Source organism: Peromyscus eremicus, chromosome 6 (genome assembly GCF_949786415.1).
Source record: "Peromyscus eremicus chromosome 6, PerEre_H2_v1, whole genome shotgun sequence".
NCBI classification, from domain to species: Eukaryota; Metazoa; Chordata; class Mammalia; order Rodentia; family Cricetidae; genus Peromyscus; species Peromyscus eremicus.
Genome location: NC_081421.1, coordinates 28,526,670 through 28,670,848, shown reverse-complemented (window position 1 = coordinate 28,670,848; position 144,179 = coordinate 28,526,670). Strand labels below are relative to the sequence as shown.

General features: G+C 38.8%; 1 protein-coding gene across 3 annotated transcripts; it reads right to left on the bottom strand.

Moving 5' to 3' along the window:
- Positions 1-55,992: 55,992 nt before the first annotated feature.
- Mecom (MDS1 and EVI1 complex locus) lies at positions 55,993-115,519 on the bottom strand. Of its 3 annotated transcripts, none has more exons than XM_059265321.1 (15): positions 115,385-115,519; positions 103,237-103,339; positions 98,857-99,073; positions 93,215-93,362; positions 91,891-92,044; positions 85,552-86,908; positions 83,130-83,217; positions 78,234-78,260; positions 72,523-72,689; positions 71,556-71,633; positions 67,515-67,684; positions 65,495-65,639; positions 61,746-61,982; positions 60,761-60,944; positions 55,993-57,361 (listed from the first exon to the last, which is right to left on the bottom strand). In XM_059265321.1, the coding sequence occupies exons 2-15, from the start codon at positions 103,283-103,285 to the stop codon at positions 57,227-57,229; spliced, it is 3,156 nt and encodes a 1,051-aa protein (XP_059121304.1). In that variant the 5' UTR covers positions 103,286-103,339; positions 115,385-115,519; the 3' UTR covers positions 55,993-57,226. The 3 variants fall into 3 exon arrangements, with proteins under 3 accessions (XP_059121304.1, XP_059121305.1, XP_059121306.1); XM_059265322.1 differs by having other exon boundaries at positions 91,891-92,047; positions 115,385-115,515; XM_059265323.1 differs by lacking the exon at positions 78,234-78,260.
- Between the last annotated feature and the right edge of the window lie 28,660 nt (positions 115,520-144,179).

Below are 144,179 nucleotides of genomic sequence, written 5' to 3'. Positions count from 1 at the left end.
CATTTTGTTCTTCTTTACAGCCACATCGAATTCCATGGTGTGCACATATTGCGTTTTCTTTTTCCATTCCTCCATTGATGGACACCTAAGGTGATACTGTGAGTTAGTGATTATGAACAGTGCTATGTTAAGCATCGATGTGCAAGTATCCATGATGTGCACACCTGAGTCATATCATAGGTGTAGTTCTGTGAAGATCCTCCATACTGATTCCATAGTGTCTATGTTAACTTACAGTCCCACCAGCAGTATGCCCTTCTGTTTTCTCTGCACCCTCACTAACACTTGTTGTTACTTTATGTGATAGGATCCACATATACTAGTTCTCCCCAAACAGCTCTTATTATCTAGTTTCTTATCACAATACACAAGTCATGATATCCATCCTTGACCCCATACCTCCAACCCTCTTCATTCATGCATATAGGAGATGTTACAATGATTTCTCCCTGATGGCTTCTCTCAAATCCTTCTTCTCATCACTCTCAATCCTCATCACTCTCAAAAACTCTCAAAGCCTCTGACATTGGATGGCCTTCATTATGTCTTTGGACTATAATTATCCCAAGCAAACTTACAAACATTCCTTATTCTATGACTCTCACTTCTTAGTTTTGAAAAGAAGCACATAGATAGGACCAGACAGTTATCTAAATCTACCTGGTATCACAAGAGAGATTGCAGGGAGGGTATCTAAAAGTTTAATTGAGCCACTTCAATCTTGCTTGAAACTCAAAGAATTCTTCCTATTGGATACTGTTGTTGTATGACAAAACCTTTACTGGGGATATGCAACATGCATGTCTTCTCACCCTAGATAGGGAGCAAACAACAGTCCAAAGTCTGGATTCCATCAAAGTCCAACTCCATGGCTTGTATTGGGGTTACTTACAGGAATATGGGCAGAAGTTACTTCCACGAGTAGAAATACTCAGAGACAGCTGCCTCACCAAAGCCCAACCTAGCATGGGTGACAGCTCACCAAATCTGGGAACCTGGAGAACATGGCAAAGGCTGTGTCAACATGTTGTAGAGTGTCTCTTCCGAGTGACTCCATTGATCTAAACCTCTTCAGGCACTTCATTTGTTTTTTTCTCTTTCCAGGCAGGTGTCTGATCTCAAGAGTCTTCCTTGCAGCTAAGCTTTGTCTGAGAGGGACTCTCAGCTTTTATTGCTTACTCTGGCAGGGAGGAGCATAATGAATCTGGTCTCTTTCAGGGATTTCCTGAAGCCATTTTGAGTTGTTTACCTTCCTGCTTAAGGAGCTTCCCTGTAGGATGGACTGCTTCAATGTCAGAGGAATTTTACATAGTAAGTGTTTGTAGAGGGGGTTACCTGTACTCCCGTTGTGAAGTCAATAGATTTCTCCTCCGAAGCACAAATGTAGAGTCACCACACTACCTCGTGAACTACAGAGATCAGGAATGTCACATGTTATGGTTTTTCTTAATCTTGCCTCTCCTGCCTCAAGACTGCTGACCCCCAAATCACTTAACCCGACTTTCCTCATGTACTATGCTTCTCTGTGTAAAGTCCTGAACAGATTGCTTCTATTGACTGTAATCCTCTCCCTAAGCAGACATTTTATATAATCCCTAGCCAAGCCTCAGAGAGACTTCCTGTCCTACCCTCCAGGCAATCATAGGACCCACACTTATGTCTGGGATTAGATGCATTTTACAATTTTATAAGCCTTGTTAGCAACTTTTGCTTTCCCTCTAGACTTTTATTATAATTGAATTTATTATTTATTTCATCACAAAGAATGTACACCCTCAGAGAATAAAGACTATTTTGTTCCATGTTGTGTCTGAAAATGAGGATGGATTTTAGAATATAGTAGGTGCTCAACAAAGTTATCAAGATTTGGATGCCTGAATGATTAGGACTGAAATCAAAAGAACCACAAGTTACAATTGTAGAGTTCTTACACAGTTAAAATTAGGACAAACATATCAATTGCATTTACTAGAATAGTTTTTCATTTAGAAAAATAATCTAAGAGCAGATTCAGAGTAATGGGTTAAACATCATATGTCAAAATTGACAAGGATATGGAAACATCAGTGTTTGCTTGCCTTCTGAGCTCTCTCTGTTGCCACAGACCATTTGCACAATGTGCTCTGGCCTGAGTCCTGCAGTTTCCCTCATGGAGGCCTTTTTGGTAGGAGTTATAAGAAAATGGTGAGCACAAATACATTAATCTGCCAGCTGGTTTTATTCTTCATTTTATGTCAAACCTGTCTCAGGTCTTAGGAAGTAGTATTCCTATCACAGTGAGTCATTCTAACACTGTCACTTGTCACGACTGATTACCATTCCTTATTTCTACTCCAGTAGACCCAACACCTTCTATATAATAACACCATTCACACTGCTTTATTAGCATTTTCCACTATGATACATTTTTGTAAGAATGACATGATGAAGTTGTATATGAGGGTCCATACCTATAACAACAGCTATATTGAATGCTATAGAAGGAACGTCATTTAAGCTCATGTGTTCAAGACCAGTTTGAGCAACATAGCAAGATCCTGTATAAGCAATGTGCTCAAATGTTAAAAATGTTTTAAAATCAGAAATGATGTGATCTAACCTAGAGCCGACAATGACAACATATGGGCATACACAAAATAAAAAGAAAAAACACTCCTTTAGGATGTCTCATCAGCAACTGCACAGAAAACTTACATTTGACCTTGATTTCAGCAGGCATCCCTCTGGTATAGTGCTTGTAGACATCAGGAAGGAGCCTGGGGATGTCTGCTGTTGCTCACAGGTGTAGGAGTGTGTGAGTTGATGGCTGACTCTTCTAGGGATTGGGTGGAGGAACCTCTCAATGGTTTTTCTGATTTTACATGAACAGGGTCAGGGTGCAGACTTAAACAATTTTGTCCTTTTAGTTCACTTACTCCATTATTAGTCATGCTACTTTCATGAACTTTGTTTACAAAGTCAATTAATCTACAAGCTATCTTGCTAAGTTTTGTATACCCAAAGGAAAAGTTTGAAGAATATAATATAATGTCTGAAAGACCCACAAATCCCACTATTCATGGAAATTGGAACAGTTCTGTCTTGCTATGAAGGAATAATGTCTGGTCTACATCAACATCAAAGAGAAGCTCAGATCTGTCTCCAATTTTCCCTCAAAATATGTATGAAACAATGATATTGTAGATTAGTGACATCCCAGTGAATCCTAGGCTGTCCTGACAATCATGTTGTTTATTACCCTGAAGGTTTAACTACAAATACCTTTCATTGACGCTGTTGGGCAAATCACTGGGGGCACTGCAATATGGCTGCTCAGGAAATGTCTGGCTGCTGTAGTGCTTGCTGGTGGCTTTCTTCCTCTAAAGTCTCACAAGATTGCTTGTGGAAATGCTTTAGCTGCATGTTGATGGCATGTCAAGTTTAGTCAATCAATCAGCAAATGTTTATAGAAAGACTAGAATTATCAATACTGCTAGATTGACACACCCTTTTGCATTGACCAATGTGCTGTTCAGACAATGTCAGGAAGCTCCTTGGCTGACCACAGTGATTACATCCTACTGCTTCTGGCTCTTTCTAAATAGATACCAATTAATCCACCAATAAGCACTTATATTGTAGGTATGCATATGCATCTTTTGGTCTACTGAATCAATAAATCAGCTTTCATTATTCATCTTCTTCTTTTATTCCTCCTTTTGCTTTGGACTTTGAAAACATAGTCTTGCTTGCAACTCAGACCAGTCTCAAACCATTCATAACCAGCCTTTCTCTGACTGGTTACAGACAGGTGCGGCCATGCTCAGGCTCTCTTTCCATCTTGTACACACTTCTGCTCTTCCAATAACAGATTATATTAATACCTCACATTTGTATAAAACTGTGTGTCTAATAAAGTATTTTAATTTGTAATCTTACTAAAGACACTAATGGATTTCTCATTTTATAGGTGAAGGACCATACTTCTCTGTCCTACTATAAAGGGATCGAGAATGTTGTCATTGTGTACAGTGCATGGGTAGCATATACACAATGCCCTGGGTTTGATCTTAGCATTGCATAAAACTAGGCATGATGGTGTATGCCTGTAATTTCAATACTTGGGAAGTAGAAGTAGGAGGATTAGGAGTTCAAGATCATCCTCACCTACCTAACAAGTTCAAGGCCAATCTGAGGTACATGACACTCTGTCTCAAAGAACAAAAAGAAAGAAACAAGAAAAGAAAGAAAGGAAGGAAGGAAAAAAGGAAAGAAGGGAAGAAAGAAAGAAGAGCTGAGTGTGGTGGCACACGCCTTTAATTCCAACACTCAGAAGTCAGAGGCAGGTGGATCTCTGAGTTCAAAGGCAACCTGGTTTACAGAGAGAGTTCCAGGATAGCCAGGACTACACAGAGAAATCCTATCTTGAAAGATAAAACACAAAACAAAGGAAGGAAGGAAAAATGGCAGGCAGGAAGATTTTGTTTTAGAAATAAATTTTGTTTTGATAAGAAGTAAAATATTTTTTCCTTCAAATTTTCCTATTTTCTGCTTTCATCTCATTCTAAAGCTGAGTTTGGAGCCTGGTGCATTTCTGAGTCCTTTGTTCCTATTCCTGGAGTGGTCCCGCAAACTTTAGAGTTTTCTTCAGTTCTCCTTATCTCACAGGAATTGCCCTAGTACAAGTCTGTGCGGGCCTGATTAGATTCATGGCTTTCCGAGCATGTGTGCTTTGCTGTATTCTAAGACAATATCCACTGTTCGTCTCTTTGCCTCTTCTTTTACTGCAGCATGGCTGTGGCCCTGCCATTCCACCCAGTTCATGACTGACTTTCATGCCACTAAAATCAAAGATACGGTGCCCTCTACCTAAGGCTCAGGGCTCATTGGAGAAGAGGCAGTCGAAAGAGTGTGAAGGACCTGAGACTATAAGAAAACATTGTTTTTTGGACACAGCAGGGCAACTGCATGTATAAATTCACAGAGGTTGCTACAGCACGCACAAATCTGTACAAGTCCAATAGAGAACAAATCTCAGTGTGGAGGGGGAAGGTGAGCACAATCCCACCCTCAGCCGTGGAGCTATTGGCAATTGTTAGCTGCTAGCAGAGGGAGAGGGAGTTCTCTCAAAGACTGTAGGTTCTGGTATGTCAACCACACTCCAATGTTAGATCAGACCTTCAAGAACATTTAGGAAGCACAAATTAGTCTTGATGGAAAAAAAAGACACAAAGTTGGATGGGTAAGAAAGAGGGGTGGATCTGAGAAGAGGTAGGAGAGGGGGTGAATATGATCAAAGTACATTGTATGAAACTCTCAAAGAACTTAAAAAAATAAATAGTAAACCAAGTGTCTTAGGAAAGCACTCTGTGACTAAGCTGTACCCCACGCCTGCTGGAAGTTTCGAAAATACTATTTGAATGAATCTTTTTTAAAAAGACAAAAAACCAAAAAACTCCTCTTTGTCTTTGAATCCTCAGGAAATAGAACAATATAGTAATAAACAAAGCCTGGAAGTGAAGTCGGATTATGTGATGTTGTGGTTTGGAGCCTGGGTATCCTCTAAGACTCATGTATCAGAGCTGTGATTCCAGAGTGGCAGAGTTAGGAGCTGAGTCTAGTGGGTTGCTGTAAGTTATGGCCCATGACACATGACGCATGAAAAGGATTGTGTGATTCTGGTCTCTTCCTCTCTCCCTCACCTTTGGCATAGCAGCCATGAGGTAAGCAGCTTTGCTCCTGCCCAACTGGAGGCCCAAGGGCAACAGGACTCATTGATCATGGGCTTTCTACAGATGAGCCAAAACAAATAGCTTCCCTTGTTACATTCCTTATCTCAGGTATGTGTAACAGCAATGGAAAGCTCACACTCCTGATTCACTCCATGTGCACTCAGGCAAGGTGCAACACCTTGCTTCATCCACAAGATAAGGATCACACTAGTAGGGGACAAGAGCTGGCTCAGCAGTTAGAGCATTTGTCCTATTCGCAGCAGCCTAATGACCTGACTTCACATCCCCGTGGACCCACATCAGTGCCAGTGGTGGAACTAGCCTGTCTGTACTTCCAGCGCTCTGGAGACAGAGATGGCAAGTCCCTTAATGTTGTAGCTAGACTAGCTGCGCCAGCAGGCCCTGGGTTTAATTGAGGAACCCTGCCTAGATGCATAAGAGAAAGAATGATTGAAGAAGACTGCTGACATCAACCTGCAGCTTCCATTGCACACACGTGTGCCTGCACGTCCTTCCACAGCTGTCGATCTACACACATGCAGATATTCACAGGAAAAAAGAAAGAAGAGATAACAGTAGTATCTGCATCATAGAATATGTGGGAATATTTGATGACTTAATATAAGCAAAGACCTGAGGAAATAGCTAACATATTAGATTAGTTAGTATACTACTATTTTTTTTTCTTGTTTAATTACAATCCTTTCATTGATATCTCTGGTTCCTGCTGAACTTAAATGTCAACTCCATTCACACCTCTCCATCATAGGTCCTTTCTTTAAAATCTTGGTCATCATATACAACTTCCTTCTTTATGTGTCCACTTTGATGGCTCATATACCTCTTAAGCTCAACTTTACCCTCCCAACTGGTCACCTCTGCACTAGGAAGCACAAGTATCTCATGTGCTGCTTAAACTAGAATGCTGAGAATAACCTTCTGTGATGTTAGCACTGATACTGAGTCCTGAGAAGTCAACATCCCATCTCCCTTTATAGCTATATTTAGACCTTGTGAATGGCTGTCACCTGTCATGTGCACTATTGTAGTTTCAAAGGACTTGCTTCTCAGCACTCCAACCTCTTTAATTCCATTGTCTATGCATCTGGGAGAACACACTTTTCAAAGATGAGGAGGTCTTATGCTTAGAGAATTTTAATGTCTTCTTTACTCTCTCACAGTAAATATGGGCTAACACCTTGGCTGAAGTCTGAAGACATACAGGTCTCAGTTTTCAGTTACCTCGTGCTCTTTTGCTTGCATTGGCCATTGTTTTATAGTATGAAAATCATTCAGTCTTCTCAGTTCAGGGTCTGTGCACATGCCGCATCTGTGGCTTCTTGACTGTGGCATCACACAGGAAAGCGTCAACTGAACTTCATGAGCAGACATGTGTTATATCCCTCTTGTTTATGCTTAACATGGTTATGCTTTTATATTTCTTCATGGCATTCTTTGATTATGTCTGTCTCATAATAAACTACAAATTCAGCAAGACTGTACCTTCAGGAGACAATGCTGCAACCAGGATTTCACAAATAGATGTTTCTATTGCCACAGGATGAATGAACTTTACCCTTAAGTCCTCTGAGCCCAGCTCTGTGTCTATAGAATAATTCCTGGGACAGTATGGGCCTCATTTTGTAGAAGAGTTACCTGTGTGATATGTACAAGCTAGTTACAACAGAGTTGCTAATAACTCTGGTTAAACCCTGGTATGCTTGAGTAGGCATGGCCGCAGAATTTTAAGTCAAATGAATTAGAGATTTGTTAGGGAATTAATCACTTGACTGATACAACTGCAGGAAAAAAGCACTCCAGAACATTCTCTCCTCATAAGATTTCTCAGACTGCAGCGTCTTGGCTCTCTATACTCACACATCAACGTGGTAGGACACCAACATGACAGGGTGACTTTTATTAACTGTGCTGCATTTGGGCTGTAATATAGAGTATGTATTTGAATACTTTCTTCCCCAAAGAAGTGGCTGTTTCAAATTATGGTGACTAAATACAGACTACAGATACTCCCAAAACCACAGTAAGAGAACAAGCTGGGAACTGCATTATTTTATCTTCAGAATGGCCAGAAATGTTTCAATCTTTACTCTTTTGATGACTTCATGAAGAAATACAATGTGGTTGACTTTATAAAAGAGAAAGAGAAGAGAAATTAAAATATTAGAAAAAAGATGGGGGAGAAAGAGGAAGGGAGGAAGGGAGGGAGAGAAGGAGGGAGGGAGGGAGGGAGGGAGGCAGAAAGAAAGAAAGAGGAACCCCAAGCCTTCTTTTGAATTTTGCAACCCCATCACAATGCCTAAGAAGAAAGAAATTGTTTTGTGGCTTTGATGTGCAAATGTCAAGACAATAAATTTCTTCCATTACAAAATGATGACTGCCTGGAAAATAATTGTCCTATTAATATTATAGGATTTTTTAAACCTTTGGACAGTTCATTTAAATGGCCACAAGAGAGCAGTAAGAAATTAAAGCTCAGTCAGTGACTCATAGTCACATTGATGTGGACTTTTTGCTATTAGGAAACTTTGAAAGCCAGATTGACTGTTCTTGTTCATAGACTTAGAGAGACAGTCCAGGACTCCATTCTTTCACTTTAAAGCTATTTAGTCAAGAAGGCAATGTTGACACCATCAGTTAATTTCCAGGAAGGAACCTTGAATTAGAGCTCCCAAGAAACTCAAGTTCAGTGTGAAAATGGAAAAATAGTCTCACCTAGATCACAGGGACGTCTTGAGAAGTTACTGGCCTGCCCCTGTGGAACATGCAAGACAGAAAGGTATGTGGCAACTACACAGTCACATGGGAGATGTGGGCACCTTTTAGAGCATGGCCAGTATTTAAGAATGTCAGCAACCAGGAGCATTTTAAAGTTCTAATTCTACTCTTCCTTCTTGTAGTTTAACTATTGTATAAAGTGGTATATGAGGAGATTGTGTATATTTTTTAAACCCCTTTCCTAATTTCTATATACTCTGCCCTCTTTGCTCACACTAACTTTGCCATTTTTGACAAAGTATATTGGACATCATGAATTTTAAAAGTGAATTTAAAAAACACGAATTCAGAAATGACTAGCCACAGCATTAGTATTTGAGATGCTGCTATGAGTCAGTTCCAGAAAAGACTAACAACTGTCAAAAAAGAAAATGAAGTTATTCCGAGCTCACCTAAAGCAGAATCACAATCAATATGCATGTGAGAATTGGTCATGCTTAAACACTAAATGGCAAAAGGTAGGTTTAAATGGCAAATTTTGTGGGAGTAAATAAGCACAAACTGGAAACAACCACGATGCTCTGTGTTAACAGAAAGATGGCACACAACGCGCAGAGCAGATGTGCGAGCACTCATCCAAAGCACAGTTAGAAAAGGAACGTAGGACAACAAGCTTTACAATGTGAATTTCCTTTAACTTAGTCACTTTCTCCCTGGGAATTAATGCTATAGAAACAATCAGACAAACTAAATTTAGAGGATTCGATATAAGAGAGAATTAGAAAAGTAAAAACTATGTCTAAAAGAAAAAAGGCAGTAAAAATAAAGGGATGAATCTGGACTTTGATGAAAGACATTGAAAATATTATAAACATACATGTGCTGTCACTGAAAACGTGGGATGCATTTTAATTCATAGTAAGTTTGAAAACATCCTAAGTGATCCAACATAGAGGAAGAATCTGTGGTTGGTTGCATAGGAAAATATCTGTATATCATTTTCAAAGTAGCAATTACTCCTGAGTATGAACCTTAAAAATGATTTCTCTGTGTGTGTGTGTGTGTGTGTGTGTGTGTGTGTGTGTGTGTGTGTGTCTGTCTGTCTGTTTGTCTCTGTGTGTATGTGTGTGTGTGTGTGTGTGTGTGTGTTTGCTCTTTTCCACTTTTTCATAGAAGTTGAGATTTTTGTTTCCTTGCTTGCTTTGGTTTTAAAATAATATGTTACTTTCAATTTCAGTAAAAACATAAAAAATCTATTTCTATCCTCAGAGAATCTTAAAAGTTAGTTTGGCAAATTCAGGAAAAGGTTGAAATTTGATCTCCACATATCAAGTGACAGTAAAAACATATTAATAAAATACAGCACATGTAATTTACAGTTTCTTAACATTACAAAAGAAAAATGTGTATTGAGAATTTTCCAGAGTAGCTATGGATGATATCTACAGTCAATATACACATGTAGGCTATTTTTTAATCAGTTCAAACAGACTTTTATACTTTTAAATGTAAAAGCTTTTGTTTTTCAAAAGCAACAAGCTGTTCCTTACCATTATATTGATGAACAAGCCAGTAACCTAGCAGTTAACCCATTTCATTATTTTCTAGATGTTTTAACTGGCTATATACCCATGAATTTTCAGTTCTATATTTAATCTGTTATTAATATAATGAAACGCATTTCAAAAGAGACTTTACTTAATGTGGCCTTTGTCTGGATGAGCTTCCCTCATCATGAGTCAGAATTTAGAGAAGGACTAATCATTTCATATTTTGAAAAGGTATGCTTCTCAACATAACACATGAGCAATTATTATTTTTTACCAAGTTTGAATTACCTCTACAATTTTTTAAAATCATGAATTAAATCATAAATTATCACATATTTCCTATGAAACCACTAATATATTGTATTTAAACCAACACTGCAAGATACATATTATTACCTCCAATTTATAATATTAAGCTAATCATAGCAAGCACAAACCTTTGTCTATTATGACTTTAGTGAAGCTGGAAAGTATCCCATGAGTGAGCTCTATTGCTCTTATAGCAATTCATGTTTCCTTAGACGAGACACTTTCCTCCAATTAATAAAAAATTGGGCTGCATTTCCTTATATTGGGGAACCCTCCTAGACAGGAAAAAATATTATTTTCTTCCTGCTTAAAATTTTAGAGAATGACAATCAGACTGTGATGGTGGGCTCCAGGGTAGACCAGTAGGCCAGTTTGGAGCCTTCTCCTCTGCTTCCCCCAGATGAAGTGAACAAGCTGGGGTTCTGTCTCAGGAAAAAGCAATGGTGTCATGAAGACGTGAGACCAGGCAAGGAAATAAATGCCACTGTCTTATCCATCACAACTGAAAATGTAGTCTTAAGTTGCCAATTAAATGTTGTTTGGTAGCCATAGCCTTCAAGTATTCCCATTGTGGGCCTCTAGGCTGCCATGGAGACAGGAAAGAGGGCCAGCAGTGCTGTCACATCTGAGCAAATGCAGTCATCATCTTCAATCCTCCTTCCAGCTTATAAAAGAAATTATACTTCTTTTATTACTTCTCCCGACAACAGCCTTTGCTCTTCTTGATAAAAAGCTTTTCGGAACTTCTGAGGATCTCCTAGTTCTTAACACAATCTCTGCTCATCTGTCCTTTCTGTTTCCTGAATTTCACAGTTTTTGCTCTGCATACAGTTTTTTTGTACTTTTACACAATATGAGAAAAACTAGAATTAAATTTGAACTCCCAGAAACTCTGAAAGGAAGGACCAGAAAGGGCTCCATCAGTTAAGGTCTTAATTTGCGAGCCTGAGAACCCGAGTTTGATGTCCAGAATCCACCCCAGAAGAAAAGCCAGTAAACCCACTTATAGGAAAGCAGAGACAGGTGAATCCCTGGAATTTAATGGCCAATCAGTCCCACCTCCTTGTCAATCTCCAGGCAAGAGTTTGCCTTGCTTTCCTAAAAATGTGAGGAAAAATATCAGTTTGTCCTATTGCCCATACATGAACCTGCGTGTGCACGCACACACACATCTCCACACATACACACCCAGGGAAACCATTGGAAGTGGAGGGCTGCTGGGGCAGAGGAAGTCATTGTCTTCAGTGATGAACTGACTGATGAGTTACACATGTTCCTGTGGACAGCTCCACACCAACGCCCATACTGGCTGCTGTAGTTAATTCTACTACATCACAAAGGAAAAAAAAAGGCATGAAAATAAGATGGAGACTTAATGGGAAGAGAAGAGTGAGAGGAGAATGGGGGAGGGGAGTGTGGCCAGAATTATTACATACGTATATGACATTATTAACAAATAAATTAGTTAGAAGAAAGAAAGGAAGGAAGGGAAGACAGGGAGGGAGGGAGGGGAGGAGGAAGAGAGAAAGAGAGTGGGAGGGAGGGAGGGCAGGCTAAGAGAAACTAAAAGGAGCACATGCATGCAAACATCCAATAGGCAGGAAGGTAAAGGAGCAGAAGAGGAGGGGGAAGGTGTGGGTGGGATGAGAGCTGGAAATGTGACATCTTCCTTCCTTTGCACTGTCACCTAAAGTTAACTCTGCCTTGAAAAGGAAGTTTATGAACATGTCTTTAAATCTATTCTTTGGAAGAGGCTTCTGGAAAAACACCCAGGATTGTTTCAATCTCTTTGTTTGAACGCCCCTCATATTCAAACACAAAGCTAACATGCTTGCTACATTGAAATAAGAGTCTTTGCTAACTCTTCTCTTAATCCCTTTAGGAAACCTGTTTTTTTTTTTTTAGCAGAGTTACTAGTCATATAAGCATAAGACTTGCAATGTATTGAAAACAAAATATCAAACGACCATTATTTTTGTGGGAAAGACAGTTTAGGGATCAGAGTCAGCCCATGATATCAGGCAGGACGGAGACTGTGTTGTGTCGAGTTCTCTTCTGTAGTGTTCATTATATTGTCTTTCAAACTAAACTTGCTGGTGACAAATTCAAAGCCTGAAACAGAGGAGTCACAGACCTGCATTAGAAAAGCTCTTTCTTCATTTCTACACACCCTGATTTTTCCCAACTTCAGAACACTGTACTTGAAGGAATGATCTCTTTTCTTCACCAAAACTCACAGGACTGTCAATCTTCCCTGCCACTGCAGGTAAATGAGATGGGCAGGGGGTAACACTGCTGATTAAAAAGGGAAATGAGAAGTAGATGTACTTATAGAGCACAGGACTATGCCTAGACTTCAGCAATGTAATCAGAACCACATTGCTTTGTAACAGGGAATCTGGGATTCTAAGAACTGTGAGGTGTAGATATAGCAACTGACCTAATCATTCAAAGAAAATGTCAAACTTCAGCAACAGATATTTTTACTCTTCTGCCTGAAGAGTAGAAGTTGGGGTTCCTGCCCATCACAGATCACAAAGCACACAATTACCCTGGCTCCATGTTTTAACAAAGAGTTTTCTTTCTATGTGCCAGATATTGTTAAAAACACAAAGATCCCTGTTCATAAACATTAGGCTTTATACAGATCCAAAGGCACATGTTTATTTGTGTGGTCAATGGCCTGCATACTTTAAGAATCATGTAAATAATAAAGTTAAACTACTTTATTTGGTATGAGTGAAATTGATGGGCCAATAATCAGACACATTTGTGGGCCAATGCTTCTGAGCATGTGCTATTGATGAGAAACGGTGAACTATGTGCATATGAAAGGATTGTGAAGTCCACTGCCCATCTCCCCTTAGCTGTGTGGATATAATTAAATGACAGGCTCCTTTCCAAAGGCGATGTTCTCACCAGGGCTTCTCAGTGAAGACAAGGCAGCAGTTCCACTGTAGGTCTGACTGAGTTTAATTGCTGTCTTGTCTTCACTGAGAAGCACTAAGAAGTAGTTGTCACCTTTCCCTGGAGTGGAAAATATTCCTAACATTAAAGGTTATGGATCATTTGGATGATTCCTTAGGTCCTAGCATGGGTCAAAAGTCGTGGAAATGAAGAGGACAACATCTCCCCCGTGAGAATCTTACGAAAAAAGTGCCTAAGCTGAAGGATGCAAAGGGGCAAAACCAATAAACAACAGACAAAGTCTGCTTCACTGTCACTGAGTCCACTGTAAGCAGACACTGGAAAATGCACAGCCTCCATCAAAATGCTCCACAACCAACAGAGAACCGCTCGCTATTGAATGTAGTGACTTATTTCTAATTCAGTATGCCCTTGCTCTCTTGTCAATAGTAACTTAAAACCCAAAGTTAGAACACTGCTCATGGCAGAGAGCTGAGCTCAGGCTTAAGATGCTGCCAGTTATCAACCAGTGTTTCCAAGATGCAGAACAAAATCAACACTCTTCATGTTTTCTGTGCTTTTGGCAAAAGGAAGTTAATACTTGCCTGAGATAGGGTCTGTTCCTTTGCTGATCTCTGGCTTTTAAAACCCATTAAGATAAAATTTTATATGTTTATTTTTCTAGAGTTAAACCAAAGATAGTTAAAATTGGCATACAAAAAAACCCGAAACCATTTTCTGATTTTGGCAAATCATAGCAGGCCACTCATCGAATTTTGCATCTACCTGAGATGCCAAACTTTCTGTTTCTGTGCCCAATGATGGGCACCTCCAGCTGATCACAGCCCATCCTGTCTCAGAGCCTTGAATGAGGCCTCATGGGAGAAAACAGCATCATTGTTTCCAGGGGGTGACAGTAAGTTAAGAAGAAACTTGAAAGAACTTCTCTTTCATGTCACACTTTCTCAGTAACTGAAGACAGCTTCTAAGAATGTCATCGGAAGCCTATACTCAGTGGACAGGATGGAGAGTAAGGGACTCTCAAACGTAAATAAATTCATCTATGCAGAGTGAGTGGAGGCCACTGTCAGAATAAAAAGCTAACATGCTCAGGCAAGACAAGATCAGACCACATCCCTGCAGCTCACGTACACTCAGTCCAGTACATGGTGGCTTTTACCCAAGAACTGCAACTCATTGAAAGGCATGGTTTGGCATGGCTTAAAATGATAACTTTACGAAGACTTAATTTGAATCAACCACACAGAGGTTCTTTTAGAGTAGTGTAGTAATACCAAATTAAACAACATCAAAAACAGAAAACAATACCTTTGATAATTATAGGAAAAAAGGAAGAAGAAAAAAATCACAATTTTAAAAGGATGTTTTAAAAATTTTCACTTGACGCCTTTAATCCCAGCACTCGGGAGGCAGAGCCAGGCAGATCTCTGTGAATTTGAGGCCAGCCTGGCCTACCAAGTGAGTTCCAGGAAAAGGCGCAAAGCTACACAGAGAAACCATGTCTCGAAAAACCAAAAAAAAAAAAAAAAAAAAAAATCACTTGAATACTACTAATTTGCAATTTTTGTATGCACATAGATACATGTTAGAGGAAGGTGGTGTTGGGAATTAACTCTCAGTGTGAATTAAGAAGTCAAGTATTCATGTCAAGTATTCATGTAAGTCTGTCCTTAAAGAAAATAAAAATTTAAATTAAAAATGAGAAGGTCCCTGGGGCATGAGAGGCAGCTCTATGGGTCAGAACTCTGCTGCTCTTATAGAGAACCTGAGTTCAGTTTCCAGCATGCGCTCTAGGCAGGTCAGTCTGCAACTTCAACTTCAGGGAATTTGATGCCCCCTTCTGGCCTCTTACGCACCTGCACTCATAGGCACATACCCACACAGACATATACACACACACACATCTGTTTTGAAAAGCTTTTTGATGGACTGATCATGGCAAGCTTAAATCTTTTTGTTTGGGAGAGCATGGAAGAAAATTGATTTAATAAAATTCACTGGTAAAAACTGTTCTCTCTCCAACCCATATGCTGACAGAAAATCATTCAAACCATAAAAATCTTGACCTAAGAGAAAGATGATGCACTTAATGGGAAAGGAGACTTTTGTTTTATTGTGTTCATCCAGAGTATAGGGCAAAACATAATATCCACTAGACATACAAGTAAATGAATTTTTATTAATAAAATTCAGCTAGAAGTCACTGAAATGAAGAATTAAGGGATTGTTACAGAAAATGCCATTCTACAAAATTTCAAGGTCTATAGTTGATATTAATAAAAATATAGGTTAAGAGTTTTCATTTAAGGAACTTTGTTACTAAGATAATAATTATGATTCATTTGTGATTTACCTGTCCACACTGTATGTACATTTTAAAATGTACTGTTGATTAAATAAAAGAAGCTTGTCTTAACCCTGATTAGAAATACTTGCTACCTAGTTTGTATTATCATTCAATAATATAAAATATTTTAGGTTTTTCAACATCTAAAAATATCTTTAGCATGTACTTTTTCTAGCTTCATATTTGAATAGGAAGATTGATTTGCAAATTTGGAAATTTTCACAGAGCTTTGTGAAATAGGAAGCTAATTTTTCTTAATGTTTAAAAACAGTTATTTTTCTAACTTACTACAGAATTAATTCACTATGGATCAAAATAAGTTAATTTAAATAACCTTAAAAGTTTAGTGTAAAGGTACTTTTAAGAATATATTACTTAAACCTAGCCGTGGTGGCGCATGCCTTTAATCCCAGCACTCTAGGGTGGGGGTGGGGGGTTAGGGTGGATCTTAATTCAAGGCCAGTCTGATCTACAGAGGGAGTTCCAGGATCTTGCACAGAGAAAACCTGTCTCCCTGCACAAGGATAACATTCAAATTCATGAAGTGTTCCATGTTTTTACTTCTAAAAATAATAGAAAGAAAGTTAAAGAAACCCTGTCTCAAAAAAAAATTACTTAACCTAAGATATTATTAAATTATTTTAAAAACATTTAGTTTAGTGTTATTATTTTTTGTAAATAGAAAGGAAATTTAGTTTTGTTTTGTTGGGTGTTGTTGTTGTTTCATGCCTAAATCCAGTGTTAATGTAAATGTGAGCAGTGTCTTAATGTAATTTCACCATGGCCCAGGGAGTGAGTGGGCCATTCTTGCCATGACAAGGTGCCAGTGTGAAATCAAATGAATGTAATTACTTATTCAGTTATTGTTTTCCAAAGTGATTTGAGAACAACTTCTTTCATTTAAATGTTTTACTGGTAGGGCTTTTATGACTTTCATTTTCAATTTCACATTTCTAGCATAGACCTTTGAGCAACAAGTAACTCACTTCTACATTATGGTTCAAGGATGTCGAGCAACCTCCCTGGACTCTAATGAGGTTCATATTTATTCCCAAGAATCCTTAAGAACTATTTTCCTGATAATACATCTAGATAAATGCCTTTTGTGAAATTAAAATGGGGCGGAGGCGAGGCTATAATCTGTTTTTATGTCATCCTTCTTTGTGGATTAGGGAATCTCTGCCTAAGATTCTAGAAAGTGTCTCTATATTTGTAGTGGTATATGCATTAAGTCTTCCCAATTTTCCCTCCCAAACCAACATACATATACAAATGATGCATTGTCATTGTGCACAATGGTCAGAATGGACCTGTAAACAATAGGATTGTTGTTGCGTTGGCTTCATTTGAAAAGCCATTTTTCTCAGCAGCTGCTTCTGACTTCAGTGTGGAAATGCTATTTCCGAGCACATCCATGAATTATGTAGAACTCCCTAGTTGAGGACTCCTTTGCCCTTGCGGTTTGAAGCATTGATTTTAAACCATTGTCCTGGGGGGGAGCATATTATGCCCCACATAGCTGCATAAATAGATTTGTCCGCAAATGCCACAACTTTACAAAGTTGTTCATTAAGGATCCTATTGTTCAGTGAAGGTTCTTAGTTGATTGGGGTTTTGTTGTTGTTTTGGTGTGTCCCCCCTCCGTGTGTGTGTGTGTGTGTGTGTGTGTGTGTGTGTGTGTGTGTGTGTATTGGGAATTATGTTGAGAACCAGAACTTTACACAATCAAGGAAAACTTGATAGCACAGAGCAGCAGCGACATCCCCGGGTTCCATTAGGGGTTTATTAAAATAAACCACTGTAAAATGGAAACAGTAAAGAATAGTTTTTGTCTTGTAGGAATTATATATAGAATGCAAACAAAAGTCTTCAGATTGTTTCTAAGTAATAAGGTGAATCAGCTCTCCAAAATGTTTGTCAACTCTACGCTTCAAACAGATAAGTGTTATTACAGTATCACTTTCAAAACGGCTCATCATTTTATTTATGAAGATAATCTTTATTGAATTTATAGCAAGATATTCTTCATTTATTCAGCAGAGAAAAGGTGTGTTAAAAAGTCACTAACCAGCCAAGGCAAAATAAATAATTTAATCAACTATTGACTATTTCCATTAAGGTTTCTCCACAGAATCTCCTCTGCAGGTATGTTTTTTCAGGACTGGGAAGGAGGCACCACTCGGGTGGAATGGCACCCAGGAAGCATGACAGGCTTCAACTGGCTTCTTTCCTCTTCTATGCTTGCTTTTCCCGCCCTTTCTTGCTTTTGTTTCCCTTGATGTGCTCTATGTCCCCCTGAAATTTTGTCATTTGTACTGTTCCAACCAAATGAAGCCTCTAGGAATAGAGGTTTTTCTGTTGGACTTGAATTCACATACAGGTGGTTTGCACCCTATAGTCACAGACTGCTTTTCAAAACAAAATCCAGCCATGTTTAGCTGTGAGTTTCAACTGTGCGTTCCTAAACTGTAAGGTGTGTGATGGAATTGTACAGTGTCTAGTGGGAAAACTCGTAAGTTAAGTCCTTTCTCCATCAGCTTTCTTACATTAAAAAGGAGAGTTTTTAAAAGTAAACTAAGGTTTATAAAAGAGCCATCATCAAACATAAAGCCTTGGCTGTTGGGCGGAAACTGTCTCAATGAAGACACGTTTTATAATTTGTTTCTGTTCCAAGCATTTGACCATTTTACTATACTTGAAAAGTTAAATCTTTCTTTTCTAATTGTTCTTTCTTTCTCTGGTGAATATTGTTAATTGCGAGCAGATCTGAAAGAATGCAGCGTTATTGTCTAAGAGAGTCAATTCAATAATCATCTTGAAGAATTGAAAGAAAATGTAAGCTCATGTCTTTGCAGATTCTGTATAAAAACCCACTTTAAAAAAATCTATCCTTTATGGTTCAGCTATGATTGCCTCACTACAAATTAATAATACTGCACCAGTTTTCATAATAATGAAAATTAACAACATGTAATAAGATAAAACATTTTGTAGCCTTGTAAAAATAGAATATATAAATTATATTTTAACTTGCCACTATCAATATTTTAGTTTGAGTTTCAATTTTTTGTCTGTCTGTTGTTTGTTTCAGGTTTTCTAGACAAGGTTTCATTGTGTGGTCCTGGCTATCCTGGAACTCACTCTATAGATCAGGTTGCCCTTTAATTGAGTTTCAATTTTTATGTCTCAACAAGTTTTAAGGAATTCTGTGTAACATCTTGAAAACAAATTTTATCGAAGCATAATTTTTTAAAATAGTCAGACTTTTCACAAATGGTTTTAAAAATAACACTAACAATGTTCTTTTTAAATTTTTTATTTATGTGTACATGTGTCTGCCTGCGCATGTGTATGCAATGTATGTGTGGATGCTCAGGAAGCCTTGACGGGCAGAAGGTGCCCTGAGGCTGGATCTACAGGTAACTGTGAGCTGGGAACCGAACTCGGGTCCTCTGGAAGAGCAGCAAGCACTTTTACCTGCAAAGCCACCTCTGCAGCCCCGTAGCAACATCCTTTTTCCTCCAATTCCATCACTGACATTTGAATTATTTAAAATTCACACTGTTAAACTAAAGGGGTAATGATAAAGTATTTTAGCATCAAATCATTAAGCAAAAAAACTATTCATTTGTTATGTCTTTCTATAGCAGAATAATGATATAGTGTAATAGTCTTAGGGAAACAATGTAGAAAGTCTTTTTTTTAATATTATAGATTGTTTCTTGTTCCCATATAAGTGAAACAGAAAGGAAATATTTTTTCTAAACTAGTTTGAAATCTTTCTTCAAGGCCTGGCTGCCCATATTTTGTGTGTTTGAGTTTTATCTGTCTGTTCATTTGGCATGGTCGGCAGTGGGGAGAGGTTATGGTAGTGACTTCCTACCATTTAAAGTCATTTCTTAATGTACTTATGCCGAAATTGCCAGTGATAAGATAAAAAATAACAGGCAAATATATATCAGAAAATTTAGAACTTTATGTGATCTTTGGAAGAAAATAGTGTTTCCTCCAAAATGCTTTTACAAATAAGACAGAACACATGTTGAGCAAAACATAGCGGTCATAAAGATCGCATATCACACAGTGGTTATTCAATGAGTATTATTCACATCCTTTTCTCACTTAACTGCGAACATTTTCTAATGCCAAATAATACTTCATTTACTTAGGCTTAATCTTTTAAACATGAATACGTACATTTCAAAGAAATTGTTTAAGTGATATTATATGACTCATGACTAACACTGTATGCTTTTGTTTTTTAAAGGAGAAAAACAGTTGTGTGCACTGCTGGTCTGTATTTATAGAGCATTTTTATTGTGAAGTTTGCATTTAGAACTTCAGGAATGCCTGAGAACAATAATGAGCAGTGTGGAGTGGTATTGTTAGTAGAGTCTTTTCTATTGAATTTTTAAGATGCTGTAAAATGAGATATGTGAGCAGCACCTCTGGACACTTTTTCCCATCATTGTGTTAATATCAATCGCTCACTTCCACCATTTCTCTTCGTATTAAATAGAAACCCTGGTTCCCACTGCCTTGATTGGAGGGTTTATAATGCATAACAGTGTTGATAACCCTAATGAGATTAAGCATTGTGATTTTGTGAAAGTTAACCCAAACCTGCAGCCTTTGAGACTATCTCTAAGACAACCAGCAAAGGTACAAGGTGCCTTACATTCTTTTCTTTTTTTGGCTTAGAGCTTCTCTCCCTAGAGAGGGCTGCCCCAGAGACATGGTGAGAAAATGATGAATCCCTTCATGCTAGTACAGCTGGGCAGACTCTTGTCCTGGCAGAACTGACTTTTACCATCTGCCAAAGCTAATGCTTTTCTGTGCAAAGCATGGCTCACGATCACTTACCACATGCACTGATTGCCAGGCCAGGCCGGATATGCTGGGAACTGGCAGGGCTCAGCACGGCTAGAAATGGAGATCTGTAGAAAGTGGTGTGCATGTCAGGCTTTTCTGCTGGAGTCATCTAGAACTGTTTTAAAAAACTTCTCAGTTCTGCTTCTCCATTTCCCACACAAAGAAAGAAGAAAATGAAATGTCATAATAAATCATTAGTGCTCCTGTTTAAGAAGCATGGACATCAGGTACTAACCTCTCCCTTCATCGGATATATGAAGGTGCTAGGGCAGTTCTTGGCCAGAAGACTATGACTCATCACTGGGAGTTTTAATGTTTTTGTCACGTTCTTATCTTCACTGGTCATTGTAGTCCCCTATGACCAGATGAGCAGCAATGGCACGTTCTGTACTCTCCACACCCTGTAGTAATCCTAGACAGTGTCCGAGCATCCCTGGCAGATGTCCCCTCAGCACAGAGAGGCACCTACAAACTAATCATTTTCCAGAGCTGTTCATCTTGCATTTACTGTTCTTGCTGATACTAATCTCCTCACAACCTAGACAACCCACCCAGTCTTCTCATTGACTCAGAAACGCAGTCCTCACTCCTCCTCCAATACTGCTGCACTTTCCAGCTCTGCCATCCTACACTGCTCTCAAAATTCTAAGACTTAACACTTCAATATAGAACTAATATCTTCTAGCTAAGCTATTAGAAACACTTAAAAACTAAGGTACAAGTAGCTAGAGGTAATTTAGTATCATTGCTCATATTACTGTATGTTTTCATTTCACTGACTGATAATACTTTATTTCAAAGAAAAATGTTGTATGCTATATTTTTCAAGAAACTGTTTATTACAGAATATATAGAAACATAATTTCAAGAACTTTCTGGAAAGTGCTTTAGCTATAACAGAGTTGTAGCCTTATGGAGCTTTGAGTTTATCAAATCATATGTGAAGTGTGGCATTTAATTTACAGATATTTATTTTAGGAGAACAGTAAAATCTTAAATGACTCAGATGAGTGTGGCAGAGCTGATGAGTTATCTGAAAAAATGCTAGCAATATTTAATATAATATTGTGTGGATAAGACAAGACTATTTAATGGCTAGAGATACAGTAGATAGGATTATCCAGCATGGTTCTGAAGAACCAATGACACATAATTTCACAAAGTTCTGTTCAATGTATATCAGAAAACTGTATTCATCAGATCACTTAAATGAAAATTGTCTTTGTGCGAGTATCTGAGACAGACATTAAGTGGGTCCACTGAGCACAACCTCACTCAGAACTAATTTCGAAGAAAAAGAAACTGGGAGAAATGCTTTATTCTGTGATCAAAGAATGTAGTAGAGTGAGCATTGTTCATCAGCTTTTGTCCAGTGTAGAATCTAATATAGTCTGTATTTAAGAAAGACAAAAGAAATATGTGCGAACTCAACTGTACTTAGTGGACACAATGTAAAGCAAAGTACTGCCCTGTATCTACTCTCCCCCCCTTTCTTCCCAGGAAAGAGGGCCCTTTTCTCCCTCCTTATCATGACATCTGCTACCTGTGCATCTTTAAAGAAGGCATTACTCCTTAGAATTTCAGTTGTCTGGGCCCCCAATATTTTCACCTTGCATGCAGCTCTGCCCTGCATAGCAGCAGTCCTGTTGGTATCCAACTCTCTATTTCCTTAGCGTTCCAAGACCCAACAGCATTTCTTGGCTATTTCTCAATCATGTACTGCAGATTTTCCCAGAATTTCCTCCAATGATATGTTTGCTCTCATTTTCTGAGCTCAGTGTTAGTTCTAATAAATATCAATATTCTGAGAACTTTCAGCCAGTCATGGGTTAGGAAGCAGATTATGTTAGGAGAATAGGGAGATGTCCATAAGGAGCTCTACAGGGTAAGAGCTAGCAACTTCCTTCTAGAAACAGACGGGGACTGAATCACCATGCTTCTGCACTTTTTGTGAAGACATGGCCTGGGAAGACGATCTATAGTCTCCTTTAGATTCAAATCCTAAAGATTTCACTAAGCAGATGGGAATATTTATAGTTCTGTGATCGCACCAAGCAAGTGGCTGTCCCTGCCATATCCCGGCCAGCTGTGTGCTTTCTGCCTTGCTGTGTGTGTCCTCCATTGGTCCCGATTGCATTAACCCAAATGCAGAAGTGATTCCTGACTGCATTCTCCCCTTTATATTCCAAAGTCAACTCTTCAGCAAGTTCTGGAATTCTATCTCTTAGACCCCATGTTGCTCAGACTTCCTTCTCTCAACAGATACCACAGTAGCCCCAGTTCACCATGGCTGCTCACAAGAAAAATTTCAACAGGCTCCTAAACTATCCCTGGTCCTTCTCATTGAATCCAGCAAGCTTATGCAACTTTTCCAGTCAGTTCTGATCCTCTCTTCTCCTTTATTTAGGGGGTACTTAGTTATGTCCAAGTTTAAACTCAGATCCATGTAGCTTGGATCTTGCCAGTCTCTGGCTTTGAAATATCCTCTGTTGTTTGTTGTTATCAGAGTTGTTGCCTCACAGTTGACTTTCAAAACAAAACTATACCAAGTTTTTCATGTACTTGGAACCTTTGAACTTTACCAAGGACACTTTGCTCTGCTGGAGAAACCCAATTCATCCTTCAGTCTCCAGGGTCAGCTGGATTTCCTGCAGAGGTCACCACTGTTGACTGACTAATCCCAGAAACCCCTTCACTGCCTTGTTGTAACATTCAGTAGGTGAGTTTACCAGTCCAGTGTCAATCATTTCAATAGAATTGGGAGACCAATGGGAAAATTTTACTGCAAAGTTTAATTAAGTAAATTAATCCTGGATATAAAATATATCTCCACAAACATTTATAGAGAGAATGAATTAATGGTTAAAAAAAAAAGTCACATAACAGGCATACTGAAGACACGAAATCAGATTCCCTTAGAGCTTCAGAAATAATGAAAACCTCATGTTTCTTGAAATCTCAAATCATGGTTGAGGAAAGTAAGAGGTGTGTGTGTGTGTGTGTGTGTGTGTATGTGTGTGTGTGTGTGTGTGTATGTGTGGGTGTGGGTGTGTGTGTACATGGGTCGGGGAGGGCAGAGGACAACATCATGTGTTTTTCCTCAGGCACCAGGCACTATACACCACGTTTTTGAGAGGGAGAGTTTTTTACTGGCCTGAGGCTTATAAAGTAGGCTAAACTGGCTGCAGAAAGGCACACTGACCTGTCCATCTGCCTCCATTTTCACAGCAATGGGGTTATAAGCGGGCCACGGTGCCCAACACTTTCACATGGGTTCTGAGAATCAAACTGGGGTCCTCATGCTTGCCAGATGAGTGTTTTACTGACTGAGGTTTCTCCTCGGTTCAGTAAGATACCTTCTGAAAGCCTCTGAAATCAGGAATACATTTTTTTGTATTATTTCTCTGTAGAAAGGAAAACCAACAACATTCTAACTAGATAGTTGTGAGGGAAGCCAAGTCTGCATGAGCAGGAGACACAGACATCTTAATTCTTTTAAGAAACATGATGCTCACACTTGTGGTCCCAGCACTTAGAAAGCAGAAAAGATTCTGGCTCACATATAGAAAAAGGCATATATCAAGGGTTCAACACACCCAGAAAAGTTCTAGATCTTTCAGGAAAAAAAGTGAAAAAACAGAAGTGAATTCATCCCTCATGGAGATTACCATCTAGTAACACAGTTTAACTGGTCAAACACAGAAATATGGAAAAATTGAAAATAGCAAGTTCTGAGAACTCTTAACTCTTTCTGAACTTAACCTAGCAAATACTAGTATTTTCTTTGTTAATCGATTCGCTAGGGTATCCCTTAGATGTTGAAGAATGATGATAGCTTGTGACTTTGGATGGTAGTTGAGGCAGACACTGAGGTCACAACACTGAATTTGCCTCTACAGGAACAACGTAAAATTTCCGAACAGCGGGATTGACCATGTATCATACACCAAATGATCACAAAGATGATAGTGACAAAGAGTAAGTGATTTTTAGTAACTTTTCCTGTCTTCATTTCCTCTGGCATTCACTATTCAAAGTGAACAGCCGAGACAAGGCTGACTGTCAGAGTGGTCATGGAGAGAACAATCTGGGTCTGCGGGTAACAGCTTCATGGTACAGTGGTATGGTGTTTGCCAAGCAACATGTACAAGCCACTGGCTTCATTGGGTGGGGGGAGAACACATGTACTGAGAATCCTGAGGTCAGATAAGTCATGGGAATCTTGTTGCCAAGTGTTGAAAAGAAATGCAGTTATCCATATCCCTTTTAGTCCTTTTGTTTATCTGTAAGGGATTCTATGTTGATGTACTGCCAAAGAATAGCTTCCACAAGAGCAAAGTTCACAGCACAATAGGTATTCCAAAGTGGATGTCAATGCAGAAGGAAATAGGCCACTTAGGAAACAGAATGCTTGCCTTGTCTTAATACTAAAGCTAAATTTAACTCAGAGAAGATGTAAAGTGTTCCGTGGCTTCTTGCTTATTATTAAATCAGAACCCACAAACATCTCTAACAAAGACTATCAGTGCAATGTCTGTTAATACTATGAATCTATAGATAATAAATTTGCCAATTTATTTCACAAATACTTCCTGTGTCTATTCTGTATATCAGGCACAGTTCTAGGCACTGGGGATAAATTTTAGAATTAGAAAAAACTGACAGTACATAAAGTATAGTGCACTATAGAAGATAAAAATAGAGCAACTTAATATATGTCTATTGTGATATCCTGATAAGGAGAGTTAGGAATGATGATACAACAGTAACAGAAAATAAAAGGTCTGAAGATGGTGTGGGAAGATGTGGGTTATCTCCTTAGGTGACATATGTGTGTACAGAAAGGCATTTGGAGAGGTAGCTGCAGTTCTGATCACAAAGGTACTAGGACAAGGTTAAGTTACAGCTTTGGAAAGAATAAAAAGAGGTGCTAAAAGTTACAGAAATTCTGGAAATGGTTAGATGAATGGATTAATAAATCAATCAGTCCACCAATAAGAGCTAGTTAGATGATAGATATTTGGTAGAAAAGTAGATAGGAAGATGATAAACATATAGGTGATAGATGAAAGATAGATAGATAGATAGATAGATAGATAGATAGATAGATAGATGATAGATAAATAGGTAATAGATAGATAATAAATAGATCAATAGATGATAGATGAAAGAAAGAAAGATAGAGCATAGAGCGATCGATCAATTGATAGATAGATAGATAGATAGATAGATAGATAGATAGATAGATAGATAGAGATAGATAGATAGATAGATAGATAGATAGATAGATAGATGATAAATAGATTGATAGATAATAGATAGATGACAAATAGATAAGTGGTAAATAGATGATCGATATATGGAATTCCATGTATCTGTCTACTTAATTACTGCTCGATAGTGTACTACAAGTGTCCTGCTCCCTTGCCTTAATTTAGCACATCTTAAAAGATGCTTCCCCTTGAATCAGTCGATATTACTGATGAAATGACATAGAAGCTCAGTTGTCCTATTTGATTTTTCTTCCTGTGTCCCTAATCTACTTAGTGTCAATTTTGTGACTACCTCCCAGCACCAGGACTGGTCCAAGCATACAGACTCAAAATGTAATTTTCGAGCCAGATTGGTTTTTTTTTGTTTGTTTTTTTTTTCTTTTTTTTTTTTTTTTTTTTTTTTTTTGGTTTTTCGAGACAGGGTTTCTCTGTGTAGCTTTGCGCCTTTCCTGGAACTCACTTGGTAGCCCAGGCTGGCCTCGAACTCACAGAGATCCGCCTGGCTCTGCCTCCCGAGTGCTGGGATTAAAGGCGTGCGCCACCACCGCCCGGCTTCGAGCCAGATTGTTAACCATCAGTTGTTAATGAAGACCCCATTAAGGTTGCTTCAGAAGAATGTACAGTCATGACTTGCAGCAGTACTATAGCTGTGGACATTTTCATTGGTAGTAAAAACTCAAATGCTGTGCTGAAGCAGGTATCACTGAAACAGACAGTAAGCCTTCTTCCTGGCATACATGCCTTCCAGTAATTCCTTCCCAAGCTGAGTCAGTGTTCTAAATACTTAACAAAACACTGCCAAAGAACACCGAGTTACTTCTGAGGCTATATTATCGACACACTGAAATTCCCACCTTGGAATTTTTGGTTACTTTGTCTTCCAGAAGCCTTCTACCATATCAAGAGGGTGGTTAAGCAGATCTTAAAACAAGATTGTGTATTCTAACTCAACATACAGCAAACTTTTGAAATATTCCTTCATTGGTCAAACTTCCTAAGAGTGCAGTTCTGGAGGACACATGACCAGCCATTGACATGCTGAGGCAGAAACTCAGGAAGTTATGGGAGATAACAGATGTTTGTTAACATTTTTAAAGACATTAAAATTAGAAGGTGACTTGTTACAGAGTATGAGATTAACAATACAAGTATTGATGGAAAGCACTATTGTGTATACACCAAATACTGCAGAAAGACTATTAGGGCTACCATATTGATTTCTTGGTATAATATACACAACTACAACCTTAGCACTTAGGAGACTGAGACAAGAGGATCAAACTTTAAATATGGCCCTGGACTATATAATAAGTTAAAGAGCAGCTGGATTTATCTACTGAGACATTCTATAAAACAAACAAACACAAATATTATCAAATTTTATGGTCAAAGGTCAGACATTAGATTGTTTAAAAGGAAGAAAGAAAAGGCTTTTATAATTATTTACCATTTGAAGGGTAAGTGTAAAAAATAAGTTAGCCACTTTGACAACTATAAAAGACTCAGAGCTTCTATAGCCTGAGGGCAGAGGAAGCTATGGCCCAGTCCCTGAAGCTGACATGAGACTCAAACCTTTAAAAGCAAGTGTCACCATGGCAGCTGTACTACCCCAGGGCTTCTGCTTGGACTGAGAAGAGCAGATCTGATGCATCGAAACACCATGATATAGCTCTGGATCTTTACAGCTAACCTTTCCCCTGTTCAAAGTCAACATCACTCTTTGTCTGAATGTGATGTGGAAGTAAAGAAACATCCTTCTTCACTGTCTAAATAATATCTTCCAAGCCAGTAACTGAATTAAGTCTCCACACAACCCAGTCTGGGAAGGGCCAGAATCTGCTAAGGAAGAAAGTGGTCTACATTCCAAAGTAATGGTGGGGCCTCTAATTCTGAACCAATAGACACCAAAATCATGTACACAAGACTTGGATCCTGAGTTTGCTGAATCAGAGAGGCTGGACTACAAAGTTGAAAAGAAACAGTTAATAAAAGAGCAGCATTGCACAGGATTTAATTATCTATCCAACAAAGAACTTTAGAGGACAGAATTACCACATTTTAAGATAGCCTTTGGACATTTCCTAGAAGCATGGTCCATGAAAAACGAAGTAGATTCACCTGGATATTCTGAAAGGAGAGGAAAAATAATTTGTTTAAGGTCCTAAAAGAAAGGGGCACACTAACCATGCATACATTTTGGAAGACTGGAAGGTTCATAGGCACTTCTATAGGGAGTCCAAAAGACAGTTTCTCAAGATAATAATTATGCTTGTCAGAAGAGTCAGGATCACTGAGGAGCTCAGAGGTGTCTGTGCAGAGACAAGGTCGCATGATAGAGATGTTCTGCAGACTTCTAATTGACAATAGTGATTGGAGACAGAAAGTGAAATAACAGAATAAAGGTGGGAATAATTGTTGTAAAACACTGACTTGTCGGGTCACAGCTGAGGAGATTTTTAGTTATTTTGGTATGTTCCTTTTTTTAGCTTTTTCCAAGTGGATGCTCAAAGTCCTGGTTTGAAAATCAAGTAAGGAAAGGACTATACAGTATGACTGCATACTGTTATAAATGCAACCAGGAAGTCACCTCAAATGTAACAGTAAAACCAGTGATGGTGTTTTTGTTAGAGCTGATTAATAAAGGCTTATGTGTCATATGTATGGTCCTTGATCTGGTAATTGCATTCTTTTGTAATTTTACTAAAAATTAAGATCAGGCATAGTTCACATTCTTTTCAATTGGATAAGAATATGTGTGTATAATCTTGTCTTCATGTCTATGTTAACTTCCCTCTCCCCATCACATTGCAGTACAAAGGGTTTGAACTACATTGACAACCCTCACACTCTTCAGAAATTGTCTGGCCCCTATATTGATGAGAACATTGTAGTTAGACTGAGTGACTAAGAAGTGATAAGAGTGTTGGAAATTTTAGTAACACACACATACATATTCTTGAGGTTTGGAGACAGATCTAACAAAAGTCAAGAAACGTCCAGTACCATTCAAAATCCTTGGATGTAGTGTTCTGGCTGTGTGAAAATTTCCCATTCAACATGAAGTAAGAATCACTGCATTGCACACCTCCCATCACTGAGAAGGAATCAACAGGTTTCTAATAGGCTCTCTGGATTGTGAGGAGAGCATATTCTGTAAGTAGAAGTGAAGTTCTCTGCTTACTAGGCCACACAGAAGGAGATACCACTGTAACTGTGTGAGAATACCTGTGAAGCTCCACAACTACAGGGACCTATGGGAGGCAGTAATAGAAATATCAGAGAATGGGTCATTAGGGTTCTAAAGCAAAGTTGGATCATTTGAAAATGAGAATTACAGAACTCTTGGACACTAGCTTCTGGGTTGCCTAGTTGAGACTATGGTCAATATCAAGAACCTGATGCTATCAAGCATCTGTATAACCACAACTGCCTACTATGAACTACATCATTCTAGGCACAAGTCATACATCTGGATGAATCCCAGTAGTAATCCATCCTAAAATGTAAGAGTTACCTATAGAACTGTGATGAGCAGGTCCATATGGCACTAAATACTAATTGAGACACTGATTAGCTGCCCACACACTCCAATGCTATTGTACAAGCAGCTCTTTGTCAGGTCATAGTCATGATCAACTGTAAGAGTAAACAATTACACAGAAAATAGGAAGGTATTAGGCTGAATTCATACATAGGTTGGCCTGAGTTATAATGCCGATTGCATGACAGCATCACTCATGAGTAATTCTGAAAGATAGCAGTGTTTTGAAATGCTCCTAACTGGAAGAACTTTGGGCAGTGGTATAGTGTGACCCCAGAACGTTCCCACATCAGCTTTGTGTTTGAACATGAGACAGCTGGTTGACCTGTGTGGGGAGATTGCACAACCTCTGGGAACTGGGACCTGTATGGTAGAGCTTGGCACTAAGGTTGGACCTTTGAAGGTTAAAGTTCGACCCAGCTTCTGACCCTACCCTCTGCTTGCAGATCCAGCCAGTGTGTGAGGAATTCTGTTTAAATTTGTGTTACCAATGGGCAGCTTTGCCATGTCTGCTCTGAAGCTTCCCTGAAACTGTAAGAGAAAACAAATCCTTCCTTTTTAAGTTAGCCTGCTTGGCATTTGTCACAGCAACACAAAAAGTCATAAAACAGCAAACATAGACATACTTGTCTCCATGTGACTCTTCACTGTGGAAAAACAAGGACAACACATATCTCAAAGTTCTCTGATTGTTTGGAAACTCAAGAAGTATTTGAAAGTCAGCAACAAGGAAACAAGACGGTTAGGGAACAAGAATCTGTGGGTTCATTCAAGCCAGGCAGTGTAAATTTATATGTATTATGTCACTCCCAAGATATTATTTGTCATTGAAGACATTTTAAAGAAACAAAATCAAAAGACCCCCCCCCAAAAAAAAATCCCAGAAACTGAGTAGAATGGTATTTGCCCAGGACTGGGGTGGATAAGATAGAGGGATATTGATCAGAGAGTAGAAAGGCCCAGTTGTAAGATGGCTAAGTCCCAAAGTTCTGATACACATCACAATGAATATGGTTAATAATGGTACATGGTATATTTAAAGTTTTCTAAGAATGGACTAATTGTAAATGTTCTGAAGACCACACACGCCAAAGGCATGCTGTCCACTGAACATGTATCAGTAAGTCAGATTGTGATCAGTTTTCATATATACAATCATTACTCTGGATACCTTACATGTACATAATTTATTGTTGCTTATGTTTCCATTGAGCTTCAACAAAAAGAATGGAAGACTTGATTATTGACGTGGCAGACTCTGCTCATTGGTAGCTCTAGTTCTTACACAAAAGACTTAGGAATGGAGTCACCTGACAAGAGGAATAGTATATCTGCATGAGACAGAAACCTGAACTCTTCTCAACGAATGCCATCTACTTACTGCCACTGTCAGATGGTCAATATGCCAGCAGCAGAGATCAATACTGTGCCCTGTGTGTCACCAGGTACATACATTACCAAGGAGAGTAAGTTGACAATTGGCCCCTTCTACCTTTAAAGGGACAGCAATTCACCTTCAGTGCAATGAAAGTGAATTCTAAATATGGATGTGCTTTTCTCACCTACAGGTCCTCTACCAGTACCATTAGCCAAGGATGTACTGAGCTTGATCACCAACATGGATCCTCACATAGGACCAATGGACCCTGTCCAGTAAAAGAAATATGCTGTGAATATGCAGACTTGGGATCCACTGGTTATTATCACAGGCTGCCCTACTCAGCTGACCTAGGAAGATGATGGAAGAGTCCCATTAATAAGACATCTGGTAGATGAAGCACAAGGAAAATGGCTATGTTTCATAGCACATATGGATCCTATGTTAACCCTGGAGTATGGATGTCTGTCCTCAATACACGGAGTCCTCAAGTCCAATATGGAATGAGTGGAAATAAATGTGATCTTACCTCTCTCGCTTCCACTGACTTGGGACATTTGTGCTTCCCATACTTGCAGTTCTAGAGGCTTTGAGGCTAAGACTGGCATGCTTTCATCAATATTATAGTAAATATGAAAATGTAGTTACTGCATGATCACATTGGATTCTGCATAACAAACCAACTGCCTCAACCAAAATTATTAACCTTGATCCCAGAAGTCAGAAGACACATGAGGCAAGGCTTTTATTTCTTGAAATTCTCTTGCCAAATTTTATGATAGAGGAATTAAATGAACCAGAAAAATAAATGGAAAGGCATGGAGAGTCTGGGATCAGATGTCTTGGGGATAAGAATCTTGGCCATCATCACAAGATAAATCACCCATCCATCAAATAATCTAAACAAAAGTTTTAAGAATAGATGATACAGAGGTGGAATATGAAAGATTCCTGTTGTGGTCTAAGGAATAGCCACAATAGTAGTGGCTGAAGCTCATCCCACTAATGTTCTTTTAAGTCTCTCTAGCAAAATATGACCATCAGGCTCCTGAAGACACATGTTCTTAAAAGTGAAGCCAAACAATGCCAAGGAAAATCTGTACTGAATATTAAGTACCAAGTCCTTCAGTTGCTGGAAATTACTGTCAGAAGAAGATGGCCTCTGTACCCTAGAGAATTCCTCCAGCCCCAAACTAGCCTTCATACAATGATTAGAAGATGCTAGGGTGTAGATCTTCTCCCCTGATATTTTATGGAACCACTCTAAAGTTCTCACAGGATGTGTTGGGGTATTTGTTGTGATTGTATTATATTTCTTTCACCCTAAGGCATTGATTTCAAGGGTATTCCCCAATAAACTTTGTACACACAAGTCATCATTTCAAAATGCCCTTCTCTTAGATTCCAATCTACACCACAGTATTAAACATTATTATTAGGCATTTGGCATATGTTAATTCCACTCTACCAAACCCTTTCCAAGTAAATTCTGGCATTAATATTAAAATACCCTCAGTATATTCAGGGAAACTGAAGCTTAGAGAAACTTGATGCCTTATTGGTAGACTCTGGATGTGAGCTACTTTGTGATACATGAATGGCTAATTATTCTGTCAGGTGAAATCATACAAGCAGATATATAGGTGGGTCGGATGGTAGATAGATGATTGATAGAAAGTACATAGAAGATAGATAGATAGATAGATAGATAGATAGATAGATAGATAGATAGACAGATAGGTAGATAGATGATAGAATAAGAAAATGAGAGACAATAGATAGATAATAGATAAGTTACAGATAGAAAAAAGATAGATAAGAGATATACAATAGATAAGAGAAAGAAAGAGACAAAGATTATGGGTAGGGTTAGCACAGAATACTCCATGAAGAACTGTAGGTTGTAGATGTAACCGTCTTGTTAAATAAAAAACACAGAGCCAATGCAGAGATGAAAGCCCAAGAGGTCAGAGCAATAGCTAAGAGCTAAAAATCTTACTGCCACTGCTGTCCTCCTCAGCAAGAGACCCACATCCTTTGTGTTTGTCCTTTTTATTGACTTTCTGTTCTGCCTTCTCAGTGGTTGTAAACCCAACCACATGACCTCCTAGTCACTGCCCATCTATACAGACCTCCAGGTCTTCTATGGTTGGTATTGAGATTAAAGGTGTGTGTCTCTATGCTAGCTGTATCCTTGAACACACAGAGATCTGCCTAGCTCTGCCTCCCAAGTACTGGGATTAAAGGCGTGCACCACCACCGCCCAGCTTCTGCTATGGCTTGCTGTTAGCTCTGACCCCCAGGCAACTTTATTTATTAGCATACAAATAAAATCGCATTTCAGTACAAATAAAATATTACCATAGTAGGTGAATGAAAACTATGTGTTGAGGACATGAGAACAAGGCTGTGGGGGAAATGAAGAAGATGGCCAAATTCAGGTTAGGATTAGCTACAAGGGCCACAACACATGAATTTACATACTTACACACATATGTACCTGAACCACTGCCAGAAAGTTCTCCACTATTCCTTAAAACACACACACACACACACACACACACACACACACACACACACACACACACTGTTTCTTGGCAAGGCAAAAATGAATGGAAATCTATTACCCCTGAATTCTGTAATGTCTTCATCATACATGAGAAATGGCAAGGATGGAGCAAAGGGTGGGTGGCAATCACATAGAAAGCAACGCAAACCCCTCCCAGGGCTACTGGGGCGAAGGTGCTAGTACAGGAATGCTACCCTCCTGACCTCCCGTGTTTAGCCAGTCCTGGAGCTCAACCTTTAGAAGGGGGTTGCTTAATGACAGAAGTATTCAGCTGCTTACCTCGCCCCAGTTAGAGAAAGGCTGCTGGACTATAATTGGCCTTGACACAAGTCTGCTTAAAGAGATTCCCCAAGAATTATAGAACTACTTTCAGAGTTTGACTTGGCTGAGAATAGGAAATATAACACAGTTGGGTTTTTTTTTGCATTTTCTGTACCAAGCCACAGGTATCAAATACACTTTTTTTTGAGCTATAATCACATTACAAATTGAACATTTCCACATGTGCCATTTGGCAAATCCAAAATGAATGATTGTGAAGATTATAATTACATAGATCAGGTAAATTTGGAATTTGTACGTTTTAACTCACAAAGTGTATTTTTCTCAGGTCCCTCAACATCCATGTAAAGTGTTTTTATAGGATGTAAAACCATCATTCCACATATAAACCAAAAGTGTGTGCCTCCAAACACTTAATGCCAGGTCAGGTGATAAGTCAGCATAATATTTGGAAGGTATTAATCCCAGGAAGGGATAGATATTCCTAAGCTAACCCTGAGGAAATGACTAATAATAACAGGTTGAAATCAAGAAGAATATGATTTAGAATAAATATCAAGAGGAGAAAGAATAAACATCCCGGCTATGAAAACTGTTAGGCTCTGAGATAATCCCTCCAGGCAGCAGAGCCTCTTCTTACCCAGGACTCTGGAAGTGAGGTGTGATTGCTTGGAGACCCCCTTGTAAGGGGCAATTTTGCTTCAAGCATGGAAGGAGTTGTTTTTTTTTTATTTTGATTTCTATGACTTAATATTAAAGGCTCAAAAATAATCCTATAATTACCCACTAACTATTCCCCAAACTGCCTTTGAGTGTGTTCTTGACTTTACCTCATTATAGTGAGTATTATGTGCTGTGTTCCTTCACAGCCAAGACAAACTCCACAATGCCATAGACATCTCCCAACCAGGGATTATTTTTCACTCAAACTCAACATGATCCCTGGAGGTCACTTGGTCTCACTTGTCTCTGAGAATGTCTCCTTACCACTCAGAAGTTTCTGCTAAGCAACATAACTCATTACCCTACCACCAGCCTCATTCTGTCCTTCTCTCTCAACAGAGATGGTGTCTTAGTTTATAGATGAAGGAAAACCGCAAGGACCAATGGGTCAGACTCTCTCATATTCACAAACTGATCTGCGACTTCTCACCTTCTCTGCAGAAGTCAAAGTCCTCTCCTGCCCCTACTGTTTGGAAGAACTATCAAAAAGATGCTCAAGATCTTTGGGGGCAACTCCTAAGCAGTCATCTTTGTCAAGATGCAGCTGAGTATCTCCTTCTCCACTGTTAGAAAGCCATTAAAGTACAAGATGATTGCAAGTTCCATACTTTCTAGAGAAGCATGTGGCCACAGAAGCAGCTCCTGATGCTCTGGATGAAGACTAGAGGGCTTATATGGTTTAAATCAGTGGTGTGAATAACAAACTTTTCCCATGAAACAGAGTGTCTTGACTAATGACATAGTGCATCTGCTGTTGAGTAAGGGGCCTTGTTGTTACAGATAAAGGAGAACTGGAGAGAGGAAATGCAAGTCTGTTCTGGGTGCATTTGGATGTTAATCTAAATGTTCTCAAATTTGATATTGTGTTTTTAAAGGAGAGGATGTTCTGGACTGATACATAGTACTGTTCCTCAGTGGTTAGGGTCCAAAAGAGCTAGCAGAATCTTAACGCTTTCAGTCTCTAAAGTCTGATGAAGTGTTGTCAGGAAGCCCTTAAACAAAGGTAAGAAGTTCAGGACGAAAGCACTGACGTAACAAGGTTCAGCATCTTGTTACTCCACGTGTCCTGCAGCACAAATGCCATATTGTTCTGAAGAATCAATGCACTAAACAAAATGAGGAGAATATGGCTGAAGAATAAGGCTAAACTTTGACAAAGAGAGAAAGAAGCCAAAGAAAACTACCAGGAACAGATCACCAAGAGACAGGCTGTTCTCATTGAGAGCTTCTGCTTCTAAGTCAGACTAACGAAAACTAAGTTATTAGGAGTAACAAATAAATGACCAGACCTTGAATCTAGAAATAAAATAAAATCTTCCCTACCGCAAACATGCTTTTCTCACCTGTTTTAGAGAGCACTCCTCCAACCATCTCTAGCGAGAACAGAGCTCACTGCCAAAGAGCATGGCCCAGGGGCCTGGAAAACTACCTAAGACTTCTAGAGTAGATATTGGCAGAAAATCAAGTATGGATTATAGCCTGGGTACCACATGTATAGTACATGTGTGGAGCTCCGACAGCAAGAAGGTTGTGGAACTGGGAGGAATAAAGGAAGAGCTTGTGTTAGAATGTAGGGAACTAGAAACGTCCTTTCCAAGCTGTAATACACTGGAGCAGAACTTTGAGTGGCATGTGATTTTGATTCAAGCTTGGCCTTCTGGCTGTTTGTAATGGTGTTTTATACCTTTATGGGTGGTACTGTACTTTGAAAGTGCCCTACTCAACATTGTTGGAAGATGGGACAATCTGAGACATTACCCATGAAGCTTCTCCCACAATGAGTGGACCCCTGTCAGCTTCTCTGGACTTGGGCATTTTTTCCAGAGTGAGTTTTGTGTTGTCTCCTTTCCCTCTCTTTCCCTTCCTACACCCATGAGATGATGTACTAAGAAGGCTCACTAGATGCTCATTCCCTCTCTTAGATTTCTTCTACTCTACAATCATAAGGAACAAATATGGGTTCATTCTCGTTTATACAGTGAGGGTATTCTATTACAATAGCTCAGACTAAGACAGAAAACAAAAGGATCGACCTTGCTCTATACTCTTTTACAACTAGTTCTGAGTGTGTGGTAAGTGTTGTGGCCTGTGCAAGCACCTGTGTATGCTCTTGAGGAGTCCTCCTCCATTGCTCTCCATTTGCATAGTCAATTTTTAGGAAATGTTCTGTTTAAACTCACATTTATCAATTCTCTGATGGATTCTTGCAAATGTCTGTAACACTTTGGGGGTAGTTATAAAGTCACTATGGGAAGTCAGAGTAGGTACTCATTAAAAAGTGGAATGTGGATAGGAACAGAAGGCTTCAAAATGAGGGCACGTGTCCTAGAGAAATGCTATGCTTTTAGACTTTTGACCTGCTTATACTTACAAATGTGAGCAACTTCCTGTGTGCAGACATAGGTATACAGTGTACATTTTGGTGGCAACTGAAAAATTATTGCTACTTAGTACAAATGGGAGCTGCAACACTTGAGAAACACTGAGCTAATTACTCTGTTTCTATACTTCAAACCTTGGCTTTCTAGATTCTAAATCTGATGCTAACTATTCCTCCATTATATAGTATCTTTCTGTTGCTCCTACCTGCAGGATAAATTTGTGCTTTTTTTGTTCACAAATTGGGAATGTGTGGTCATCTGGCATCTTCAGCTTTCACCTGCTACTCCCTTTTCTAATGCCTCTAGTTTTCTCTCTGAACCACAGCTCCTACATCTAGAATGCCTTCTCATGTTCTGGGCTCTTCCCCCATCTATTTCTGTGGTCCAGAATGTGCCTTCTTCCATTGCCTCACTAGACCACAGCATCCTTTACTGTTCATCTTATTGATATCTGGTTAGCCTCTGAGACTAACTTACATATCATTTTGTGTTTCCACAATTTCATGATGGTCAATAAAAGCTTCACACTTTTCTCCTTTGTGGGAGAAAAACAAACCTCAAAGCCCTCCAGACTCTACATACAATGAATATTTTATGTATTTCTGTTCAATGTCTATGGTAACTTTTATAAAAACTTCAATGATGGTTTATAGGTGGTTCTGTTTTCAAGATTTTACTTTTACATAGTATCAAGAGAATTTTCATGTATTCCATTGTTTTTATAGTACAACATTACAAATGTCTTTAAAATATACTACTGGAAAATTTTTATTAGGAACAGGACATGATCAGGCTTGTGATTTGAAAATTAAATGCTAATGGTTTTAAGGGCTGATGGGAATGGAAATAGACTCAACCAGAGAAACTAGACAGAAATTTATTTGATGAGACAGGCAAGCAACTAATCCTAGAACCATGTATGGCACTAAGGAAAAGAAGGGAAAAAAGTCAAAGGAATAAACATAAGAGAATTTTGTGAGGGACCTGGCAGGTGTCCGTGAAAGATTCCGTGCTGCCTATGAGGGGGAGACGAAGGCAAGGTTTCCATTAATGGAACAGATGCAGAGATGTCACAAAGGGCAGTTTAACAGAAAACAGAGAATCCAGTGGTGCGCCAGTGCAACAATTGGGGGTTGGGTGTTGTTCAACATGCAAACAGTAGCCAGCTGACTCTGTTTCATGCCTACAGAGAGCAAGCCGAAGGAAATGTGCAAAATACACACACCAATATCAACAGCAACCAGCAAGGAAGATCATAAATTTAGGGCTGATTTAGCAGCCTTACCAGACAACAGTTGTTAATGCAAAGTAAAATATGGGCTGGCCAGATAGTTCAGCAGGTAAAAGACTCTGGGCACCAAGCTCCGTGACCTGAGCTTGATCTCCAGAGCCTACATGGTGACAGAAGATAACCAACTCACCAAGTTGTCTTCTGACCTCCATATGTACACCACCATGTACCTTGTCCTAGTTAGGGTTTCAACTGCTTTGATGAAACACCATGACCAAAACAACCTGGAGAGGAAAAGGTTTGTTCAGCTTTTGCTTCCATACCACTGTCCATCATCAAAGGAAATCAGGGCAGGCACGTGAAGGCAGGAGCTGATGCAGAGGCCACAGAGGAGCGCTGCTTACTGGCTTGCTGACCCTGCTTTCTTATAGAACCCAGGACCACCAGCTCAGGGATAGGACCACCCATGGTGGAATGTGCCCTCCTCCATCAATAACTAATTAAGAAAATACCCTACAAGGTTGCCTACAGCCCGATCTTATGGAGGCATTTTCTCAACTGAGTTTCTCTCCTCTCTGATGACTCCAGCTTGTGTCAAGTTGACATAAAACTAGCCAATACACACCAACATATAAATAAATAAATAAATAAATAAATAAATAAATAAATAAATATAAACAAATTATAAAACTATAATATAATGAGGCAATGAGCTGTGGATATTTATATAACCACATACAATATAATCATTACCAATATTTCTTATTTATCTAATTGTTTTGTAGCTTGCTTAGGATTTTAAAAAACTACGAAACACTGTTTTTTAATTGTGGGCAGGGCCATTCCCTGTGTAGGGTAACCTAACTGTATAAGCAGAGGGGAAATGAGCAGTAGCATCATCCATTGCTCTCTGCCTCTGGTCTAAGGATACAGTGTCTCTGGCTCCTGCCACTGTAACTCCCTGTCCATAGTTCCTGGAACTTGGAGCAAGAATAAACCCTTTTTTCCCCTAAGTGGCCTTTGTCATGGCACTTTATCTTCACTACAGAAAAAAAAACAAAAACAAAACAACAACAAAAAAAAAAAACCAAGAGGAGCAGAGGCAGGAGGATCCTGAGAACTCCCTGTTCAGTCAGCCTTGGCAGAAAGAGCAAGTTCTCAGTATCCAGTTCAGTCCAAGACCTGGTCTCAGGGAAACAGCATGCAGGAAGATGCCCTATGTGATGTTCTGGCTTTTGCATGAAACACATGTGTGCAAGCACCTACATACTTACATGCATGTACCACATAAACATATCACACACACCACCACCACCACCACCACCAATCACACCCATGAACAAGGAGGAGGAGGAAGGAAAAACTCTATTTCAACATCTGTTAATGTATTTAAAAGCACAGTAAGAAAGGGGCACATATCCTATGTGCCAGCTTGGAGGACCATTGTAAAAGGAGTGTGACCATCACACAGTAATAAATACAGTGAAATTCATGACCAAAAACTTATTCTATTTTTTGAATCATTGTTTCTTCTCCTTTATGCAAATAAACACGATCTTTGCCATTATTATACACTAAGCTTTACTGTTTCCTTTACATGAATAAATTTAATAACATGAAATATATCCTTTGCATCTAAGTTCTTGAACATAAACTATTATTGCACAACTTATTCTGTTGCATTTTGTTATAAATTTTCATGCTAAATATTATTTCCTACATACAAATAGCACATTCACTTTTACATTTATATGTTCTGTTGTACAGAAGACTTTAATTATATTCAGTTCAGAGATATTAGGAATAATACTGCTGTGAACATTTCTGCACATGAATTATAAGCTGTGTCTGCATGGGACCTCTGGATAACACATTACATTTTGGCAGATAAGGTTTAAAACACTTTCTAAAGTAGGCCCATGCATTCCTGCTCCCACTGTGTGAGAGTTGTCAATGCTTCACCCACATTTTGCTAACACTTAGTGTTGTCAATCTTTAGTCTTAGTACATGTAGAGTGTGTGAAAGTGTTATCTTACTGTGGCTTCACTCGGTACCCACTGATCATCGATGAAGCTGAATACACAGATGCCCTCTGTTGTGACGTGTCTGTTTATCTTTCTGATGGAGGTGTCTATCTTATCCCTACTGATTAAGAACAGAAGTTCTGAACCCAACTGTTCATCAAGGTATCCTTTTGGTAGAAGTATTTGAACCCCATTTTTTAAAGTTCTACAATGTTGTCTTGAAGATAACTCTACATTATCTCAAATATTTATTCCTTAGCTTTGCCTATATTTATGAACTCACCTGGAATTGATTTTATGTTTTGGTATGGTATGAGGTTGGGAACAATTCTCCCTAAATTAATTTGTGAGTTTAAGAAGTCCTAGTTGAAAAAAAAAATCATCACCTTCTAATGATCCTGGAAAGTGAAGTACATATATGGTTGTACAGAACAACTCTGCCTTGACTGTGAGGCTGATTCCAAACAGGTGCACCGTTAATATAGTGTTACAGGAAAGAGTGAAATCACACACACACAAGCTGTGGGATGGTCTGTATGTCAAGTGTGTTGCTGATTGGTCAATAAATAAATCACTGATTGGCCAGTGGCCAGGCAGGAAGTATAGGCAGGACAAGGAGGAGAATAAAGCAGGGAGGTGGAAGGCTGAGTGAGAGACACTGCCAGCCGCCACGATGACAAGCAGCATATGAAGATGCAGGTAAGCCACGAGCCATGTGACAAGGTATAGATTAATGGAAATGGATTAATTTAAGCTGTAAGAACAGTTAGCAAGAAGCCTGCCACGGCCATACAGTTTGTAACCAATATAAGTCTCTGTGTTTACTTGGTTGGGTCTGAGGGCTGTAGGACTGGCAGGTGAGAGAGATTTGTCCTGACTGTGGGCCAGACAGGAAAACTTTAGCTACACACACACACACACACACACACACACACACACAGAGAGAGAGAGAGAGAGAGAGAGAGAGAGAGAGAGAGAGAGAGAGAGAGACAGAGAGAGACAGAGAGAGACAGAGAGAGACAGAGAGACAGAGAGACAGACAGAGACAGAGAGAGACAGAGGCAGAGGCAGACAGACAGACAGGGAGACAGATAGAAAATATGTGAAGGGAGTACTTCAAATTAGTAGTAAAATGTTAAGGTTATCAATTTTTTTGTGGTGGCAGGGGGAACTAAACAGACTAGCTTGTATCTTGCAATGAAACAAGCTGTAAATGGACCAAAATATAACAAAAATAATAATAGGCAAAACTTCCAACTGTATACAAGAAAAATCTAAAGAAAAGATGGATGAATTCAAGCATAAAAATAAATAATTTTCCAAACAGATCAAGCTAATCAACTGTCTCACTTATCCAGAGGGCCTGATCCCCAGTTGGCGTCTCCTCAGCCATTGGTTCATAGTTCATGTGTTTCCATTCATTTGGCTATTTGTCCCTGTGCTTTTTCCAACCTTGGTATCAACAATTCTCGCTCATACAAACCCTCCTCTTTCTCGCCAATTGGACTCCTGAAGCTCCACCTGGGGCCTGGCTGTGGATCTCTTCATCCGGTTCCCTCGGTCATTGGATGGAGTTTCTAGCATGACAATTAGGGTGTTTGGTCATCTTATCACCAGAGTAGGTCAGTTCGGGCTGTCTCTCGACCATTGCCAGCAGTCTATTGGGGGGGTATCTTTGTGGATTTCTGTTGACCTCTCTAGCATTTTGCTTCTTCCTATTCTCATGTGGTCTTCATTTATCATGGTCTTTTATTCCTTGTTCTCCCTCTCTGTTGTTGATCCAGCTGGGATCTCCCGCTCCCCCAAGCTCTCTTTCCCTCGACCCTTGCCCTTCATTACCCCCAGTCACGTCCATGTTGTTCATGTAGATTTCATCCATTTCTCTGTCATTGGGCGATCCCAAGGGGGGGGAGAACAAGGGAATCCGTGGCTGATATGTCTTTCATGGGGTCCTGTTTTCTAGGTAGTCTCCCTGGAGTTGTGAGTAGCAGTCTAGTCATCTTTGTTTCACATCTAGTATCCTCCTTTGAGTGAGTACATACCATGTTTTTTCTTTCTGAGTCTGGGTTACCTCACTCAGGATGATTTTTTTCTAGATCCATCCATTTGTCTGCAAACCTCATGATGTCATTGTTTTTCTCTGCTGAATAGTATTCCATTGTGTATATGTACCACATTTTTTTTATCCATTCTTCAGTTGAAGGGCATCTAGGTTGTTTCCAGGTTCTGGCTATTACAAACAATGCTGATATGAACATATCTGAGCAAGTGCTCTTGTGGTATGATTGAGCATTCCTTGGGTATATGCCCAAGAGTGGTATAGTTGGATCTTGGGGGAGATTGATTCCCAATTTTCTAAGAAAGTGCCATATTGATTTCCAAAGTGGTTGTACAAGCTTGCATTCCCACCAGCAGTGGAGGAGAGTTCCTTTAGCTCCACATCCTCTCCAGCATAAGGTGTCTTCAGTGTTTTTTATCTTAGCCATTCTGACAGGCATAAGGTGGTATCTCAGAGTTGTTTTGATTTGTATTTCCCTGATGATTAGGGATGTTGAGCAATTCCTTAAATGTCTTTCAGCCACTTGAGTTTCCTCTGTTGAGAATTCTCTGTTTAGTTCTATAGCCCATTGCTGTGGGATGGTCTGTATGTCAAATGTGTTGCTGATTGGTCAGTAAATAAATCACTGATTGGCCATTGGCTAGGCAGGAAGTATAGGCGGGACAAGGAGAAGAATTCTGGGAAGTGGAAGGCTGAGAGAGAGACACTGCCAGCCGCCACCATGACAAGCCGCATGGGAAGATCCCGGTAAGCCATGAGCCATGTGGCAAGGTATAGATTAATGGAAATGGATTAATTTAAGATATAAGAACAGTTAGCAAGAAGCCTGCCATGGCCATACAGTCTGTAACTAATATAAGTCTCTGTGTTTACTTGATCGGGTCTGAGTGGCTGTGGGACTGGCGGGTGAGAGAGATTTGCCCTGACCATGGGCCAGGCAGGAAAACTCTAGCTACAGCCCATTTCTTAATTGGACTGTTGGGCATTTTGATGTCTAATTTCTTGAGTTCTTTATATATTCTGGATATCAGTCCTCTGTCAGATGTGGGGTTGGTGAAGACCCCCAGGTAGTGGGACCAGGTCCTGTACTCAGTGTATGAGTTGGCTGTTTAAAACCTGGGGCTTATACAGGGACACTTGGCTCAGCCTGGGAGGAGGGGACTGGACCTGTCTGGACTGAATCTACCAGGTTGAACTCAATCCTCAGGGGAGTCTTTGCCCTGGAGGAGATGGGAATGGGGATTGGGCTGGGGGGAAGGGGGCGGGAGGGGAGAGAACAAGGGAATCGGGGCTGATATGTAAAATTAAATTAAATTATAAAATTTAAAAAAATAAATAAAATAAAATACAAGTATAAAAAAATAAATAAAAATAAATAATTTCTACAACAGAGAAGTCAGCAAAGGATCAGCTAAAACCATTAAGCAATATGATTTGACAAGAGCCTATTGACTTAAGTGAGGGGCTTTCCAGAAATCAAAGCTGATAACCATGGTAAAACACACACAAATTAGAAATTAATATATAAGCAAATGCTTTATAAGTTAGAAAGAGAGGAAGAGAGAGAGAGAGAGAGAGAGAAAGAGAGAGAGAACAAAGACATGCAATGTCTTTAAATATATGAAGATATTCACACAGCCTCACAATGAAAGAAATGTATTGCTACATGTTATATCATCCTAGACTGAAAAGATTAAAAAAAAAAAAGAAAATTGTACTAATTGGTATGGGAAATAAGCAGTATTATTCTGATGGTGACAATGCATGTTGATGAGTCTTCCTTAAGCCCATCACCCCGAAGTTCTATGGCTCCTTACTGTAATACTCATCAGACTGTTCACAGTACCAAAATGCCAAAAGTGTTATCAAAAGCCCATCGTACAATGAACTATTAGATACTTAAAAATATGAACAGGATAAACAGGAAATGGGGGGACTGCATTTGAAACCATACACATTGATTTCCAAAATAGATTGCGTAGAAAAATTCCAGAGTTTTACGGTATGATAGCAATCAATAGAAAAAAAAAGATATACAGGAAAATGCTCAAGAATATTAACAATGCACACGTTTAAAGGGAAAATCAGATATTTTCAGGATCTAGGGGAAGATAGGGAGGGAGAGAGACACACACACAGAGAGAGACAGAGACAGAGAGAGAGAGACAGAGAGACAGAGAGAGAGAGGGAGAAGGAGAGAGGAATATTGTTTCAGTGTGGCTCCTTTTATTCTTGCACTGCCTTGTAATTCCCATGCAGATACCTACTTAAGATAAATGAAATAACAATAAAAATTAATGTCAGTAGAAATTACAAAAAAACACATGCTGATTGTTTGATGTGATTTAGTGATCTTGATCATGCACCACATGCACCAGTGTGTTATCTTCTCCACGCCTGTATGCCAGCTACCTTCATTTCACAGTTAAAGAAATGGGGTGAAGAAAGGTAAGATAAGTTGCCTAGAGTCATGTGCCTGTTAGTAGAAAGGTTGCAGTCTTGACCTGAGTGTGTTTGACTTACATCTTATGCTTTTGTACTTCTATCCTTCTTGATACAGTATGTTTTACTGAAACTCTCCTAAAGCCAGCCTGATGATGTCACAGCCCACTGGGCAACTTCTAGCAATCTACCATTTCATGTGCCTCTCCATATCCCCCATCTGCCTCCTAACCTCACACAGACTCTCATACAAGCAGAAATGACTTTGTTTGGAAAGCAACCACCTACTCTGCAGTGACCCAGAGCCTTCCACGGTTCCCTGGATAATTGGAGAAAGCTAACAAATGGTTTTCATGTTCAGGACATATGCGAGTAATTGGTCAAAGTTAAGTGGCACCATCCTACGATGCAGGATGGTTGAGAGTTGAGCTGCGTTTGCAACCCTCGGCCTGTGAATTCCTCCTCAAAGTGTTTTGTTTACACAGGCAAATTCTCAGCACATGGCTGTATGGCAGGCTGTCTTCATGACCAAATTCCAAACGGTCAAGAGGCAAATCGCAGGACAGACCTGATGCAGAAAACATGGCTGCAGTTATCAGTAGGATCAGAACAGCATTGCTCAGGCTTAGCATCAGGATGAAGGTGAGATCTGGGGTGCAGCCTTTGGATCCCCACACTGATGACAGCAACCCCAGCATCTCTGCTTCTTCTGATATTTACCGTGCGGTAGTGGGACTGAACTAAAGGCCATGAACATGCCAGCTAAGCCATGGACTACTGAGCCCAAGCCCATTTTAATTTTCTTTTTCTGATTTGAAATAAGGTCTCACTAAGTGATGCTGCAACATGCGGGCTTGAGCTACTCTATGGCGGGTTCCTGGCGTGTGGGCTTGACCTATGCCACACCACACAGAGGTGTCTCCAAGCTGCATAGCACGCTGCTGTGTGGTAGATACAGCCTTTGCGAGTACAGACAAAAAAAGAGTTTCTGGGCTACACACTGCTTTGATAGAAGCATAGACCCACTGCCTCCCAGAGTCAGCGGACAGCATGGCTCACAGAGCTGGCAGTGAATTATCTCTGCCAAGTTGAAAAGCTGAGATGGGCGGAGCCAGCAGCCAAGGCTGCTGCTTCAGTTCTAACCACTGCAGTGTAAAGCAATAGATTCACAATAAGGCAGATTCAGATGGAATAAGACTTTAAACGGTTTACAATGTGTGTAAAACTGTACGTAGGCTTGGAAGAGAGAAGCAAATGAATATAGACAGTTATATAAAATATAGTTTTAAAAAATAAAGTCTTTTAAAGGGAAAGTAAAAGTAATATTAAAAAATATGCCATATAAAGATGAATACTAGACACAGAATCTGGATTGTGTTGTCTTTGATACTTTTAACTGCAGAAAGACATTTGATTGTAAAGGCTGCTCAGTTAAAACAATATGTATATTTTAAAGGTATCTTGACTTCAAATTTTGGATCTAAGGATATGTTGCTTTGAAAAGGAGGCTCTGTTTTTGTTTCCACAAGAAGCAACAGGCTATGGATTTGTCAGGTTAAGATGGATCAGATTTGATCAAACCAGACTTCCTGAACCTTAACAGATGTTACCTATCAACAAAGGTTATAGCTGGTCTTCCTAGGACTTGACCATTTCTCAAATTTTCTCAGGATCTCCATAAGACTGCCAGAGACCCCTATCAGCAGGAAGTAGCTTAGAACACTATGCCCACATTCCCAAAAAAATGGATTATGGATGTTTGTCTTTGTTTAGGTTGTTGGTTACAAATTGCTATTGGTCATATTCAATCTCTTTCTAAAAGAAGTAAGGAGGATATGATATAGAAATATAGGATATAGATATGATAGGATAAAAGGGTAGATTATTGAATTTACTTTTAAAGAGCAACATTGTTTAAAAATACTTTAAATTGCTGTGAATTTTAGTTTATTGATACAAATTTGAAGTTAATTTTGTTATACTGTATGTATATGTCTATTCTCGCTTAAGGTATTATGTTTATGTAACTCATTTAAATTGTAATGGATAATTAAGAAATACAGATTAATAATTAGTCATCTATGATCATCACACACATAGTCTGTTAGTTAAGTTTTCTAGGTATACATAGACATATTTCAATTAGGTGGGTGATCTTCAGACACTTCAACTACCTAGAGAATATGTCATTTAAAATGTTTTAAAAACTTAGGCTTTCTGGCCAGTAAGACACATCTGCTCCTAGCAGCACCAATTTACTTCAAAGAGAAAAATGGGCATCGAAGACACTCCACTTCTGCTTGGCAAAATAGTCATTTGAGAAAGAAACTGTTCTTACCTGGACTGCTTGACAAAATGTTGTATCAACTGGACATGCAGGACCCATAGGAAAGTGACCACTGAACTTTGCAAGGAGAGATGGTCCTTCAGGTTCCTGATTCACAGAAGAAACTGACAGACATTCTACAGGGGATACACATACACACACACATAGAAAATGACTGAGAGATTAGTCCTATGGGTTGAACTTTACAGAGGAACTTTGGGTAACTGTCCATGCAGACAACTGTCTCTGTCACTTCCAGAATTTTGGAAGTTGCTTACAATGCATTTCCTATTTACTTAGATAATAGTGTATCCTTCTGAGGTCTTTGATGTAGTTGAAGACTAGATAGTTAAATTATCATTTTCCCTGGTTATGATAGGAAGTAAGTTAGATATGAAACCTTGAACTCACAAATATAGGATAAATAGAGTGTTTTCTTTAAATTTCCCAAATATAAATGGACTGGATATTGTAACTGTGATTCTTGCTTGATTACTGTTCTATTATATGTAATTTTACTATGTTAAAGTTAAAATCTTCCTTTTTGATTAGAAAGAAAAGGGGAGGTGCTGTGGGATGTTCAGTATGCTGTGAATGTGTTGCTCTGATCGGTTGATAAATAAAAAGCTGATTGGCCAGTAGCCAGGCAGGAAGTATAGGCAGGATAAGCAGACAATGAGAATTCTGGGAAGAGGAAGGCTGAGTCAGGAAACATCAGCCCGCTGTCCAGGGAGCAGCATGTAATGGCACACAGGTAAAGCCATGGAACATGTGGCAAGACATAGATTAACAGAAATGGGCTGAGTTTAAGTGTAAGAGCTAGTCAATAGTTAGCCTGAGCTAATGGCCAAGAAGTTTTAATTAATATAAGCCTCTGTGTGTTTACCTGGGTCTGAGCAGCTAGGGACTGGGCAGGACATGGAAAAACTTTCAGCTTCTCTCTGTCTCTCTCTGTCTCTTTCTCTGTGTCAATCTCTGTCTCTCTCTCTGTCTCTCTGTCTCTCTCTCTCTCTCTCTCTCTCTCTCTCTCACACACACACACACACACACACACACATCTGAATGAGATACTTATCTCTGCTCTCTCTCCACTTTCACAACCTGATTCTATATCCAAAAAACTTTACCCATCTTTCTCCTGTTCCTGACACATCTCTTGCCCAGATCTTTCATGGAGGACTTTTACCCAACATTCAAGGCTCCACTTGGTTGCTATCAGCACAGAGAGACTTGACTCAACTGAGACATGTCCTGTGCTCCTTGTAAGCCTAGAGCCTAGAATGCTGAATACACATTTGCCTTTCAAAACCTCAGACTGTATTCACAATGTGCCAGAGTTTCAAAATGTGTCTTAACAATGCTGGTGATGTGCAGACAGGGCAAAGTCACACTATGTATGATAAGATTACATAGTTGTAGTTAACGCACAACAAGACTGACTTCCTTGACCATGTCTGTTCTTTTCTTGTTTTCTGCCATCTATGTAATAGTGCTAAATTACTTCTGAATGGTGACAGGAGTGAGAAAAATTGGCTGTTTTTACTTGTTCTAATTAGACTTTATTTCTTATTTTTTGTACTTTTTGGATGACCATTTAGGGGAAACTGAAAAGATTACACAACTACTTTGTAGTTGACCATATAATATTTATTGAACTAAAAGAGACAAAAATAAATAGATTTTTAAGTGCATGAAAGAATAGTTAAAAAAAAATCACAAATTTACACAATCAAATAACAGTGAATACTAGATTAATGAAACTAGCAGAATTGCCTTCCTACACATTCCATGTTCCTTTTTTCTGTAAAGAAAGTCAAAAGCTAACATCCAAAAACACTGATTTTGAGGCACTGTCTTCCCATGTTGCCCAGGTTGGCCTTAAATTCATAATTTGTGGTCATCCTGCCTCAGCCTCTAGAGAAACTGGAGTTTCACTACACCAAGCCTAAATCATTATCATCTATCAGATCATTCTTTTTTTAATATTTTTGTTTGTTTTGTTTTTGTGTGTAGCTGCACATGGTGTGCATGCGTGTGTATTCAAACGTGTGTGAAGTCAGGTGCAGCAATGACATCAGATGTTATCCTCTATGCTCTCCACTCTATTACTTGAGGCAGGGTCTCTTGTTGAACAGCTCACCGAATCCAGCTAGTCTAACTACCTGGCTTGCCCATGACAACCTCCTGTTTCTATGTACTGGGATTACAAGTCATTGCTAACCCTGCCAAGCTTGTACATGTGTGCTGGGATCCAAACTCCAGTTCTTGCCTTTGTATGGCATTTTTTTCTTGTTCGTTTCCTTGGTTAAGTTTTTGTTGTTGTTTTGTTGCTTGAAAGATGTTGATTAAACCCAAAGCTTTTAAAATCTTCAGATTCACATCCTGACAATAGATTCATTTACCAAAACTTCTTCACAAATTTCTAACTTATCTTTCTCTTACTGTCTCTTTAATCTGTCTTCCTGAAGACAGTTGTTCTTCCTTTCATCTTTACCAAGTGGATTTTGATGAAAGAACACAACACAGCCAAATAAAAACCTGACCTCTCCTTATGGCATGATCTTCCAGCCGAGGAAACAGAATACTCCGACCCCTGCTTCACAAACTCAGACTTGCTCATTCAGAAAGTCAGCCTGGCCTCTCAATTACACTCATTTTTACCTGTTCTTAATTATACAGAGTTATTTAAAGCTATTTGCATGTAATTATTACAGTACACTTGGAGCATGACCCCCCAAGTCACCATTACTGTCCCCCTTCTTCCTCTCCCCCTCATTTGTCTCCTTATGGCCAGATAGTTTCATTTTTATTTATATGTCATCAGTACATAAATAATATTATGTATCTATAATGTCCAAACACACAAGTGAGAGAAACCTTGTGATATTTGTCTTTCTGTGACTGACATAATTCAGTCTATATGATTATCTCCAATTAATCCATCTTCCTACAAATAACATAACTTCATCCCTTTTTATGGAAAAAAAAAACTCATTGTGTATCTAAACCATTGTCTCTGTCATTCTGTGTTGTAAGTCACCTACTGAGAATAATGCTAGTAAACATGACGTATAAATATCTCTGTGCTATGCTGTTTCCAGTCTTAGGGATAAAAACACTAAAATTGCAGTGATGTGTCATATGTACATCTATTTTTATCTTTTTTTCCATCCTGACTCCATGGTATTTGAACTAGTTTACACCCCCAAAAGCACTGTTTAGGGGTTCTTTTTTGTCCACCAGCATTTGTTGTTACTGTCTTTTTTAAGAACTGTCATTCCAAATGGGAAAAAAAAAATCTCAATACATATATTTTTATTATTTGCATTTCTCACTGTATTGGTCAATGAACTTGAATTTTTTATGCTTATTGGCCATTTGCAATTTATCTTCTGAGAACTATCTGATTCAATTGCCCCATTTATTGATTAGCTTGTTTAATTTTTGTTATTCAGACTTTTCAGTCCTTTGTGCATCAATGTTTTTTCTAAGCATCTACCCTTCATCAGAATATAGTTAGCCAAGACTTTCTCCCACTGTGTAGAACCTTTCCTCACTCTGATTAATTGTTTCCTTTGTTGCACAGAAGCTTGTTAATCATGTGATCTCATTTGACAATTGCTGGTACTATTTCCTGCCCAACTAGAGTCCTGTTCTGAAATTTCTTGGCTATACTGATGTCTTCATGTGTCTTCTCTACTTTTTCCTTCCTTAGTTTGATTTCAGTCTTATATTAAGGTTGTTGGTCCATTCAGAGTTGATTTTAATACAGGGTGAAAGATAGGTATCCAGTTTCATTCTTCTATGTGTGGATATCCAATTTTGCCAACACTATTTGTTGACTGAGGTATCTTTTCTCCAAGGTGTGTTTGTATAATCTTTCTGAGAACCAGATAGTTACAGCCACATTTGTTTCTTAGTATTCTCTTCTGGTCTATAAATCTGTCAGGTTTTGGGCCATGACCATGCTGTTTGTATTACTATGATTCTGTGGTATAACTTGAAAACAAGTGAGGTGATACCTCTGGTTGTAACTCGGATATCAATAAGGTCACCAGTGCACCTCATATATTTTGCTTCTCAGGAGAATTACTAATCCTTGTTCTCTATTTTCTCCCATGTTGTCTCTTTAACCAACAGAAATGATTGAAAGAAGCCAATACTTTATCCTGCTGGAGAATAACAGAGAAAACATGTTTAAAATTATAACGGGAGTCAATGGGGTAAAGGCACCTATTGCCAAGTCTTATGACCTGAATTAGACCACTGGAACCCAAACAATGGAAAGAAAGAATGGCCTCTAAGACAATGGTTCTCAACCTGTGGGTCATGATGCCTTTGGGCTCACATATCAGATAGCTTGTATATCAGATATTTGCATTATGATTCATAACAGTAGCAAAATTACAGTTATGAAGTAGCACTGAAATAATTTTTTGGTTGGGGTTCATCACAACAGGAGGAACTGTATCAAAGGATCACAGCACTAGAAGTGTTCTGAACCATTAACCTAAGGCTTCACTCATGTTGCCTTTGGCTTGAATGCCCTTGTACAATAACAGTATTTTAACCCATTGTGCTATTACCTCACATCTCACTGCAAGCTCTGAAGAAAGTGAGAGTATATGTTGGGACTTGGCATTTGCCAATGATCTTTAACGTTGAACAAAACTACCATCCCACACTTTGGATCTCACTGGGTTGCCTGTATTGTGATGGGAACAGACAGCACTTACTCCTGCCCTCATACAAGATTCTTTTGTATCCTCTGTGTTGTTCAGCTGATTTAAAGGGAGCAATATGTATTATATTAATGGTGTTTTTGTTTTTCTTTGAAAAGTAAGACACAGCAGAGAGTAGCAGTTCATAAGTGTAGCTCCACTCTTTGGGAGACTGAAGCTAAGTTCACGGACTGCCTGAGATATGTAGGGTGTTCAAGGCCTGGACAACTGAGTGAGGCTCTGTCTCAAAATAAAATAGAAAAGAAGAGTGGGATACATCTCAGTGGGAGAGAATTTGCCTAGTGTATATAATATCCTGAACTCAACCCTACATGAAAAAGTCAACACATTTTTATTTTTATACAGTATAAAAATGTAAATGAACAACTATCAACATTTCATGAAATTCCACATATATAAATCCTAATATATAATTCTAACTAATTTCTCAGGATGATCTCCTGAATAGAATTTCTTTGTGTTGACTAATATTCATTTTTAAAAGCACATGTTTTTTAAAGGTAAGAAAGAATCATTTTCTGTTAAAAACCTTGAAATAATAAAAAGTATAAGATATAAATAGTTGCCCTCCCTATCTCCTAGAGGTAACTATAGGTAATAGCATGGTATGTGTCCTTTGAGGAAATTGAGGTATTAATTGGCTTAATAAGTTTTATAGAATAGCCAGAATATGCCATCCTTTGAGGCAGTCACTAGCAGCAGCCTTAATAAAATTGGATATAATTAGTCAGACAAATCTTAGCTTTTCAGGCAAAGAGATCATAAATAAACTTAAAAGAGCATATGCATATATAATTGTAAGTTATTAAAGATACATTAAATTGTAATAAATTGTTTTATGAAAGACTAATCAATCCACACTAGTAGGTAAGGACAGAAAGGGGTTAGCAGATAAGATAACATAGGAGTTACAATCTCCAAACTGAGTTACCTACCAAAGGAGGGACAGAGTGGAGGCTACAGAAAGGAACAAGATCAGGTAGGAGTAAAGAGGGAGCACACCAAGATCACTATAATGTAGAAGGTCTTCAAAAGTATAGTTGAACTTGGAGACTGGTAGGAATCCTGCAAGTTTGAGACAAATTGCTAGTAGAGGGCAGTGAAGAACCAGCTCATAGAGATCTGAGGCCATGTTGATTTGATGGTATCCATTCAAGGAACACTTTCAATGGAGTTGCTGAAGGCTTTCCCCATGGCTCTGGAATCCATGTAGTGCTAGCTATAGCCTACTGGTACCCGTCACTGTCCCTTTGGATCACAAGGGTCTGGTGTTTTAAAACCTTACTCTTCATTTTCTCTCCTACTTTCCAGTTCCTAGTAAAGTGCGATGGGGTTGGGGAGAGAAGGCTTGAGAAAGAAGAGTTACATCAGAAACAGTAACAGGTACAGTATCTGGGTTACAGCAGTACTCCAGAAAACACAGCAACGAAGGCTGTCAGCTATTTCCTGATTTCTACAGGGGATGATTTCATGATGTGCCCCCATATTATAATCTGGACCTAGAGTGACCAAAATCAGGTGAAAAATGAATGTCAAGAATTGAGTACCGGCATAAGAAGTTCCCTTGGCTATTCCCTGATTCTGGATTGGGTCCCGAGCTTTCCCCTCAGTTGTGTAAATTCTCACATAGCCACCTGGTGATTGCTTTTCTTCTTAGGATAAATAGATTTTAATCATTTGGAAGAACCATAGAGAGAGGTATTTTTTTCTTCTCTTTAATAAAATATATATTCCATAAAATATCATAACCATCACTTTAATTGTATGGTTTGTGCGTGACAAATCCATTCCTATTGTGTGCAGCAATATCCAGAACTCTTTTCGTCTAGCAAGACTGAAATCCCATTCCCAGTAAACAACTTGTCATGCCTTAGTCCTTCAGGCCCATGGCAACCACCATTCCTTCTATGAACTGACTACCCTAGGTACCCCATATAAGCAGAATCCTACATTACTTTCCTTTTGTGATTGGTTTATTTCACTTAGTGAAATACTCTTGACATTTATCTATGTTACTGTCTGTGTCAGAATGCCCTTTCTTTTGAAGACCAAATAATAACTCATTGCATACATATTCATACACATATATCTATCTGTATGTATGTATATATTTCACATATCTACTGATTTTTGTCTATATATTGATGACCAATTTTTGTGTTCATAAAAATTATGCTATGAATATGGGTATGCAAATATTGTCCAAAGACTTTGATTTCAGTCATTTTGAGTGTAAAACCTGAAGTGAATTCACAATTTTCTTAGGAATCTTCATGTAGTCTTCCAAAGTGGCTATTCCATTTTACAGTACATTTTCTCTATGTTCTTGCCAGCAATTATTATTTTGTGTTTTGAATAGGACTCATCCTTCATCCTAATGAGTACAAGGTGCTTTTCTTTTTTAAAATACACAGACCTTCAAGAACAGTGTCTTGCATACATTGTGAAAATACTTTTTTAAATGTACAATTAAATACTAACCCATATCTCTTGGGGAAGTGCCGAATCTGCTTAAGTTTCCTTCTGCATCCCCCCCCCCCACTCCTCTCATTGACAAGCCCTTTAAGCCCATGGAGCATGAATAAGGACAATTCTTATCTGCTCTTGCTCACATGTTTGCTTTCTCTTGAGTTTGCTAAGCTTTTCTGAAAGTGCTTAAATCATTGCATGTTAATCAATTCAAAATGTAAGCTTGTGAGGAATCTTTCATTTTAGAAAAACCAAGGCCCGTCAAACCACCAGCTTAGAAGATGGAGAAAAGATGATCAGGACTTGTTAACAAAGCACCAAGGGTCTTTCAAAAACACTGTCAGTTCTGACTCGGAATAACCTGAATTTATTTTAAATAAATTTACTTATCTATTTTACATCCAGGCTGCAGTTTCCCCTCCCTCTTCTGCTCCCAGTCACACCCTTTACCCCCTCTGTTTTCAACCCCCCAGTCCTCCCCTGTCCATTTCTGTTTAAGAAAGGGCAGGTCTCCCATGAGTATCAACAAAACATGGCAGCCTTAATAAACTAAATGTTTTAAAACCCGGAAACAAGTACTTGGCAGATACCTTTCAAACTCTTTGCAGCCAAGATTCAGCCGCCTCAGTGTCTCCTGGGCACATTTGCAGGGAGGCAGTCTGCACTTTTGATGGGATACATTTTTTAAACTTTGGAATACTTCATTTCTTCTGCTCTGTATGAACTATGGGGTCTAAGACCCTGTGACCTCCATAGCCCACACTTTTCACCCAGCTATTGGCAGTGGAGTGAGTCAACCCTGAACTCCAGTTCCCTCATCTGCAAAGCAGGAAGGCAGCTGCCTGTCTTCCTGTTACGCAGATTAATTGAGCAATGGCTATATACATTTTCAGCACATTTGCATAAGTAAATGCAAGAATAACTAATTTTTTTTCTGAAATAAAATTGTAAGTAACAGCCATTTTAAAATAAAGTTAAGAATAAATATATTTCCTTAATTGTTCTTGAACTTTTGGGGAGTTTTCAAAAATTATATTTGAATACATTTCAGGAGCTTGACTTAGTACACTTAATAGTGACAATTATTTAATACATGCAGCAGTAAAAATAATGGTATATTGCAGATTTGAAAATTAAAGAATAGATTACTCTTGTCATAAAGTGCATATGTTAATTAATTTATCTATTTCTGAATGTACATTTATATCACAATGACATAGACCATTAATATATGCAGGAGACCTGGGTTTGGTTCCAAGCACCCACAACAGAAGGCTTACAACCAACTTATAACTCCAGTTCTAGGTTATCTGATGCCATCTTCTGGCCATCTAGGGCAGCAGACATGTACATGATGCATACATACAAGTACTTACACATATATGAAAAATAACATAATCTGAAAGGGAACATAGGGAAAAATGAATGCTGCTTCTGTACTTATGAAGTTTAACAGTAAGTATATTACTATAAGCAAAGTCAAGGGTAAAATATATAGCTCAGTGCTTTGGTGTTGCTTATGTGAGTATCAAGTCCCTGGAATTGATCACCAGGAACACACATACCAGCAGGAATAAAGAAACCAACACCAGGGAAGCTCCCTGTGACACACACTATGGTAGGCTGCTCTCTGTCCTGACTCCGATGTGGACTGCAGACCTGGAGTGATGCCAGGCTGGGAAGCGAGGACTATGGGTCTTGATTTCACACCATGAAGAAAGTTCACCACAAGCAACAGACCTCACTGCTGGCTAAGACCTATCGCTGTGTCATCTCAAAACCAGGCAAACATGCTTACATTCCACAAATCTGTGAGGGCATCAGGGTCTTCAACGCCATATCTTTAGATCATTTGGCTGCCAAAGGAAACTAAAATTGCATGAGAAAAGAAAACAGCGTACGGGGGGTCATTATTTTTCATCGTTTTTGGAAGTCTTTATTTTTTTAGTTGCTCCTCCCACAGTAACGCACTGAAAGGCATAACAGTTTATATTGTACAAAGCATTGGAAGAAAGTACCTTAACTTGCCAATTATTTCCAAATGAGATTACAAACAAAAAAGAAAAAAATCTGGTTTATCAATAAAGGACAAAATAAGTGAATAATGTCTGTTATTTACTTCTCTCTTTTTAACATAAGGTCAGGAACACTTCATTTTACAAATAGGATTAACATGAACATAACATCATCGCACAAGCTTGCAGACGACCAGCATAAAATATGGGGTACAGTTCTTAATCAGAAGAATCATGCTTTCATGAAAGAAATTATAATCATTTATACAATTGAATTGATTTCAGTATTACAAAAACTAAGTTGCATCTATTTGTATTTAGTTCATTAAAAAGGAAAACAAAACAACAACACAACAAAAAGGAAGGAATGTTAAGAAAAGCCAAACACTATTGGGCACTCCCACACACAGGTCATGTCACCTTGGTCCTTGAAATTCAGAAAAGGGTGTGCCTCAGACATCATAAAATAGTGGCTGACAGGAACAGTGCTCTTTTAAATCACAAACAATAGTTTGCCAACAAATAAATACATGATACACGCAACACACAAAAATTTAAACATTAAAAACAGTGACATGATTGTCTAAAATTAAGATGTTATTACAAAGATTTGGCAAACATTGTATTAGTGGTACAGAGGTACAGGTGATGAACAGGTTATATCACTGACTTGACCTCTCTGAGCATGAGCATCCATAGTTTACAATATACACATACCCTTTTTCCCTAGTTTTAAACAATGTACTTAAGAAGGCAAAAGATAAAGGGGGGACGTGACAAAAACTCCTGCTATTATTTCCTATAATCATTGTGCATTTCTTCTGACTACTTCCATCTTCAAAGGGTTAAATTACATAAAACTTTAAAAAGAAAAAAATTAATTCTGGTAATTAAAAGCAACTGTTCCCAATCCCATCAGGTGATTTCGTAAAAAGCAGAACTTGATTTCTATGGAGTGTTCATTTGTATCATCAATGCTGCCATCTCAACTGCCTCTCTCATCCACCAATGCCCTAGGACAGGAGAATGGAAGGTGCCTTCCCCAGTGAGGTTTTCGTTCATCTCCAATCATTTTAGATTAATTGATCCTCCAGAAGTCAGCAGCTGCCTTGCTGTGCAAAACAAAATATTGAGAATAAATAGCTTCCTTTTTTTCCCTCTCTTTTTCTTTAATCATTCAGTTTAAGGTCACCAGACTTTAAATGAGTGACCCTTTAGGTTGATAAGGCATTCTGCTCAGCAGTCTTGTGAATAGTTCTATGTGAAAGAGCCATGCTACTGTTGGACTTGGTCCCACGCTGGTCAACCTCGACAATGTCATACATGGCTCATGGACTGGATGGCACTGGATTCTGCTGCAGCTCTTGCCATGTTGTGCCACACGTTGGAGGAACTGTGGGAGGTGGGGTGAAGGGAATCCTTGTCGGACAGTGACAACATCATAGCATATGCCTGGAGTGAAAAGGAAAGATTCAGTCATTTAAACAAAAACAGCAAATCTAACTCGAAGACTATTAAGAAAACATGAGTATTAAGAAAACATGAGAGACTGGACAGAAGTACCCTTCATGAGTACGTTTGATAGAGGGACTGTGTTCTTTCTATCAAAGTGACATAAGTGCTCACCTTAGCCAGACTACAGAGGAGATGGTCTGACTCTTGAACCTTGTAACCCAGACTCCTGAAAGTGAATGAGAACCCCACGGTCCTTCAACTATACAAAACTAGAGTTTATTTCTGCCCAACTTTGAATCTAGTGTCCTTTCTCAAGTTCCCCTTTCTGTTTGAAATACCTACTGTAGACATCTAACACCCTTGAGAATGAGAGAGCTCAAGTAAATTCCACCAAGAAAAAAAAAAGTATAAAACCCAACAACATCCAAAGCAACCATTACTCATGAGTCCACTGGGTGGAAGGTGCACAGAGGTTCTCTGTCAGGAGCAACTCTTTCTTCCCTGTGATCATGCCAAGTTATAAATAACTGTTCAGAGATTCCCTCACCCACTGCCAAGGAAAATATTCAAATGAAGTATTTGGTCTTGACTTGTGAGTGAACTTTTCACTGTTGATTTGCTATTGTGGGTCTCATCCATTGCTAAACTTGCTTGTCAAAATGCTGTTGAAGTGGAATCATTAAAGTCCTGCCAAAGACATTCCAGTGTCTGTAAACAAAGACAAATGCCTCTGTTGTTCAGCAGAACTTCATCTTGGGGAGTCATGCTGAGACATGTGGCCAGCCTGTGGTTTCTTCTCTCACCATGGCATTTGCTTAGATTACAGGCTGATTTTGATTTGCTGGGTCATTGCTCTTGGTGCACACACTTGGCTTTTATATTTGTGTGTGTTTGTGTGTGTACATGCATGTACACATGCTTGCACATGGGAGCTACATATACATGTATGTGCATGTGTTTGTGTGGAAACCAAAGGTCAGCATTAGATATTGCTCATCAGGTACAGTGCACTTTGTGTTTTGAAATATTGTCTCTCCCTGGTCTGGAACTCACCAGTGAGTATCAGGGACCCTTCTGCCACCATATTTGGCTTTCTTTATATGAGTTCTGGGATTCAAGCTCATGTCCTTATGCTTGTATAGCAAGTGTTTTAGTTACTGAGCCACATTTGGTTTTTATGTATGAGAGTTGCCTTCTGGATTTGCACAAAAATCCCAGTGTCCATTCAATTAATATTCCTTAAGCATGACCTCTATACCAGGCACTGTGATAAGTACTGAAGAATTAAGGACAAATAACACAGAGTCCTGGTCCATTATAGTGACATTAGGGAGGTCACACTATCTCTAGAGTTTAAATTTTCATATACAAAGTAGGGACAACCATAAAATATAGTAGCGCTTGTCTACAACAGTTGTAGAGGAAACACAGTACTCAGCTTAGTATGCTTCATACAAACTGATACCTATTGGAAGATAGTTTTGTAGAATGTGGTTTCCCTCAAGAAAATTCCCATAGCAAAATAAAGTCACTATTTTACTGATCAATGATTTTGGATTCAATCATTATAAAAATTAAAGAGTTAATATACAAATGCTTAAGAATAGCACTATAAATTTCATATTATAAAAAAATATGACACAAAGCATGTGCTCTTCAGAAATCAAACGGCAACTGAAATACAGGGATCATTGCCCAGTTCCTCCACACCAAAGAGACAGCTGCTAAAGCACAGAATGAGGGAACTAATGACAAATTAATGAATAAGGTGCCTCATGATAAAGTCAGTCTGCACAAGTATTTGATAGAATACCCATGTACACACATAAGTATGCATATTGAAGTAAAAGAAAGAAAGCTTAGAAGCTGGGTGGTGGTGGTGCATGCCTTTAAACCCAGCACTCGGGAGGCAGAGCTAGGCGGATATCTTCGAGTTAGAGGCCAGACTGGGCTACCTGGGCTACAGAGTGAGTTCCAGGAAGGCACAAAGCTATGCAGAGAAACCCTGTCTCGAAAAACCAAAAAAAAAAAAAAAAGAAAGAAAGAAAGACAGGAAGGAAGGAAGCTTAGATCTGCTATGGATCTCTGACAGCTGGGCAACAATAGATATATATATTTTTTGAAGCAACCACTTCTTATGGATGACTCCAAGTGGCTCTGGACAGCTTAATTTTAACATTAGAAACTGAGAAGTCCTGTTTAGCCTCATTAAGTCAGAGAAAAACAACAAGATAGCTTCTCTGACCTTCTCTTACAATGAGGAAATGGTGTCTGTCAATAACCTACATGCTTCTGCCAAGATGGCATAGGCTGTAGAAGCCCACTGTATAGAGGCTGTCTATATCCAATTCAGAAAGAATATTCATTTTTCTATTTCCATACATCATATCATAGACTTTTTATTGAATTACAGGATTGCAAACAATTTACATTATCCTGCTGACATAATGTCCCTAATCAGCAATCATCACATCCTAGTTGAGATTTTACTATATCACTATTAAGACCAGCTCAGTGCATCTCAGAGAACAGAAAATCATAATGAAATGGATATGCTAATATGGTCCCATTGTTTTGATATGTCTTGCCACCTCCGAAATGTTCTAAGTGAACTAAACAACTCAACCAATGGGACAAAAATATAAGTTGTCTTTTTAAAAATGGTCTGAATGAACATTCAGTTGAGTGTAGAAGTCATAAAAAAATTACTGGCTCCCTTTATCTTTTAATAAAAACCTGAAGCTCTTTTAACTTGTGTTTGTGAATCCTTTTTTGGAATAATTTTCTGTTGCCATGTGCTGATAGGTTATGAATCGGGAGACAATTCATTCACTCAGTAAATACTGACAGGCTTTATTTTCAGTCTGTCACTACGTTGGTGCAGATCTTTGGTAGCTCATTTTATTTCTGGCCTTTACTTTAGCTCTAAGCTCTGGACTTAATTATCTGATGGATAATGAATGAGTCGTACACCAGAATTCACTAGATATAGTAAAGAAAAATAAATAAATAATTTTAGAACAGAAGTATGTTAACAGAAGTTATAGATATAAAAATGATCAGAAAATAACCTGAGCTAACAAGAGAAATAAGCTGTGTGTGTTCTCTAAACATAAGGGAAAGAACTAAAGGTAAACTCAAGGAACTGCAAGGCATGGTCAGGTTTGCCGTGGAAGTTTCGGTGGTGCAGAATGCAGTTTTACATGTTAATGGCTGTGTTAGTTAACTTTATCATTGATCACCTACAGAGTCAAACCAGGAATATCATTAATAAAACAACCAAATCTGCTTGGATTCTAGAATACTACAGAGTGACAATATCTGCTTCTGTTCATCAAAGAATTGTACGCTTGCATGCACAGTGTTCCGTGATGTGGACTGCAGCAGGGTCAGTACCTGGGATTTGGACTTTCTGTGTAACGGCTGTTTAAGCTCCTCTGGCACATGAGAAGGACTAAAGGAAGACAGCTCAGCGTCAGTGTATTGATTCTCTTCCATTTCCCTCATTTTGAGGCTATCTGTGAAGTGCCTTATGTGATCTAGAGCAGAAAGGCCAGATTTATAGTCTTCCTCTTTATACCTAAAATGAACCAATGGAAAAGCACAGAAATTGGGTTTTCTTTTGCAGTTTCTTGTCTCATCAAGTTATTTTCATTTTTATCTTAATAGCTGTCAAACTTCATAATGTATTGTGTAAAACAGCATGCAAAAATTGCTATTTTAAAAAATATTTACAAATACCATATCTTAATATATTTCTTTAATATTTAATGACTGAAGTCAAGCATATATTTGAAGTAAAATCATTGACATATTAAGCCAACAATATGTGGGAACAGAAGTCAGACATTTGAAAACTTCTTTCAATGTAAAGTCAGTTAGAAAAATATTCAGTCAGTATACCTTATCATCACAAAAATATATTACCTTCACCTTAACTATCGGTTAATTTTTTTCCAATTAAAAATCTATCATCTATGAAATTTATGTTAAACATCTGAGTTACAATTATAGTAGATTATTGAATGGATTCAATCATGATGAAATGTCTATTTTCCTTTGGGCTTCATAAGTAGAATCTAAAAATTAAGTACTTGTGTAATCTTTGTTCATCCTTCCTGCTTTGGGGCCACCAGAGTACCACAAACACTAATGTATTTACATGCTTGTGTTCCTTACCACCTCATTTTTCTCTCTGTCAAATTGATGCACTGTGTGTGCCTTTTGCAGGTCAAATTGAATGTAAATGATTTGGTACTCACAAATTCCTCGCACTCTAACACATTCTTCCAGTAGCCAAGCAGAGCAGGAAGAATTTGCACCACAGTCCACCACACTTAGTACTGCTGTTGCTTGGCTTGCAAAGTTGCGAAGCACTCACCTCACCGGGGATGTCTTACAACTCATTTCCAGGGCACCAGATTCCTCATAGTCATCCTCGGGGATTTCTTCATCTAAATTAGTTGTCACCAGCTCCTTTCTGGATTTTCCAGGAATATCGTTGTCTTCGTCCTCCTCATCCAACAACACCTCATCTTCTACTTCTTCATCATCCAGTAAATCAGAATTCTGGCTGGTTACCAAAGCCTTGTCCTCCTTAAAGTGACTGCCATTCATCCTTTCAAAAGCACAAAGAGAAAAAAGGATCAATTATTGGTTTGATTTTTAGACATGCAGTTAGTTTTCTTATCATCTCCCTAACAATAGTTCAAATATTCAGCACTTACAAAAGAAATTTGTATTGTGTGTGCCTCATTGCTATCTTGGGAAAATAATGTGATTTCACAGAGGTGCAAACAAAGACAAAAATAACTGGATGATTATTCAGGCTACAAATGCAGCCTCTGGCAGAACAGGAAAAGCAACCCCAGTCTCTGATTTCTTATCATTCCTGATAAATGATATGGTGTGTGCTCTATAAAAGCACATGAATGTTTTCTCTGCATAATGTACATAATTACCATTTAAGTACCCACCACTTAAAGTAATTGATTTCTGGAAAATATATCCTGAGTAATGCAGACAATAGCTTACACGCTTACACACACACACACACACACACACACACACACACACACACACACACACTGAATCTGGAAAACCAAAGACAATGTGAACAAAGCTGCCAAGGAACAATTGATATTTACTGTTCCTAAGTGACAATTGCAATATTCTCTATTTGGATACAATACTCAAGCTTGGACGTTATTGAGAGCCCACTTATTTTGACTCTTTCTAAATGATCCTAAATTGTCTAACAGCAAAAGAGTTCTTTGTTTTCCAAGAAAACACAGAGACGGTAAATCAACTAGGAATTTAAGTAAACTAACATCTTTTAAAACTGACTTAGCAAGCACAGCTAATAATGCAAAACAATCATTTTTTTCGACTTAAATGTCCTTTGTAATATTTCTGTTTACATTTGAAAGAATTGCAATAGATGATTCAAGTGTAACTTACTATACAAATTCTGCTTAGGGAATTTGAAGGTATGCATGAAGCTGAGTGAGATTTTCAAAATGACCATCAACATAAGGGAAACTTGGATATAAGTTTTGTTTTAAGACTAAAATAGAACTAAACTATAACATAACTATAAAAGAGGGAGTTGCCTTTGAAAGATACATAGTCAGAGAGGTTGATCAGGCTCAGAAAGTATGCAGATATCAGCTATTATAGGCATCCATGCATCCTAATCCCTAAGTCATCGATAATCTTTTGTCTTACCATGCTCCTTTATCTAGTTATTATATTAGAAACTCACAGAATCTTCAGTTACTGTTGCAGGCAAGTATACTTCCACATGAAGTGAAATGATTTTTCAGTCCATGGAAGATCAGAAAGCATACATAGCAATTCCCACATAAAAATATGTATAACTTAATGTTTAGATTTCTGAGAATTAAAGCAATACATACATGAACCAACCTTGGAGATGATGGAAGCAAAGTACAAATGCATTTGACCAGAAAAAATAACATCATTATTGAACATTTTATACAACCTCTTAACCTCTTTACCAAAAAGAATGATGAAAACATATTTTTCACAGACATAAACTATTAGTTTTCAGATACACTGCCAACTTGCTAGCTTGAATGGATGAAAATTGTTATTATTTTAAAAAATGAAAAAAATGAAAGTCAAAGAACAAAAGAGTCCATGGATGAAAACCAAAAGCAACAAAAGCCAACATGATTAAGAAAACGTATTTGTTAATTAGTCTTTCAAATGTGGCAATTTATAGGGATAAATTATTCATCAAAAGTAGCCTGATAGGTGCAGAGAGAGGAAAAGTCAAATGACTCAACTTCTACTTCTGTGTTTAGACATGTTGAAGCCAGATGTTGCAGCTGTGCAGCCTCAAAGTCGCCAGTTCAGAGCAATCAAGTTTGAATACACTTTTCGGAACCAATGGTGATTTTAGCCTTTCTTATTTGTATTACACAATCAGACTTCAAAATGTATATAATGTCTATTAGTCTATTATTAGCTCTGTTTTGTACTGCCGAGCAATGGACTCATCTTCCTCTCTCTCTCTCTCTCTCTCTCTCTCTCTCTCTCTCTCTCTCTCTCTCTCTCTCTCTCTCTCACACACACACACACACACACACACACACACACACACACACACACACAAACACACACAAAGAGGCAAGTGGAAGGAATGATACATCCAACCAGGAGATGCTGTAGTTCGTATGACTTCTTAGAGGCTGAAAAGGGTTGTTCTTTCTCCTTTCTCTAACTATGTTACACAAAATAAAGAACGAGAGCAGTTGTGTGTTCTACTGTTTGGTTAGAACATTTATTATCTGAAGTGTACTTCCTCGAAGAACTATCTAAAATGACTAGTCTTGGCTTTTACCAACATAAGAAACGAAGGACAGTGACACAATAAATTAATGTAGTCTTCATCAATTAAGTTTACATGATATTTTAAAATATTCTCATATTCTCCAGGATGGCTATGGTCAGAGAAGGGTAGTTCTTCAATACCAAATATTTAGTTATAACTTAGTGGTAAGAAAATTTAACTACAAGGAAAATTTTGTCAAAATACTATTTCATTAACTTCATGTACAAAGTCAAGCACAGATGAATGAGTGATTATCAGCAGCATTCACTTCTCTGTTGATGTGCTTGACACTGGTGATGATACTAACTCAAGAGCAGCTATGTCCACTAAAGCCAACATCCCTGACTGTTTGAAAGTATAAGATGAACAATTGGCTCTTAATTGGAAAGTTCTCAAATAGCTTCTGTGCAAATATATTGAACTAATCAATGTGCAATTCATATACAAATTGATACTGATACAAAAAGAGAGAGATAGACAAGGTAGAGAGCCAGAAGGAATTGTGCCACGAATTATCTGTTAATACTATACTGTATATAGTAATAGCCAACAATGATCAGTGATTCAGTTGAATCTTTATGGTGAGTTTCCTGCTGGCTTTTGAAATTTTGATAAAATATTTTATTTAGATGTCAAGATAAGCAGAACTGCCTGCTAGTGGAATGGGCTGCAAAACAAATAGGCCAGGTTTCAACTCATCAATTATTTACATGGCTTCTGGCAAGTCATTAACCTTTGATGTCCCCATTTTTGTTGCAGTCACTTTCGTGAGGTCATGTGAAAATTAAATTAACTAATACGGAGCTGAAGAGATGGCTAAGCACTTGCTGCCCAAGCAAGAAGACAGGGTCCCCAAAACCTACATGACTGCTGAGTGGACATGGTGGACCACCTATAATTCCATCCTCAGAAGACAGAGACAAAGGATACTGGGAGCAAGCTAGCAAAACTAGCAATATCCATGAACTCTAGGTTTGACTGAGAGACCTTGCCTCAAACAATAAGGTGGACAAATGATTGGGGAAGGTGCTTAACTTCAACCTCAGGCTTCCACAGCTTATACACACATGTGCATGGGTACCAATGCACCTTTAAAAGTACTCACATGCACACCACATACACACGATGAAGAAAAATAATAATTATTAACTATTACACATAAAATGTTACATAACTATCTGCTGTACATGCAAATAAACACCAGCCACCAGCATCAGCATTAACTAGTCCTGGGCACATGAGATCAGAAGAGTGTGCAAGAGTTGCTTTACCTCTCATCCATGTTCCGAGGAGACTGGCTACCATGGTTGCTATTCCCAATGAAATTCCGGATCTCTGTGAAGTAAGCATCCTCTTTGTCATCCAGGATTGCACCTGTGCTTTCTAGTTCTGAATGAGGTGATGATGTTGCTGTACCTGGGTGGGAGAGAAAGCCTTTATGAGAAGATCACTGTTCATCTGGCAACTTACTTAGAACTTCATTCCTTTTGAACCAGAGGAGTACTATGTCTCAAAACTTGCCCTTTTCAATGGGAGTACAAGCAACTCCAACTTAGGGTACATATTCATGAGAGTCTCTTGAGAGCATTCTGGTACACCAAGACCTAACAAAGTTGTCATTTCTCTCAACCAGCTTGTTCTCATCTCTCTGGAGCATGGGAGTGTTTTTATTCAAATAAGAAGAGAGGTTAGGAAATTATAAAAATCTTATATACAGATTCTGCCATAACACACTGAACTCCTGGTTGTAATCAGTACATGCCTGTTGTTGCTGTATTAATGTATGTGACGAAGTGAAGGATGAAACCGCACCTAGCATTTTATACTTTGATTTCTTATAAGGAGTTACGAGTAGACTCAGAAACAACCCAGAGGCTGGTATAATATGAAGAGGCCAATAATGAATCTGACTTTTACAGGATTGTCCTCAGCTTCCTTGCAAAATTAAAGTCAGAATGCCTGTGTCACAGAACTGCTGTATTGGTTTACATAAATTCACACCATTGGAAATACATAATATATCTCCATATCTTATGCAAACACAGACTTTATGCTGCTTATGTATTCCCATGATGTATCTGTAATTTTATTATTATTATTATTTATTATTATTATTATTATTCATTACAATTCTTATAATAAAAACCAGGGGTTAGCACTTTGCCTCACATTAAAGAAATTATCTGGTTAAAAACCAAACATTCAACTTTGACAAGTATTTTTTTCCAATATTAGGGATCAAACTAAGAACCCAGCACACGCCAAGTACCCATTCTACCACTGAGCCATATGCCTGAACTAGTCACATTTCCTAACTTTCTATTATCTCTTAAACAATATTGAATACATAATATAGAATATTTGGCACGTATAATATTTTTCTATGGTGTCCTCATTGGACTAGTCTAAAATCCAACACTTAAAAACAAGGATTGAATCTTTGGGTTTGAGGAAGAGGAATAGTATACATTGTTACCATTCAAGATCATGCACAATGTTGCTTACAATCTAAAAGGATGAATAATCAATCTATTCAAGAAAAATGATTTGGCTGTCAAATGTTTCTTTTTCCTTCTCTGAAGCCCTCTTTCTTGAACTCAGTACATATCCACCATCCTCCTAATTGCACAGGTTGTCTCTGTCCATAGACACCAGCAGACAACTGCCAGCTCCTGGCTGGTTGTCTAACTGTCAAAAGCAAAGGAAAGGACTAGAATCTCTTCTGTTAAGTACATGTTGACAGGTTTGCCATCACAGAAGGCTAGGGACTCACGTGGGGTTGCCAGTTACTTAATTTTAGAGGACAATTTGGAACAAAACCAGAAGATCTGTGCATTCTTTGCATGTTGCTCTGGTCATATTCATTTCTGATCCCTAGTCTTATATAAAAGTTACCCCAGAGACCACAATTTCTAGGTTAATACTCAGGGATTTTGCCACACTTAGAATACATATCCTGTGAATAGACGGAAAGAGAATTCTTTGCAATTTAGGAAATTCTGACTCATATCTGTGCAGTCTGGGTCATGGCTGTCTTTGCTTGAGATTGCTTGTTGAGATAAATCCAGCTGGATGGAAATATAACCTAAACAAGACCATGGACTCTCACATTCTCATTCATCAGTGATTGCCTCATTCACATGGGTCAAAAACTCAAGGGAAATGTGGTATGAATGTCAAGAGTGCTATCAGATCTTAGTGTTGAAATGGGATGGAAGACGAAAGAGCATAATTATATTCCACAATGCAAAATGTAAGTCATCTTTTCCCCATAACACCACGGGGACCCACCAGACATGTTTCCATTCTCGTGTTTCTTCAGGTGTCTGTCAAGATTGGTTTGTTGACCAAAACATCTGTCACATAAGTGACACTTGAATGGTTTCTCCTTGTTGTGGATGTTGCGGACATGTCGCTGCAGGTTGGAGGAAATGCTGAATGATCTATCACAGTATTTGCATCTGGGAAGTAAACACAGACACAGCATCGCAAACGCATTAGAAGATATTTCACAAGGCTTGTGGACATGAAAGCTAAAACAACACTTCACATATGAAAATACTATTCGTGTAGGAATACTGCAATTCCAGTAGACACGTTTTGTTTTGTTTCATTGGGGTTGTTTCATTGCTCTTTAGTTTATTTGGATACTGAGTTTCTATGTTTTAAATAAATCTCACTAAACTAAGTAATTACAAAGTAATAGCATTGCCTCATGTTGTGTTTAACACAACACAATTAAAGACTTACTAAGTGAATATTAAAAGTATAACCAATTTCTTAGCACATTTACCTCTCCTGATGGTAACTATAAAGAAAATTCCATTGTTTTTCCAAAGTGGCCCAAAATACCCCATATTTTTTTAAACTGAAGCAATGTGAAAATTGTGTTTGGTGCCAAAGACAGTTTTTCTTAACCTTCAGTGATTAGGAATCCCAGAGCCTCCCTTAATATTTGAGCTGTTACAAAAGCAAGTGATGGTATCACTAAGTCCTCCTGGATGAAAGCAAAGGTCTTCACTAATCACCTGCTCTCAACTTCTTCCAATTTTCCATTTTGATGTCTATTAAAAAGTCAGCCACAACTCTGAACAAGGTCGGTTTCCTTGGAAATGGTTCATTGTGGGTTAGTCAACTGTTTCTGCATTCAATATGATTAAAAATCTTAAGTTGTTTTAAAATTTTCCTTTGTCCATAAAATGAAAATATAAAAGATGGAGACCCTGGCTACCCCAGGTCTTTCCTGTGAGAATGGAAGTGGTTTTGTAATTGATGGGGTTACTTCACAGCACTTGAAGGGAGATTCTGTCATGCATTTGTGAGGGGTGTGTGTGTGTGTGTGTGTGTGTGTGTGTGTTACATTAAAGAAAAATTTGACTTTTCTGAATGGCTTCTAAGTAAAAGTATTCAATTTCAAGGTCAGAAAATCCTTTAGTTGTACTTCCCTGTGTGATGGGTCCTTCCCCTGTGTCTCATGCAGACTTTAGCTCAAGTACTCCACATTAGAAGTCACCTAACTCATCACACCCCAAGTATTCAGCCCTTCCTGCTTCCCTCTTGATGTCAAAAGTCCAATCAGGTCAGTGAGAAAAAAAATCTGATGAACTAGTTACTTTGGTATGGTATCAATAAGTCAGCTCAAGAGTCCGTGGGGTGGGGGAAACAACTTCTGCTTCAGGACGTTCTCTAACATTCCCGGCTTATAATAGTAATAAAAATGGAGTGAGCATCCACTATGATGGGAGTTGTTCAATTTTGTTGACATCATATGAAAATACTTATGGATATGGAATAGTGGTCTTTCCTGCAATACTTTCATCTCAAAGGCACAGTGCAGTGAGAATCTGGTGTGTTTAGCACAACCATGCTGTACCAAGTAAAGCAAGCCTAGGAGCCGTACAGAGAAAATGCACACTCTAATCCAAAGTCTGAAATACTCTGCTCACGACACAGTCTACACGGATCACAATGGAGAAAGAGAATTGCACATGTCCCACCTTTCTGTCTGTGTGAAAAGGTCTTTTCCAAATATACTCAGCATCATCCTCTCTGATCTGAATAAAGTTGACCAATAGGAATGTGTCTACCCATGATCAGCTTGCATTTCTATTCTATTCTCTGCTAACATCTTGAATAGAAAGGCAAATACTCTAAGTTTTAAAGTAAATTTATTCTATTCCAATATATTAGTTGGTATTTAAATGACAGCTCAAATTAAGCTTTTGTTCCAAGAATTCTCAAGATGCATACATAACCTAATTGTGAGCCTTCATGACAACATAAGATACATGAGCTGAAAACAAAAGCTTTGTAATCTGATATGAGATAAAAGGTCCAAAATGAAAAGTCCAGCCTGGGTACCAAACTTCATAGAAAGCAGTTAGCATCTAAAGACCTGATTTCTTATTTTTCTCCATTTGTAAAATAGAAAACCTGGACAAATCATTCAAGATTTCCAGCTATGCAAATACTAGGTTGTGTATTTTTAAACACATTTATAACAACAGCAATATGGAAGAAGCAGAATAAAACTATTTCATTCAGTGCAGAATTAAAGGACCATGATGTCCTAGCTGCTGTGGGATGTTCTGTATGTTAAGTGTGTTGCTCTGATTAGTTAATAAATAAAACACTGATTGGCCAGTAGCCAGGCAGGAAGTATAGGTGGGATAAGGAGAGAGGAGAATTCTGGAAAGTAAAAGGCTGAATCAGAGAGACGCTGCCAGCCGCCCCTGTAAAAAGCGAGATGTAAGGTACCGGTAAGCCACCAGCCACGTGGCAACTTATAGACTAATAGATATAGGTTAATTTAAGATATAAGAACTAGATAACAAGAAGCCAGCTGCGGCCATACAGTTTGTAAGCAATATAAGTCTCTGTGTTTACTTGGTTGGGTCTGAGTGGCTGTGGGACTGGTGGGTGAGAGATTTGTCCTGACCATGGGCCAGGCAGGATTGGAGAAAACTCCAGCTACACCTAGCTGCAGATTGGGACAACATTCAGCCATAACAAACTGTGAATATAGAAACCTTTCCATTCAAGCAAAATTCCTGGGTGATGGAATATTCTCTAAAGGGGAGTTTCCCTAAAGTTCTCCATTGTTCTATCTCTTAAAGATCTGCTGTGTAAAGTTCATCCTGTCACATACCATGTGAAGTGACATTTATTAATAGAAACCAAGGAACTTAAGAAAAAAGCTAATTTTCTGAGTTTCTCCTAAAACTTCTATTAGTTTTGAGTGAGCATATAGTCTTCCCATTTTTTCTTTTTAAGATTTACAATTTTTCATTATATATAGCATGGGAGGGTAGATATGTGCATCTGAGTTAAAATGGCTATGTAGTCCAGATTACCCCTGAAATGAAATTACAGGCATTGTGAGCTGTCTTATAGCAAGCTTGCTGAGCCATATCCACTTAGTTCATTATCATGTTTACAAACAGTAACTTTGAAACAAGGTAATTCATTTATTGTAATGAAAATAATAGTGTTCAAGCCAAAATAATTATAGTGTACACTCCAAAATAATTATAGTATATACTTCAAAGGAGAAACAAACTATAATGCTACTTAAGAGAAATTCTATTCATTCTTGGAGAAATTCTAACTTGGATTCTGATACTGAGGGCAAATATCACACTTTAAATAATGAGTTGCATTTTAAAGTAGCCATGTTACTAATTGCATTGTGTTGTAAGCAAAGAAATAGAAGTCACATATGGTGACTTCAGTAGAAGTCACATATGGTCTGTGTATCATTTGGTTAATTTTAGCATTTGATAGACTAAGAAGCTTTTGATAGAATTGGCCCTTTTCCTAGAATACTCTATCTGTTGAATCTCTAAGTCTATACTTTTTTTCTACTACTTCTAAGGTTTAAGATGTTTGTTTCTTAAGCCTCCTGTTGGGATCTGTGGATGATGATTTAATCATACTACGGAAGCAGATATATTTGTATGGTTACCTCCTAGCAACAACTGTGAGGCTTGGATGAGAGGAACTTCAGTGTTACGATTTTGGTCAATTAAAGTGATACTGGTTATTGAGAAGAGAGAACGAAAGTAAAAAACATTTTTAAGGTTGCTAACATCTTCTAAACATATATACACGACTAAAAATTACACTAGATCTCTTAGATTAAAAACTAAGAAATCTCATTTGATGAAGAAAAGACATTCCTAATTTTGGCTCTAGCAGATACACATTTCTACTTGGACTCAAAATTTAGTTTACATTCAAATATGCACCAAACTAGTTCTTATTACACTGTGACATAATAAACATTGACTATGACAATACATTTCAAGATATTTAGAGAAACCATTGTCAAACCTGTAAGGTTGTTCTCCTGTGTGGGTTCTCAAGTGCCGTGTTAGGTTCGCAGACCTTGGAAAAATCTTGCCACAGTATCTTTGAGGAAAAGATATTTACAAGAGAGTCAGCAGAGTTGCCTCTTTCACCACAGCAGACAGCAGTCATATGCATTTTCTTGACTTAATTAATCCTGCATGCAACTCACGTCTCTATCATTTATGATTTGTAGCAAAGCCGTTCTAAAGTTATAAATAACTCTACAAATAAAGGCTGCATTAGGAGGCCTGTTGAATTTGCTCACTCATAAATAAGTAGTTTATGAAAATAGGCATTAGCCCGGTGACCCCCATAAACCTGCTTTATACCCACAAAACTGGAGCAGACAAGAGGACAAAAAAAATGAAAAGAATTTGTAATTCTGGGTTGGTGGATAGATATTTCAACTGGAAAGAAAGGAACAGTATGTCCAAAGAGTAGAGAAATTGATGTGCTTGAAACAGATAGCAGAAATATTTAAAAATAATTGAGAAATCATCAAGTATAATTTATTAGGAAACACAATAGACACATCAAAGGAGCTTGCTCTTTCCTTGATGAGTACTAAGACATTTATAACCAGTGTCCCCACTTAGAGACCTTATTTGTCCTTTGGAATAGCTTTATTCAGAATTAGGGCCATGACAATTAACAAATATATGATCGAAGGCAGCGGTGGTCTATATTTCAATGAAAATAATTAACTGTGAAAGAAAATGCATAACTATCCAAGTGAGACAAGCAGGTGATGTCGGGTCTGTGTTAAAATTCATTTTTAATGATAATTCTTTAAACCACTATTTTTATATATCACTAAATAAGAGCACTTTAAAGTACCTGGAATCGATCATGGCTTCTATTATCAAGAATAATTTGTAAAACAAATGACAGGCTGTTTTGAAACAAAGGGGCAATTTGGGGTGAGTCAGCTGTGATCAGCTCCACACACCTGCAGGTGTAGCGCTCTTTTCCTTTCCGCAGCAGGTTCTCGGGCAGGGTGTTGGGAGGCGCTCTAAAGCTGAACATAGAGGGCACAGACTGAAGGAGCTCACTGGCCTCAGGCTTCAGGGCACTGAAGCTCTCTAGCTTTTCCGCCATGTTCTCAATAGCTGACATCTGAAAGGCACAAACACAATGAGGGGTTTGATATCTTTGCTTCTGCAACGATCTCTTGCTAACCAAGAACATAATCTCCAGGAAGACTTCAAATCTTCTACATGCAATAGGTTCTGAAGGAGACTATAGGGCTTCAGTGCTAAACAATGAGAAACTGACGGATATCAGAAACAAAGCTAGCTGGACTGCTTCCACAGGACCCAGGTTAGGCCACATCATAGTGATATGATTGAGCTGTGCAATACCGCAAAGAGATAATAAAACCGAATAGATTTTATCTAATTGACAGCACTGTACTAAGAATATCAAAGAGCAACTGAAAATTTTAGGGAACAGTGCTATCCACCATGCCAGAGTAATTAAGAGTAGAAGAGCCATAGTGTCACATGAGAAGAATGGACAGCAAGAAAGAACATCAAGTCTTCAAAGGGCACAGTTTAAGCAAAAATGTATGTAATCCAGAGAGAAATGGTTCAATGTGTAAGAATTGCCTAAGATAATGTTAGATTAATATCAGGATAATCCAAAATTTTAAGTGGGATTATATACAAGGAATTTTGATGGAAAGTTCATTTGTTCCAAGAAGATTTAGCTTAAAAGAGTTTATGATATGTTAAGATAATTTCACACAGAATAGATATTATCATACACGGGAAAGGGTCTCTCCCATTCTTCCAGACACACTCCCTTACCTGCCTCAAACAATCTCACAGATTTTGCTTATCATCTACCCACTGGCATACCTTCAGGATTCACTTTTAGAGAATGGTGTTTTCTTTTCTACTTAGTTTGATTTTTATTGTTTATGGTTACAGAGAGTCTCCTTTTCCTTCAACTTTCCCAAAATGTTGTTTCCTGGGTGCTCATGTTTTACTTGGAAACTCTAACTACAAGAATTTAAACAGACAGCTAACTCTTGGGTCATCTTGTTAAAATAATTCATTTGGTTCTCAGAGTGCTATATGGCCATGGAAATAGCAATTAAAAGTACTTCAATAGCTGGGCAGTAGTGGCACACGCCTTTAATCCCAGCACTTGGGAGGCAGAGCCAGGCAGATCTCTGTGAGTTCAAGGTCAGCCTGGTCTGCAGAGCGAGATCCAGGGCAAACACCAAAGCTACACAGAGAAACCCTGTCTCAGAAAAACCAAAAAAAGTACTTCATATGCGTCCCACATATGTCTCAATGAGGTGCAGTGGTAGACACAGGATCTAGAGAGCAAATGCAGATTCAAGCATCTGGCTAATCAAAAGCCTAATTTTTTTTTCTGATGAGACACTGAGACAGAGACAGATATATATTTTCCAAGATCAAGTTAAAAGGTAAAACTAAAACATCTAGCTCAAAAGGAAAAGTAACAATGTGTGCACTTTCTGGATGCATAGCTAGACAGAATACCATGAATGCCATAACCTAAAGCCAAATCTCAAACATTATTTTCTTTTCACAAATGATATATTGTATGTTTGATTCTTCAAATGACTATTCATGTTCTAAGTTAGCTCTCTCTCTCTCTCTTTCTTCTTTATTCTGGAACCTGCCCTTTCATTTCATGCCTGGACTCCTAACGCTAGCTACAAATTGCAATGTACAGGGTACCACTGCCAATTTGCCAAATGTCTTTCATCAAACACAGCACATAAAAAAAAAAACCTCAGAAGAAAGTCAAGATACATTTACTTGTCAGGCGACAAATGTGAACACACTGGGAGGCAGTAAGGGCTCTAAGCTCAAGGGTTTGATTCATAATCACTCAGCTGCTAAAACATTCTCCACAGATGCAAGTGGACAGCACATTTGTCACTATGAAGGATTCTGACACATACTGATCACAGGGCACAGATATGGAAGGATGACGCTGCTCAGAGAGGTTGGAGGAAAGTTCGCCCCTGACGAACGCAGTCATTACCCTGTTCCAGCCAGTGTTAGCATGTTGACTTTATTTATTAAAAATCAATTCAGGAATAGTTTATGATACTATTTTATCTCCATTTATTCCTTCTAATTGTTCCTTGCAGAAAACCATTTTGATAATCTATCTACCATAGAATAAATTACTAACTGAAAAATAACCTCTGGTTTACAATCTGATTAGTGATAACAAGCAAGGTAAGGGTCGCAATGTTCTCATGCATTTAGAGGGTAGAGAAGTAGGTGAATGGCTGGTGGTTATAAATATTTTATTTATGTACAATTAATATTTGGGTAACGTCTCATTATCAAGTAACTTTAAATAAGCTGAGTGTTCGTCTTGCTCACACTCCAATTCCTTCAGCAATGCATCTTGAAGAAACACATTTCCTCTTTTATAGAAAGCAGCCTACTCATGACTGTTATTAGTCTGAGCTTTTATGTCTAGCACACAAAAACTACAAGTCCTTTGAGTTATTCGGGAGCAATTGGCTGTTGAGAAATGTGTCTTGCTTTAGGAGCTGCTATTCGCTAGATCCTTTTAAAGGAAGGTCAGTGTGCTTACTCCAACTTCAATGGTTTCAATGTGGGAAAGGCATCAAGAAATGAGAAAACATACAGTGGACTCAATAGCCATCTGATGACAAAACAGTGAGAAAAGAATAGCCAATACCCGTGTGGCTTCTCTTAAAAGCTGCACACAGCTTTGACTTCTGCTGTCAAATAAAAAGAGGATAAAATTGGGACAGAGAAGGGGAAAGAAAGTCTATGGAAGCTGAGCATTAAACACACATGTAAACATATGTATAGACATGCACACACATGCTCACACATACTCATACATATATATATTCTCTCTCTCTGTCTCTGTCTTTCTGTCTCTGTCTCTCTCTGTCTCTGTCTATCTCTCTGTCTCTCTGAATCTCTCTTTGTCTCTCTCTGTCTCTCTGTCTCTCTCTCTCTGTCTCTCTGTCTCTCTCTGTCTCTGTCTCTCTCTGTCTCTCTCTCTCTGTCTCTCTCTCTGTCTCCTTGGCTGGATATCCCTGAGGAGACATAAACGCTTTCACTGCATCCTTTCTTTCCTCTTCCTAGGATTTGCTCTTACACTACTCTTTCATTCTTAATTAGAATGACTAAGGGTCCCTGTTTGAACAGACAGAAGCAATTTAGACACCATCCAGTTCATAGTTTAGCAATTCTGTGACCAATGCTGATCCAGCCCATACCTTAGATTGATATTGGGTTATTTAATATATAGGCCAAAGTCTCAGATTTCTCCTTCTGTCTGGTCTGACTTATGTGATGTCCCTCCAGAAGAAACATATCTTTTATAGAGATAAAACATTTTGATATTCATTTTAAAACCTGACTAGTATTTTTAAAAGTTGAGAAGAAATAGGATTAATATACTAGAATATTTGTATTATTTAATTAGAAAAAAAACAATAAAATTGCAAAGCAATAAATAAAAATATAGGGAAACTACAGGAAAGAAAATACCCACTGTATATTTTAGCAATATAATGCCACATGACCCATTAATATCTTAGACTAATCTAAGATCTTCAAATGACAGATTTTTTTTCCAATGGAGCAGTAATTTTTATTTGCACATATATAATAGCTGTTGATAGTATCTAGAGCCAGATGTCTGGAAAAGGAAGTTATTTCTCTCCCTTCCAGTCCCCAAGAGGCTATTAACTTTATACTGACGTAGACTATTCAGATGCAATTCCCTAGGCCCTCACCCAAGATGTAGCTATACCTCCAGTCAAATAGTTAATATTTAAAAATAAAAAAACATTTCTTCAGGCAAGATATCACCAACATGGATCTAAGCGCTTAGCTTAATGTTTATTATTGGAGTGCCAATCATTGAGGACCTGAAAAAGTTTCTCATCAAGACTATTAAAGTGACAATCTGACTATGTGAAATGCTCTGACCGTCCAAGCACACCATAAATTATGAGGACAAATGATTCCCAATTAGATTACACATGACTTTATCATAACATAACTAACTATTCATAAACAACAGGATGGGAAAGTTTGCGGAGTCAGTAGATTTCTATATTTGTTCGCCTGATAATCTTGAGAAACCTCAAAACCGTGGTCATTTGAGGGAGAAGTAAATACTCATATTTTATGTTTATCTCACTTCATGGAGCAAGTTTAACAACCATGATTACAAAATCACTGAGTTTATTTACCATCAAGAATTATAAGCCGGTGTCTTCAGTATCTATCACAAGTACCTATTTCATAACTGCAGTGTAAGTCACAGCCTTGAAGACCGACTGGATGGAAAGCAGCATTTCCAGATACTACTCTGGTAAAAAGGGGGCCTCGCTTGGACTTTGAATCAGCTTTGCCAGTGAGTGCAATGATCAGTCATAAGTATAGGGATCAACATCATAAGCTTCAAGCAGTTAACAATGTGGCAATGTCAAAGTCACATTGTACCTTAGGAAAGATAAGGAAACTGAGACATGAAGCTCAGAACAGACCTATATTGGAGAAGACAGAGGAGGAATCCTGAAAATGCAGGACAGAATATTCTGAGAATATTCTTAAGAATATTCACCAGTTGTATAACTTAGCATAATTAGAGTAGTGGCTTACACATTCTCTCACTGACTTTCTTTTCCTCTATCACACTTTCTGTTCACTGTCAATAAACATCTGTATGCTTTTTAAATACATGTACTTAATTATTAAATGTGCAATAACAGTGAGAAAATTTCCCAATTCATGATGTATTCTACAACAGAGAAAATGGAGGAACTCCTAGTAAAGAATAATTAACATCAGATAAAGGAAATAAGTGCTACCATATTCTATTTAATTAAGTTTACTTGGAAACAAGTGTGACTTTAGGACACCTTAACTTTCCCAAGATTGTCGGTGTCCTTATGAAACAGGTCACTTTGATAGGTAATGTAAACACATGAAGATTTAAAGGAAAAGTTGAGATATATGTTACTCCTATCCATCAAGTTCTATTTGGAGATGTAATATAAAATGAGGATTCTTCCCTCCATGTATATCTTTCTTTATAAAAAAATAAATAAACATATTCCTAGCATCATGAGCTAAAATTAGATTTACTTATATATTGTAACAAAAGTTACAGAAATGAGACCTAATTCTGAAAAGTCCTTTCAGTCCTTAGGTACAAAAGCTTAAAGCTTTCTGTCTGTCTCCAAAATGTAGGGGACATTTCTGTCTTGACACAGAGGAATGTGAATCCCAGTGTCAGCCCTGAATATCAGTTCAAGTTTTACCTTACATAGGGCGTTATCAAAAAAATCTGTAATATGTTGTCCCCAAATAATAATAGTTTCTACTTAATGATTCATTTCAAAGATTCCCATATAAAGTATATAAGAACACTCTTATCAAAGTATACTTATGTGGAATTAGTGTGTTTTAGCAAATAAAATCATTCCATGAGTAATTTTTAGCTTATTAAATGCCCTGTTATATTGAGAGTATTCTGCTGTTGAATGAGCAGGGAACTTGTGTGCTCCAGGCTTATCCTCCAAAGCTCCAGATTCTCATCTGCTCAGCATTCAGATTAATCTCTTTCTTTTCAATGCTACATTACTTTAGTCAAAAAATGTAAGGAACTTACCCACGTTCTCTGGTCAGGTAGTGGGAACTGGTAGCAAAATTGAAACAGAAACAGAAAATTACTTCTGTGTTGGATCTTTACTACAATCTATCCTTTGAGAAATGAACATTTATACTAATCTGGTAATGTTTACTTATGTAATTCTATCTGAGTAAAAGTTCTAGAAATGAAAATTAAATCTATGTATAACACTGTTGAGTTTCCTCTATTTCCTAAAATTAGTAATAGAAATCAAGCTTGATTAGAAACCAGAATGAACATTACTCTAAGAAAGCCACCTACTGTGTGCCACAGAATCCATAATAAGACAGAATATCCTCCTTTTCTTCTTATTCATTGCAAGACTATGGCCCCAAGTTCTGCTTTCATTTCTAAGCATCGGGCGATTCCCTATCATAATCCAGTCTACTGTGTCTCTATAATGTCATTAATACAGAAAATATATCATGTACTAAAATTGGAATAATTGCATAACAAAAAATAATGTTGTTGGGAATTCTGTGCTTGACAGATTGGTACTTGGACCACAAAAGTATGGAAGAAGAAACAAAAATGTTACTTGTGACATTTACTGTCACAGTCTTTGGGGAAAGCCTCAGTGGCTTAGATGCGCTTCCATGAGCCTGAAGTTTTTACCCTTGAAAAGATCACTTAGTTAGGAGATCCATTACATGTTTCCATAAGTGTGGTGACAAGTAAGAAATGTGACAATAGGAAAGACTTGTTGGAAGTGAAATAGAATACGAATGCAAAGGGCATGTGGGATTTCTACAGCAGTGAGTAAATGATAACTTTGAATATGTTTAACTTATTCTTAGCTCCTCAGAGTGCAGTAAAAGCATACTCACGTAATGTAAGTAAGTGAATAAGAGAGAAAACTTAAGTAATGGGGTCTTTGATATAGATTAAAAAAAAAGGTCAAATCTGTGAAAATAAAATGTGACAAAACCAAGGATAATATTAAAAGTGCAGGAAAATCCAACTATGGATAATAGTCACTTTTACAGGGGTATAATTGCCAGATGTTTTTTATTTTAGTTCAAATGAGCTGTAATGTGAAGACGAAAACCCTAACAAGGAATTTAAAAGTGGACAGTCCGTGACATAACTCCGTGATGCATTCTCTCCATCTTACCTTGGTGTGGTCATTCTTTCTTCTTCAAAATTATAATTTAAAAGAAAGCACCATGGACAGTTTTCAACTATGCATCCAGGGTAACTTCTACAGTGCTCAGTGCTCCCATTAGTCAAGTAACTTATTCACCAGATGAAAATAAATGAAGGCTGCAGAGTCTTCTAATAGCCTCATCCCACAAATTGCTTCTTCAAGCAATGAATGAGGAGACATAGACTCCAAGGATTTATCTCTTAATTTGGACATATGTGAACATATATCTTCTAAATGCTTTGACATAATGTAAAACATTGTAATTCTCTAAGAAATAAGATAGCCTAACAACTTTTCGGTAAAATTAAATAATAATCTATTGGTTTGTTCACTTATTATTGTCAAGAGTTTGTGTTATGGGAAGTGATTGTGTTTTTCAAAAAATGCAAAACTATTAGAGAGAAAGAGGAGGGTTTATATGAGCGAGAATTGTTGGATAAAGCACAGGGACAAAAAGCCAAACGAATGGAAACACATGAACTATGAACCAATGGCTGAGGGGTCCCCAACTGGATCAGGCCCTCAGAATGGGTGAGACAGTTGATTGGCTTGATCTGTTTGGGAGGCATCCAGGCAGTGGGACCAGGTCCTGTGTTCATTGCATGAGTTGGCTGTTTGAAACCTGGGGCCTATGCAGGGTCGCTTGGCTCAGCCTGGTAGGAGGGGACTGGACCTGCCTGGACAGAGTCTACCAGGTTGATCTCAGTCCGTGGGGAAGGCTTTGCCCTGGAAGAGGTGGGAATGGGGGGTGGGCTGGGGGGAAGGGGAGGCAGGTGGGAGGGGGGAGAACAAGGGAATCCGTGGCTGATATGTAGAACTGAATTGTATAAAATAAAATTTTTAAAAATGCAAAACTAGGCTTCTCCATGGCACGTTACTATCCAAACTTGGTATATGTATGTGTTCATAGTTTTCGAAAGCAATTAAGAATGTAGTATCCTCTTTGTTGTGTGATAGCTCAAGAAACAGACAGCAGGTGTCAGCAACTCCTATGCATGTTTCAAAATATTTTAGCTGTGAAGTAAAAAACCAAAGGTCTTACCCAAGCATTTGTTTAGCTGTAAAATCATGGAAAACCCTAATAGCAGAGGCCAGTCCTTTGTGTTGGCTCATGACATCTACACAGTAAGGTCATGTCAAAGGCACAATAATCATCTTTCCAAATAGCCCTAGGTACATGGGGCAGCCATGCTTAGAAAACCATGGCTTAGAAAGTAAGATCAGGGCATAAGAAGAGGGTGTTTTACTACAATGACTTTATGCTCGCCATGTGCATTCATTCATAAGGGTCTCCATTCAGTCCTTTCAGAAACCATGCACTGGGTCAAGTATATCCGCTCTGTAAATCTTGCAATTAGTTACCCTGTAAGGCCAAGGGGTCTCCTATTATACATAAGAGGTGAACAATCTTCCTCAAACCTAAGGACTTTTGTTAATTACAAGTAGTAATAACAACTTGTGCCTCAATTATTCCTAATCCCAAATCCTTGGTTTTTATTAGTTGAGGCTAGAATAGAATTGATAGAGTACCAAAACAATATCAAACACCCCAGGACATGAGTAGTTTTCTTTAAGAAAACTGACCTCTCCAAAGGCCATAAACTTGGAGGAAGAGCTGAGCTCCATAGACCATAAACTTGGAGGAAGAGCTGAGCTCCCCTTGCGTGTACCCCAGGAAATTCCCTACTAAGTATTGCTTACTTAAACTGCTCGATTCCCCACCATAGTTAAGCAATAACTTGTGAATTAAGTACCCTGAATATCTACCTCCTCTCCTCCTCCAAAGTCCCCTGTAGCATCCCTGCCCATCATATACAGTATTTGCATTACACAGCGACCTATTTCAGAAGATAGAAAGAAATACACTTCCTCTGTGGTCCCACAAGCATGCCTGAGTGAGTCTGCGGAAGCGGGCATCACTGCTCTGAGCTCTGGGCACATCCCTTATCTGTTTTATTCTTTGTTGCCTTTGAGAATATTAAAATATAACACATTCCTTCATATTATCTTATTAAGTATACGAGAATTCCATATTTATAACACAGTCCTGTACACATGCAATTATTGGTAAATGAACGTACCCACTTTATCAAGTGGCACATTAACCTAGGCTAGCCACAGTTTTTAGATGACATGGGAATCTTGAAATCAACTTCCAGAGAGTTTTTATAGAGAAGAAAACTAACAGCCAGAGAGACCAAATTGCTCAAGGACCCTAAACCCCAGTCCCATTTTCCCTCATTCTATCATGACCTACAGCACTCAGCTTTGAAGTACTTAATTACTAGGGTTTTTATATTATCAAAATATGCAAGCAATTTGGTCACTATTATTGAATGTATACAATAATAATATAGATTCATATAGGCTTTATTTATAACTAGGAAAGAAAATATCAAGAGAGTTGTATTTTTAACATAATATCTGAAACACGGGGCATATTGTATTTAGGCTTATTAGCCCATGAACCCTTGCAAGTGTTATTTAGGTCAGTATAAATATCAAATATTTACTGATAAACATTTACTGCCTCAGCACTTGGGTCTTTTCCATGCAGGGGTTATGTAAACAGTATCAGTCCTTAGCCTTCCTATATAAAAATCCATGATGGAATGTTTCTGAAACTTTTGATAACAAAACATATATTTTCTCAATTTTAATTAGAGTGAGAATTTGGAGCAAAAAATAGATTTTTATAGCTAAAACAGATGTTTGTGTCTTAGCTGTCATACTCTTGTTTGAGTATTAAAGAAGACAATTGAAACAGTAAGGACACAAGACAGCAGGCAAGATTCCTATCCCAAGACAAATTAATGTATTTACATATAAATTGAAGAGCTTTTCATTAGTTTAATTATAGGACTATTATTTATGGTTTGGACACACTACAACAGGACAAATTTATTTACTAAATTGTCAGGAATTTTCATAAAAATCTTGGATATCTTTAAAGATCAGAGCTTTTATCATTTAAACACAAAACAAAACAAAATGAAATGTGAGTTAAACATCAGATTCCAGACATCATGGTTGCACCTGCAATACAATTCTCTAGCTGTGGGTTGATATGTAAACCAGTTTTCAAAAACATAATTAAATGGGTGGTAATGCAGAGATGGAGCAGGGAGATAGAACTGTTCAGTATGCCCCTTTGCAAAAAGAAACTGTATGCATTTTGATAAATGGGCCTGGCTCCATTCAGTAAATAGCTCTGTGTATTGTGGTGAATTCTTGTGCAATTACAGACCTTCACTGGAATGCCCAGTGGTGTCTAGATAAATTCCTTCACCCTCTATGGTAACAACTTGTCAGGTAGACTCATTTCCTGTTTTTATCTAAGCACTAAAAGGACAAGAATGACCTTCATGAAGCTGGGACAAGTTGCAGTGCGATCCGTATCTTTGTATCAGGAAACTTTAAACACAAAAGATAACTTCAATATTTATTTCCTTAACTGAGTTCTACTCACTCCAACATGCACTTTAGCTCAATAAATAGTTAAGGCATGTAATAATTTAACACCCAAACTATGTTATTTTTACACATATACTGATGCCTTTTTCTTTTAAAAGCTTAGGTTGTAGTCCTGCTAGAATTTCCTGTGTTCTTCCACAGCAGCGTCATAGGAAATCCTAGTGTTCTTAAAGTTTCTTTCATTCCATCGCACCTGCTTTTCGGGATCAACACGTTAGTTTACAAGCTTGAAATCTCAAATCCAAAATACTTACTTGTGGATGAAATAAGAACCCCGGAGAAGGTCTCAAGTATTTTTCTTTCAAAGCTTCAAGTGGGTCGGTGAGCTTTCTTTTCTCTACTCTGAAAGGTTAAAATTAGATTTGGGAGGTGAGTCAGTCACAGCACAGTCACTGTCTTTCAACACAGCAAAGCCAATGGAAGTTTTCTTTGGGACACACAAGAAGACCTCTGCTGGGGAAGGACACACCAGCCACTTCTAGATGCTCAGTGGGAGAAAGTCCCCTTTACAACAGAAAACCCCACTCAATGACTTGGGTGGTAGAGGAGTATGAGACCTGCAGAGTTGCTGAGCTACAGGCATCTGTACAACTTTAGGATTCTTCCATTTCAGATGTGGCAAGAATGTTTGAAGAATTTGAAATCATTGGGAAGAAGTAGGCAAATTTAATTTAAGCCATTTTCTACCAAAAATTACATCCCCAAATATCCCCTCTAGTTCTCCTGAAACTGCCTGTTGGAAATAAGGGGACTTCTAAGTTAGCTAGCCATTGTAGCAGATATTCAAGATATGCTCAGTTATATACATTTATATGTAACATATATGTGAGATAGGTATATAAATAAACAAATATTCTCTCTCTCTCTCTCTCTCTCTCTCTCTCTCTCTCTCTCTCTCTCTCTCTCTCTCTCTTCAAGGTAGGTAGGAAGTAGGTTTGGAGAAAAGGAGAAACCTTAAACATGCTCCACATCCTATTTGCAGTTAGGTATATAGGGAAGTGAAATAAGATGGATTAATTTTTACCAGCTATTGTCAATTATCTTTTAAAAACTTAATTTATATTATGTTATACATGTATTATTTTACTTATTGAAGTAGGCATTAAAAGGTCCACTTCCAGGTGAAACATCTGAAAAACTGAAGGGGTCTGCAAAACTGAGCTCCAACCCAGACTGGCACTAATTGGAGTTCAGAGCTTTTCTTAAGAACTTTCCCTTTCATAAAATGAAAGGTCTGGGGTCTTGAAATTGAAGACAGCAAACATGGGCTGAGAACAGTCACAGGTAATGACGATGATGCAGTAGATACTTTCTCAGTGTTGAAACTTGAAATTGGTAGCACAAGGACATTTTAGACTGCCTTCTTTTTCCCCAGATATGGTCTTGTTACACAGCCTCATGCCGGCCTCAAACCTGTGATCCTCCTGCCTCAGCCTCCTGAATACATGTATCCTTTGTATTGTGTTATTCTCTTTCTCTTGTTGAGATGGGGACAGCCTTTCATATACTAGCAAACTCTCCAAATACTTTGTAGATAATATGGGTCAAAGGCACTGACTGATGAGGACTTTCAGTTCTAGCACTTACTAAATCAGAGGACATACATCAGTATTACTGAATGAAAGAACAACACTAAATCTCTTCATTCAGAAATATTGGGTACAATATGAAAATAATCCTATCTTAAATAAGTTCAATAAAAAGTCCACATGTTCCATGAAGTCTTGAGAATATTCAACTTTTAATTAGGAATTAAATTGAAAGTTCTCGTAATATGTAAAAGGTGTAATAAATATAATGGCTAAAGAAAATTAATATTCAAAAACCAAATCATTTTAATGGTGATTGTTACAGTTACTGAAACACATTTTATTAAACATATATGCTCTACCTATTGAATTCTTACACATTTTGAAGGAAACTGGATAATGAGATTAAATAGAAACATTTTTTTTTTTTTTGGTTTTTCAAGACAGGGTTTCTCTGTGTAGCTTTACGCCTTTCCTGGATCTCGCTCTGTAGACCAGGCTGGCCTCGAACTCACAAAGATCCGCCTGCCTCTGCCTCCCAAGTGCTGGGATTAAAGGCGTGCGCCACCACCGCCCGGCTAGAAACATATTTTAAGCAACTGAATCACTCTATATACAAAGCCATTTTTGTGATTAATATTTCACTTCCTTGGGGTTCTAAGCAATTTATTCAGAAAGAGAATCGAGCATCACATACTTAAGATACGTCAGTGAGTTAGCAAAGAGGAGACTCAGGCTGCTCTAGGTCTTGTGTTATTCTAAATAAGCAATCTGTTTACATGCCCATGCCTATCTGTGCTAATCCTTCGGGAGCCTCATTCTTCTGCTGCTTGACAGCTTGCTTTAAAGATGGCTTTCTCATATTTTCCACTCCCCAAATAATGTTAAAAATAAGTTTATTGTCAGGATTAAAAAAAATTCTGTGGGCCTATTCTAAAACCTCAATTTCAGAGACATCCAAAAATAGATCCAAACTTAACCTGTCAACTTCTGAATAAAAGTTGATTTCTCAAGATTAAACTTCATCCACTGTTAATGATAATGATAATAATTACAATAAATGATCTGGAAGAAGAAATGTTGATATAGTATACAATCTCTGTTTCATACATCTGTTTCATCCACCATCCTCTCCCATCATCCTTACCTATAAATGGGGTCCATGAAGAAGGGAGTGGGTCTCGCGTGCTGCAAGGAGCCATCTGAAGTCGGTCTTGTTTCCATATTGCTTCCTTTCTTTTCTCCAAATACATGGTTTTTTCGAGGCTCAGTCAACTTTGTCCCACCTGCTCTACTCCTACTGCCCATACTTAGATCCAGGGGCTGGTCTTGACTAGTGGCGGATGTTGCTGGAGGCTTCGAGGGGACTGAAGTCAAGGGCTTCTCATCCTTTCGCTTAGTGGTGAGGTCAAAAGGGGACTCAGAGCTTCCCTTCTGCAGTTTCTTTACTTCACTTGGTGATTGGGGTTCCATTTTCAAAGGTAACGACCTCAAGTCTCTATCAGGAAATGGGTACATTGATTGAGAGAATGCTGGAAAAAATGGGAGGGGAAACATGGAAGGGTAAGGTAACGCTCCGACTTTTTTGTCTTGCAGCCCCACCAGTCCTGTGGAACCAAAGTATTTTTCAGCAATAGACGCAATAGCCTTTATAGAATCATTCACAGCTCCTGACACCGCGGTTTGCTCCTCTACAGATGCTGAGAAAACGGAATGATTGCTGTATTCTTTCTTATTATTTATTGAAGCCAGATTCTGCAGAGGGCTTACTTTGTCTTTGAACATTTTACCATTTTCTTTACATTTCTCTTTATCACTTTCAAGGTCACTTTCCAGATCAGAGCCCGAGGTTGTTTCCAGGTCACTGCCACTTGGTGTACTGACATCATCAAGGTCACTACTCTCTGACTGGTCACTGATTTTCTCAAGGGGCCTCTCTTCAGAGGACCTCTCGGGTAGCAGTTCCACTGGCTTATTGTCCCCTACAGGTGGGTGTTTAGATAGTGCCTTCAAAATATCCTGTGTAGCTGGCAGTATCTGAGGATGTGTCAAGAGGGGACTTTGACATTTGTTTGACTGTTCAGTACTTGATAGTCCTTTAACAGGAGGACTAGCAGGTATCAGAGGAGGCCTGTGGTACAAGCCTGAAGGAAACAGACCAGGAAAGCTAAAGGAAAATCCAGGAGCTGTTGGAAAGGTAAGACCAGCAGGATGCCTATTGGTGCCAAAATAGTCAGCCAGGCCCGGGTTGGCATGACTCATATTAACCATGGACGTTTTATCCATAGCTGGGGTTCCAGGAAGTGAAATGCCTTGGCCAAAAAATCCACCTGCCGCAAAATGGTTCTTGCCCTCACAAAACCTCCTGTGTTTATTTAAGGAAGACGTAGTGCTGAACATTTGTCCACAGTCTTTGCACTTGATTTGGGTTCTGCAATCAGCATGCATGCGCTTATGACGACAAAGGTTTGAAAACTGAGTATAGGATTTATGGCAGACCTCACCTGTGTGCAAACAACAAAAAAGAGTCTCAGGCTTTATGGCAATTGCTTCTGAATTCAGCAAGTAAGTATCACAAGTGGTTTACCCAGAGTAGTTTCAATTAGGAAGCCAGGAATAGAAGTTGGGAGTCACCAATCTGGATGCTCTGAACATAAAAATTTCCATTTTACTAGATTCCAAAGCAAGGCATCCAACTGACAAATGTCTGCAAAGCAGCACAAATACTTCACACAGAGAACGTACATGTTTTCCATCCCCCCCTGCACAATATTTTGCATAATACTGTTGTGTTTAAATATTTATGGAGAAGTCATGGTCCAAAATACATTACATCCTCCACCTGATTACTAACACTAGTAGGATCTGAAAAATTAAAGATATAGTAAGCAGGAAAACTTCAGAGCACTTAAAACATCCTAGATCGGAGGCATGAAGACAGAGTAAACAGCCTTCCCTCATCCACAGACTTCACCTTTATCAACTCTCCTTGTGGGGAAGGCTGTGGCTGCTCTCCCACTATTTCATTAGCATTATATCATGCACTCTCATCATTCACACATCAAAGCCACACAACAATGCACATTGTGTATTGGGAGACCTTTTTAACAATCATTTTCATGATTTGAGAAAGACTGACATAATTTACAATGGCTCTATTTTAAGCCTGCAAAGGAAACTCAATTGAATGTAGCCCATCCTGCATTGCTGGTTCCCATGAACCATGAGCACGTCCTCTGACTTCCCCTCACACCAGTGGCTGTGCTAGCCTTCCTGCACATGAAACCCCCATCCTTGGGAAACATGCTCACTTGTTGTTGTATCTTCCTCAGTTATCTCAGGGCTTGACTTCTGCGTGTCATGGCCAAGTATGGGAAGCAGAGGAGAGGCTGTGAAAAGTCTGCTTCTGAAAGAACCCTGCAGCTGGTGTGGTCCTATACTATCCTCCTTAACCAAGAATTTGTCCATAAAGTAGCATGTCCCTTCTCACAGATGTGCCAATATTTCTAAGTATATTTTAAGGCCAACCTTTGTGACCTTTCAGCCTTTTAAGTAAGACTTTAATCAGTTTGAGTCTTGCAGGATTATAATATCAAATTGCTAAGCATCATACTTTTGTTTTTTAACTTTGCTGTTGATGAGTTACTTTATGTGTAAGCTTAATTTAATGCCTCTGTACATGTTTTATACATGTGGGAATATGATATACTTTACTGGTAATTGTTGAAACAAATTGATTTCAGGAAAATAAACACCAAATTCACCAGTTACTGCTTTCAAGTGATGGCTGACTGTGGGTGCAGAATGGTGAAGTCCAACACTTGAGTCAAAGCAATGACGATTTTTTAAACAGTTCATGCAAAGGAGGTTTTATAGAACACAGTCAAGCAAAACTCACTGGAGCTCTGTCCTCTCCCCCCTGCACAAACAGGAAGTGCTAAGCGATTGCATTTCTGGGTTTTTGCTGATAGAGGGTAAACAGTACTGCTGCACATCAGTGTGCTCGTTAATATGAACAGAGCCTTTGCCACACTGCAGAGACTGTCACAGGGACATAAGTAGGAAAAGAAGATGGAGGCGCTTTCTTTTCAAATTTCTACCAGAATATATTCCCCAGTCTGCTCCAACAGCATTTAAACAGGCTCAATCAACACATGTACTATTTGCACTACTTGATACACTAAATAAAATCACCTAGGGGGTAAGACTTCCACATAATTGTATTATTGTGATTCAGTTATGAACAGTTCCAAGAAATTATCGATATATTACTTTATAGAACTCAGTCAAGCAAAATTCATATATATATATATATATATATATATATATATATATATATATATATATATAATTAGAATTATGGAAATACACTTTTTTAAAAAATCTTTGGGCATTAAAGTACTATGAAAAATGTCTTAATGGGTAGTCAACCAATCTTAAAGGCAGAAGTTGCAATGTTTTATTAAAAAAAATGCTGCTCTCTCATTTTCTTTCCTATAGCAGGATGGCTTTAAGAAAATCTACAGTGTCTGTGTTGGAAATAATAGATTTATTTGACTTGTCTGTCTGGAGCTTTTTGTTACAGGATGAGTAGAGTCTGTGTCTGGTCTCAAAACATAGAATCTGGGGTGTTTCCTTAGTTGGGAGTTTGTTTACCACCCTTGAAGGTTTGGACTGAGACACCAATAACCAGGCTCCAGGTCAATGGTTCAATTGATGTTGAAGTCTACACTCAACTGTAATTTTCTCAGGAACAAGGAATTAGCCTGCAGTTAACATTGCATCTTTCTCCTTCTTAAACAAATTAAGAGGTATTTTGAATATATTCTGTCTATTAGAGCATGTGGTTTCTATTTGGGAAGGCTGGGGATTGCTGTAAAGGCGATGAGTAATTACCAAGCGCTAGGGACCCTGTGCCCACTGTAATAAGAGACAGTTGTCATAAACACACTACTGGGGGCAAATCATGGTGTGTGGCCTTTGAGGAGGAAACAGATAGCAGCCATAGGTGACCCTCCACCCTTTCAGTCTCACAGCAACTCCTACGTTTAAACCCCTTTGTTCTGAAATTACATGGCTATTATTTGTAATTACTCCACGGTTCACTGTCAGATTTGATATTTGAAGAAAGTCATCTGTTATTTAAATTTGCCAATAATTGCTGAGAATGCATTCAAGGGAAATATTGGATGCAGCCTGAATAATAAAGGACAATCTGTGATACTTGAAAGTGGAAAGGTTGACTTTAACATGGTTCATAGCGCAGACAAGAGTGTTGAACAATGGAGTCTATGCTTCCTGACTTTTGTTTTTAAAAATAGATAAAGCATGCAAGAGGTGATCAGAGTTTCTTGTGATTTATTCTGCTCTTCTCACCAAAACATAAAACTTACCAACATTTATTTCTGATGAGTCTGAAATAAATTAACTAAATAGCATGCCTATAGCACTTCCAAGCAGGCGTGCCAGGAATTATGGCTTAGAGTTATGAACGCTCTCTTTCTTTCTTCCTTTATTTTTTTCTTTTTTAAGACAAGAAATCTCAAACTCCTATTGTATATGTAATTTCCCATGGTTCCAACAGAGCTTCCCCAGGGAGCTCAGGGCACCCTTTGTTTATCTGCTGGTTGTCTTCGCTCCACCCAGGGAACAGAACATCTAAGCAAAACAGGACTCTCTTGTACACTGGAAAAGGAAAGACAAGAACTTTTTTGGCACTTGGAAGCACAAAAGAAGGCTGTGTCAAGGCAAAGAACAGGACAGTTAGTCTCTGGCAACTCCACATTGGCACTGAAAAGTAGGTGTTTTGCCAGCAGGTTCTGTAGTGGTGCCTCGAATACCTACTGCAAACCATCAGTGCTTGTCAAAATAAATAAACAAACAAACAAACCAGAAGGAGATCGAACTGGTTTTCATGGAGTTCCCAAAGCAAAAACTCAGAGATGCTGCCAGATGCTGGTAACGATTCAAACCATCCCACCCAGATCTGGATCCAAAATCAGTTTAGAAGTTGGTAACGCAGCTCACTTCTTCCCTGTATTTACACACCCAGCAGAGCAAGGGAGCACAGAGCCCCAGAACTGTTGCCTGGATAAACTGGGAACAAATAGTTTACCTTCTGAATTAGTGCAGCACAACCCAGAAACAGACCCGCAAGGATGAACAAATGAACAGGAGCTGAGTTTTCCTTTTCATGAAGTGTGTTACTAAAGTGCTCAGTCCAGGGGTGTGCCAAGTAGGTGGGCAGGAAGGACATCCCCTGAAAGCATGCAGCTTGTAAATCTGTTTGAGTGCAGTGGATGGGAGAAAGAGCCTGTGCAGCATCAAAGAGAAAATATTCTGCTTTTTCAACTGGCCCAGAACTACCGATCTGCAATGGAATCAGCAAGCAGAGGAGGAATAAGAGCATTTTACCCCCTCCACACATACTCTCCAGCATTTACGCCCTCCACACATATACTCCAGCATTTACCCTCTCCACACATGCTCTCCAGCAAATACCCCCTCCACACATATACTCCAGCATTTACCCTCTCCACACATGCTCTCCAGCAAATACCCCCTCCACACATACATTCCAGCATTACCCCTCCACACATACATTCCAGCATTTACCCCTCCACATATACACTCCAGCATTTACCCCCTCCACACATACATTCCAGCATTTACTCCCTCCACACATACACTCCAGCATTCACCCCCTCCACACACACTACAGCATTTACCCCTCCACACATACATTCCAGCATTCACCCCCTCCACACATACACTACAGCATTTACCCCTCCACACATACATTCCAGCATTCACCCCCTCCACACATACACTACAGTATTTACCCCCTCCACACATACATTCCAGCATTCACCCCCTCCACACATACACTACAGTATTTACCCCCTCCACACATACATTCCAGCATTCACCCCCTCCACACATACACTACAGTATTTACCCCCTCCACACATACTCTCCAGCATTTACCCCCTCCACACATACACTCCAGTATTTACCACCTCTACACATACACTCCAGTACACACACAATAACATAAGCCTTCTTGTCAGGTGGGATTCTTCCAGCTCCTTGAGATGCAGAACAGGTTTTTAATCACTTAGTGATATCTGCTATTGGCTGTTTTACAAAGCAAGGAACATTTACAATGTGAGATAAACCTGATTGTCTTGACTAAGTCCTCCAGCCTAGGGAGGCTCTCTCCATTCATTATTTAATGACTTCTCTTTTCTTTGCCTGATACTGATTCCATCTAAAAGAAAACACCCCATGGACTATAGACAAAATGCCATGGATCTGCTTACAAAATAATTTCTTATAATATAAAATAACCTTTCTACTTTGGACCAAAAAAAACTAAGAAAGCAACCTCCTCCCACCCACAAGGGACATGGGTGGCCATGCTCCTGAGCACAGAGCCTTTTGAAAGAGAGGTAGATGCAGAGGAGGCTGGTGTGTTCACACTTACAGATGAAGGGCTTCACACTGCTGTGGATGTGCTTGTGTTGTTTGAGGCCTGATGAAGTAGCAAACGTTTTACCGCACTCCGGGCAAGCGTGGGCCCGGGCGCCGACATGTTGAGACCGAATATGTCGCTGAAGGTTGCTAGGGTCCGTGAAAACCTGCTAGGAAACGAGTACTGATTAATCCAGAAACTTCGCTCAGATACAAGAAAGAAGACCAGCAACAGCCCAACGAGAAACTTTCTTTGTCTTGTTTTTATTTGTTTTCACCAAAGACCAAGAGAAAGCTGTATTTCCACAGTACAAGAAACTCCTTTAAGGAAGAACCCAGAAATTATTCCATCCTCTGCATTTATAGCAGTGTATCTATTAGTATCAGTTATTGGACCACGTAATGAATGGACTGTCAGGACACAGTCAAGGCCTTTTTAGTAACTGAGGGTAAAGATCAATTCTGTCCAGGCCATCATTAAAACTACACTTTAACTAAAGACACATTGCACACATGATTTGGAAGATTTTGATGAAAGTACCCCAAATCAATTTAAATAATGTCCCTAAGAAGTTAAACTCAAACACAGTGTTTCTTCTGCATGTTTCCAGCAATCTGGAGCTTTTCCTTTGGATATTTCACTAAATAAAAATGAGAAACCCAGTAACACATTCAGGAATAAAATATCCTTGAACTATTTCAAATGTCCCATTTTCCACTGCCATGAAAGCTATAGAGATAGAAAGCGACCTTTCAGGACATCTCTGTGTTCATTGTGGATGGCCAATGCTGGAACTTACTCTATGGCCCAAATGGAGCACTATCACTTCACCTGAATGTTGTGTAGAACTGACCACTAAGACAGAGCCCTGCACTGTTTGATGAGAACCAAATTATGATTTATAAGAGGGATTAGATGGAAAACTTGAAAAAAGTTGGAGTCTCCCACTCTTTCTGAATGAGCATTCCGAGTGTTATGTGATTTTTCTCACAAATAGCTATTAAAAGAAGTAAGTAATGAACATGGGGTACAATTTTCATTCCCCATGAGGAATGAAACAACCCCATACTGGCAAGTCAGTAGCAGGACCAGGGATGTCTCACACCTAGTTCTGTAACTCACCATTAAGCCTCACTTCCTCCCTGACAGAAATAAAAGGATACCCACTAAGTGTCTCTGTGTGCTCTACTGATGCTTTTTGGCACACAACACTCAGTCTACTTTTCTGAAGGTATTTATAGTTCCCCATCTCAAGGCCTGGTTTTATACAGCATAGCAGGTGATGGATGAAGAGAGAGGAGGAGAGAGAGGTGAGTAGACCACAAATTCACTGTACCTTGGCACAGTTTTCACATTCATAGTGCTTTCCACTGTCATGTGACATCTGGTGGCGAATTAAATTGGACTTCCAGTTAAATGCCTTGGGACACTGATCACACTTATACTCTCTCTCCTCGGTATGTGACAACATGTGCTTCTCCAAGCTGTTAAGAGAACAATGGATTTAATAAGATGTGGTGACAAGGAAAACATTCAAAAACAGAATTCTACTTCATGACTAATCCATCTGGCAAGGAGAGAACTGAGAAGGAAAGAAGCTGGAGTGGGAAGAAGGAAAGAGGAGAAATGGGGTTTTGATGGACAGCAGTACCCGTTATGTCCCCTAGACTACATTTCCCATCAGCTCTAGCCCTGTTAGGAATAAATCTGACACAGCTATCGAGGATTATCTGTTGATTTAGGACTATGATAGACAGTTATCTATTATAGATTTGTGACATAATCTTAATAGCAACATTGATTGCTGCTATCGACTTCATTCCAATATAAAACATATTAATAAAATGCTTAAGGATATGGGGTAAGTATTTTCTCTAATAATATATGTAACCTCTAGATATGAAAGTATTTACATTTCTAGTCATATAGAAAAGAGAACTGAAAGTTAACTTTTGATTATGGCCCTGATATAGGTGTGTGGATGTGCAGATAGATACATGGGGATACATGGGGCTAGATAATAGAGGATGATGATGACAATAACACTGGCGACTGCAATGATGAGTATGAAAAAGAAGAAGATAGGTGGAAGATCAATAGACAGATGGATAGACAGACAGACAGATAGATTAATAGATAGATAGGTAGGTAGATAGATAGATAGATAGATAGATAGATAGATAGATAGATAGATAGATAGATAGATAGATAGATGAAGGATAGATAGATAACATGAACTATAAGGGAAAGCATATAGAATTTAAGTAAATACAGTATTGAGAAAAACATGATTAGAAGTTTCTCACAAGATAGTCTATCTACATTTTAAAGTTTAGAATGTTTTGATTTCTTGAGATTTTGGCTTCCTTTCCTAATTTGGTACGTGACCCTGCACAAATACAATGAGAAGCAAGTATAGATAATGTCTATAGTTAGCAGGCACCTGCAACATTTTTGTTCATTAACCACATCGTCCATGGCACACTAGCATACTACACTCACGTACAGTACTAGGAGCTCCTGAGAGTCTTAGCCCATTTCCACTCTGATAAAGCATACAAGCTAGGTGCTGAACATTTTGTTATTACAAAGAGCAAGAAAGCGGTAGATGACCTCAAAAGAAATCAGGATGCCAATTTGAAAATATGCTTGAGTCTTTAAACAAAACGAAACTTTGCCAGTCACCCTAATGGGGTGATTATTGTCAAAACCAGACAATGAAGGGGAAAATACAAACATGTTTCATGCTTTCCCTATGATGGAAACTCTATTTTAGGGCGGCAAAATAGACAACAAGGGATAGTTTTTCTACACATAGTTAATTAATCCTTATAATAAATGATGAAAGGATGATGAAACTGGAATTCTTCATTTGTCATTAATTACCTGATATGAATAAATGACAATATCAACAACGCATGCTGTTAAACCACTGCATCTAAAGCCCAGCCAAGGCTGAGGATGCAATGATGCCTTTATGGGCAAAAGCAGGAAAGAGAGAGGACATATACACAAACCACAAAGGACATATACACAGCAGAATTTGCAAGGAAAAAGGTGTACTGAGAAAAGTAGCTAGAGAGAGATAGACTGAGAGGGAGAATCTGACAAGAGGAACATTTACTAGATTAAAGTAGGCATAATACTGTCAATCAACTCTAATACATGGACCTTCTGTTCATAATAATCCTAAAAGTCCTAACTATCAGAATGATGCCAAACTTATTATTTTTAAAGTACAGTACCAAACTATGTTTCAAAAGTCTTAAATTTCTACAGACACATACACACACACACACACACACACACACACACACACACACACACACACATATATATATATAATGAGAATACATATAAAGAAAAATATAATATCCGAAGTTTGTTTCAAATACTCTAAAATAGGTAGAAAAGTAAGACAAAACTGGTCTTTGTGACAATTGTTGAAACTGAACACACTGGTGTTTTTAAATTCACCATCCTCTCTGATGTGTGCCTATTTGAAGCATTCCACAATAAAAATCTATTAAAACTGGCAAGAATGAGTGTTTAACTTTCTGTCCCATTTTTCTGTGAGATGAATATCCTGTATTTGAATGTCAATTAAGACATGTATTAAGAATGCATTCCTCAGCAGTTATGAGTGGGATTGGTAACTGAATAAAGCACTCACTCTCATATCTTCATAAACTAAAAATACCTTTCCCACATTTATTTTCCTCCATAGTTTCCTTCCTATTCGTATTGGCATATGAACTCATTTTGAGGCCCTGTGAATCAGTCCTGTTGAAAATGCTGCTGTCTGACCACAAGTGCTGAAAACAAAGTACTGGGTGGAAAAGGGACATGGAGCTGGAAGACCCTATCTTTATCTGCACATGCACCCCTCTGTTAAAGTTGAAAAGCTAGTGAGTGAGGTAGGATAGATCTCAGTAACTGCAATGAGCGTGAGCTGGGTCAGAAGCATCCTTGGAAACCAATGCAGTGAGTGAGCTTTTGCTATCTTCAGTAGCCAGGGAGAGTAAGCCATTTTGGACACATGTTCCAGTATCTGTATGTGGATCCTAAGCCCTGCCTCCCAGTGGCAGAAGATTGCCATGTGTTCTGAGACTCATTCTTTCTCCTAACTACAAGGATGTGGTCTAGTTCCAAGAGAATGTTGTGAGCACATAGCACTCAGTAGGGGATGACAAAGCAAGGCAACGTTTCCTTTGTTCCTTCTCTTGAGTAGCACGAGATTCATATTGTTCCACAGTGTTATCACTGTCAACTACTCTGATAAAAAGGGCCATGTAGATAGTAATATAGAAGCATGGGGAACAAAATTAAGTTCCTAGCACCCACATAACAGGCTGACATGACAGCATACATTTGAAATCCAAGCAGAGAAGGTAGAGAGAAGAGCCCTGGGGTGGGCTCACTGGCACCAGCTGGCCTAGCCTAGTCAGTAAGCTTCAGGCCAAAGAGAAATCCTGTCTCAGAATAAAACAGAAAAGAAACGTGGACAGCCTCCAGAGAATGAAAGCCAAGGTTATCCTCTGTCCTGCTCATGCATGTGCATATATATGTGTTCATATAGCTACACATACATGTGCACATGCACAGACTCCACACATACACACATACACCCTCTTAGCCCTCACATGCACACCCAAAAGGAGGGAGGGAAGCAAGTTATCCAAAAGCAAAAGTGCATTGCTTCCACAAACACAAGCACTCCAGCCAGTCATCAGACTTCTTTACTTTTCAAACAGTTTAATAATAGTTTGTGGAGCTTTGTCAGCATCCCATGTTCTCGCCCCCACCCTGTGCCCACCTCTGGATTCGTTTTAAAGATTTTAGGGACAAAAAGATGGCTCAGTGTGTAAATGTGCTAGGGCTAACCACCTAAGTCCTATCCTAGGATTCTACATGGTAGAAAGAGAGAACAAACTCCTGCAACTCCAGCAAGTTGTACCTACGCGCGCGCGCGCACACACACACACACACACACACACACACACACACACACACAAATTCAACAAAGAATTTTATGTATTTTAGATGGGAGATGCAGAAAGAAGAATATGTTACATTAAAGAAGGCAGTCTCATCTGTTGACAAGATTAGCAATAATGGCAGCCTTCAATGAAGGGGGAACTATCCAAAAGATGCACATTTGGGGCAGGACTACAGCATATAATCCATGACCACCCACAACACTTAGTGAAATGGTGTCCGACTGCTTGAAAAATACACTCTTTGCATCTGCCTGGGCTTCCAGAAGGCAGGTTTGGAGGGTTCTGCACTGTAGTCCACCTCATGACTGACTGATAGTTGCCTTCAGCATGAAGTGGCCTACCTAGAGCTCTTGCCTGAGGTTGAATAGATGCAGAAAGCCCCTCCTGAGGACACTTGCTATTCACCTCCCAAAGGTACTTCATTTCTGGCACTAGAGATAGCATTTCTTTGTATGAATATTTTCTCTTCTTAATGGCATCTACTGGTTTTATGTTTTATAATACTGGGACATGATGATATTTGAGAGACACTGAGTGATTTTTTTATTATAAATATACATTTTGCTAACCGTATATAGATAACTTACTGATTTATTCTCTACAGATTTATATTTATAGAGTGAATGTAAAGAGTGCTAGGGAATCTCTCTTATTTCCCATTTTCTCTTTTCATTAGTAACAAACAAACTTGGACCTGAGTTTCCAAAGCTAAAGATGCAGCTATTTGACTCAGTCTCATTAAGAAAGTGGTAATACTTCAATGTCTGTTAGTCATTCATATCTAAATGGAACGATGTTTGCATGAAATCCTTTCCTAGCAAGACCAAAACAGGAGAAGAGAATGCAGGGCAGTAAGAGGAGGGACAGAAAAACAGGGAGAGCAGCCAGTAAAGGAGGACAGGGAAAGAAAGGGTGAGTGTTGCTGCGAGCTGTGTGCAGAGCCCACTCAACCGTTCACACTCTTGAACAAGGCCAGTCGGTGCACAGCTTTCCCACGGAAACATGGTGTGAGGTGTTCTCTTGAAAGTCGAATTGTGTGTTCCAAAGATCATTTCCAGATTGAAAAACACAAAATAATGAATGCAATTATTAAAATCCTTTGTGAACCAAAAGCAAAAGCCATTAGGTAGAAATAAACAAAAAGAAAAGTTATTAGCGTCTCTAAACATGGCATTGCATTTTGTAGCATAGTTATCAATATAGTCTTTTAAGGGGAGGCTCTGGTGTTGTTGTTTCCTTCAGTCAAATAAAAAACATTCTTAAATCAAATTTGAATTGCCATGCAAAGCAAATACGCTACTGAGATCTGATTTTCATTTTCTGAAAGGTAAATATTCAAGCATTGCTTCATTTAGAATCCTACAGCACCTGCCATTCTTCCCCATAGAAAATCCCACACGAAGACACAGCATATTCTTGTTCTTTTGTAGCTGTGCAATTGGATGACTAATTTGAATTAAATCCTTGAGCTACATGGCTCTATCAAAAAGCATCTTTTAAAGTGAGCCTGAGGTCTAGATGTTTAGTCATTTAAATGATTTAGAGGTAGCTTTGCTGTTCTTGGCATATCACTACCTATTTGTCCCCTCACCCTGTATTTTTTTTCTCAGAGTCATCATTCCCTGTAAGTTGAGCCTTCAGTTCACAAGAACCCAACTTAAAATATAATATCTGTAGACTGGAGATGTAGCTCACTGGTTGAGCACTTGTCTAATACAGTCAAGACTCTGGTTGGATCCCTAAGTTTAGGAAGAAAGGAAGGAGGGGAAGAAGGGAGGAGATAAAAGGGAAAGAGGATGGACAGAGTATTTTCTGTTTGATAAAAAAAAAAAAAAAAAGGAAACAGGGATCTCTGAGCACGCCACCAGCAAATCTGGCCAGATGTTTGAAGCTCCATTCTTCCCCAGAACAAAATTGCCAAACTCCAGCATAACATTTTGCTGCAGAGCAAACACCCATGTTCAACAGGTCTGCTAACCTTTGCAGATCGGGGAAAACTCGGTCACATTCCTTACAGTCCTGGTTGCCATGGATCTCTCGGAGATCACTCTCACTCTCAAGGTTTTGTTGCAAGTCCTCTTCCACCATGGAGAACGCCGAGTGAGGTGTGCTGCATGGAAACTTCTGGTGATCTGCTAGTTCAGCCTTGGATTCAAAGAGCTGGTCACAGTCCTCACAGCGGTGCTGCCGATCTTCTGTGGAGACAGTTCGAATGTTAGTAGCTAGCACTGTAGGGTCCAGAATCAACTGCCACCACAAACCTTACTGAGTTACACAACCATTGTTTGCTTTTGGAGTGCGTGTGTGTGTGTGTGTGTGTGTGTGTGTGTGTGTGTGTGTGTGTGAAAGATGGGAGGAGGGAGGGACGGAAATTGGGGGAGACTGTCTGTGTATAAGTGGACTCACCCTTACATGTATGCACATGTGGAGGGGAGATGCTGCTCTTGGGTGTCTGTCTCTATTGCTCCCCAATTTGTTTTTTGAAACAACCTCTCAGTGGACCGCTCGCCACGTGGGTGAACTAGCTCGGCTGCAAACCCTGGGGGTACTCCTTATTCTGCCTCCACCTCTGATGGGGTTACAGATGTGCACAACCGTGCTCGGCTTTTCCCTGGATGCTGAGGATCCAGACTCAAGGCCTTATGCTTAGACAGCAAGCACTTTACCCACTAAGCCATTTCCCAACCCTGAAAGTTTTGACTATTATTTCTCCCAAGCCAAGCTTAATGTAGAAATTAAAAATAACATATGGAAAGAACCCCATAAAAATCTGGAAAAATAATGTGTTTACTGTGGCTACAATGTGATCTGTTAAAGTAAAACTTAACACCTAAACACATTTGCAGGTTCTAGGGATAATAGAAGCAATAATTAATACACACTAACCATAATCTAGTCTCTCAAGCCAGTACAGGAGTTATTCATATTCCTTAAAACTTAATTTTTACCTAAATTTTCAGATAACAGTACTAAAGCTTGAGGAAAACTAAACAGTCAGTTACAGAGCTGAAAGATAAGTGACTGTGTCAGAATTCGAACTCACTTCCACATTTCCCTAAGCCAATGACACGTTGCTTGAAAGACACAGGGTACACAGAGGCCCTGTCTGAACCACAATTATACCCATCATTGTCAGCAAACTGTCATGGAGCACAGGCTGTCTTTAGCACCCTGCAAGGTTAATTTATTGTCCTCTGGGGCCAGTGAGAATTGACATGGCTTTGTTAAACAGCAAACATGAATTTACACTTCAAATCGACATATTTATACATAGACAACAGCGGTGGAAAACACAATGTGCTTTATAGTCAGGGACAAAGAGCACTGTTCCTGCTCTTTCTACTCAATAGCTGAGATTCCACTCAAAAGACCACACTCAGTGGAGGTCACAGGTATGCTCCCAGAGGTATTGTGTATACCTCACGAAGCTGAAAAGCACCCATAATAACACCATGACACATATGCTGTTTTGTAGACCGATAACCAAGGAAGACGTTATTCTTCAGTTATTAATTGACTAAGTGTTTGGGGGAAAACATTGTGATCACCTACCAAATTGCCAGACACTTTGCTGGAGAATGAATACACAAGAAACTCAGAGGGATATGCATGAGTGCAATGCTGTGACAAAAGAACACACAGGAACCCAAAGGAAATGACTGCCTACCTCAATTAAGTTGGAGAAAATGGTTCACAAAGGGTTTAGAATAGGTAAAAATCGGTGAGGTGAGATGGGGATAGTGCGCACTAAGGGTGAAGGTGCTCACACACACGGCTCACAGAAGGGTCAGACTGCAGTGAAGCATGCCAGGTGGATAAGGCACACAGAGGGGAGGAGAGAAAGGATGTTACAGGAGGATTAAATGCTCATGTTAAGAGGGGAACAGAATTTCACCAGAAGCTGTAAGTGGACGTATGTTCAGGCTTAGTCTGTAGAAGAATTTCCCCCATCTGCAGTGGGGCAAGTCTAACAGAGACCCACCAAGAGCCTGGTACCACTGAAGACACAGGTTTAGCTTAAACCACATCAGTAACAGGGGGTGGGGCAATGGCAGAGGACAGGATAACTCTGTCTTTACTTGGTATGCAGCGAGTTATGGGGTTGGATGTGGTCTACAGTCAATCTCCTCTGCCTTGGAGACAGAAATCTCAATATTAACTAAAGAAAATTTTTCTAAAATTTATAACACTGTCTACATAGTCAAGATCTGTGCTTCCAATGTCATCCAGGAACCCACAAAGAAACAGAGCTTCCAGGCTGCAAAATGCATGGAAGGAGCCTAATATTAGACAACAAAGACACCGTCCTACATGTTGGCTGTGTTTTCTTCCAAGAGAATTTACTTCCCTTTAGCCTCAGTTCCTCAAACTGTAAAATCAATATAATACCTCACTCAGGGGGTTATAATCTATATGTAAAAGATTAAGAAACAATGTATGCAAAGCGAATTATACACAGCATATAGAAGATATGGAGCACAAATGCTTTAAATTTATTTTTTTCTAGTAATATAAACCCAAATAACCACTTAAACTTTCTAAGTCTTATACATCAGTACATGGTTATATTTGAAAATAAATATACATTGAAACAACAAGCAATTAATGATTCAAGGACGTTTTATACAGAAATATATGTGTATATGTGTGTTCATATACGTGTGTGTAAAAGTGTGTGTTCAGATGCGTGTATATGTGTGGATGGGAAGACAACCTCGGGTGACAGTTTTCAGGTACTGGCCTAGAACTCACTAAATTGGTTGGCAGACCAGTCAGTGTCCCAAAGCTTCACCTGTCTGCACCTCATAAGCACTGAGACTACATGGCATCACTCTTGGATGTTACCACATGGCTTCTGAAGATCAGACCCAGGTCTTCAGGCTTGCAAGGCAATCTATCTTTTTAGCCTCCAAAATACTTTAAACCATAATTACTTTCTTTAATGAGTGGCAGTCTTAAGAAGGAATAATTACTTTTATTTGGGCATTTTGAAAGCAGTAAATTAACTTTTTCTACTACTTTTTTTTTTTTTTTTTTTTTTTTTGGTTTTTCGAGACAGGGTTTCTCTGTGTAGCTTTGGAGCCTATCCTGGAACTCACTCTGTAACCCAAGCTGGCCTTGAATTTACAGAGATCCGCCTGCCTCTGCCTCCTGAGTGCTGGGATTAAAGGCGTGCGCCACCACTGCTACTACTTTAAAAAACTGCTTGAAAACATCTAGGACTCAACACTCATGTACAAGTGAAAACTGTACCCAATGAGCCCCAGACTTCACATTTTTAATCATTAAGCACCCTGTATCGTCTAAGTAAGGTCAGACTCCACATTCAGGCACAAACTCTACCAGGCTGACTGAGAAGTCTAGATTTCTAAAGGCAATCTCATGTCAGACTTTCTGATAGAAAAATGTATGTTTTACAAAGAGACAGATGGAGCTCAACTATGGGGGACAAAAACTAGTCATGACGGCAGCTTCCGTCACCGAGACTCGAGAGCTCAGGTCCTCTCTCGGCCTCACTGGAGCCTGACTCTGATACTTGCAACTGAAAGGTGCTCTAAAGTATTTTTGGTTCAACATACTGTGTTGAACCAAATCACATTCTATTAGGAGACAGGAATAGGAAGGAACACAGAAACATAGCCTCAGCTCAATGACACACAAGCAGGTTGTCCTGGGTCTGTCTTGAACATGGATCACTACTAGCTGTCATTTGTCTAGAGCCTCCATCCTTTGATGTCTTCTGGCATGGAATAATTCCATTGGCTGTAACATTTCCTCATCTGTACTTTTATGTCCAGGATCTCTTCCTTTCTCCTCCCACAGGGTCATGTTTTGCTCTCGTGAAAACACTTTCCCAGTAATATACTCTTGCATGGGACCTGGGTCCAATTTCCAGTTCCCACATGATGGTTCACAACTTCCTATCACTTTAGCTTCTAAAGTGTGACACCACCTCCTGGCTTCTGTAGGCACTGTTTGTACATACAAACTGTGTGTGCACATACACACATGCAGACAGAACACTAAATATACAAACAAACAAACAATAATAAAAACTCTTTAAAAGAGTGGGAGGATTCTTACAGAAGGAATTGACAAAACTGAAGGGGATGGTTCTGACCAGGTCTTCAAACTTCGTTTCGTGCACATCAGGATAGACCTTAGCTCACTGTGGCTTCTCCATCACAATAGCCACATGTCAACTCCAGAAAATACCCATTCTGAGACAACACATTTGTCAGCAAGGACACTGTACAGCCAAGGAAGCTCATGAGAAACCACAGGTGTGAAGGGCCCTCTTGGACATGTTGCTGTCTCCGGAATGCAGCTGGCCCCGGGTGCTGCGCACCACACTCACCATGGAGGTCAGGCGCCATGGGCTCATGGGGATCGTCTTCACTCTTCATGAACAGCAGGAGCTCTTCCCCCGGTGCAATGTCTGCGACTACTCGGTAGAATATCTTCAAAGATCAGGCCCAGGTGGCAGGAAAGACAGACAGGAGCAAGCGTTAACAAAGGGCAGGATACACCAGGGCAGCTGTACATTTTCTTATATTTTAATAAACACATTCCCTTTTATTTTTTATCAAAGGAAATGGTGATTTCTGTTTTATAAATTAAGAAGAAAAAAATCTCCTTGTTGAAATAAAGAAAAATCTCTCAAGCAGTTTACAAACTTTTCCCAAAGCCTAGCTAGTATACCGAGCAAATTCCGTAAAACAAGTTTGCTATATGGTCACCTATAGTCTGTGTAACATTTAACGAAGAACTTTCCCATGCCTGAATTCTTCAAAGAACCTAGCAGGCCACACCCTCACAGAGCTGAACCACTCCTGATTATCCAGCAGTGGCCTAGCTAAGCTTGAGTTGTCCCTACGTCAGCACAGGACCCTTTCTTCATGAGATGATCCAAATGGAATGATAGGTGGGATGCAGCCAACTGAATTGCCATGGTCTCTAGAGAACAGAATCACAGGAGAGCCTCTTTGTTTCAAAACACTGCTTTCTACTCACACCCATCAGGAAGGTGAGCTCCTACCCAGCTGCTGATTGCACCTCCAGCACACAGGCTCTGCCACTCATGTCACTGTGTAATCAGGCTGTTTGGGGTGCTTATGCTACTAGTGATTTGGAAGGGATTGGGAGGTGGGTAGGGGTTTATGGAGAACCTCAATGTGAAATTTCCAAGAGCTGCCTATCTTTCCCAGGAGCTCAGTGACAGACAAGTCATGGCCTCCTGTGTGTCCAGGCACCAGGCTTTCATCGTTGATAAAGAAAGCATTTAAGCATAAAAATCTTCAAGATGTGCATTTATTTTACCATTAAAATGCTGTCAATTATTCATCTTATTCTAAGGTTAGTTATTAAACAATTCTATAACCAGATGGTGGTTTTGGGGAAAAGGAAAGTTATACTGTAACTAATAAACACTAGAAATTATAACCCTCTGCAGTACTTGTGTGAATCAACCCTATGTCTTTTCCTAAATGTTTATCTCCCTCATGCTAACCTACATTCTGTTTTTCTGTCCCACACACCAATCCCTTTACTAGCTAAATAATCCATAAACAAGCAAGATTGTTCTCCCACCCCCCAATATATTCTGAACACCAGGCCACATGTAGGAGCCAAAACAAAGCCAACAGCAAAAAGATGGGGGAAATACAGATGACAAATCAACCAAAAACCAGAATAACCAGAAGACACTGTTCACTGGAGACCAGCCTCAGGCTTGCTCTGAGTCTGGTACCCAGGAACGTTTGCTCACTTCAAGCTGAGAAAATCTGTGTAAATCGTCTTCTGAGATCAACGGAAATATACATCCATTTTTTACATTTACCTATCTGTTTATCATTTGAAAAGCTTAAGACTTTACACAGAAGCATGTGCCTCCTTTTTCCAGTAGGTGGCTCTAAACTCCAGTTGTTTATTTTTTATTTTTTCCTATAAAAAAAGACCAGAGCATGGAATTGTGCTAAATTAAAAAAAAAAAAAATACTCCAATGAGGAATATTTTTTGCTTAGTCTCTTTGTTGTCAAAATGAAGCTTTTAAAAAATTCATTGGTAGTTAAAGCAGCTTAAGTTTCTTTATAGAAAATAATGTGAATCATGAAGTACTGCTGAACACTGCTATAATGTAACCTACAATTCTTTTATTTTTCCAAGAGTGAAATGTAGACTATCACAAAATCGGCTCCTTCTGCAGTTTCTATTTAAAAGGGAGCGCAAAGCAGAACATGGTCACCTTGCACCCAATGTCAACCTATCACACTCTCGTCTCTCTGGAGGCTTACAGGCAGGAAGAGTCCTGTTCAAAAAGTTACCAGATTAAAATATCACCGCATGTGTGTGCCTTTCCCTTACACCTTCGAGTTACAGGCTGGTTAGTACTCTGCTTCCTTCTTGAGTTCTGTTTCCCCTTAGAAAACAATAGACTTCTCTCAACAGTTGGAATCACCTCTGCTCTGGTATCTCTTGCAGGTTTAACTTACTAATTTCCTTTCCAACAGCATGTTAACATTTAAATCATGACATATTAGGACTTTTCAGTGGCTTCTCATAAACATTGAGGTTAGAAAGACAACTCACACAAGATGGTAGAAGAGAGCGGTTGTCTCAGCTGGGCAACGCTCCTCAAACACATACGTCAGGCCGCTTTAAGAAAGTATTATGATGCCGTGATTTCTTTGCGGTCCTCTATTAATCATGTCTCCTTTAATTCCATTTTAGACTTACTCAATCCAATGCGAACAGTCCAAGGAACAAAAGAAAATGATGGATACACTGCAACTATATATTATGAAGACAATTCTCTTTGCCAGGACATAGATCACTCGTGTAATTACCCTTTAAGTGTCCAGATTGTCATGTGAAGAATATTGAGTGCATAAAATATAAAAGACATGGAAGAGTGTTGACGTTGGCTTTATTTACTGGAGGTAAAAGGTGACATTCCAGGCCATGAAAGGCAAGGCAGAGCAGAGTGGATTTTAACTTCAGGGTGTTCTTTTCAATTTTAACTGAATTTTTATGATGCTCGTGAAACTGGGGTTTGAAAAGAACTGGCAAATGCCAGCCATAACGAGGGCAAATTCTGGGCATGCTTCCCCATATAGCAATAAGAACATGCCTTGAAGTCCCATCCTCCACATCCTCATGGGTCCAGTCCTCCTCTCAAGGTGTTTCTGCTCTTGTGATCCTCGCTGTATGCCCTTCCCTAGGACCATAAAAGTCTTGAAGTCAAACTATGTGTTCCTCCTCTAATTATTACAGCAGTGAAGTATAATTTGAATACTTGAGCCCAGATATGCCTTATTACAACAATAGGAATATATTAGCAAGCATTCAAAACAAAATGACTTTTTTTTTTTTTTTTTGCCTCAAACTGATTGCATGGGAAAATGATGGAACACAACCCTGAATGAACCTCCTCCTTCAGGAAATACCGTGTCTCCATTTTCAGGAAATGCTGTGTCTCTACTTTCATGTTATAAAAACATCTTGTGGTAAATAAAAATCCAACAGCAGCAGGAGTGATCTATGCAGACAGTTACCAATGTGGATGCTTACAGACACACTGTCTTTAAGACCAGGGCATCCCCAGAGACTCAGCTTCACAGCAAGCCTATAAACCCTGAGTCATCTAAGTTAGACACCAGAAGAAAAGACACTACTTTTCTGGGGGTTTTCTGTGGAAAAATGGGAGTTGATTAGTCTGCTAAATCCTATAAAATACTTAACAGTCCTCCTTTCCCATTGTAGTTGTGTGGAAAAACTTAACCGGGTCCAAAATTAAAATGTCCTGGGTTTTGTGATGAATTCAATACAAGTACAGAAATCTCGAGTATTCAGGAATAAGTTTCAACTAGTTCAAAAGTTGTCAGTTTCCTATGCTGCTCTCTCTCAAAGAGTGCTCTGCTGGAGTGGAAGATCATCCCAGCACAAAGTGCAAAAGCAGAAGAGTGGGTCCTCACAGTGTGAGAAACAGGTACATAAAAATTCTATTTTCACAAACAAGTTACTACATATCTCAAATTCTGTGATCTCTTCTAGGATTCTAAATTCGATAGCTGGTACTAAAATTCAGAAATAGATGTTATGAAAATGACTTAATTTTCCATATAGTTAAACTTTTTCATAACATAAAAATTTAATTTTTCTACTATCTGGATAGACTGGTTTTGTTTCTTTTCCGAGAAGTTGTATTTCTATGTTCATAAGCATGAATGTTACACTTGGATTTTTTATTTCTTCAATTTAAAAAGATAAGCATCTATAATGATTGATTTAGTAACAGACTTCTTCATAGTCTTTTACTACCAATTTTTGTGATAGCAAAATTTCTGAGTTTCGAAAAGAATTCTTAATTGTTTGCATATTTGAAAAACAAAACCAGGAAACCCCAAACTGTTCACTCTTGGTGCTGGTAATATGTGTAACTTAAGGCGTAAATACAATGTACTAGTGAACAGGCGTCACTTACTGTAGATATAATTACTGTAGTTAATTCATTTTTAACCAAACTCTGAAACCAATTCTGAATGCAAAAAGAAAGTCCACTCAGGTAAAACAAGGCAAAACAAGAGATTAAAAAAATATTAATGGTGTGGACAAAAGCAGCCAGTTTTCAGATTCTGAGAGATCCACTATCACTCAGTGTTACATGTAAATAATTTTGTTACTGAAACATATTATATATTTTACATGTAACGTCTAAATGAAGCAAAGTTCATATTTTTGAGGAATTTGAAATTTTACATGAACTATTAACAATCTCATGTTATGTATTAATTGTATCTAATGGGAAGTTAATGCTTAGTGACCAGATTAATTCTACTTGTATGTAACATAGGTTACATTTAACTACATATTATGCTATGTACATCTTATAAAAAGATAAAATTTTAATTAATTTTTACTAATTACATATCATTAAATGCTTCTTTCCATCAGTAATTTAAGTTCAAGGAGATCACAGTAAGGAGAGCAGAGACACTCAAAAGCATTCTGAGAAAAGCTGATAGTCCTCAAAAGCCTCTCAAACCAGCTTCATTTTGTCAAGGCCTCTGTCCAACCAAATCTGCCATCAAAATAATGATATTTCCATTTGTACTTACAAAAGGTAAAATGTTCTTGTTCATTATCCTACAGAATAGAAGTTTTAAGACTCTTCCAGAACAGCTTTGCTGATAGTCTGACAGGATTGGATCACTTTAAAATGCTATATTTGTACTACTGAGTTAGAAGATAAACTTCAATGTACAAGAGAAAACAAGAAAGAAAACAAACCATTTACTTTGTAAAAGATGAACAAGGCCTCATTGTTATGACTTTCCATTTATTTTCCATGGTCAAACACTAGAAGTTTTATTTATGCATAATAGACTGCACTTGGCATGTCTAAAAATGACAGAAGTGTGAATTATGAGTGACCTTCAACCTATTCAGGAAGTTCTAATAATTGAAATAATAGAGAAATGTACTCCCTGCAGAACCTATATGGAGAAGCAGCTTTCTCAGACTATTGCTGTGTTCTCTGTGCAACTCTCAGCTGATTTCTCCCTCCTCCAACTCCCAGTGCTTGCCTTGAACGCTTGATTTTTTTCTGCAGCTTCATTCAAAGCACCACGAAGAAGCAGGAAAAGCTAAGTGGAACTTGCATGTTTGGAGGTGGCTGGAAGGGAAACTAAGTGACAGCGTCTGAGCAGAGTCAACACTTGATATGAACACATCTGTCAGTCTTGGTGCTGCAAAGACAGCATGAGTCCACAGACCAGATGTGTACACTTGACCATGCCAGGAAACTGAGACTGGGCCCCTCATCTACCTCTAGCAATGTGGGAGACCCCAGCTTGGGAAAGCAATAATGTCAAGCTTTTAACCTCTGGAAGAAAATCCTCATGTACATTCTAAGTCTAATTTTACCGAGAGGCAGAGAAATATATTCAGAAGACAGAGATAGATGGCCAGGAAATAAACTCTTCCAAAAGAATGTTAGCTTTATCAAGACTAAGCTTCACCCAAGCCAAACACCCTTTAGTTTCTCCAAACAGAAGGTATTCTCCAGCTTTACTTACAGCCACAAGCAAGAAAAAATGAGAGGCTTGGGACAGAGCGACATAGCCTTGTGTCCCCAAGCCTGCCTGGCATGTGTGAAGCCCTGAGGTCCATTCATGCACCAAAAATAAAGAATTGCATGAATAAATAAAACAATTGATACAAAGTGGGGCCTGCCTCCTAAAAACAATTCAGTAGACAACATTATCAAAGTTTTTTTCTTTCATACATTCTTAACTCATTATTAGTAATGTCAGAAAATAGCCTAATATAATTTACTGAATTAAAGAAAACAGAGTTGACTTTGGTTCTAGTTTCTACAAGAAGAGAAGTGCTTGCCGGGCGGTGGTGGCGCACGCCTTTAATCCCAGCACTTGGGAGGCAGAGCCAGGCGGGTCTCTGTGAGTTCGAGGCCAGCTTGGTCTACAGAGCGAGATCCAGGACAGGCACCAAAACTACACAGAGAAACCCTGTCTCAAAAAACCAAAAAAAAAAAGAGAGAGGGAGGGAGGGAGGGAGGGAGGGAGGGAGGGAGGGAGAGAGAGAGAGAGAGAGAGAGAGAGAGAGAGAGAGAGAGAGAGAGAGAGAGAGAGAGAGAGAGAGAAGTGCTGAAGGGTCAGTCAGTGTGCCTTGAGGCCTGTGTCCTCTGTCTAATAACCTCTCAGGATCTCCCCACAGAGCCCTCAAGGAATGTTCACGAACCCTCTTTCCTTAAACTTGCAATTTTGTTTAATTCTATGGAAACTTTGTGATCACTCTAAGTGGTTTCTGAAGGTTTGTCCAAAGTGCCACCATCACATTACAAAGAAGCTAAAGATCACTTTTGGGTGATGATACACTGCCAAGTTGGAGGCTTTTCTTCTGCCCTTGACCATCCTTGGTGGCTCATGAAACATGCTGTTGAGTACCTTTCTGGCTTCATACCAGAAATAGCTAGAATCTCCTGAGCGCATGGTGTTTTGAGCTCTTCCTGAATAAAAGATGATGTCTATGGGCAAACACTGATTATTGAAAATGTGCATGTGATATATCAGGTCATTGTTTTCAACTTAAATGTGGGTGTAATATTTAGGTCATGCTTTTCAAGGCTCAGGGTCTGAGAATGTTAACTAAAAAAAAAAAAAAAAAAAATCTCTGTATATGTTACACCACCAACATGTCCCAAACATAATACATGGGGAAGGAAGGTGGGACTTTTTTTTCTCATGCAAATATCAAACAGCAAACTATGTCTGAGGCAGTTTCACCATGGGGTAAAGGAAGCAACTTATCAGACAGATAGCATCCCCCAGAGTCAGCCTGAACACTGCATACAGAGCTGGTCCCTAGGTATTGCCAGCTGGCATTCATCTTAAAATAGCAGAGTATACCTTTGGTATAAAAGTAGGACTTGACTTAAAAGCAAAGCAAAGAAAATGCCCAAAGCCAATAATAACTTTAACATCAAAAGAAGGCATACAAAACACGAGCAGAAATCCTTGTAAAGGAAGAGAAATTAACAAATTACCTGACAGTGGAGGCAAACATTTTTTACAAAGTGGGGCGAGGTTAAAGAGCTCCCCCATTTTCTGTGCTCAGAGTTGATTTGCCTTGCTGTTTTTGCACCATATGTATTAAGTGAATGTTGAAGGAAAGTGGATTTTTCCCCTCCTCAGTAAAAGGCCAAAGAAAATAAGTTAATAATTGAGCCCCTAATAAGCTTGCAATAACAACACTGTTCTAGTGTCACAGAACTGATAGCATCACTCATATGAGCCTGAGCAGAGTGGAAGCGGGTGTGCCAAATCAACCATGATCGTCCTGGAAGCAGTTAAAAGTTTATAAGGTAAAGCACAAATGAGAACAATACCCATTCCAACCGAAAACACCACGGAGTCTTGCTGCCATTCATTAACCACTAGGGAGCTGGCAGGGTCCCCTAAGTGAGTTCTGACTTCGTATTCCCTGTGGCGCATACATTCTTCTCTATCTCGTTGCTTCAGAATGGACATCAGGCATTAGGTAATCTCTTATCGAAGCATTTCTTTTGATTCAGAGGCAACAGTAGACTTCCCTGGTTCTACTTACTAAATACCAGCTGTCAGGGGCCCGCTTAAAAATGAAAGTACTTATCACTTTGTGTAAATGACAAGATTAATAATGCCCTGGCTTTCTGAGGTCTTTCCTCCATTTAAAGACCACGTGAGGGCAGGACAGGATTCAAATGACTGTGTTCCTTTCCATGATGCAAAGTATTAATACTCACACACACATCAATTATCCCACAAAATATACCAAGATAATTCTGATTACCATTATACAAAGATGGACTTGGTTTTCATCAAAGGTCAACCTATATGAACTGAGCTTAAACTCCCTCATTACAATTAAGAGTTTTACTCTAAAGATGCTTCGGAGTAAAGATTATTCCATAAGTCCACAAAACTTGTGAATATAAGCAATGATGAGAACAAGCATTGGGTGAGGATCATAGACAACCTGTAGGTATGTTGACCTTTGATTTGAGGTAATTAATATAGACAGGTAAGCTTAAGAGGGGGCAAAGGGAGATGCAAAAGAAGGGTCAGACCAATTCTAAAGAAATGTGCTACATCCACCAATCAAACTGGTTTAGAAAAGGAAACAATATGTAAGACTTCAAAAGAAACGTATAAAAATAACAAGAAATTTTAAAAGCCTCAGTAAATCATTTAGATGTCTGGACTATTTGACTTTAAATATGTGGGAGTGGGTGTTTCTCGATAGAAATGAAGCCTCTGAATAGCTGATAAAGCTCATGCTTGGTCCCCTTGAGGACTTGGCTTGGGACAACTCCCAGTATCCAGCTCTCTGCCTTTGCTCCTGCCCTGCCCTAGTGCTCAGAACCAGTTGCTGCTCCTTGTAAGCCACCCAAGCATCTAATGCATCTATGTATTGTCTGTCGCTGGGAATGAAAAATTCCCAGCTCGGTGCTGGGTGTCAGCAGTAAAGCTATGTAGTATTGAACACAAACTTTAAGGAATGTAAGGAAAGTAATCAAGACACCCAAGATCAGGAAGTTTGGGTGTTTGAATGGTTGTGCTATGCTATGACTTGTCTGTGATTGGGGTCTCAGTCCTAGTGTCTTTGGCATGGCCTTCCTTTATAAAGATAAATTACTACAGTTAACTCAGTACTTTCAGTTGGGGAATACAACATCAGTCAGACTTGGAGCTACTTAGAAATTATGTTTCAGCAGCAATGCCAGCATGCCCAGAATTTCTGCCCCCTCCCAACATCACAGCAATAATTTTGAAAACATGAAATGAAAAAGACATCTAAAGTCGTAAGACCTGAGTCTTTCTAGGCAATAGTGTCAAAAAAGAAAGCTACATTTTCAAAGCTCATTCTGGTATGAAATATCTGAAATAAAGTTACACACACAAACACACACACACACACACACACACACACACACACACACACACGTATGCATGCACGCACACAGGCACGCACACGTGAAGCTGTTAAAAAGTTTAAACCAAGGAAAATCACCTGAGATAAAAGTGCTTATAGAAAAGTACAAGGAAATGGTTCACTATGTGATCTCTGTCTCTATTTTATGACATAAATCAGATTGTATTAGTTATTACTATTACTTAAAAAACAAAATCTACCAATCAAACAAGGCCAACGTGGGTTTTATACAGGTCACATGTTTTTACAGCCCCCTACTATCAAACTTCAGAATCTTAGCAAGTATATTTATTATATTTTGTAGATTTTCCTCCTTCCACATTGTTATGAAGCTGATTTAAATTTATTAAACTTTAACTTAAACACTAGAAAGTTTTTGAATATATGTCTTCAGCAAAATAGACTATGATGCACACATTCGTCATTTGTTCAGGGTAATCATTGCTTTCTTTGATTGCTGACCCAAACATCACCAGAACTAGGTCACAGCTAAAAGATTTACCTGAAATTATTTCTTTTCAGAACCTACAATATTACCTATTATGCCATCAACATTCTGTTAATAGCTTAAAGTCCTTCTAAGAATCAGAGCAAAGAAGAGAATGTTTATGATTTATTCTAGAATACTACAGGTTTGTGCTGTACAGGTAAGCTGATGTCACTAATTTAACAATTACCCCTAATGCAGGGATTCTTTCAGTGTCTAGATAGTAAATGGAATCTCCAATGATGAGTGTGTTTATAACAAGATGAGCTGTGCCTAGTTACCATTTGACAGATCCTAACACGGAAAAGAGGATAGAAAAACACATCTGGAGGGTCTCTGTTGTCAGCTCTGTATCTTTGCACCTGGTCCAACATTTACATTTCAAAGCTATCCAGAGATGCTCATCTAAATGGTCTTTCTGGAACCAAATATGAGCTTACAGATGAGTATGTTTATAACATACAGATACAGGCTATTAAGGTGTCTGTCTTCTTGTGTCCTGTTAACCGGGCTAAGTATAACGCTGTACTCTACAGAGACATACCTACCACAGACATATCTTTCATCTTTGACTTTTTTCTCAAGTTTATAGATGAGCCTACTTGACCATGCAATATCAATTTCACAATTATGTTATTTGATATGCATTCGTTGTATTACCATCTTAATTTTGGCTAGTGTAATATAGAAGTTTTGAATTAATATTTAAGGAAATGGTAAATACATATCTAATAATGGTGTTCTATGCCTTTCTAAATTCTTTTCTCTGTTTCTTCAGTTAAACAATGAAGATTGTTAAAATGATGGATATGTTTTCTCTGGAAACAATGCCTATAAAATGTACTTTCAAACTAATTGGAAAAATTACAAATGCCAACTATAATGAGCAACCTGATTTACACACAATTAGAAACCACAGGATTGTCTCTCTAAATGCAACCAAGTTTTACAAGAAGAGGTTTACTTATTATAAAACATCAGAAATAAAAATTAAATGCAAAATTGGCCACAAGTGCTCTTGAATTAGCTGCAAGAAGAATTCTTGAATCATCTTTTCACTCATCATATAATAGTTTTAGATAAATACTGATATATGTCTATTGCCAGTAAATATGAACAGCAAATAATCATTAAGATATAATTATATTATTTCATCTTGAAGGGGTCTTTTGAGGTCCCATGGTTTCCTTATTAGGAGGCATAGCACAAACTGTTTACCCCATTATAACGCCTATTCATTTCCCCCATCTATAACAGTAGATGCTCAAAAAATGTTTGCTGCTGCTGGAGACAATAACTCCTAGGACAGACTTGGGATACATTCTGCCTGAAATCAATAGCTAATTTAATAATATTTTCATTTGTCAATAACACTTTGTTTTTTTACAGCAAAGAGAAAACCCAATTGATTAGTTTATTATTTTTGATTATGCTGAAGATTTAAATGATTCCCATTTAAACATAATTTTACAACTTACTACCTTATGTTTAGTTTAGCCAGAAAAAAAATGATTTGGGAGCTGGTGAAATGCCAAAGCATAATCTCCTAATGATGGCTGGGAGTCTTAGGCTGATGGCACCAGCTTTATTTAACAGCGTTCAGTTGGAACCATCTCATTTAAACTTTTCATTTTCTTGGTGCAGTAGATCTGCCAAGCAACCATTTCAACACGGTCTTGGAAACACATTTAAGTCATCATGGCATTAAAAGAAATAGATGCCTGCGATACAATTAAATTTTAACCCAGTGGTGTTTGTAAGAAAAAAAAAAAGTCAACTGGATAAACTGCTCATTCTTTAGGCACTTTTAGACAATGTTACAGGACTCATTCATTTTATTAAGCGCAAAATCAGTTCCATGCTAATCCTGTGACCTTTATTTCATGAACACTTTTCTTGAAGTCAGTCTTACTTCTTAGTCTTCCATAAAGTCACAAAATGATCTCCAACACTGACAACTTTAAACTTTTACTTTACATAAAAGAGTATTTTGATTATTAGAAGAGTAAAAAAAATCTCATTTTTATGTTGATTTAGGAAATTCAACATAATTATGCACTTTATAATGCATAATCAGACAAGTCTGCACCAATGACATGCATACATATCTATCCACTATTTCAAATAAAACTATATATCATTTCAAACATATCATTTGCAATTTGGATAATTCTCAAATTGTTTTAGCTCTATCATTTGTATGAATGTACGTATTAGGATGATAAAATAAAAATGTAACAGTAAGTATCAAGTACCTACTTTCGAAGTCACTCAGTCACACTACAATAGCTGCAGCATTGATAACAATGCTAAGACATCATGAACAGAACACCCAAAGAAAACATCAGTGAAAAAAGGCAATCCTAAAAATGTCTTAGTTCTGTATCTTGTGTTTGTGTGTTAGCTTCTGCTGTATTAACCATCAGGTTACATGGGTCTTTTGCAGCTCACTGTTATTTTTATTCTTTAGGCTTCACTGATATTTTAGTGTTCTCAAAGAAAGACAAGAAAATCTTTACAACGTACCTGATCATTTATCTGGCATGCAACAAGGTTGTGCTGATCATAGCAGCCAGCGAATCTGATGTACTTGAGCCAGCTTCCTACATCTGGTTGACTGGCATCTATGCAGAACTTCACATTGCAAAACTCATCTAAGATCTGGAAGGAAGAAGATGGGAACAATAAATTGCCATAGTGGCCCATTGCTCAAAGTAGTCAGTCCTTTGAAAATACTTTATGGAAATGCGTATTCTTCCTTTGAGTCTTTACAAGAAAAAGGTCAGAAAGCACACATTTTTTTTTAAAGGAGACATAAGTTATGCTGCTTTTACAAAAGACATAAAGCAATTTTAATTTATCACAAAAACTAAGATCTGGAAGGAAGAAGATGGGAACAATAAATTGCCATCTGATTAATTATTTTCAAAACAAGATTGCTTCTTTTTTATCCATGAGTAAACTCAATGACTTAATTTTATTCATTGTGTTTTTACAGAAAAGTCATATAGAACACCATGTGCAATATACTATTTCTAAACTAAACATTCAATATTTAGGTTTGGATAATTCAGCTGTCAATATTGTAGGTCTGCATAGCCTCCTCATCTGGGTGAGGGCTTTTACATTTTTTCATTTTAATTCAATTAAAAACTTTCATCTAAATAATACTAAATTTCTTTTATTAGTTTGCATTTCCTCACCATAAAATTATACTCTTAGTTAAAAAATTGTCTCTAGATGCTTCTGACCAAACTAAAAAAAAACCACACAAATAAAAATTATACATATATATATATATATATATGCAAAGTATGACAACCTAAGGTTTAGTTAACCCATGTCAATACATGTTTACATACTATGTCTGATAAACAAAATAACAAGGTGGTTTGCAGGTAAGTACAAAATTATTAGATATCATCACATATTGCCAGAATTACCTTATGGCTGTGTTTCATCATTTTCTGAAGATTTGTGTTTGGCCTCTACTAAATGTTAATATTACTCAGGACACTTGCGAAATCTAAATTGAGATGGGAAGCTTTTAATTTTGAGGTTTCATACCCTCAGATCAAGCCTTTTCTGAGTCATTAACCTCAATAACTTGTTAAGCATCAATATTAAAAGCTATGGAGTCACTGACCTCATGGTGAAGAACTAGGGGCTGGCAATGCTGTATCAATCAGTTAATGCAAACTGTGAGGACATTTTCTGCTCCAGACTAAACATATTCTAGGATGAGAATTAATGAATTAAATAGCCCTTGAACTCTGCTCCTACTATACCTGCCTGGAAATAAACATCAAACCCTTCCTATATGGACCAAAAACAGTTTTGCATAGAACTCCGATGATTACTCACTTGCAGATTCAAGTCATTAACTCACCATAAACTTCCAGAACTCAGCTTTGAGCATGCCAGTCTAAAGCACTCTGAAAAAGCCCTTGACCATGGGGCCATTGAAGGGCAGTAAGTCCTCCCAGGATTTAAAACAGAAGAAATGGTAACCTAAAAAAAGGACAATAATCACTCCCTCCCCTCCCCTCCATCTTGCCACAGTAACTGAGAGTTAAATACCCTTTCTATGGAGAACAAATTTTAACAAATACATTGTTTATAAAATTACAAACTTTAAGACAGATCTTCAACTCTCAAGTCTGAACAACTCAAATGGCATTGACATTTCTCCCCTTCCCAGACATAGAAAAGATAAATAATTAGCACATGTTTTAAAGTTTGTTTTTCTTTTTTAAGTGGGATTATATTTTGTCTGCTAATTTATTCTGATTTAGGGTGTGTTGTTTGTTTTCTTGACTAAGAAGAAAAGGGGTGGAGAGGCATGTCAACTGACACACCAGAGAAATATTTAATAAAGGAAATCGGGGAAGCCACTGAAATGCTACACTGGTCTCATTTCATGCTGCAGAAAGACGTGGAAAACTTTTTAATTTTAAAGTCAAGAAGCATCTACTCCCTCAGCTCCAGCAGAGGTAGAGAATTAAAGATTACATACAGTGCACATAAAATTATAGGTGTAATTTTATTCCGTGTTAATATCCCTGCCACTGCCTCTGTCAACAGCGAGGCTAATTTTTTAAAATTCATTTTCAAGGAATGTCTTTTTTTTTTTAACATAGTGTTACACGATTATTCAAAGGTTTCACCAACACACTGAGGTCCTTACTCTCAGTATTCCTGCCCCAAGGCCGCCTAACTGTCTTCACCCCTGGCGAGTTATTCACTTTTGATTTGCTACCAGAACTTCATTTGTGCCCAAAGGTCTCAATCTCCTCGGAAATCTGAATACAATAAATAACGCATCTTCTCTCGTCCCATCTAACACAGTCCTGTGTTTTCAAAAGCTGTTAAGCTTCAAAAAAAATTAATAATTCTTTTAGGTAGACTTTAAAGAAAGGCCCTTTCAAAAAAAAAAGAAAAAGAAAAGAAAGAAAGAAAGAAAGAAAAAAATACCAACGAAAAGGGGAAAAAATCCCAGCCTGCAGCCAAAGGGACCAAATGTGACTTTCTTGAGGTAGCACACACGCTGTTGGCTAGCGAAGCTGTTACTTGGCAAGGTGGGACTCCGCCGAAAGCCACTTCCAAAGTCGCTTGGCTGGTGCCAGGAATTCTGATTTTTGGCAACCCCACCTTCTGCGTCCCCGAACCTGACCGACAGACCGTGGGAGGGAGGGGAAGGAGGACGCGAGAGCCGAGAAGGCGGCAGCCAGCCGGGCAGACCCACCCGAGGCGGCGGAGCCGGGCGAGCGGCGACGCTCAGGGGACAGGGGACCTCAGCGCAGACCCGGACGCAGACGCCGTCCCCAGCGACACCCTGCCCACAGCCAAGACTTTTTAAAGTGAGTTCGCTTACCTTCCGATTTCTACGGCCTCAACTCAGCAATCAAAAGCAATCACAGCAGAATTAAGCAAAATAAAATCAGCAGCACCCGGCACTCGTGTAGGAAAATCTTTTCAAAGAACACCCGGCAACGTTTGGAGACATTAAAAAATAAAAAAATAAAAGCCTCGTGTCTCGCCTTCCAAATGGGTGTCTGATAAGTTTGTCGTTCCCTGGGAGCTGTTCGCCGCCGGGACCACGCGTTTCGGGTTTATTGTCCGCCAACAGTGTTTTAAGACCAGAAATGACCCGGGTTTGGTGTATTTGGGTTTTTCCCCCTTCCTAAAGGAGCTCGCAGCTATTCCTTCTGTTCTCACCACCTCCCTCTTTCCTCACTTTCTCTTGCTCTTATCAGCCCGATGTGTAATGAAAGTTATCTGAAACCTACTAAAACTTCTTCCACTCCTCTCTCCCAGCTCCAGGGGCAAGACCCGCAGAAGGAGAGCTTGCGAAGGTGGGGGCCTGCCAGGCCAGGACGGCCCCCAGATCCTCCCAGAGCCTGCTCGGGTCCAGACCCTCACCCGCTCGTCCCCTTTAGCCACTCCGCGCCCAGCCGCAGGGTTTCTATTTCATGAACTGTCTCTTTAAAGGGGATCTGCTCGGCCATCCAGAAAGAAACCGGGGCGAGGGAGAAAGGGAGCTATCTCCAGAGTGGTCGGAAGCCAGACGACGGGCTCCTCTTTCAGTAAATTTTTAAAGTGACAGCAGCCTCCTCTGGCGGGAGAGGTCACAAAAAGGTCGCCAAGACCCAAGTCCTATAGGGACAGACTGATTATGGATGCACCATCCCCTGAAACATGTAGATTTCTGCGGATAAACAACCAATGGGGAGATTTCTCCACGCAGGATTTGTTTCCCCAGGGAAATCTCTTTGGTTTTGATGTCCTGAGCACAAGTGTGTGTGTGTGCACGCGCGCGCGTGCGTGCGTGCGTGTGTGTGTGTGTGTGTGTGTGTGTGTGTGTGTGTGTGTGTGTGAGAGAGAGAGAGAGAGAGAGAGAGAGAGAGAGAGAGAGAGAGAGAGTTGGGTGGGGGATGGGAGGGGTGGGGTGGGGTGGAGAATTGCTTTCAGGGGTGTGAGTGTGGCTCCCCAGGCAGCTGGTAGTTTGGAAGCGCTGGAGAGAGCCTGGGTAACTCTTGGATAAAGAGACACTGGCACACACTAAAAGTCTCAAGACAGGCAGCTTCAAGAGTGAAAGCTGACAGACATTTCAGTTTTCAGTCAAGCATATTTAAAATAATTTTTAATTTAATTTTGTACTTAAATTTATTCCCTTAGTTTTTATAGTTAGGTCAGCAGAAAAAATGTGCTACATTTTTGTATCGCTTTTCCCCCCACATAAGAACAAAGTTTAAAGCCTAAAACATAATTTGCATATATCTCTTCCAAATAGAGTGCTATGGGATTAGTAGTTTGAAGACTGTCCCACGAATTTTTGCTATTATTTTTGCTACACGACTGCTCCAAAGTAGAATTATACAAATGCTTGCTTTTAGTGGTTCATATTTTACACGCTAGATAACTTTTTAAGTTTGGACAGTTTCCATCAATACAATGCAGAAATGACACTGGATGAAAGAATCTGGAGAATGGATGACAAAATTGAAGAATCCACGTGTTTATTTGTAGACAAATTTGGGTAAATTTTGTTAAACCACAGTTTAATTGGGAATAAATGCTTGATGAGAAAACTCCATTAATAAAAGCAAATAGAAAAATTTAGCTCCCCCACCCACCAAGAAAGGAGCAGACACAGAGTCCCACCCTTGCTAGGCAAGAGATCTACCCCTGAGCTAAATCCCAAAGCCCCGAATCCAATTTATTCCCAACTCGACAATGGAAAGTTAAGTAAAGTGCTCAGGTCTAGGGGCAATTACCTAGGATAGGTGGAGCAGCCGCCAAGCTTACAATGTGCTAACATTAAACTTTTATCACAAACCAGGTCTCACAAGTGCCACCCACTTTTTGTTTTCTCCAAGTGCAAGTTAGTGTGAAAATCTAGATCTTTATTTTCCCCAAAATGCTGATCAAAAAACAAAAATAGCAACAGAAGACAAGGATGTGGGTGATAGTAAATGACAAGAGGCGGTGACTAATTCATTTTGGTGGCCTGTTATCTGTGACATTGAACTGTTATTTCAGATAATGGCTATTGTTTGAGGGGAAAATCTCACAGCAGTGGTAGGTAAGACAGGAAAAATCCTTTGTAAATAACCGAAGCGGTCAGATATTCCCATAGAGCCCGGCCTGAGAACCTTGAGGAGCCCTGGCCTCCCTGCATTGATCGCCAGCCCTTCCTCAACTTGCCCATTGTTGGAGCTTTTTTTTTTTTTTTTTTTTTTTTTAATTTAGCCATAAATTGGACTAGCTGGAGCTATGAGCTGTTCTATTTTCTTCCTGTCAGGATGAGAGATTTGTTTTATGATGCATTGTGTATTAAATACAAGTAATCTGGGGAACTGATTGCTTCAGACACTTGGGCTTGATAGGGGGTCTGGGTGCTCAGTGCCCCAAACCATTCCTGACCTACCCCACCCTGCCCCGGCCCTGCAGCACCCACCGCCTAACCCTTTTCAAAGACTCTCTGAAAAGCAGGAAACGTTGGCGATGAGACAAAGGTCCTGGGGAATCAGTGGCAGGTTCTGACTAAATTCACATTCCAGGGGAAAAGCCTCCCTTTGAGTTTTTTCCCCTTGTATTGGCTTCTGGTGTGGGAGGCGGGGCGACGGGTCTGGATGGAATTCTTGCAGGCACGGCAGGAGGCCGGTAGGTGGCGATGTATCCCGAAATAAAGCACGGTGCCCGCAGCCTCAGCAACCCAGGTGAACCCACCAAGCTCCAGCCTGCTAGTGGCATCCTCCAGGTCACAGGAGCACTGGCCCTGCAACACTGCCTGAGTGGAGGATCTTCCTACCTCTGAAAGTCCCTTCTCCAAACACAACCTTAACTTCCTCCCTGAGACCCTGAGAGAAGTGTCTAGAGACGGGGAGGATTCATTCTAGCATCACCACTATTGTTTTAATATTTGTTTCATACTAAATAATATTAATATTGCTGTCATCATTATCACTCTCGTACACTAAATAAACTGTAAGAATTTACAGGTATCAATACAAGGATCTGGGCAAAGAAAGTAAAACACTAGATTCATGATTAACACCCCCCCTTTCTTTTGCCTATAAAGAAATAACTTCACATGAGGATAGCCATCCTACCTTCTCTTGATATAACCCTGCAATAACGATGAGCCCTGCCCCCTAGCACGTTGCTCTTCCATTAGAAGATCTACCCCCCATCCGAGGAAACACAGGCCCAGACAAGGGTAGAGGGCCAGGGTTTTGCAAGGAGCTTGCTTTTTTCCCATAAGCTCGCTTACAGTCGGGAGGTTTCTAAAACAATAAATACAAGGAGCCAAATACCACCACCAACACCCTTTATTCCTTGGGATTTCTGGAGAAGTCTGCTTACAGTAGTTACCAGGTACAAATTAAGCTGCTGCAAATGCTGCTTTCTGCTCTGCAGTAATCAGGAACATGCGTGTTCTGCAGGGCTTAGCGCCGCACTTGCAATGGGCTATTAAAAATAATGGTTTTACTATAATCTCAAACCAGCTTTAATTTGCAAGCATGTATCAGGACATATGATCTAAATATCAAGGGGATAGAATGGGGGGAGCTTTGACAAATATATGGCTCTGGGAAAGCAGAAATGAGTAGTTCATCAGATTTTTTTTTTTTAAAGAATCATACTTTTAAAATGCTTTTCAGTAGGAGTCATGATACACTTTTTTATCTTCTTAATTGTTGTTTACCAAGAAGGCGACATTGGAAAGTCTGAGGTTTGAGCAGGAGCAGGCAGATTTTCTAGGAGTTATAAAGATTCCACTTTGGTTGATAACAGGGCCGGGGTGGAAGAGGTTAATGTGTTTTCTTCCTGGTTTGAAAGCGTATAAACCCTCCTCAAGCCTTTCCTTCCTCCCCAGGCTACAGGGATGGCAAAATCTTTAAAAAGCCCAAAGATTTCCAATAAGGCCATGGGTTCTGCCTTCATTGTAGAACTGTTTATTTAAAATAAGTCAATATATTAGTTAAAACAGTAATAAGTTAGTGCCCCAGTATTCAAGTGATCCCCACAGGACTGTAAACCTATGCCTCTTTTAAGCCCTAAACTTCATGGTTGTCCCAGAAGTAAGAGTCCAGCTAATGGAGACCCTATGGGCATGGTACATGCCAGCACATCATTAAAAGAAAGAAAAGCAGTCCCCCCAAAGCCAGATGAAATGACTGCACTGTCCACTTTTAATGGCTTCCTGTGGACAAACGGCCCTGTAACACTCTGCAGAGGACGGTATTTAAAAACAAGACAACTCGCTGGCAGTTTTCAATACCATAAAGTTAATAAAGTAGGTTCGCATTCACCCTGACATTGTTTTGAGTTTATAGAGGAAGGCACTTTATAGCCTTAGCCCTAAGTACAGTCCTTTTAATTCTGCAGCTCTGGGTTCTTGGGGTGGCTAAGCAGCCACCGAACTCCAAGCTTGACTTTTTTTTTTCCTCCTAACACTGTGCAAATACAGGTTTGGGGGTTTCTCATGTGCAGTCTCATTCACAGACTGCCCATGAAATCCTGCTTCATACAGTTCACGTCAGGAAGCATAAAATAATCTGAGAAATTGACGTTTGGCTGAACAACAACTGTTTGCTAATTAAATTAGCTTTGTGTATAGATATTGATGTGTGTTTAAAAGAAAATCAATGTTTCCTTTTCTATAGCACGGTGGTATGTGGGACATGGTCAGACTTGAGCTTAAGTGAGACACAGACAAGAAAAATCTAAGTAGGACTTTAGGACTCCAGGGATGTCCCATTGGTTCCTACACAAATATATCACCCAATAACCCTCCCCTCTGAGTACTCCAAGTTCTCACCACCCTCAATCTATTTAAATCTTTTCATTCAGTGAGAAGATTTGAGTAAAACATAATGCTCTGTGCAAAAACTAGATCAGAAAGCCATAGGATTGGCTGTGATAAATGCTCCATTTGATTTTAATTATTTATGCTGCTTAATCAGGGAAGTATGTCACAAGCTTGAACTTGAAGTTGAATTCTGAGATGCTGGTAAGCAGACTTGCAAGTCTGCCCAGCACAGTGCCAAGCTGTAGGCACAAAGGTTCTGACCTCTATCATCACTGCTTGGGAGAGAGATACTGGGTCATTTCTGAGGAACACTGCCTTTCTTCCTTTTTATTTATTTATTTCTTTTCTTAAATCTATTGATGAAGTTCTGCAGGCAGGAAGGAAGGAAGGAAGGAAGGAAGGAAGGAAGGAAGGAAGAAAGAAAGAAAAAAAGAAAGAAAGAAAGAAAGAAAGAAAGAAAGAAAGAAAGAAAGAAAGAAAGAAAGGAAATTAAAGGGGGAAAAAAGGTAAATAAAAAATTTCCCTTGGTCTGGAAATGGGCCCGACTGAAAGCATGTTAATCTCCGCCTCAGTAATTTGGTTCTCCAGGAGAAGACAGAAGCCCTGCTGCTGTGCCCTGCACTTCATAAATCACATCTTTATGTGGACAAGGTCAGGGCACCTAACAGCTCAGACGTGGGCCTTTGCAGTGGCTTCAGGATTCAGGCGTGTTTACTCTTCTGCTCGGCTCTCCGAGGAGTCGTCCAGCACGCTTCTAATTACTTTTGATTATTTTCATTTGCCAGGGTCAGTCTGGCTTGCCAGGACGGCAGGAGGGTTGATTTCCTGCACATCTTGATGTCTTTGTAGGACAGTACTGTGTGCGTTCAGAATTAGCACCCCGTTATTGTCCCTACAGCGTGAAGTCCTCCTTAACTCTGATGCGAAGTTACCCCTGAACTAGCTAGCCCCTAACTACCCTTCCTATTAATTAACCACACAGCCATAATCCCTATCTAGTCGGTTTTCTCCAAAGAGCCCCCAACTTTAACACCTGAGTATTTTTTTAGGATATCCGGACAGAGTGAAATCCATTTTTCTGCTTTGATTTTTAAACATATTTAGTAATGAATAGCAACTATTTTGAAACTAAGATGAAATGCTTTGCTGAAACAACAGCTCAAGTGAATAAATTATTATACTCAAAGATTTATTTCCCAAACTCCAGCTGCCATATTTAACATATTTTTTTATTGGCTATTTTGATCTGTTTCCTGAGCTATTGTGCGGAGTGATTAAAACATATCAACAAAAGGTAAAAACCTTATGATAAATAAACAATTTAATAAAATAGAGCAAAATTGTAGTGGAGCACAAAAAGAGCATTATTTTTCTCTTCTCTGTCTGTCTGATGTGAATGCATTCAAGAAAATAACATGATGAACGAATATATATTCACCAAGACTAGGAAACAAAGATTTGCAACACATATGACACACACCTGTGTCAATAAGAAATAGGCATTTTTTATAGCACTCAGGACATTTTATAAGCATCTTCAGTTTCTGGAGAATAACTAACCATGGCTATTCTCAAAAAGCCAAGTCTTTTCTTCTTTCTGTTTTGGAACAGAACTCAAGCAGTAAATGTCTTTGGAAGTAACCTCAACTCTGTACGGATTTGATTTTTCATTATTTTATTCATTTTAATTAATTCAGCCTTTCAAGACAGTGTTCAGCACAGTGTGCAATAACTCCAGGGTTGATACCCTCCCTGGGGCTTTAGAAACCCACTCAAAAGTGTTTTCAGCCTCCTGATCTTGTGGGGAAAGTGAGTTGGAAGGCATGCCTCGCCTCCACTCCTCCTGTGCACCTCTGGGTAAGGCACTTAACCTTTGAGTTGATTTCTATGCAAGTTTCATAATATCAGCATAATGAGAGTGTTGGGAAAATAAATTGAGTAATGTGAGTGTGAGTGGCTCTGAGTCGATGGGAACAGGTCAAAATAAGTGAGTTCCACAGTGTCTGTGTACCAGGCTAGAGTAAACACGCATGCATGCATAACTCAGAAGCTAGTCTGGCTCACACTGGGGAACGACGAAATGTGGTTATATATTTTTTTAATCCTTTGTTCCATTCTGATGTCAGTTGCCCCAATTCTTACCCTAACCTTGGAAGAGAAGAATTTTAAGAAAAAATTTTTTTTCTCTCTCAAACTGTGTTTCTCTGGGAGGTATCTGTTCATGTCTGGCATGAAGCTGAGCTCCTACTGTCCCACACACTGTGTTCCCTGCTAATCAGCAAGAGAGCCTATAAACAAAGGTGAACTAGGACCCACAAAGGCACACGCACACACCACACACCACACACACACACACACACACACACACACACACACACACACACATGCTTCAGGCCAACACTCAGGTCAGAAAAGGCATCCCTTACAATGTCCTCTGGTGGGCTTCAGATGCCAGGCAGATGGGAATTAGGTGCAATTTACCCCTTATTGCCTTGATCGAGGCTGAAACAAGTACTAAACAAGTATTTGTGGGTTTGAATGCCGAGTTAGGGTGCCTGGGGCCTCCAGTATGAATTGCTGCAATGGTTTCCTCACAGATCTTCAGCCTCCAACTCATCCTTTACTAGTTTCCAAGCTTTTAATTGTCCAGGCTCCACTCCCCAAACTTTTGCAGTACCTTGTAATGCAAATCCATCCCAATTTGGGGAAAATCATATAAAGTAGCAAATGTAAACAACTGAATTTTGCATGGAACACAGCATTTGATCAATACAAAAATGGCTACTACTATTGATATCACCGATGTAATTATTGTCACTCCATGCCACTCTGCCTGGAACCTTGGTGACCTCAGGTTAACTTTTATCTAGCCTTCACCACCAGCCTTTCTTCCTTGTATGCCTACTGATTGGCATCAGCTGGGTTCGAAGCATTCCTCGTTCACTGTGCTTCTCTCCTGGATTACAGCCAGCTTTGTTTATAGTGGGTTTGAAGGATGGGTTTCCTCACACTGGTACCTTCAATGGCATCTTCTCATAATAACTGAACCATGTTTGTATGTCTTTGTGAGAGTGACGTAATTACGATAGACCATGGGGAAATGTTTAGCACTTAAGGAAACTTGGTTGGTTGGTGCTGCTCCCCTGAAGGAATCAGCTGACACACATAACGAATTGTTTGTGGACTCAGCCACATGAGAATTTCTCCCAGTGTTGCCTCTCTGGAGCAGTATGCTGGCCATTTTGCCACTTTCTCTGACAAAGTCATTTCTGTGTTAGCCCTCTGCCTTTTCACTAGGCCCAGATGCTGGACCTCAACAAACTTTCTAACCCTTTTCCCTTAGTGACCAGTCATTGGCTCTGTTACCTGTTAAAGTGTTTAATTCTTCCTCCTCCTTACCATGCAAATAGTCCTAGTGGAACTCATCAGTACAAGCCTAAATTCTATGGCATGTTTACACCAGTAGCTCTTCTTTCTGAAATAACAAGGCTATAATAATGCATCGCTTTACCAAAAGCAAAAGGTACAAATGGATAAAAGAAAAGAAAGACAAAAATAAAACCTCCAATAGACCCCAATTTGTTGGAAAGTAAAAGCTGATCCAAATGCAACGTCCTCTGCAACTTGACAATAAGTTCATCTTCCAGGCTCATTTCCTATATTTTCTCTATGCAGCTTGTCAGTTATAGCTAACAACTGGGCATATGAGTACACACTCTTGACCCTTTAACTGGGCTCCTATTGCCCCTTCTCTTGTCTCTGACAATCCTAGCATTCAGGAACTACAGTAATAGATGGAGTAGATAAAATAATAGCTCTGTTTATCAGACTCATACAGCATCTTCTAAACTCTCTGAAATTCTTACAGTACTCACTATGAAAGCACACACTGGTCGGAAAGCACATTTAGGACCAATGGAGGTACTCTGATTATCCAGGTTTTGTAACCTGTCTGATGCCAAGAAACATCCTTCTCACCAGCACATAAATTACTCAGAGACATCCCTTTTTGATGACAGGCATTCTGGGGTTAATTGAAGTAAACATTGCTGCTTCTTTAAGCATCCCAGTGAACAGCATGTAGTAAATGCTTTATGAAAGACTAAAAACACATGTCTTTTAGTTAAACGTATATTTGATTGTATTGTGTATCATGGAATATATTTAAACATACACAAAACCCTCTCTATCTTTCCACTGAAACACCTGAGGTGGGCTCAGGTTTTGCCAACAACTATTTAAATTATTTTGTATTTATTTCAATAAAGCATGAATGTTCTCATACATACTTTTCTATTTACTGACTCTAACTTTTGACCAAAACATCATAAATAAGACAAAATAAAGCTTCAATTTTTTATTTAACTAAAAACATTTGGGAGGTCTTTCACAAAGAAACTAAGTTATCATCTGTAAACTCTGGCCAATTAGTCTTTTACCTGCAAACTCAGAATTATATTTGAATATATGACATGAGAAACTTCTGAAGGAATGTATACAATATTATTTCATAATCAAATCATTCATTCCTATCGTTTTCCATTAAAAGTCTTTCTGAAACATACATTTTACCATGAGCATATTTACACATAATGTTTTACATTGTTTAGGTTTTTCTTATGATTTAGCATCAAGATCATCTCCAGCTACAGATGCCTGAATTAAATGTGAAGATTCTTTCTATTGATCTTTTGACATTGGAGTCATGTGTTGAGCCTACTTGTGGCTGTCTAGCTACTGAACTAAGTGGACATTAAATCAGATGGCACACAAAATTACAGGAATTCGATCTGTAGATGAACCACAAACCTGGATGAATTAATGTGGTTAAAGATGAATTAACACAGTGCACTGAAAATCAGAACTTCCCAGGAGTGACCACACAATCGCTCTGCATAGAGCATTAACTGCTGCTATTAACTTATGACCTATTGAAAATACTGAACTCCACCTACCGAGACATGCACTAAAGCAAGAGGAAGTGGATGATGGAAGGGTGCTACACAACTGTCATCCCAGCACATGGAAAGTGGGAGCAGGAACATAAGGGTTCAGAGATTAGCCTTAGACGTGTAGCAGCTTTGAGGCTACGAAAGATAGGGGGAGACTGCTCTGCCAATTATACCTGTTAAACAGTTAGGACGCAATTATGTGTTAAGTTCTTATCTATGATGTAATAAAATATTTGTGTTCCTTGTATATTGATAATCCCAAAATTCCATTTTATCATATCTGTGGCTGTAGCTAGACGTTCTAAATAAAATCTCTATAGAGTCAGGAAAGGATGGCTTATAATCCATTTAATATGACATATTTTATAATACATACAGTTCAAGGTCAAACTGTCACTGAAGTCCTTTAAGTAGCAGTGAAATCCTAGTGTCATTGAAAAATGTAGGCATCAAAAAATTGTTCTGTAAATTACGTAGCATTGATTCTTCAGTGTCAAACAAACTCTGACTAAGCCTGTCTGCAAGTTTCAGAATTAAGTACTGGTCAGTTGCATCACGAAGAACCCAAATTCATTTGTGTTCTATCTACAGTTCTTGACTAGAACAAAAACTCCCAGGTTTTTCCCATCTGGTGTTTCACCACTGGAGAAAGGAAAGCCACAGGGGCATGTATGAAAACACTTAAAAGAAGAAATTCCCCACCCTAACTCACATGAGTCCCTCTCCATGCGATGTGGGCCTACTCATCTGCTAATGAAAGGCTGTCATAACATGGAAAGCCTCAAACCAGGAGCCTAGAATGGGACAACTCCAGTGACTCCTGCCTTTGAGTCAGATTGTATCCTCCCTTACTCAGTTTTCTATCCCTGCTCACTGCCTCCATCCTACTAGAGGTCATTCATTGCCCCAGATTGTTAATGAACCAAACTTTAATAATTCACTAGGTACATCAATCATGTAACTTGAAAAATATGTTGTTGTTGTTGTCTCTTCAGAAATGTTATTCATTTTCTGTACTTACATCTTTGGTACTGGATGCTAAAATATTTCCAAAACGTTATTGAAAGTCTTCATATAAAATATTTTGTCAAAGATAGTGGGGTAACAACACGAACACATTCAATTTAATAAAATTTAACTGTTATAAACTGTGAATGGAAATGGAGAGAAGAAAAGAGACTTGTTCATTGCACAAAATAATGCATCAGAAAGATGTAAATTATCTGAATTTGGATTCAATTTGAAAATTTTGAATAATAGTGACAAGTTAAATAATTAGGATCAATACTATATTTTTATGTAGCAGACCAAGAACCTATTTTTAAAATTTATTTCCTTATTGTGTGTGTGTGTGTGTGTGTGTGTGTGTGTGTGTGTGTGAGTGTGTGTGAATGTGTGTATTTGTACCATCTGCATACATGAACCTGGGCAGATCAGAAAAAGGGACAAGATCTACTTTAAGCTGCCAAGTGGATGCTGGGAACCGAACTTATATCCTATGAAAGAGTTACAGGCATTCTTAAGTGCTGAGACACCCCTATAGCACCTATAAAAAGTTTTAATGTAGATTTTTAAATGTGTATTAGGGTTAAGGAAAGAAGTGGAAGGGGGAGGGGAGAGGGAGAGAGAGAGAACATTTTAAAGACAGTTGTACAAATCCAAGCAGAGGGTTTCTTAAGAAACGAGTCACCAAAGAACACATCCATTGCACACTGTGTAAAGAAAATCAGCTCTTTTCTAATTCTTCATCTCCACCAGGGACTTTTTTTGTATGGTCCAGAGAATACTATTGGTACTGGACTCTGTCATTCATGCACACCTAGATGTAATTACAACAGTTTGTTTTCACAAACTTCCTGCCGCCTTTGGCCTGTAACAGGAAAAAGATAGACTGGACGTGATAAGCTGTCACATACTATGGTAAGATGATCTTTTTCCTGGACTTCTGAAGACTACAAACTTCCTCTGTGGAAGCTGGAAACCCTTGGGCTCATGACAAATCAGTCTCTTGCCCAGTTTCTGCTATGCTGAATCTTTCTGAGGATGGGGCCTCCCAGTCTGCTTCTACTTAGGTGATTTTGAGAAAAAAAATTTTTTTGAAACTCCTTCCCACTACCTCTAAAATTGTAGTAATGAATCGATGTCATCAGAAGTTCTTGTAATTAAACAATTAAGATAATCTATATAAGATGCTCAGTATAATACCTGGTCCACAGGAGACTCTATGAAGCAGGGAAAGACACCAAATATAAGAGACTAACACTACAGAATCCAAAATGGCCTGCCATGGTTATCTGCTTCACTGTGCGCTAGGTGAGGGGCATGTGCAAAAAGATAGCATGTTGGTTTTGTTTGTTTCTTCCTCTGTAAAGTGAAGATAAATTAATACTGAAAGAAGTCGTATATTTCTGTTGAGAAGATTATATGAGATAAGCTATGCACAGGACTGAATTCAGTGGCTAGCACATAGGGATCTACTGAGCATCCATTATAATAGGATGCTACCTTGAGAACAGAGTTATCATCTTCACAAATGCCCTCCATGCTTTATTAATTTATGTGTGCATCCTTATATCACACGAGAGAAACTATTTTTCTTCCTCATTTATTTGCTGCTCACCCAGGCAGTGGTTTGTTTTTGAGAAAAATAAATGGAAATACACCAAGACAGCAAGGAATAATTTAAACAAGAGATAGAATGGAAATTCACCAAAATGGCCATTAGCCAAGTCAGAGATCCTTATCCCAATGGGAAAAAAACAAACAAACTATCTTTTAGAAACAAATTTTCTAAATAGGTAAAATGAAACACAAGAAGAAAAATAGTAATCTTTTTCTTCCTTTGGAGACAAGGTTACGTGTAGCACAGGCTTGCCTCAAACTAGCTGTGTAAAGAGGATAACCTTGGACCCCCGACCTTTCTGCCTACAATTTCCAAGTGCTAGGTTTAGAGACATGTGCCACAATGACAGATTAAACATTGGAATCTTCCTAATTCTACCATAATTGATACAGGCTTTAAGAAACAAACCTTTAACAGAAAACCAATATGAGCTCTTCATTTTGTCAACATTGGATGTTGGCTACTGAAAGTTAGTAGTGGAAGACAAGACAAAAGATGATACACTGAAAAAGAGAGAAGGCTACACAAAATGTGACACTGTATGAATCCAGGAGACCCAGAGAAGACACTGAGCTTTGAATGTATAAACTCACTCTGTTGGTTGGGATGCCATCATGTTACAGTAAGATCACATCATGAATTCACTATGTAAACCAGCTTTGTTCCCTTTGGTCCACAATCATTTACCAGGAGTCTTCAATGTCTTGATGAATAATTTGGCACTGAATAGGTGCTGATAATTGACCCTTTAAGTTCCTGCCTACAAGGAACTGCAAAGTCTAAGAGGAAAATCCATTGTATTAAGCTATACCCTGTAGTCAACTGATTGTCAAAAAGGAAGAATGTTGGTGAGCCGTTACCACTTCTGAGAAGAGTACCACTAAGATGGTGATGGCCCCTAAGCTGTGGCATCCTTGTACACAGCAAAGGGATTTGGATCTAAAGGAGTCTGGCCTGGATTGACTCCCAGCTGTAGCTTCAGAACAGAGTTTACACTGCCATCTAGCCAGCTACTTCTCCAGCTCTATTCACAAGCCATCATTCAGTAGACTCACAAGAGCATCCCAGGAGCTACAAGGTGCTCCAACATCAGGAGACATGACTTGATAAGACTAAAATATGAAAGGCTTTCTAACACCAACTGGAAATTAGGCCACATGGGATTTAAAAAAATGACAGTGATCATAAGTTCAGAGTAGACTGGGCAGTGGTGGTGCACACCTTTAATCCCAGCAATCAGGCAGGTAGGACTCTGTGTTCAAGGTCAGCCTGTCTATGGATAAAGTTCCCGGTCAGTCAGAGCTACACAGAGAAACCCAGTCTTGGAAAATCAAAAAACAAACACCGAAAGTTTCAGAGAGGAAACATAATAAAAAGATTTCTGGGAACCTCTGAGTAGATCATGAGCTGTGAACTGGTTTAGGGCATGTGCCAAACTAGAGATAAGTTGATTTGCAAATTCAGACTAATTTTGTCATTGTATATGTAATGGCTGGGATGTTGCTCATGGAATACAGATGTGGTCTGATTTACTGTTTACCAGGAGACCCCCAAAGCCAGCCCAAAGCTGGAAACAAAAAGCGGTATAACCACATCAGGAACAAAAATATATTGGTGATTTCTCTTTTTCTCATCTTCCCATATCCCTAAGATGGCGGCCTTGCTGCTTGCCCATGAGAGCAAGGCATCTCCTGGTACTTTAACCACTTGCCATAATGTGACCATTGTCATTATTTCCCAGGTTCTCAAAGAGGTTGTCACAGTTGCATGAAGATATGTCCAGGGATTACCACACATCATTTCACCTAGCTATTCACTAACATTCCTTATGATGATCATAAGCCTTATTTTACAAGCAGCCACACTGAACTCAGTAACTTTGAGTATATAAATTGTCTCAACATATTTTAACCAAAATAGAGTTCTAATAGACATATTATCCATATGAGTAGATAACATGATTTGAATGCAACATTATCAGAGACACACTACAAATTCAAAGGTCTTAATTCTTTGAAGGTATTTTTCTAATCTGTTCAACTGTACATGCTCCTGGAAACAAATAAGCATGAACACAATTTTACGTGGCTTCATGGTCTTTGGAATAACTCTGGAATATTTCTCCAACAGCCACCTCACTCTCTCCACACTTTACCTCAGCTTACAGGTTGAAACGACTGAACTAAGTATGTTTCAGGCGAAGGTTTAGAAGCTGTAGGGAATCACACCATGAATATAGACCATTGCTCCCTCTGTTGAGCTCCACCTGACTGATTTAGAGAAGGGATAGCAGATAGTGCTATTAAGAACTAAATTAAGTGGGTCGATTGGTTACAGAACTTAAGATAGGAGAGAGATGGGTAAAGGCTGGCTTGGCAGGGAAGGCTTCAGGGTCAAAGTCAGCCCTGCTCTCACTCCAAACTGGAGAAAGTAGGGAAGGAGAGTCTGTAGACTAGGTTCTGTGTTTAATTGCTTTGATAAATCTAAGCATGGTTTTCTTTCCTATGTGAGTCAGATAAGCCGCAAAGTGCAGTGGTGCACGCAGATACATGTGCATTAATGTGCATGTTCTAGATATCCTCATTTCCTGGTAGATACTAAAGTTTCAGATGGTTTTGTACTCTATCCTTGGTGAGTTTCTCAACACTAATTAAAGCAATATCAAAAGATAATTGGGGAAATATAAGGCACATTCAGAAGTTAGCTTTTATTCTAAAAATTACTAACATACTTCACACATATTCAGTCATGATAATTTGTAAACAAACTGAAAACATTAATTATAGATAATAGGTCTTCCTATTTGGTTTATTAACTCAAAACACTACATATATGCTATATTTGCTTAATTTTAACAGTAATAATAACAAAAGCAAAGACCACAGGACAACATAAGCATAATATTTAAAGAAATGTCTAAATTTTCCCATGCATTTAACTCCTTTTAAAATTATGTGATTAGGAGAAAAAAAACATAAACAAATGCCATCTGCTCATTTTTCTTACAAAGTAATTGAATAATTTATTTGTAACCTAAGTTGGTCTTGTTTGTTTCACTAAGATACTCATTTATCCCAGAAGGAAATCAGACATAATCCTTGCCAAATTCTCATCTTAAAAACTTCACTGGCAACATTGTGGTGATGGTATGGAGGCAGAGCCAGTGATAGTGGGCAATCAAACAGCCAGCAGAGAAACAGCAGAAGGAAGAAGACAGCAAGCATTTAATCAGTGCCTTCTCTATGTCCAGCACTGATGTTTCATTTGATTTAATAACTCATGGATAGGCCATTAGGTGTTTATTATCTTGTTTAACACAGATGACAAAACACAAGACTAAGTAAGCAATTTGTCCTAAGTCACACGAAGTGTTTGTTGTTTGTTTGTTTGTTTGTTTGAAACAGGGACTCCTGTAGCCTAGAATGTCCTTGAGGTTCCTAAGAACTCAGAGCAGGCCTTAAACATCTGACCTCGCTGCTCCACCTCTCAAATGCTGGCGTGTACTTATATACCATTTCGGCCAATCTTACTACAGTATGCACTGTTTTATTTTTTCTTTACTGCATGTCTACACTACATCAAGACATAGCAACCTGACAGGCTGGCTTGCTAAGATGCCAAAATGTTGTCATCCTGGTAACTGAAAACTGCCATTACTGGTCACCCTGAGTCAATCGCTGACTTCAGGGACCCTTAGGGTGAACCCCAAGCCTCAGTTTAATGATATATATTAAATTAACAAAGCAATACCTCTAGAGGCCTTTTCAAAACCAAAATGGACTCTTGAGACATGAGGGAAGTCTATGCTCTATTAATTAAACGTCGGCCAGTAAGTATGCTGGATCTGCCAGGGCTTGGTCATAATCAAAGCAAGAACTAATTTGTACCCTTGCTTGGTCTGTGGCATTACACTAGTTTTTCAATTACTCACTCATTGATTAAATGTATTTTAATTATAGTATTTCAAAAAGGACATATACAAAGAGAAATTCAGGGCTCAATGAGGAGAGCAGCGCTTCTTGTAGGTGAAAGTCTCATCTCCTGAGGTTTTCATAAGTCACCTAAAATCTGTATCACTTATCCTTATTGCATATCTGTATTTTTATAAAACACGTAAGAATAAAAGAAGGCAAAAAATCACTTGCAGCTGTGAATTTATGCCCAAATATTGATGATAATAAACACAATGAAATTTAATTTTAACATTCTGTCCTTCAACCATAATTGTGTCTCATAGCCCAGGGAAGGTCATTGGATTTGCAGTTTTCCTCCATTGTTCAGATGTCTGCCTTGCTCTCTGCTCCCTTATCTGATTATGTACACTGTTTCGGACCTCCCAAGGCTTCTGTCATGAAGAGCCGCTTGAGGTCCGCACCTGGAGACAAGGCAGTGAGTGATCTTCTATCACATTCCTAGTTTAGCCATGTTCCATGAGAAACATCTTGACAAAAAGTTTTGTCAACGTAACAGTCAACCAGCAAAGTCTTTGGTTCAGAAAGTAGATGTCAAAGTGAGAATCATTTGATGATCATCTTCTGACGCTACATAGATTTGGGGAAGACCTGGGATAGTGTGTATAGACAGATGCACATTGGAAAGCACCTAAGAATTCAGCTCTCAGACTGTTACGAGAACGGAACTACTACATTGTTCCACAGGCGGTCCACACTCCAACCCTGCTAACGCGAGAGCTCTTTCTAGTAGAGTGGGGAATCTCATTAAGAACAATAAAGCGCCGGGCGTTGGTGGCGCACGCCTTTAATCCCAGCACTCGGGAGGCAGAGCCAGGCGGATCTCTGTGAGTTCGAGGCCAGCCTGGGCTACCAAGTGAGTTCCAGGAAAGGCGCAAAGCTACACAGAGAAACCCTGTCTCAAAAAACCAAAAAAAAAAAAAAAAAAAAAAAAAAAAGAACAATAAAGCAAAGCTGTAAAATTGATTAACTTCAATAATGAGAGGAAATTTGGTACAACTAAATGTTGCCACTCTACCAGACTGTCTCACCATCTATAGAATATGAGAAGTTAGTCTACATTTTTCAACAGTAGTGAAAAATATAGTTTTAGGTATCATGTTTAAAGTACCTCAGAGCCTAGAGTTGTCATGCTAAATACAAGAGATCTAAAGAACTGTCACACATCCATCACGTTCAGTGAGCTGCCCCGCCAGCTTTTCTTGAAGTGCTGTATACATGATCTTGCAAGGCAAAACACTTTATGTACCATACGAAATTTGAGGCATAATGTTTAATGTTCACAAGATGAGTTAACAAAATTGTAGCCTGGTGGCTTTTTATTGTTTTACGTCCTTCAAGTGCTTTCAGGAAAGGTAAACAAGGAGGGAGGAGAATAAAATGGGATTTATGTTCCATCCTCCTTTTTATTCTCTTTCCTAAATTAAATTATAACTCCCAATCTACACCCAAGGAAGAAATCGTTCTAAAGTACACTGGATTTTTTTTTATGTTTAGATAACAGCTTTCAAAACATGGCTAAGTAAAATGTGTTTTAGGATGGAGAACATTTGGTCTCTTTTGCAGCTTTCAACAGCTTAAGTGAAGGGATTTTTAATGTTCTTAAACAGCTGGGCCACAGTGTATGTATCTGGAATTCCACCAGCATCGAAGGATCCCATCTTCCTACTACAGAGAGAAGGTCTCTTTTAATTCCACTTCCTGACACTTGGCCATCTTAATGGATTCCCAGTATTATCACAACTTTCTCAAAAGTTATACTTTAGAGTCCCAACTGCCAAAAGCTATATTCCTCATCAAAACATAAAGCTTTTTTTTCTTCAAAAAGTGCTAATGATTTTGTATTTATCATGGGGCAAAAGCAACAAATTAGTAGCACAGACTTTTACCCTAGTAAGAAAAAATGGCACTGCCTGTCTCCAGGGCCCTCACCTAGGCCTCCTCAAAAGTGCCGCAGAACATTCCAGTGCTCATTATCTGAATTGCCTAAACTTCTGTCAATCTCTTAACAACACTGTGAATACTGCAAAGGAGATTTACAGAGCAAATTGACATGTGGCAACCACTTCATATTTTCTGTCCAGTCAGTCTCCCAGGAGCATATCTACACACCAGTTCTTTTTTTTTTTTTTTTTTTTTTTGGTTTTTCGAGACAGGGTTTCTCTGTGTAGTTTTGCGCCTTTCCTGGAACTCACTTGGTAGCCCAGGCTGGCCTCGAACTCACAGAGATCCGCCTGGCTCTGCCTCCCGAGTGCTGGGATTAAAGGCGTGCGCCACTACCGCCCGGCTACACACCAGTTCTTACTTACGTCATTGTAAACAAGACAATGTAGAGAGCATGAGTGGGTCACGTGACACGTGAATGTGAAGTCAATGGGAACAGAAATAACCAGTGATTGGCTGGGGATGTGACTTAGTTGCTGAGCGTGAGTGAAATGTTGGGTTCAATCCCCAGTACCACATACACCTGGTATGGTAGTGCATGCCTAGAATCCCAGCTTTTGGAGATTCAAGCACAAAATTCAGAAGTTTAAGGTCATCCCAGGGTACATAGTGAGTTCTCAGCTAGTCTGAGTTACATGAGACCCTGTCTCAAGAAAACAAAAGCAAGCAATGCTTTAAACAAATTTAGATTAGATATGTAATACAACAGAGTTTGATAGCCCCTTACCTTCAATAAGACCTACTGTTTTATACTCAGGAGAGTAAGATCAACAATTAAAGAGGTTAAACCCCCAAATTTGAAAATCACATAAATATCTTCCTACAAGTACACAACTTATGAAAACAGGCAAAGCACCACTGTGTGCACCTTGCATTTTTGGTTTCCTGCTGCTTCACAGGTGATTATACTTTCTTCAGTTGGGTATCTCTAAGATAGAGGATGGTGTGATGGGAAGGCAAACCCCGCACACGTTCAGGTCTGTCCTTTCTTTCCTCTCTGCATCTAGCTCTTCAGTTCTACCATGAGTAGAAAAAAAAAACTTTTAGCCTTTTCTACATGACCAGTCATTTCTTAGTTCTAAGGAGGGCAGTCTGTAGAACAAAGCAATATTTCAGCATTGTCTATGGAGTCAGTGACAGTTAATCTTGATTGTCAAATTGATGGGGTTTAGAATCACCATGGAAATAAATGGCTGGGTGTATCAGTTAAGGATTGTCTATGTTAGGGTAATTAAGATAGGAAGTTCCAATCTAAATGTGGGGTGTACCATCCAGAGGGATGGGATCTCAGAATGAATTAAAAGGAGAAAGGTGAATGCAAACATTCCATTGCTGTCTGCTTCCAAATTGTGAGTGTGATGTGGCAGCAGGCTCATGCTCCTGCTGCCACCCCTTGCGCGTTAGGATAAATTGTCTCCTCCAACTGTTAGCACAATGAACCCCTTTCCATTATGAAGCAGCTTTTATCAGGGTAACTAATACAGAAGATCAAGACTGAGAAGTAGGACCCTTGCTATGATACACCTGACCACATGGTACTTGAGCCTCTGGAACTAGCTTGCAGTAACAACGTGCAAGTTTGAAACTTTGGGCTAGAAAGTCAATTGCACATTGTAAGCCATTCTGGTGGGAGCTTGGAAGACAAGAATATCAAGTGCACAGTGGATGCTTGACTCCTGTGGCTCAGAGGGGAGTGAGGAACCTGGCTGAGGTCATTTCTGCGGAATTCTAACAAAGGATCTGGTGGTATTCTGCTAGTGTCCTAAGACCTTGGAAGAGTCTGAACTTAAAAGTCAATGGACCTCTTTGTCTGGTAGAGGGCATTTGAAAACAGGGTAGCATTCAGGCTGTGCCATGATTGTTTTCCTTTGTCCTCATTCAGTTCTATAGCAAGTGAGGGAATAAAATGTAAAGCTGACAGTTAAGAAAAATGTGAACTTTAGTGAGGAAAGGTTTCTGAAAAAGGAGAAAGCTTCAGGTAAGGGCAGTACAGATGAGGAAGCATCTGTGTAGATATCTGAATAGAGAGTTTATGCCTGCTGCTCTGGATTAGGAAAAGGAAAGGTGCCTTGAGGACAAGACCTCATCACAGCAGGCTCCCCCTTGAGAAGATCCATTTGAAATGTGAAGATTGCATTTGAAAGGAGAGAGACTGAATGGAGAACTGTGCTGAAGGAGTTCTCAGTTTAAAAACAACCTCAGACAGGGGTTTCCCAGGGTTAGTACCAGAAGGCCAAAGCAGCTGTGGTTGCAGAGGGCCAGGCTTACAGCAGGCTTACAGGCTTGCAGAGCTTACAACAGAATTTGGCAACACCAGTCACATGGTGCTGGTTTTATAGGATGCAGGATTAAGTAGGTCATGGTCACAGAGTCTTGCACCAGACAGCTGCTGAGGTCAGGAAATATGTGCCAGGGCCATGGATATGTGTTGTGGAAGGCTGCAAGCATGAAGTGGAGTTAGCCCCGAAGAGGATATGTGTGCTTCAGGTGACATAACGGAAAGGTGGGTCTTCTGAAGCTGTTCAGAGCCTGGGAGATTCCATCACAAGCCCCAGAAACCAGATACAGAGCAGGAACGATGTATTTCCCCGCTGGCTCTCAGTCTTTCTTTGGTTTGTTTGCTTCTCCCTCTGCCCACACTCTCTTCTTGTTTTCAGAATAGGGGTGGCTGTTCTGTGCCACTGTCAATTTGAAGGGTAATTTGGTTTTTATTTTATAGGACTCACATTAAGAGATTTCCCTGAATCTCAGTGAGAGAGTACTTTGGACTTACAAACAGTGCTGGGATTGTTCAAGATTATGAGGAATTTGGAAGTTGGACTGAATGTGTTTTATATTATAAGATGGTCATGATCCTATAGAGACGTTGGATAGAAAGTTACATTTTAAAGATGATGTGTTTGGTCTTAAGGTGACAAAGAATGAAGTTGTGATGGTTCATTTTCATTGTCAAGTTGATGGGATTTATACTCACTATGGAAACGTATCTCTGGACATTTCTGTGAGGATGTATCTACACATGGTGAAAGGAGGTAGGAAGACCAAACCTAAACGTGGATGGTATCATTCCATGGCTCAGGGTCTCAGATTGGATAAAGAAAGCCTGCATGCAAGCATTTTATCACTCGCTGATTCTTGACCTCAGAAACCACGTGACTAGCTGTAAGTCATAAATAGCACCTATACTGTGGGTAATTCAGATAGTGGGCAAAAAGTTTAAATACTTGCACAAATCCTTTAGGACTGCCTTTTCCCAAAGTTTCCCCAAATGTGTCAACTTGTTCTTAGTTGATTGAAAATGAACTGCAATGTCTACTGTAAGTAACTCTCCCCCTCTCATGTAGGAAAGTAGAATTCATGTGTTTGAGATGTACACACGCACACATATATTCATATGGATTCAAAATTAGACTTCTTGATTTTATTATTTTATATGTATAAATGTCCACTTTCATGTATGTCTGTGCACTTCATGTGTACCTGGGTGCCCATTAAGGCCAGAAGAGGGCATCAGATCCCCAAGAACTGAAGTTATGAACAGTTTGCGATGCCATGTGGGTGTCAGGAATCGAACCTGGTCCTCTGGAAGCCAGGGCTGGGCCATCTCTCCCACGCCTCAAAATTGTACTTGATAAAACGTATCACATTATACACTTTCAAACTGCTTTTGATCACTTGTCCTATTGAGTTCCCTACCCAATTACTAGGATTGCTGTCTGCTCAGTGACTGATTTTTACTTGTTAAGATTTCAACTTGAAAATAGTGTTCAAAGCCCATGAGAAATGAGAAAGAATTGTTTCCATGCTGCTCAAATTAATCCACTTGGTTCTTTATTAAATTATACTATTATTTTATTTTCGTTTGGTTCTTATTATAGTATTATCTTATTTTCATTTAGAGATATCAAGTTAAATACTTTTATATGTGAAATTGGCAAATGTCAGTTTCCAGATTTAAATCCTGTTGTTATCAGATTTGTTAGCATCAACTGCATTATGATTGGTTATGAGCAAGCCAAAAAGTTTTAAATTTATTTGCTTCACCAACTTCAAAGTTTATGCTGGTCTGACATGTAATCATTTTCTTCCTACTGAAGCTATTTTGTTGATCTCGTTATTTTACTTTGGTAATTCCTGATGTTTGAAGCTTATGAGGGTTGTGTTATAAAAAAACTTGGTAAACTGGTGCTCAATGAAGGGACCCTTCTGATTAGAACCAGAAAACTGGCAAGTCCTATAGCAAAATATAAATTCCCATATAAAGTTACATTATTAGCATATATCACAACTCAAATGAAATTAAAGGAAAATACTTACGATTTGTCTTCTGCTTTGTCATTGAATATAGGAGAAAACATTATGCACATTTGTTAGCATAAGACATCTTGTCCTGGTTAATGACCAGTCTTTTCCTCAGTCAGACACAACACTTGGAGAAAGATATATCTGGAGTCATCAAAATAAACTAAAAGAGCCACCTTAATTTAGACTAACTATTATGCAACAATGATTCAAAAAGAGAAATGATCGTGGTTTTTCTTCCGAAAGTTCCTGCTGTGTTCTTTGCAACCATTGGAGAACTCAAGTGCACACTTCCCGTTAGGTTGCTGAACATTTCCCTGACCTCAGAATGCCAACAGAAATAAAAATATTAACATTTCACATTAGTCATTCAATGCCAACGGAAAGAACCCGAAAGTATCATTCAGAATTCAGTAGATTGTATACATGAAACCCTGCACAAAACTTCCAATTGGGATTCTGAAGTGTAAAATACTGTGTGTGGAATAGTGAGAGCGAGCAATCTGTAGTTTCCATGAGTTAGCCTAACTTCTGCTGACCATCTTGTCAGAAGTTTACTTTCACAAACAAAAGGCAGTGATGGGATGCTTTGTTCTGTTCAATTCTAGGTGAAGGCAGATTTTGTTTTGCTTTGTTTTGTTTTTCTTTTCATAGAAAAGAAGCAAATGTTAGCCAGACAAAACACAGAGCAAAATATCATCTGGTCCGAGGAAGTGATCCTATTAGCTATTTAGGCTGTCCATACTGGTAACAGATGCTCAGGCTGTCACAGACCGTCTTCCAAATGCATGCCTAAGACTAGAAGCCCTCCTGAGCCCAGTACTGTGTCTTTACTTCTGTTGATTTACATGTCTATTTTAATCACTGAAATTGCCTATCCTAAGTCAGACTTTAAAAGCCAATCCAAAGCATCCCCATCTCTGTTTACTCAGAACTCATTCTCCAATTATACAATACTTAATAAAGATACAACTCAAACGTATACACACTTATGTGGGCAACAAAAACATGTACTTAACTACACACACACACACACACACACACACACACACACACACACACACCATTCAGCAGAAAGTAGCTAGAGCTATGGTTACATCTCCTTTTGGCATGATGAGTCAACAGGTCTCATTCTGAGCCACATTCCACAGAGCTTCCTAGAGATGCCCACAGTGATTTACGTGGCAGTGGGGGGAGGTAGGTGCTCAAACACACAGAACATCTGAGCACCTTTTCCTCCTGGGGTAATTTAAGGAGTGTATACTGTAGGACTCAGAAGATGATTAAAAATCAAATTTTATTGGCTTGAAGAAACTTATCGGTGCTCTCGAGGTTCTACCTATTGTTTCCTCTTCCACCACAAGATGGAAAACACTGAATTCTCCATTTTGAATTCTAAATTCTCATAGATAAATTACAGAGGTTCAGCACGTAGCTCACAGGTAGACCATTTGTCAATACATGCAAGACCCTGAATTTGATATTCAGCACCACAGGCAACACACACATGAACACACAACACACACATATACTATATACAACACACAAGCTAGCACATATACACCACATATACAACCATCCACACACGCACACATAGCAAACACATGTACAACACACACACAACACAGACACAGCACACAAACACACTACATATACACAAGATATAAGGACATTACACATGCACACACACCATATGCACATAACACACAACACAAACACTTCACACAATATATAACATAGCACTATACAACATACACTACAATAGAGTCTGGGCATATATAATAAAACTCCAAAATAGGCATTTTGCTTTCAATGATATTAGATTAGTAGCCAGTTTTCAAATGTACTTCCATTATTGATTTTTGCTTTTCTGTGACTACATGTTTCCATATTTCTTGTAAGAATACAATACCTCTTGAGAATATTCTCTTCTCTAAGTGTATACATTCCAGTTTTCTACCATAACATATCTTTTTTTTTTCAGAGCAGAAATAATAGGAAAGATTTTGAGAGAGAGAAAATAGATGGTATGAGTGAAATGCTATTTTTTTCTATTAGATAAGTTTGCTAACTATGTGATAATAAAGTTTGTTGGCTCTCACGAGGAAACCTATTATTAACCAACTATAATTCAGTGTAGTTCACCAGACTTTCTTCTTGGAAGGGGGTCCTTTTCATTCTTAAGCCTCCTTTACTGCTTCATCTAGAGGTTGGTACATGGTCTGTATTCAACATAAATGTGATGAAATGAAAGTTGGAAATACTGTTTTATGACAGTTATAAAGCTCTTTAACATATTTTGTCCCATAGAAGTTGAAAACAGAATGGTAGATATCAGAGACTGGGGGTGGGGTGGGGATGGTCAGTACTATGATCTAGTTAGGGACATAAGATGGGTCAGTGTGCTGCTTTACAGGGGCAGTGATCATAGACAACAAGAAGTTAAAGCAAGTAATTTGAATGTTTTCACCCTAAATACAAGACAACTATTTGAGAACTCTGATGTGCTTAACCTAATTCAAATGTTATACAATGTATACATATATCACAATATTGTTACCCTATTCATACATACAGTTTGTGTATTCATGTCAATCAATAAAATTCAATAAAATTCAAAAACTCTTCAACATCTATACTATATAACCATTACTCTCTTAAAAAGAGTAGACTAAAATGGTCTTCAAATTTTATTTAGAAATTCATCCAAAATAAAATGAAACTAACTATAAATAAAATAACCATTGCAATACATCATTTAGTAAACACTTGTCAAACACTTATACCATGCTACTCTAAGGCAGAAAACAATCATTAAAATGTGCAACCATAGGGAAAAAACTCCTCAGCTACTTTAAAATGGCAAAGACCATTAAGAGAGGCTGGCAGACTGACCTGTAAGAATGAATATTCAAATAGTTAAGGCATAGGTGAAGAGGTGATAGGCAAGGACTTGGGCTTTAGTTTTCTCAGGGAGGAAAGAAAATAGGTTCTAACAAAATAGAGAGTTCCTGGGAAACACAAATACAAAAAGACTGGTCATTCCAGAATTGGAATAGGAAATTAAGCCAACATTCAATGGGAGCCATCCAAAGAAGGACATAAGGCAAATGAAATCGACATGCATCTTGTAAAACTAGCAAAGAAAGCATTGAAGAATGAAACAAAGAAGAATTAGTTGTTTCTGAGGGATATATACAAAAACTGCAAT

What these genes read in the sequence shown, in the direction of transcription:
- Mecom (XM_059265322.1), bottom strand. Translation starts at nt 103,285, where the DNA reads ATGAAGAGTGAAGACGATCCCCATGAGCCCATGGCGCCTGACCTCCAT. An exon ending in GTTTTCCCCGATCTGCAAAG is followed by an intron (nt 93,363 to 98,856) that starts GTTAGCAGACCT and finishes TTCTCTTAACAG; the next exon opens with CTTGGAGAAGCACATGTTGT. An exon ending in CGAGAATGGAAACATGTCTG is followed by an intron (nt 65,640 to 67,514) that starts GTGGGTCCCCGT and finishes TCTCCCACCCAG; the next exon opens with GTACAGCAACATCATCACCT.